General features: G+C 33.0%; 13 protein-coding genes and 1 non-coding gene across 22 annotated transcripts; 8 read left to right on the forward strand and 6 right to left on the reverse strand.

Moving 5' to 3' along the window:
- The first annotated feature begins 3444 nt into the window (after positions 1 to 3444).
- LOC133693643 (transcriptional corepressor SEUSS-like) lies at positions 3445 to 11376 on the forward strand. The gene is made up of 10 exons (XM_062114896.1): positions 3445 to 3823; positions 4311 to 5756; positions 5854 to 5973; positions 6290 to 6338; positions 6492 to 6706; positions 6844 to 6912; positions 7838 to 7935; positions 8601 to 8694; positions 9941 to 10010; positions 10222 to 11376. The coding sequence occupies exons 2-10, from the start codon at positions 4650 to 4652 to the stop codon at positions 11172 to 11174; spliced, it is 2775 nt and encodes a 924-aa protein (XP_061970880.1). The 5' UTR covers positions 3445 to 3823; positions 4311 to 4649; the 3' UTR covers positions 11175 to 11376.
- Positions 11377 to 11972: 596 nt separating this feature from the next.
- LOC133693627 (thioredoxin M-type, chloroplastic-like) lies at positions 11973 to 13117 on the reverse strand. The gene is made up of 2 exons (XM_062114872.1): positions 12734 to 13117; positions 11973 to 12423 (listed from the first exon to the last, which is right to left on the reverse strand). The coding sequence occupies exons 1-2, from the start codon at positions 12957 to 12959 to the stop codon at positions 12107 to 12109; spliced, it is 543 nt and encodes a 180-aa protein (XP_061970856.1). The 5' UTR covers positions 12960 to 13117; the 3' UTR covers positions 11973 to 12106.
- Positions 13118 to 17959: 4842 nt separating this feature from the next.
- On the reverse strand, positions 17960 to 20458 carry LOC133694804 (uncharacterized). The gene is made up of 5 exons (XM_062116505.1): positions 20234 to 20458; positions 19966 to 20098; positions 19667 to 19867; positions 19400 to 19567; positions 17960 to 18559 (listed from the first exon to the last, which is right to left on the reverse strand). The coding sequence occupies exons 1-5, from the start codon at positions 20365 to 20367 to the stop codon at positions 18122 to 18124; spliced, it is 1074 nt and encodes a 357-aa protein (XP_061972489.1). The 5' UTR covers positions 20368 to 20458; the 3' UTR covers positions 17960 to 18121.
- A 113-nt stretch (positions 20459 to 20571) lies between these two features.
- Positions 20572 to 28844, forward strand: LOC133694803 (small RNA degrading nuclease 5). 2 transcript variants are annotated; one of them, XM_062116503.1, is made up of 14 exons: positions 20573 to 20779; positions 21332 to 21391; positions 21475 to 21540; positions 21981 to 22114; positions 22244 to 22356; positions 23790 to 23918; positions 24026 to 24096; positions 24999 to 25058; positions 25749 to 25804; positions 26287 to 26347; positions 26483 to 26750; positions 26864 to 27045; positions 27132 to 27427; positions 28545 to 28844. In XM_062116503.1, exons 1-14 carry the CDS (start codon positions 20672 to 20674, stop codon positions 28666 to 28668), a joined length of 1728 nt encoding a protein of 575 aa, XP_061972487.1. In that variant the 5' UTR covers positions 20573 to 20671; the 3' UTR covers positions 28669 to 28844. The 2 variants fall into 2 exon arrangements, with proteins under 2 accessions (XP_061972488.1, XP_061972487.1); XM_062116504.1 differs by lacking the exon at positions 28545 to 28844 and having other exon boundaries at positions 20572 to 20779; positions 27120 to 27253.
- A 626-nt stretch (positions 28845 to 29470) lies between these two features.
- LOC133694802 (scarecrow-like protein 1) lies at positions 29471 to 33393 on the reverse strand. Of its 5 annotated transcripts, none has more exons than XM_062116500.1 (4): positions 33156 to 33393; positions 32769 to 33059; positions 31612 to 31659; positions 29471 to 31510 (listed from the first exon to the last, which is right to left on the reverse strand). In XM_062116500.1, exon 4 carries the CDS (start codon positions 31438 to 31440, stop codon positions 29686 to 29688), a length of 1755 nt encoding a protein of 584 aa, XP_061972484.1. In that variant the 5' UTR covers positions 31441 to 31510; positions 31612 to 31659; positions 32769 to 33059; positions 33156 to 33393; the 3' UTR covers positions 29471 to 29685. The 5 variants fall into 5 exon arrangements, with proteins under 5 accessions (XP_061972484.1, XP_061972483.1, XP_061972486.1 ...); XM_062116499.1 differs by having other exon boundaries at positions 32749 to 33059; XM_062116502.1 differs by having other exon boundaries at positions 32749 to 33393.
- Positions 33394 to 45654: 12261 nt separating this feature from the next.
- On the forward strand, positions 45655 to 47421 carry LOC133694389 (transcription factor MYB23-like). Its single transcript, XM_062115891.1, has 2 exons — positions 45655 to 45946; positions 46518 to 47421. The coding sequence occupies exons 1-2, from the start codon at positions 45784 to 45786 to the stop codon at positions 47357 to 47359; spliced, it is 1005 nt and encodes a 334-aa protein (XP_061971875.1). The 5' UTR covers positions 45655 to 45783; the 3' UTR covers positions 47360 to 47421.
- Positions 47422 to 60127: 12706 nt separating this feature from the next.
- LOC133693759 (uncharacterized) lies at positions 60128 to 61645 on the forward strand. Its single transcript, XM_062115048.1, has 2 exons — positions 60128 to 61375; positions 61494 to 61645. Exon 1 carries the CDS (start codon positions 60340 to 60342, stop codon positions 61333 to 61335), a length of 996 nt encoding a protein of 331 aa, XP_061971032.1. The 5' UTR covers positions 60128 to 60339; the 3' UTR covers positions 61336 to 61375; positions 61494 to 61645.
- A 5769-nt stretch (positions 61646 to 67414) lies between these two features.
- Positions 67415 to 69352, reverse strand: LOC133694171 (probable indole-3-pyruvate monooxygenase YUCCA11). The gene is made up of 4 exons (XM_062115633.1): positions 68744 to 69352; positions 68084 to 68317; positions 67699 to 67821; positions 67415 to 67594 (listed from the first exon to the last, which is right to left on the reverse strand). Exons 1-4 carry the CDS (start codon positions 69350 to 69352, stop codon positions 67415 to 67417), a joined length of 1146 nt encoding a protein of 381 aa, XP_061971617.1.
- Positions 69353 to 74455: 5103 nt separating this feature from the next.
- Positions 74456 to 77977, forward strand: LOC133693603 (probable protein phosphatase 2C 11). The gene is made up of 8 exons (XM_062114846.1): positions 74456 to 74760; positions 74923 to 75065; positions 75195 to 75293; positions 75375 to 75533; positions 75868 to 75954; positions 76618 to 76709; positions 76902 to 76973; positions 77587 to 77977. Exons 1-8 carry the CDS (start codon positions 74711 to 74713, stop codon positions 77713 to 77715), a joined length of 831 nt encoding a protein of 276 aa, XP_061970830.1. The 5' UTR covers positions 74456 to 74710; the 3' UTR covers positions 77716 to 77977.
- Positions 77978 to 80813: 2836 nt separating this feature from the next.
- Positions 80814 to 85909, forward strand: LOC133694732 (putative DEAD-box ATP-dependent RNA helicase 29). Its single transcript, XM_062116410.1, has 11 exons — positions 80814 to 81358; positions 81469 to 82630; positions 82744 to 82801; positions 83144 to 83245; positions 83798 to 83843; positions 83960 to 84036; positions 84229 to 84281; positions 84398 to 84479; positions 84568 to 84624; positions 84931 to 85069; positions 85368 to 85909. Exons 1-11 carry the CDS (start codon positions 80989 to 80991, stop codon positions 85580 to 85582), a joined length of 2361 nt encoding a protein of 786 aa, XP_061972394.1. The 5' UTR covers positions 80814 to 80988; the 3' UTR covers positions 85583 to 85909.
- Positions 85910 to 86419: 510 nt separating this feature from the next.
- TRNAQ-UUG (transfer RNA glutamine (anticodon UUG)) lies at positions 86420 to 86491 on the forward strand. Its single transcript has one exon. It is a non-coding gene; the product is annotated as a tRNA-Gln (tRNA).
- Positions 86492 to 87393: 902 nt separating this feature from the next.
- On the forward strand, positions 87394 to 91450 carry LOC133694309 (chaperone protein dnaJ 10-like; the record flags this gene model as incomplete). The annotated part of the gene is made up of 10 exons (XM_062115799.1): positions 87394 to 87591; positions 87956 to 88015; positions 88295 to 88377; positions 88752 to 88905; positions 89238 to 89367; positions 89490 to 89648; positions 89757 to 89935; positions 90271 to 90351; positions 90704 to 90844; positions 91160 to 91450. Coding segments are annotated over 10 exons (1266 nt in total), but the record flags the coding sequence as incomplete, so codon positions are not given.
- A 922-nt stretch (positions 91451 to 92372) lies between these two features.
- LOC133695421 (F-box protein SKP2B) lies at positions 92373 to 95294 on the reverse strand. 2 transcript variants are annotated; one of them, XM_062117413.1, is made up of 5 exons: positions 95209 to 95294; positions 94540 to 94843; positions 93582 to 93930; positions 93344 to 93485; positions 92373 to 92971 (listed from the first exon to the last, which is right to left on the reverse strand). In XM_062117413.1, the coding sequence occupies exons 2-5, from the start codon at positions 94809 to 94811 to the stop codon at positions 92601 to 92603; spliced, it is 1134 nt and encodes a 377-aa protein (XP_061973397.1). In that variant the 5' UTR covers positions 94812 to 94843; positions 95209 to 95294; the 3' UTR covers positions 92373 to 92600. The 2 variants fall into 2 exon arrangements, with proteins under 2 accessions (XP_061973397.1, XP_061973398.1); XM_062117414.1 differs by having other exon boundaries at positions 95109 to 95246.
- Positions 95295 to 103597: 8303 nt separating this feature from the next.
- Positions 103598 to 110433, reverse strand: LOC133695108 (ACT domain-containing protein ACR3). 3 transcript variants are annotated; one of them, XM_062116924.1, is made up of 10 exons: positions 110140 to 110433; positions 109866 to 109932; positions 108280 to 108400; positions 107877 to 107992; positions 107703 to 107748; positions 107089 to 107203; positions 106753 to 106820; positions 105995 to 106606; positions 105156 to 105260; positions 103598 to 104065 (listed from the first exon to the last, which is right to left on the reverse strand). In XM_062116924.1, exons 4-10 carry the CDS (start codon positions 107945 to 107947, stop codon positions 103745 to 103747), a joined length of 1338 nt encoding a protein of 445 aa, XP_061972908.1. In that variant the 5' UTR covers positions 107948 to 107992; positions 108280 to 108400; positions 109866 to 109932; positions 110140 to 110433; the 3' UTR covers positions 103598 to 103744. The 3 variants fall into 3 exon arrangements, with proteins under 3 accessions (XP_061972908.1, XP_061972909.1, XP_061972910.1); XM_062116925.1 differs by lacking the exon at positions 108280 to 108400; XM_062116926.1 differs by lacking the exons at positions 109866 to 109932; positions 110140 to 110433 and having other exon boundaries at positions 108280 to 109420.
- Positions 110434 to 125813: the final 15380 nt, after the last annotated feature.

Raw genomic sequence — 125813 nt, forward strand, 5'->3', positions numbered from 1 at the left:
GGTTTCCTAGCAACTTTGAACAAAAACAACTAGGTGGTGACTCCAACGACCCCTTTAGACGTCGCGTGCCCACGGGCGACAAGGTTGATTAAGGATTAGACTTTCATGACTTATTTTAGTTTTTTTTCTATGAGGTTATGACGGTCTTATGACTCGGGTTACGAGTTTGGTATGTTAACTTAGTTGACTCGAGTTTTTTTTTAATCTTTTTTAGTTGAATTTTTTTCAATTTCATCATCAAGCATGAAGTTGATTATGAATTATGCTTCTTGATTTATTTTGGTCTGTTTTCTTTGAGGTTATCTCAGTCTTATGACTTAGTTACATGTTTTGCGAGTTAACTCGGGTAAACTTAAGTCGTTTTATTGTTTTTTTATTGATTTTTTTTAATTGATATTTTTTTTCAATTTCATCATTCAACATTAGATTGATTGGTAATTAGGCTTCATGACTTATTTTGGTTTTCTTTCTATAAGTTTATCTCGGTCTCATAACTCAAGCAATAAGTTTTTTTGTATATTTTTTTAATTTTATCATTAAGCATGAAGTTTATTGGGGATTAGGCACAACCAGTCCCTTATCCTCAAACCTATGACAAGACCAATACACCCAGGTTTCCTAGCAACTTTGAACAAAACAACTAGGTGGCGACTCCAACGACCCCCTTGGACGTCGCGCACCCACGTACGATAAGGTTGATTGAGGATTAGACTTTCATGACTTATTTTAGTTTTTTTTCTATGAGGTTATGACGGTCTTATGACTCGGGTTACGAGTTTGGTATGTTAACTTAGTTGACTCGAGTTTTTTTTTTAATCTTTTTTAGTTGAATTTTTTTCAATTTCATCATCAAGCATGAAGTTGATTATGGATTATGCTTCTTGATTTATTTTGGTCTGTTTTCTTTGAGGTTATCTCAGTTTTATGACTTAGTTACATGTTTTGCGAGTTAACTCGGGTAAACTTAAGTCGTTTTATTGTTTTTTTATTTAATTTTTTTCTTCAATTTCAACCTTCAACAATGAGTTTATTGAAAATTAAACTTCATTATTTATTTTGATTTGCTTTCTATGAGTTTATCATAGTCTCATTATCTTGGTTGCAGGTTTAATAAGTTAACCTGAGTTGACTCATGCCATTTTTCTATTTACTTTCTATAAGGTTATTCCAATCTTATGACCCAGGTCATAAGTTTGATAGGTTAACTTTGATAATTTTTTTTTGTTATTTTTTAAATTTTTTTTCGATTTCATTCTTCAAAATTGGTTAGCTGATAATTAATCTTCATAATTTGTTTGAATTTACTTTATATGAGGTTATCTTGGTCTCATGATTGAAGTCACGGACTTAACAGGTTATTCCAGGTTAGCCTGGATTGATTCAATATATTGTCATTTCAATATTATTTCTTAAAAAAATATTGTTTTGAATTTTTTAAATCAAATTATATTTTTACCGATAATCTAAATTATATTTAGACATATCAATCAATTAGATTAACCTTCATATAATTTTATTTTATTAAAAAACGTCAGCAATACCTCGATTTTTCTTTTATATGTTGGAAAAATTGATTCGATCTGCGCTCCATATCAGGTCCTAGTCCTAACAATATGGTAAATACAAAAGCATGAAAACAAGAAAGAATTCGAATGGATGACAGTACGGCATCCACCACCATGCATTTCTCTACTCGTCCAAGCTCAAAGTGCTAAAAATAGTTGAATGGGCCTGGGACCCTTCAACGGCCATGATTGAGACACTCAAACGAACAAAAAGTGAGTGTGTATTTACATTCACTGATCCAATGCACATTAAAGTACTTTGAGGCCTGAGCCGTGCAAATTCTCTTCTAGATGGTGTGCATGCGATCATGGATCACTGTTTCCCCTTCGAGCCTTTATACCCGTTCGTTTTCCAGAGTGTAGAGAGCGTGATAGCTTCTCTCTCTTTTTTTTTTTTTTTTTAACTTTGATTTTTAAAAGTATATTTTATTTAAAAAAATACTAAATTGATTTTTTTATATTTTTATATTTTTATTGTTTTAATTTTTTTAATAAAAAATATCATATATTATATATAATACCAAACATTTACATGTGTTACATCTCGGCATACACCGTAATAAAAATTTCCATATTGTCTGGAAAAAAAAAACAATTATAGCCTCTTAACCAACTAAATGCTATGCTTCATATTGTTGCTTCAATTATTATTTTTTTGCTCAAGCATATAATTTTATGATTTTGATGTATTTATATCAAAAATAAAAAAAATAATTTTAATTTATTTTTAATTAAAAAATATTTTTCACTGTATTACCAAACACTCATAAAATCTTATGGGGTTTATTAACTTAAAAAACATAATGATTAATAAAAACATCATTTCATATACTATGAAAACAAAACTCTAAAGTAAAAGAATATTTATGAATTATTCTTGAAATCATCTAATAGCATAAATCTTTCTTTGAATTAATATTCTTTAATAAGGTTTCAAAATCATTTTAAAAGATGCATAATTCAATTATCGCAAACCAATACCATATTCTTATGGCTAAATAAATTTATGACTGCAAGATTATAGTTTAACTTTGTTGTGTATTTGCTTTTTTTTATACATATACAATTCTCAAGGAATAAGAACAAAAGAGAAATTTAACCCAAAATGTGAATTATATGAAAAGACATGAATAAATAATTGTTAAATTATAAAAATATGTATAATTAAATGTTTTAAGTAATAATTAATTTAATATTCAGCATTTTACAAATAATTCAATGTTGATATCATAATACACCTTGTACTAGTTGCATAGTAACAAAGAGGGAGCTAAGAACTCCACGTGTGAAGGTGACATGACATTCTCGGTAGAAAAAAAGACTGCTAAATTTATCAAAATTTTAAAATATTTTTTATTTATAAATATATTAAAATAATATATATTTTTTTATTTTTTAAAATTTATTTTTAATATCAATATAATCTAAAAATACAAAAAAAATTTAAAACAAATAATTTTTTTTCAAAAATATTTTGAAAATACAAAGAGTTTAATCTTCACCAATCCCTTAACTGCAAAAATTTTACTAGCATAAAATCTTACGATCTCGTCCTCAGAAATAAGGAAAAAAAGAAAAAACAAAGAGGACACATGGCAAAACAGTCAACAGACAGAAACGGTCCAGGCGCTCACACAGAATTCATTACAGCGCCAACCCTAACTGGATATCTCTGTAAATAACCACAAATCCAATGTCATTTTCGAGTCCTGAGATGCAACAGGCCCAAACCTGTGCATGATGTTATGTTATGTTATGTCATGTCATGTAATAAGTACATGCATACAAAGCATACATGTAACATCCACATAAAAAAACACATAAGCGAATGAAGGAATAGAGAAAGAATAGCATTTGACTACATTTTCTAGAGAGAGAAAAAGAATGAAAGAAGAAAAAAATTAAATCCTATCGGATACAAATTTGACGTCCGCAAGGAGACACACAATCTCTCTCAACTCTCTCTCTCTGAAAAATAATCTCCCTCTCTCTCTCTCTAGATTCAGCAGCACACAAACAAGGACACAGAACAGCACAAACATCTACAGAGAACTAAAAAAAGGAAAGACAACAGAGAAAGATTAGATTTTTGAAGAGGATGAGTGAAACAAAACAGGACCCTGGAGTCTTGAGAGCTTTTTAACTCAAATAAAACACCTCTTTGTATTCAGTAAAAAGTGTTTTTTTTTCTTGTTGAGATTGTAGTTTCATTGAAAGAAATCTTCTTGGGAGGATATCAACTTGAGTATTGTATTGTGGTAAGTTGTTGATTTCACGTTTTTTTCAGCTCAAATTCTTCAACTTTTGTCATTTCCTTGGAAACCCATTATTCTTTATTTAGTTTTGTATTCTTTCTAGTTTATTGAAGCTCCAACAAAGTTGTTTTAGTGTATTTCTCAGCCTTTCTAAACTACTTGTTTCTGTTTTGAGTATTTATTTAATTTTTCTTTAAAAGTTTTAATCTTGAAGTCTTTGTTTGGATTTCGAGATTCTGGATAGGGTGAATAAGGTTTTATTTTATGATTTTTATTTAATTTGATATATATATATATATATATTTTTTTTTTGACTTGGGACATGTTCTTTGTTAGCTAATTTGTTGGGATTTTGAGATGTGTTATCCTTCCACTAAAAAGTTACTTCAAAAACTTATTTAGCAGCGAAAATTTGGTGTTTTTTATTTATTTTTGAATTATTTAGCTTTATATAGATTCACATAGATCTGAAGTTGCTCATGTCATACAGAGATTCATGCGAGAAACATTTAAAGATCGCTGGTCGTGTCAAGACAGCGCGGCTGTAGAATGTTCAGAATCGAAGATTCATCTTTGCTTCTGGTCTTCTTTGGTGTGTGCCTCATGTTTCAGAGAACGCAGCACCATTTGCTCAGGCACAAAACATATTTGGCACATACTGAGGACGTTGATGTCTGCAGTGTTGGATGTGGAGTTCAAGTGATGACTAAGTCCAGCTGTCTGAGTGCTTTATCTTGCTTTGTTATGCAATTTTAGGCTATTCAATTTATGTTGTTTTAGATAGTTTTGTACTCCAAATAGTGTTTTTTTTATTGTGATTCTTGGTAAGATGGTACCCTCGGGGCCGCCTACTCCAATTGGGGGTGCCCAGTCTGTTTCTCCTTCACTTTTGAGATCAAATTCGGGGATGTTGGGAGCTCAAGGTGGTCCTTTGAGTTCCCAAACAGCATTCCCTTCTCTAATGTCCCCCCGTACTCAGTTTAATAACATGAGCATGCTTGGAAATGTGCCCTCCCTCCTGAACCAGTCTTTTGGGAACGGAGGTCCAAATCCTGGACTTCCTGGGCCTGGGAGCAGTCAGCGTGGAAATATTGATACCGGGGCAGAGTCTGATCCACTTTCAAATGTTGGTAACGGAATGGGTTTCAATGCTCCTCCATCGTCATTTGTACCGTCAAATATGGTTAATCCTGGACCTTCAGGTCAAGTTCAGGGACAACAGTTTTCAAGTCCTTCCGGCAACCAGTTGTTGCCCGATCAACAACAGTCCCAACAACTTGAAGCACAAAGTTTCCAGCATGGTCAGCAATCAATGCAACAGTTCTCTGGCTCTCACAACGCCCAGCAGGTGCAGCAGCAACATCAATTTCAATCAATACGAGGAGGGTTAGCTGGTGTTGGACCTGTTAAGATGGAGCCACATGTGACAAATGATCAACATGGAGCACAGCAGCCGCAGCCACTGAGAAATCTGGGTCCAGTCAAGTTGGAGCCACAGCAAATTCAGATGATGCGAAATTTGTCAACGGTAAAGTTGGAACCGCAACATTCAGATCAATCTTTGTTTTTACAACAACAGCATCAGCAGCAGCAGCAGCAGCAGCAGCAGCAGCAGCAGCATCAGCAGCAGCAGCAGCAGCAGCAGCAGCATCAGCAGCAGTTCCTTCACATGTCAAGGCAGTCTTCTCAGCAGGCTGTTGTACAACTAAATCTTTTGCATCAGCAAAGGATTCTGCAAATGCATCAACAACAGCAACAGCAACAGCAACAGCAGCAGCAACTTTTGAAGGCAATACCTCAGCAAAGGCCTCAATTACCACAACAATTTCAACAACAGAACTTACCTTTGAGATCTCCAGTAAAATCAGTATATGAACCTGGGATGTGTGCCCGTCGTCTCACAAATTACATGCATCAACAGCAGCGCAGACCTGAAGTACGACGTCCTTGAAAAGATTTTGTTCTCAGTGTTTGCTTTTGGCTTCTTTTTTATTTATTTATTTATTTGTAATAGCTCCCTACCTTTCATGCAGGACAATAACATTGATTTCTGGAGGAAATTTGTTTCTGAGTTCTTTGCTCCCCATGCAAAAAAGAAGTGGTGTGTTTCTATGTATGGAGGTGGCCGGCAAACAGCTGGTGTTTTCCCTCAGGTCTGCTGCTAGAAAAAACTTGGTGATTTTGTAAAATTGTTGTTGTGAAGTAAATTCAATCAAGTTCTTCTATACTGGTGTCTTTGGTGAAAATAGACACTTAGGTATATCATTTCAAATATCTATACGTTCATAGTATCTTCTTAATGTTCTTTTTGGATGCTTATATGTAATCCAGAAAATAAGAAAGATGCTCCCATGATGTTAGTGGTAGCTATGCAAGAGAAGTTAGTTATATAGTTTTGATAAAACTTGCTTAATTTCTTGTAGAGCCAATTATGGATGCAAATTGTAATGATTCGTGCAAATGTTGCAGGATGTATGGCATTGTGAGATTTGCAATCGCAAGCCAGGCCGGGGTTTTGGTATGTTAGATTTTCAGAATCCTTGTAATTCATTGCATGTTGTTTTTGTCCATGGATAAGACTGTTCGACAGTGCTAGTTTGAATGAGTTTGTCTCTTTGTAAAACTGCCCCTGGATCATGTTATATCTGATTTTGATCTTCTGTACTTTCAGAGGCAACTGTTGAGGTTCTTCCCAGGCTTTTCAAAATCAAATATGAAAGTGGTACCTTGGAAGAACTTCTTTATGTTGATATGCCACGTGAATATCAGAACTCATCCGGTCAAATTGTTCTGGATTATGCGAAAGCAATACAGGAAAGTGTTTTTGAGCAACTTCGTGTTGTTCGTGATGGTCAACTACGGATAGTCTTCTCTCCAGATTTGAAGGTTATACTTTGGAGAAATTCCCTTTTGCTTTTATAAGCTTCTAAATTCTTCAGGAAGCTGAATTCGTCTTACTTCTAAATTCTTCAGGAAGTGTTGGCTGATTTCTTCTGTCTTCTGTTCCTCCATTCTTTTGCCAGATATGCTCATGGGAGTTTTGTGCTCGACGGCATGAAGAGCTTATACCTCGAAGATTGTTGATACCACAGGTTACCCTCACTTCACCTAATTAGTTACTTTTAATTCCTGTTGGAAACTGTTTTTTACCCACACTATTTTAGCTGATTGACATTGATATGTTCAATATTCAGTAATATATGTACCTTTTTGTGCACAAGTTATTCATTTTGATGATGGGTTAAGTAGGTTAAGAATTGCTATTTTAATCAATCTTTTTCAATCAACATGCTTGATGCATGTGGAATAACATTGATCAGTGTAATCCTTGTATGTTGTTCATTCAAAGTGAAATTAATTGAATTTGTTTGTGGCTTTTGGTGTTAGCTTGTTAGAAATAATGCTCAGAATCAGTTTTGGTATGAAAGAGCACCATTACTAAGTTTTTATTCTTTCTTCTTACTTGTCATGTCATCTTTATGTACTGATGCTTGTTTAACTCACAGCACTAGGAAGATTTGTGCTTCCATAGAGATGGTCAGTGGATCAGGATAAGATAAATGAATTGAATTGGACCTTGATGTAGCTGATTTTGTGATACTTCTGTTGTAGTTTGATTATATATTTGGTGATTCTATATGGACATGCTGTTAGCAAAGTCTGGTACGTGGCCCTTTTCATTCCCATAAAAGGCTAAAACACCTTAAATATCCAGTTTATCACGAACAAACATTGATTTTAAGTAATGCCCTGTGGAAACTTTTTGCTTGTGTGGTTGTGTTTATTATGTGTTATTTTCTATGTGGTTTATAGCCTTGTTGATTTTTGTGAAATGCCCAAAGTACCTTTAGTTTCCAGTTCACCTCGATATTCAGTTCGTCACTGAACAAACCCTTATGTTAAGTGGTTAATGATAAGAATTCAGGTTTTTCTGTGATATGGTATCTAGGGGCTATAAGATGATTCCTGCTTACAAATATAAATCAAGTATTCAGTGTTTTTCCTTACATTTTGCAGGTAAGTCAGCTTGGTGCTGCAGCTCAAAAGTATCAGGCTGCCGCTCAAACTGCATCGTCCAATTTATCTGTCCCAGAGTTGCAAAATAATTGTACCATGTAAGTTGTCTTGCTACATTGTGTTTATTCCATGAGCCTTTGGTTGAGCATGCAGTATCGATAGTGACAAAGCTGCTGCAATTATTTGAGTACCATTGCTTTGGCAATCAAGCTCAATGATTTTCAATATTTCCATTAGATATGTACAGCGATCTTTCATTCATTTTGTCAAGCTGAATTTATATGGTGTGATTGTGATATTGAACACAAATGTAAATTAATACTTGGTTACAATGTTTCTTCTCATCTTTGCTTAGGATGTCCATGAGAGATATGAGACTAGACTATCAGTTACTACATTACAAACATAGTTTTTCTATTCTTCATTAGATTATTTAAGAGATGGTTGGAGGGATGTTTCTAGTTATGTCTTGATTGAGTTTGCATTTACTTAGATTTATGACATGTAAGGGATAAAATTTACATTTATCACAAAGTGATAAAAATTATGCACCTTCCCATTCATCCTTTGTGGTTGACCATTTGTTTCATAGTTTGTAGACTTATTTTCTCTACATCTGCTGGAATTTGTGTTTTTATGAGTTCTGTATCCATTCATTTATGAACTGTTATACATGAAAGCAATGGGCAATGTCATTTTTTGTAATACATGTATGGTGCTGTCCATGCCTTCTATTTGTTAATTGAGAGTTATCCTTCTTTAGGTTTGTTGCATCAGCTCGACAACTGGCAAAAGCCTTGGAAGTGCCATTAGTAAACGATCTAGGATATACTAAGAGATATGTACGGTGCCTTCAGGTGATTTCCTAAATTCTTTTAGGGTCATTGTGGCTCATGAATTTCCTTGGTGGTTGCTTAGTGTTAAATGTCATGAGTAGCGTGCATTTTCTATAATTAGTTCCATGACAGGATGTATGTCTGGGGTCTCTTAAAATTTTGAAGAGAACCTTTTGGTTTGAAATATTGTAGTGTCTTCGATTTGAGCTTTACTCGTTCATTTTCACTTTGTTTTTTTCTAGAGGAAAGTGTTCTTATTTTCTTCTTCATTCTCATTCGCCGTTTAGATTTGGATTTTTTTCCCCAGTATTTGATGCATATGTGCTCTCCTATGCTGTCCTTTTGCTCATTGCAATGAATTTGTACCAAGTAGTCATGCCTAGACAGAATTGCCTTCCATAATATGGTTGCTCGTGAATCTTTGCTCAACTTTCTCAACTAGATCTTTCAGGTGTTAATTTATCTGTTATTTTTGGTATGATTGTACTTGAGGACATATTACATGATGAACATGGATGGCTCACTTTCCTACAAGATTTGGCAGTTGCTTTACCTTTTCAACAACTTTCATTATACTTTACTAAATTCCATTAGATACAACAGTTTAAGAGCTGATTTTGTACTGGAATATCATGATTTCTGTATGCTTCTAGCTTGCCTCTATGCAAATATGTTTTCTTTTTACCCCAGCTTACATTGTATTGCCTCATCCTCTATTCATTATAGTAATTAATATCCTCTATTCATTATAGTAATTAATATCCTCTATTCACTATAGATTAATTAATATCTCTATAATATATTGTGGCATTGATTTGCCACTGTAATTATAAATTTCCTTATCTACCATGGTTGTTTGAAATTGTGGCTTGGAAATATCTTTAGGTCTGAACTACTGGTTTTATTGCAACAAACAACTTTTGCAATGATCTGGGGTTGTAAATTTTTGATAATGTAATGAATGCTGGTTGAAGTTGGATGGCTTCTACCTGCTTATCCCATGCTTTAACAAATCTGTCACAAACAGCTGAAAATGATCTTAATTATTTTGTCAACATTTACCTATGAAGCTGAAAATGATCTTAATTATTTTGTCAACATTTACCTATGATTCCTTCAAGTCTGGATATGGCACTGAAAACATTTTTAACTGTAAGAATGTCAAATGGATAATGGTGATTTCAAGGATGTTTAATGAGGTTGCTGAATTTATCTGCTGTCTAATTGATTTTTTTCTCTCATAATAATTTGTTCCATATCATTGCAGATATCAGAAGTGGTAAATAGTATGAAAGACTTGATTGATTATAGCCGAGAAACAGGAACTGGACCAATGGGTATGTTTGATGAGTTCTTACTTGGGCTATTATTTTATTATTTTTACTTTTATGCTGGTGATTTTTTGAAGGTGTCCCCGTGAATGTTTCCTGCAAAAATTCATGCCCATGGTGCTGTTGCTGTGATAATCATACTTATCACCATCATACCATACCTGTCCTATGTTGTCATAGTGGGCACTGAATTATTTATTTACTTATTTTGTTTCAGAGAGTTTGGCCAAGTTCCCTCGGAGGACAGGTTCTTCATCTGGGTTCCATAGTCAAGCTTCACAGCCTGAGGGACAGCAGCAGCAGCAACTGCAAACAATACCCCAGAACTCAAATAGTGATCGAAGTTCAGCCCAAGTCCCAATGCAAATCACTGCTAGCAATGGTATGGCTAGTGTAAATAACTCACTCACCACAGCATCTACAACCACGTCTGCCAGCACTATTGTGGGGCTTCTCCACCAAAATTCAATGAATTCAAGACACCAAAATTCTATGAATAATGCAAGCAGTCCCTATGGAGGAAACTCTGTTCAGATTCCATCTCCTGGTTCCTCTGGAACGATTCCACAGGCACAACCTAATCCTTCTCCTTTCCAGTCACCAACTCCCTCATCATCAAATAATCCTCCACAAACATCTCATAGTGCCTTGACAGCTTCCAATCATATTAGTTCCACAAATTCACCAGCAAACATTCCCTTGCAACAGCCAGCTCTTTCTGGTGAGGCTGACCATGGTGATTCTCAAAGCTCTGTCCAGAAAATCATACATGAAATCATGTTGTCCAACCAACTTAATGGAAATGGTGGAATGGTTGGGGTTGGTTCTTTGGTGAATGACGTGAAAAATGTTAATGGGATTTTGTCAACAGGCAACAATACGGTTCTCAATGGAGGAAATGGCCTGGTGGGAAATGGGACAGTCAATAGTTCTGGAATAGGGGGTGCTGGATATGGCACCATGGGTGGACTTGTGCAGTCTACAGTGGTCAATGGAATCAGAGCTGCAATGGGTAATAACTCTTTAATGAATGGTCGGATGGGTATGCCATCGATGGTACGAGACCAGAGCATGAATCATCAACATGATTTGGGGAACCAGCTGCCTAGTGGGCTAGGAGCAGTTAATGGGTTTAGTAATCTTCAGTTTGATTGGAAACCATCCCCTTGAAGGTTCTGTTAATTATACTGATGTCTCAACAGCTGCTTGTGCAGCACGAGTGTGGGCAGAATTTCATAAAAGATGGCATTACACGAAGGAATGGCTTGAGGGCTTGCTTCCCACTTTGTACTAAATTTTCGAGGAAAAGTAAAACATATAGCATAGTGTTTTATCAATGAAATATTAAATCCTCTTCGAGTTGCCTCATTAACTTTAATTGTTTTCCTAATTATGATTCTATACAGCCTCTTTTCTAACAGTCGTGGAATGAGGATTCAGGGAAGGAATAGCTTTTTGGTTGAGCTCTTTCCATGTGTATCCTGCTCATTTTCCAGTCTCATAATTCATGAAATAATGTCAAGTAGTGATGGATTAATTATAGCTACAAAGAATTTTCACCAGCTCAATTTTGAGCCAACGCATTTTGTTTTCCCGGGTTGTAAAATCTCTAGAATGGCGAAGCACGAGGAGTTGCAAATAAGGGGGGCTTGCTAGTGATGCCTTTAAACCGCTTGGCTGAAAACAAGCGGCGAGGCAGGGAAGCTAGTCAAGTGTTCGGTCTGTCTGTCATCAGATCTTGCCAACTGGCAACTAGTTTTTCTAGTATCGTGCCTAGCATTGATTAATCAAATTACCATAACGGTGACATTTCACTTAAAAACACGATCAGGAGCTGTGGCAAATCAAAATGAACATGGTGCAATCCAGATGAATTGCAAATTAAATAATGGACCTTTCAATGCGCTGCATGATACGCTTAAATGGGTTTCTGTACAGTTACAGATTAAGGGAAGAGAATTCATAAGGTGAAGAAAGAGTGATGCACATTGCATTATCAATTTGAACAAGAACTGAGTTCATAGTTACATTTACGCCATGCAAGAAAGTTTGAATTGCTATGCACTTGTAGCTCCATCATAGCTCCACATAGTTTGTTGTTTTCAAGCATCTATATACTTGTCTATGGAATTAGACAAGGTGGTCTTGGGCACTGCTCCAATAACACTTTCTTTCTTCTCTCCTTTCTTGAAAAACAGCACTGTCGGAATGCTTCTTATTCCATACTTTGTGGCAATATTAGGGCAGTCATCAGTGTTGACTTTGTAACAAGCTATCTTTCCTGCATATTCTTTTGCCAACTCCTCGACTACCGGTGCTATCATCTTACAAGGTCCGCACCATGGTGCCCAAAACTCCACAAGAACAGGGGTTTCGCTTCCAATCACAGTATCCCAGCTTGCATCTGTCGCTACTTGAACTGCACATTTCAAACATTTGCATGGATCAAATTTCAAGAATATTCATCCTCGTGAAAAAATAGAGAGAATTCTGTTGGATTTATTGAAGATTATACCCTTCCATGAAACACTGTCACTAGCAATTGCATAAGGAGATTCACGGCTAAGGACAATCTAATTTTAACTCAATTTTTGTTCACTTCCTTCAATAAGCAGGCGACACAGTTGCTAAAAAGGGATTAGCAAATATCGCTCCAAGTATAGTTCTCTCCATGATGTTCTAGCAAACAAGAGATGCATTAAAAGATATGAAGACAGAATTTGGCAAACCTGCATCTACAGCTTCACGAGCTTTGCAGACAACGCGGGATTTTTGGCATCTGCTTCTCAGTGAGCGAGGAAAGGATGAAGAAGGTGAAGACAACGATAAATTGGATGTGTTGGGTCCTTTACAGGTTGGCAATTGAAGCTTTTCCAGAGGAGCAAATGGATAGCAAACACCAGCTCTGGTGGTAGTACTCACTGAACTAACTTGGAAACAATTCTTCATAGCCATTCCTTCCTTCTCTCACTCTGGGGTGATGATATATTTCAAGTTATGGAGTTACGAGAGGATCATGAAAAAGAAGTAGTGGCTTTGGTCTCTCGGGCAAGAGTTCTTACAAGATCTTTATTTTATTTTCAATTTTTAACTCTCACTTCCCTTTAATTTCTGATCTCTAACTTTTCAGCGAGGATAGATAAACTGACAAAATCGTGAGGTGGTAAAAGGTTTGGTGTTCATGTGGATGACATTTTTATCAAGCGTACTCACAAGGGAAAAAATCTAAAAGATCCAATATCTACGAGAAACATTATAGAGAATCCTCATTCCCTGCCTATACAAGCTCAGGATCATTGTTTAGATAAACAAGTTTCTACAAATGACATGACTATTCCTTATTGTTAAAAACACAAAACCATTTCCGACCTAAAATTACCAAACCACAAAGCAAGATAATGCTTCTGCTACCTTGAGAGATGGGACTAAACATTAACATCAAGGATTAAGCTTCTTAATACGTTTTTAGAGGTCTGTAGTTCAAGGATTCAATCGCACTGAGCTCTTTGATTTTCAAAAAGACAATTGGATCTTTCATATTTGAGTTTATATATATGTATACATATGTATAGTTGGCATCTCTTTTCAATTTCATTAGAAGTTTGTGTTAATGTCAAAATTAACAGCTTAAAAAGACACGTTAATCGGTTGAGATTTTATTCAATAGTAAAAATATTAAATTGATTGTGAATTAAATTTAATATATATTTTTAATTTTTTTATGTGATTATCACAATTTCATGAATCGAGTTATAAATTTTATATATTAATTTGTTTTGATCAAAATTGATCCAATATGTTACATTGAAGTATTTTAGTTAAACTATATATTTTTTTTATAATTGTTCAAATTGTTTTTGAATTTGCTTAGTCATCTAGGTTATATCGAATTAATTCGTATATAATTTATTTTTTTAAAAAAACAAGCCAACAACATTTAAATATTTTTTTAAAAAAGTTGATCTAACCAACAAAACATAGCATGATAAATAATCTAGTTGTGAGATAATTGAAGATTTTCAAAAAAATATTTCTCTTTTAAAGTGTATTCATAAAATAAAATAAAACTTATTTTGATAAGCATCATGTTTATGTTAAAATTTAAAATTATGAATTATCTGGATGGAGTCTTGCCTATCCATATATTTATTAATTTTCTTCTAAAAAAACAAATTTGTATCACAATGAAAACTCAAAAGGTTTTGTCTCGCATAATTAAAAGAAACGCGCTCCTCTTGTAAGTTGCTAACAGCATGACGTGTCAATTTTGCGACATGAATTATTTCCCGGAGTAAAGCTCCGATTTTGATTTATGAAGAAAGAAAAGCTTGGTGATGTTTGACTACTCTATTGCAAGAATATAAAGGGTGTCAGGCTGTCAGCAACAAAAGTTGCAGCGAGCTAGTGATACTGTAAGTGGTGCAGATGCAGTACAGCCTCCTACAGAGATTGTTAACATGAGAGCAGAAGGTTCCATTACCTCGAGCTTAGGCTGCACAGTTCTTGAGATGGCAACTTCTAAACCTCCATGGACCCGGTACGAGGGGGTATGATATTGTATACAAGTCCAATACTTCATGTTGCAGTTATGAATGTAATAACAAGTGATTCTGAGTGTTTATATCTTAATCTACTATAATTAAATAAAAAATTTTCCTCAATAGATTACATGGAGGATTTATTAAATACATTTATGGATTAATTGGATAAATTTAGACTTAAAGAGTTTGATTATGCTAAATCGGAATAATAGTTCAAAATGACCATAATTTTTGATCCAACCGTTGAATCATGTTCAAATTTTTACGTGAGTTTCTAGAGATTGTTTTTCTTGGAATAGTTATGAAATCGTTATTTCGACTATAAGATCTTTAAATTTTAAAAATCTCATTATGGGACCTTGATTTTGAGAAGTTTTTTTTTATTTTTCTTGTTAATTTCAGATTTCATGTTTCTTTCCTTTGTAATTTTGGATTTTTATTTTGTTTTCTAGTTAAGATAGGGTTTCTGATCTATTTAAGGTTTTGTTTGTCACAACTAAATGAAGATTTGTTCTAGATAGATTACGTGAAGGTTCTATTAAATGTATTTATGGACTAGTAGGACAGATTTAGTCTTAAGAGGTTTGGTTGTGTCAAATCAGAAATAACAACTCAAAATGACCATAACTTTTGATCCGATCGTTGGATTGCACTTAATTTTTTACATAAGTTTTTGAAAGTTGCTTTCTTTAGAGTAGTTATGGAATCGTTATTCCAACTGTTGAATCTTTAGATTTTAAAAATCTCATCTTAGGCCTTGATTTTGACAGCTTTTTTTTTTTAATTTTCCTTGTTAATTTTGGATTTTATATTTATTTTCTTTATAATTTTAGATTTTTATTTTGTTTCCCAGTTGAGTTAGGTTTCTAACCTATTTAAGGTTATGTAAACCTTCTAAAGAAAAAGAACTATAAAATTGTTATTTTAAAAAAATAAAACCCCTGAACTTAGGTTCAAATCTATAACCTTTTTATCTGATTACAATTTTTATGTTTTTTTTTTTTACTTATTACCGTATTTAACTTCTGCCTGCATCACTTCGCCCTACCTTGAGCCAAGAGTTTAGGACCCAATCTTATTATCTTCTCGTTCTTCATTAGGTAGCTGCAATATGTAAGATTTCAAACAGCAAAGATTATCCCGAAATCCCCAGTTACCGATGAGAAGATGCACGGAGTTTTGTAAGACTATGCCTGCAGAGGGATCCATCTGTACGAACCACAGCTGCACAACTGTTACATCACCCGTTTATCCGAAACCCAAGACACGAGAAAAACTGCTAGTGCCGATTTTGTGGTCGAAGCCTTTATTCACCTAACATGGAAGATAACTTCCGGTGGTATTATCTATGCTTAGATATCATTGCCCTTGCAGAACTCCTTTTCATTTGCGTTCAGGACCTCTATGCTAAAATATTTCGTATAAACTAAGTTCATTCCAAAGAAACTGAAAAAGACCACACTCGCAAATAAAAATAAAAAATAAGAATCCGATGGATGCATTCTCTTGTTCTCATAGATTTGTTGTCTTTCCCTAACAGGCAGCTTCATATTTCATTCCTATAAAACAAGTTTTCCGATGTGGAGTTCACGGGGATGAAGCATGATCTTACAACTTTCAAGAGCTTGAAAGATCTCATGGTAACATGCACCCCGAAAGCCTATCTTCTTTTTAACAGTAATAGTGGATACTAGATAATTCCAGGAATTCAGAATATTGTGAGCGGGCGGGTGCATATAATGGCGTGCATTTTCTGTACAATTACCCAACTTGTGATGCTGAAAGAAAATATGAATGTGTAACTTCCGAATTTGGGCGTGCGGTGAATAACAACATGCTGAAGATGACACAAAGTCACGGATGACATGTTCCCTCTCAATATCTCATTATGCCTTCTACATCATACTACCGTAAGCAAGCTGTTGTAAAAAGAGGACAGGCTGAATGATCTGAAAGGGGCGGGCTCGTGGCAGTGCTGCTTGTAGATTGCGCAAGTTGTACATCTTTAGAATTTTCTATTGAAAACTTTGTTGGGACTCAATTTTTTACCCTGTTTCTGATTTTTTTTTTTTAAAAAACTAAAACTAGCAAAAAAAATATGTTCTTGATGTTTGCACTTTGCACCGCTTTCAACATCTTTCTTTTCAAGGAGATCCTAAAAGAGGTGGTAGCAGTGCTTTCCATTTTGCCTTGAAAGTCTAATAATGAAATGCCAGCATTCTACGTGGTTTTATGGATGCTCTTCCTAAGAAACTACCTTCACTTTCTTTACACCCAACATTTCATTCTCCTTAGTGGCTGCCTCGTAGAGCTTCCTGATGGCTTTTTATTTATTGAGAATAGAAATCTTACCATAACACTAAGGTTTTTTTTTTGGTGTTTCAGTGGAAGTACTTCATTTCTCTTACAATTAAAAAAAAAAACATTTACTTGAGTGTACGGTGATAACATAATTTGCAAAGAAAATTATTGAAAAAAGGTTGGGGCATGTGAATAATTGCAGCAGCGTATATAGCGTTGTTCAATAGCTGAAAGCTTGCATGTGGGGGAGACAACCGAATCATCTCGGTTGCCTTTCCATGCCTGGATAACACGTGTTGTTTATTTATTTTTGATTTGTTATTATGATGGTTTTTTTTTTCATTTTTTATTTTTGTATTGGTTTTTTAAATTTTCAAAGCAAGTTTATATTTTCTTATTTTAGAATAATTTATGAAATTAGAATTGTTTTTCAATTTTATCTGCTATAATTTTTTTTATCTATTATATTTAATTTATGTTCTTTTAATAACTATTTATTTTATTTAAAATGATTTGTAAATATAATTTTATTTTTTACAATTTTATCCTTTTAAGTTTTTTTTCTTTTTAATTTTGGATTTTTAACTTCAAATTTTTTTTAAAAAAACGATTGTAAAGCTGTGACGTGTGCCTTATGGTTAGTGTTTTCAAGAAAGCTTAAGAGATCATAAGATCCAAGTTCTAAGATCCGGAAACACCCCAAGCAATGTGTACCGAACAGATTTATTAACAGGCTCAAACTTGCGACCAATAAATTGGGCATATAAAAAGCCAGTTCATCAGCCTGTGGAATTGCTAATTATCTAGCAAAAATAAAATAAATAAGCCTGGATACCATGCTTGCATCTCTCTTGATGCGGTGCCACCTAAGCCACATATTCCTGTCATTCCTTCAAGTCAGTCTGTTATGCAAAGAACCATGGTGTCATTTCCATATTAGAATTTCTGTAAGAATTATGAGAGGCAAAACTTACTCGGGTATTCTCAGGCAAAACCAAAGTGGTTCGCATCTTCACAATTCAATAGGTTCAATCCACACATAGAGCAACGAGGAACCAGTGAGAAACCTGCTGGTCAGCAAACTGAATTACGGTTCCACAAAACACTGGAATCTGCATCACTCAACAAAGATTATGTATTCTTAATCTTTTTTTGGGGGGCAAAAATCCTCATTATTAACTTGTAAAATCCAACTCAAGTGAGATTCATTGAAGATGGCCCCAAAAAAATGCAAAACTACATACGGATAACAATCATATAATGATCGGTCCAATCTCAAAACGAGTATTCTTTTATATCTGTGTTCGAGTCATTCATGTCCATGTCACCCAAACACTCTTCTGAAGTAAGAGGAGGCAACTGCTTGGTCTTGCGCTTCAAATTATGTTTGTGCCAGTCGCTCTTGAAGTGATCCCTGAACTGCTTTGCATCCCCAACAAACACATTGCACGTGCTGCACTTGTTTTGCTTTACCTCCGCCCCAGCTTTCTTTTCATCAGAGAGAGTCTGCTTTTGGATTTTCTCACTCAGTTGTACAGCAGAATCAGTAGATTCCTTGGGTAGGGCTGAGGGCACATCTTCATAGTCATCATAGTCATCTACATGGGTGTCCTCCTCAAAATGAACAGACACCGCAAGAATTTCCAGCCTGCCCTGCAGATTCCTCACCAAGGCATCGCAGTCCCTGAAGAAACCTGGGTCCATTTCACAAATCTGCAGAAAATTCAATAAAAACTCGTACCCAAAACATGTGCAGATTTCAACATACACTTGAGAAGATCCTTAAAACTTAAGAATAGACAAAAAAATAAAAGAAAAGAATCACTATGTCAAGAGTTCCACCTAAGAATCATATTGGAACTACTAGATTTTTTTTTTGGGGTGGGGATGCATTGATTCTCCTCTCTTCTAGTAGTTCTGATATGATTTTCTTAGGTGGACCTCTTGACATGGTGATTCTCCTCTCTTCTTCTTCTTCTTGTTTTTTTTTTTATGTCACAAATATGACATATGAGAGAAATGTAACTGTCTGGTTTTGTTGGGTATTCTCAAAGGCAGCCATGACATTAGAAAAATCCAGCTAAACCTGTTAACTTGAAAAGATGAGTTCGAAAATTGTTTACGATATTACTCTAGTTGTACTTGTTTTCATAGGTAGGTAATGTTGCCATTGCAGGGATGACATCCGGGACACACAATGGGTGTCAACCACCTGGTAATGCAATGGGTTATGAAACTTCCTGTAGCTTTCCTCCACTTCAGTGAGCTATGATCAACAACAACTAGCCTAAGTAGAATTTTAGAAATAGATTACAGCCTTGAAAGCTTGGTCCCTAACTTATTCAAAATGTTGTAGTGTATACTAGTCCACTGGTGACACATGAAACCAGCACTTTTATGAAAGATGAAAGCAAGAAACAAAGCCACTAAACCATTTGTTGCCAACACATTATAAAAGCTGCTACGGAAAAAAAAAAGAGAAGAAAAGTTAACCCAGGGAGAGGTAACGTGTAGATGAAAATTTCACACTAACAAGGAATGAGTGAAACTTACAATAGATTGACGACTTCCAGATTCATCTCTCGAAACAACATTAGCATCCCAGGCACCAAGCTTTTCCAATAGAGTAGAAAAATTCTGTCCACTAACAGTAAGCCCAATTCTCATTGGAGACCGCTTGATTGGAAAATGCTTTTGAAGCTCACGAATAACATCTAGCGCCTGAGCAAAATACACAAGTAGCAAGAAGATTACACATGCTATACCAAATCCAACAAACATCACAATATTTTTTTAACAGTTAAAAAGCCACCATATCACCTGCTTCTTAGAGCTGTTATGCGGTTCAACAGCAAAGTGAGTTTCATGCATCAATCTCTCAATCATACTGATAGTGTAAGGACGTTGGGTTTCGGGATTAATAGTTTTCTGCATAACAATAGTTGCGATATCCCGAAACTGACTAGACAACTGAGATTCCCTCTCTTTCCCGGCCACTTGAAGCTCCCCTTTCTCCAATATCTAATAACAATCATAATAAAACAACCGTGGGCAGCCGATAAATTCATTTCCAATCATAAATAAGACAAAATTTGCTAGCTAAATTCGTTCATGTTTACCTCGAGGCAAATTCTGGTCTGATCATCATGTCCAAAAGCTTTATTCAAATCTAAAGATTTTGCAAGAATTCCTTTGGAAACATTTGAATAAACTGTGTGGTGGGACTGCAGCACTTCATCCAAATCTTTCTCTCTGTTTTGTTTTGCCAAAAATAGATAGACCGTATTATTACCTTTTCATTCTAAAAATAAACATACTATGTATTACAAATAGCAACAATAATAGATTTGAAATGAAGGAGAGGAAAAGGAAGAAGAAGACACTCACACGCCAGAGCGCCAAGAGAGGACCTTGTTCTTGTAGCAAGCAATCTCGAAACGCATACCATGCTTCTTTAATCGGACCACTGCTACGTTCGTCAGCCGTTTTTGCCCTACCGGCTGCTGCAACTTCACCGACATCTCTACTTCTCGCTCTTTGCCTCTGGATTCTGTCTGCTACCTTCTCGATTTGTGTGTGTGTGCGTGTTTCTTTGCTGTTTTACTGTGAGACCAGTAGACCTCCATCCCTTTTCTTTTATTTGGGAGGCCCGCCCAGTATAAGCGCTTAAAAAAGGTGGCCCAAGCCCAACCTAATTTAAACATAATAAACCCAAATTTGTGCAAGGGTTTTCCTACGTCTCTTGCAACGAACGTTCTGTTCTGCTATTGTTGTGTTTTTGCTTTTGGAAGAAGAGAGAGAAACAGAAACAGAAACAGAAAAAAAATGGGAGATTCCGCTGAGCGTAACAGTGGGGTTAAGGAGGAAAAAACGAGCGATTGCAGCAGCAGCAGCAGCAAGGGGAATAAATTTTACGATATCTATGGACCAGATGTATTATCACTTTCTCTATTTTTCTTTTAGTAATTTTACATATTCTTGTGCTTGCTTATTTCTCTTTTAGATTACTTATTTATTTACTTATATCTATAGCTTTGTTTAGTCTATATATAAAATCAAGATGATGATGGTGGTGGTGGTGGTGGTGATTATTATTATTATTATTATTATTATTATTATTATTCCTGCTAATTGCTACTACTAGTTATTTGTTGTGTGTGTCGTTTTTTCTTAATTATAATCTATACTGAAAATGAGAGAAGTTTGAAGCTCAGTTTTTGGATTAGTAGCTAAAGAAATCTCCAAATGGTTATCTTATTAATTGAGGTTCTGTTTATGGAGTCAAGCTGCCTAAAACCAACGTAGTAATCACTGATCAAGCATGAGTGAAATCTTTGTGTATTGTGCGACATTATGAAACCCTAACTAACATAGGGGCTTAAAAATAATCTGCATATAGTATGCTTGTTTTTTCACATTGCTTCTAAATTGGGACAGTATTGTACCGAATGTTGTGTTGATCGGAATTTATTGTTATGTTTGCAGGCCAGAGCGGAAGTTGTTTACAAAACGCCGCCAGAAACGAGCTCAACTTTGAATCTGCAAGTAGGTCCCATTTTTAATGTATTTCGTAAATTTTGGAAAAGAAGTTTAGAAACTGTTGTGGATTGAGTTTTATTTTGATGCAGGACGTTCAAGGACTTGTAACTTGGGTGCTTTCTGAAGGATTCATGCCATCTTGGGTGTTTATCAAGGTAGAGAAAATGCCCTCCCTTTTGCAATTTATTTTTTAAGAAAGGAAATAAAAAAATGAAAAACCAAGCTCGGTTAGTATATTGGTAACTGGAGTCTCATGGTGAAACTAAAAAGGAGTTTCAGCTCTTTTGAGCATGTTTTAGTTGTGTTGGGTGGCTTACTCCATCTGCTTCATAGAAAAGTGTGGGATGCTGCTTCTCCTTAATCTTTATAATTTATGCCCCGGATTCTAGTTTGTTGCCTGCTTAGAGAACCTTTAGCTGACACTGTAGATTTTCATGCTGTGTGTTATCTTTGGGACTGGACACTGTGTGGAGTTCCGTTTCTTTGCCGTATCCTGATATATTTCAAAGGACTGCATTTAGGAGCCTGATATTATACCCTTCCCTTGAATCCTTATTGAATTCTGTATCACGGAAATAACATTTGCATTTTGCAGAACAAACCTCTGATTCCAAAAGTGGTTATGCTTTATGTACCTGGCCTGGATGCAGCTTTATACATTTCACAGTCTAAGTTGCTTGCTGGCTTTAAAGAGTGCTGTGGGAACCCAATGCCACTTTTATCTCTTAGGTTGGTGATGATTGTTCTTTCTTTAGTTCCTGTTCTTCTTCTTGGTTTTTTCTTTTTGGTGGATAGACTACTTAGTTACTGTGCTCTGTTGTAGCTACCTGATGGCTTTTGTTTTTTCTTCCATGCTAGCTGTGTTTCCGATGGAATGCAGACAGTAGATGCGCTTCTAACATGCAAGATGAAAAGAAAGAGAAATGAAGTTGATTCAGTTTCAAGGAAATCTGTCCTGGCTTCTGAACAAGGTTTTCGATCTGTTAACCCAATTCCTTCTACCTGATATTTTATGTTTTATGCTATGTCAGTTGAATTTCTTATTCATGATCAGATCAGGCATTCTACAATCTTCAATAATTTGGTTGTCTACTTGTGCTTTTGAATATTGATATTTCTTACAAAAACAACTATGGTTCAATCCTAAAATAGTTAGGGTCAACTGTATGAATCTATACCATTCAGCTCAACTTATAAACCAACTCTGTTGTCAAAGGCGAAAGGTGCCTAGGCACACGCCTGAATGAACCAAGGATATGCTATATATATATATATATATATATATATATATAATATTTATCTTCCCAATTAAGATTAGATCATTAGAAAAACAAAATAAAATATAAAATGCAATGTACAATAAACTTTATTTGAAGAAAAATCAATAAAATGCTAATGACTCAATTGAGAACGAGGTAATTTTAGGGATTAAACCGAGGTTTACCTTCAAACCTAGTATGAGCTGTTGATTCAAAACAAGTAATTGTGGGATCTACTCCACAAGGACACAAAATCTACCATCCAAAGAGAGCCAAATCTCTCTCAATAATGAGATTTCAAATTGGTCCACTTGACGATCATCTACAATGCCACATCAGGATATCCAAACCAGGAGAGAGTGGGCAAATGAAGTAGAATCCAACGGCATGAAGTGGAAAACGATAATATTTAAATGACGGCCTCGCTCTCCCTCTCTCTCAAATAAATATATAGATAAATAAAATAAAAAACCTTCCTTTCTCTTCCTCTGTGGTTTGTTTCTCTCTGTTTTTTTTTTACCTCTCTTTCTTCTTCCATCTTCAATCTCTTCGTCACATATTTGCTCTCTTTCTTCTTCAACCCACAAACTGTAAGTCCCTACAAGCCCTAATCTTCAATCTTACCCTTTGATCTGTTTGTTATCTTCAAGAACCCTAATTATTTTATATTTGTTAGAATTAAATATAATTGATTTTGATTTTTTTTTGAAATATTTCTTTTGTCAATGAATTGCTTTTGAAAAGATGTATCTCAAGCAGGCATTGGCTTTAATGCCTAGTACCCACTTACCAAGTGCTTGGCCTAGGCAAAGCTTCATTGAAATTCATTTCTTGAGTGTTGTGGCCTCACTTCGCCTTGCCTGTAGAGCTTAAGAGAATGCCCAAGCCCCTTTTGAAAACAATAAACCCCACCTCAATATCAATAGAATATTGATAATACTTAAATATCAATAGAATATTGATAATACTTAACCTATGTAAAAATAGGGTGTTCAAGCCTCTATAAGCTCTCCATCAGTTTCTATGTGAACAATGAATTTGTAGATGGTGTATGCAATGTGAAATTTTCCTTTAATTGTAAACTTGATAGTCCTGTTATCATTTTCCATTCTATGTCAAGGCAACTAACAATTATCATTATGCAGAAAGAAACAATTCTAGCATGGGAAATATATCATCGGCAGGACTCATGAAAGATTTACCTTTCCCACTATCATATTATACACTTACAGCTAAAGAATTGGAAGACAATGGATATTGCATCAATCAACCCGGTAACATGGATCACTTGTACTGTTATTTTTTTTTCATGATCTTTTCAGCCTCATTTCTCCAATCATTCTGTTATTCCATGACTCTTTTTGCGAATTTCATTGTGTAGGTTTTGTTTCTACGGTTTCTGCACCTTCAGGTTCTGGTCCCTATGATATACTGGCACTTGACTGTGAAATGGTAAGATGTCTGTCATGATTTGAAGCTTACATCATGTTTTCAAGCATAAGAATAAGAATTGTGAATCTTCAATGAGTTTAAGTCGGTATAAAAGTTTGTGGCTTGAAAGAATTCAGTGATATAGTGTCAGTTTCCTACTTAAAGACAGTTGTACTTATTAGAGTCAATTTGAGCTTTAAGTAACTTATTTTTCCATAGGAAATTTAGGGCCAGCTGTGATATTTTTTGGGCAGGGAATATTGTTTTGGAGTGTTAACTGTTATGCTGTAATGTCATCGTCATGCTTCCACTTTTGCTACCATTTCAACAGTTTCCTTTCCCCCCCCTTCTTTTATATTTACTCAAAGGCTACTCTTGGTTTTATTTGTCTTACAAAAAGAAAAAGGAAAGGGCAATTAGAAGTCAAATGAGTTCTGTGGGAGAGACGATATCATGAAAATTTCAGTCTGGGTTTTGTCCATAAAATGTTTGGTTATGATAGGCATGTTCCTATATAATTATATTAGGGAAGTCCAGCATTGAAATAAATAAATGAAAAATAAGCTACCAAAGATGTGTTGAACAGTCTCTTTTTCTTCACATATACAAACAGAATGATCTTTATGGGTGGAAGTGGCACCACCTTTGGCAATGCAGCATCTAAATTCAGATTTAGAAAGCAATGTTGTCTGTATGTTCAAAGTTGTTTCTTTAAATTCATGTGCATGTCTACTTAAACAGCAGCTAAAAATGATTTGTTAACTAATAAAATGGTGACAGGAAGGAATGTGTGTCAATTCAATGGATGAAATTGTCTCAGGTGCTTTGTTTGTACTATTTGGATCATAATGGTGCAAGGTTTAGCAGATAGTTTATGATGCACTCTTATTGACTTGGTCTCTTCTGTTTGCTTTTGTTGATAGTGTATCACAAACGAGGGTTTTGAGCTAACAAGAGTAACCCTGGTGGATATTGAAGGACAGGTATGCCTTACAATTTTTTGTTTGTTTGCTGTCTTGGAAAGGCATTTTTTGTTGGTAGTGGTATCTGCAGTAGAATTTGTACTGAAAGGTAATTATTTGCCATTTGTGTGTATACCAGTGTGCTTGGGTTACTTAACATAAATTAAACTCTTAAGATGATATTTTTTTTGGCATTTCCATATCAAGTATTTATTTTTATGTCAAACAACTCTTTTCTAACTATTATTTGATTTATCAGAAAACCTTGATTCATCTTCTAGTTGGTTCATCAGATGTCTATAGTCTGTACTGTTCTTTTCATTACCTCTTGCATCTAGTGTTATTTTACCATTATGGTAGTTGTCATAGTCCAACATACATGGGGGCATGCAAGCTGCGTGCCAACATGAGTTGGCTAAGCAGGTCAGTTTTGTATCCCATTCTCTGCAAATGACTACTGAAATGGTTTAAAATAACTGTTGAAATTCATGGGCTCTGAAATCATCAAGAATGGTTTTTTTTTTTTTGCATTGAAATACACTGCCCTTCTATTCATAAAAAGAAAAGGGAGAATGAAATATTCCCTTTTGGTCATACCTAGGTATATTGAATCTTTATTATTTCTCATATAACTTTCTACTTTGCTGCTGGGCTCGTGAATTTAGTTATTAGTTGTATGGATTTTTTTTAACCTTGATTGGCCTTTTGCAGGTGGTGTTGGATAAATTGGTTAAACCCTCAAATGATATAGTTGATTACAATACCAGGTAATTCTTTTTCAATAGTTTGTTAAACCTGTTGATGGAACGCCAACCTTTTTGGTTTTTGATATGCACTTTTATTTTCTTCATGATGGTGATTAGGAGTTTAGAGGTTTTTCTTGCGGTGTTTGTGGGGATATGTGTCCTCCTATGGTCTGAACCTCTGATTGACTCACAAAAACTAGAATTACTTGTAAAATGTAAATGATAATTTTGTCAGCATGATTATAATGATGCTGATCAACTTCAATTTCTAGATTCTGTATGTTACCAGTTGGTGCTTTCTTTCCTTTTTCTCAACAGATTCTATATATTAAATACTATGCTTTCCCATCCCCTTTGTTTGTTTGGTCGGAAATTCTGTTGAAGAAATGATTCTCCCCAACTTGGATTAGGGAGAGTGTGTCTGGAACTCACCTGTCTCTGTCTCTGTCTCTCTCCTGAAAAATTGACTAATATTTTTAATTTACTAACACTTCATTTTTCAGGTTTAGTGGGATTACATATGAGATGTTGAATGGGGTAACCACAAGTCTTAAAGACATTCAGGTTTGTTGCTCCAATCAACTCTCTTTTTCCCCATTTTGATGCAGTTTCTACTGGTAGTGTAATGTTGATTTAATGACCGATTTCTTTTTTAAGATATCATTTTCTCATTTCTTTACAGTTGCTTCCTGTATTCAGGAAGACTTTCTAAAGCTGGTTTACAAAGAGACCATCCTGGTTGGGCATTCCCTGGAGAATGATTTGTTAGCTCTAAAGATCTCTCATGAAGTGGTGATTGATACTGCACTATTGTACAAACATCCCCGGGGTGGAAATTATAAAACTGCTCTTCGAGTTCTTTCAAAGAGATTTCTTTCTCAGGAGATACAGCAATCAGGGGCTGGGCATGACAGCATTGAAGATGCAAGAGCTACTATGGAACTGGCACTATTAAAGATAAGAAATGGCAAGTGAAGTTGTGACTAGCATTTGCTTTTGTAGTTCACTGCATTGTTCTGTGCTGTATAAATGCATTTCTAAATGCTTATCTATATTCTATTCTTCTGGCTCTTCTGTTAGGACCTGATTTTGGGTCTCCCCCATCATTTGTGCGGAGAAAGCTCCTTACAGTTTTGAGTGAGTGTGGTAAAACCTCCTCATTCATTGATGATATTTCCATAGTAAAGCGGTACACATCTGGTTCATCCCATTCATTTCCTGTGTCTTCCGATGAGGAAGCACTTTTGAAAGCTAGAAAGGAGGTAGGTATATTTGGAATTGGCTCTGAATTTTTTTGTTTATTCTTTGATCAGTGATTGTATGCTTATTTGAATAGTGGTGGTTGTAGGTTAAGAATGATGGAGTACACTTTGTCTGGACCCAATTTTCAGAGTTGAATTCCTATTTCAAGAAACAAGCAGAGGATGAAGGGAAGTTAAATGGAAAACTTGCAGAGATGATATCATTACTTACATGTGAAAAGAAGTCAACCAACACAAAAGGCATGAAATGCAGTATGACACCCCAACTAAAGGAAATTCTTACTCAGATGGATGCTAGGGTTCGTTGCCTCTACTCCACGCTACCGACTAATACCATGCTTATAATTTGCACTGGACATGGAGATACAGCAATAGTGAATAGGTATGTGTTTTTAACGTGTTATAGAACCTTTTGTTTCATTTACTATGCCATGTTTCTTTGTTTGCTATCAGAATCACTTAATTTCATGCTTTAAATATTGAATAAAGAAAACTGAAAAGCAACCATGCAATCATAGTTCATCTGATAGTAATTTAATCCTCATATTTTGAAAGACAGACTTTTGAAGTATGTAGTTTCTGCAAGTAAAAAACTATATACAAGAGCATAAAGGGGGTGCATTCATATAGAAAACTGACACATAATCCATAACACAAGGAGCATTAATCAAATACTGTTTCCTATGAAGGATAACATGGATAGGTAATTCCTATCCAGTAAATGCCCTCCTTTTATGCTGCCTCCACACCAACCAAAAAAATGGTTAGAGTAATTAGGATGAGCATGGTTTTGCTCTCTTTTTATCAAAGGAAAAATCCGTTAACCATGATCTGGCTCTGTTGGAATATGACAATTATTGGACTTTGAAGAATGATCATAAACTCCCAAACATGTTTGATGAGTGTATTCTAGTGAGGGGGCATGCCGATAGGTTATTGCTCTACATATTTTATCTCAAACACATCGTACAATGTGCAATTTTCTTTGTTTTAATGACCTGTGATAGTATAAACTTGGACATGGAAGAGTATGGTAATGCACCCACCTCTTGCATGAAGCTCTGGCTTCCATATGATGGGAATCATGGGATTCCTTTTCTTAATATTACATTTGTATGTTTACAATAGCGACTTGAAGTTATGGGCTCTGGTCTAATATCCTTCTCACAGCTCACTTTGTATTGACTTTAATTTCTCACTTGGAATGTCTGTTCTAGTACTTTTATCAGGGAAAACAGAAGCTGTTTCAAGTCTACACTAATTTGATTATTCATTGGTTTGTTTGAAGTGTATGGGACGTATGTGACACAGCCTGTTTCTAAACACCTATGGTATATACATAACGATACAAATTTTTTCACAACTCGATATCTATGTGAACCCCATAAATCTGTGTAGGCACATGATGAAGCAGTACCTTATTAGTTGTTCAACCTTTCATCTTGAATTTGTCGCGTTATCGTAACTGTTCTTTCTCCTATTGATTTGCATGGATGAAGGGTAAGGAAAATGCTCGCAGAGCAGAAAGAAACTGCAATATCTCGTGAGAAGATTGTCAAGGTCTTGGAAGAGCTCCAGGCTCAAGCTGAAGTAGCGTTATGTTTTGTGGGTGTGAAGAACTGAGGATATGCCAGTCTGGTGTTTACTTTTGTATCAAGCTTTTCACAATTTTGGTCCAAAAAAAGTTAGTGAGCATTAATGTTGTGTCATCATTCATTGAATAGTAAGGAAATTGTGTAAAATTATTGATTTATTTCTTGTATAATCTAGTTTTCAAAATGCAAGGAAGAATTCAATGAGCTTTGGTTCGTTGCTATACGCGTCCCTTACCCCTCGAGCCGGCCATCCAATTCTTTTTAATCCAAGATAAAAGAACAAGACTGGGATGAGAGGTGGGCCGGTTTGGCGATGGTTATTTTTCCAGTATTCTTTTAATGCACTCTCAGAAAAACAGGACCATTGCTATGAGGACGTTTTCCGGCAGGGGAATAAAGAATAACTGTGCAGGGTGTAGAGCCAGCCAAGGATCCTCATGCTTCACTTGCTAAATCTAATGCAAATCGTGTCGCTGACAAGCTATAGTCTCAGCTTTCACTAGTGTCCTCCTTCCTCTTCAAAATGTTGAGCTCAAACCAGTCGTTTTTTTATATATATAATCAAATTGGACCCCAACAGTGTAGCAGTTTCGCGGGCACACTTGCCTTTAAATCTGTATAATTTCACCTCCTCCTTCCCATCCTAGTGGTGGTAGTGGGTGGGCGTAGGGTGCCGGATTTTGATAGAAAGACAAGATTTTGGGGCATGGAGATTTTCGAAGCAAAGAACCCTGAGAATGTCTAAAGAGAAATCTGAACGTGAGAAGGACACCAGGGAGATTTGCTAGCCGATTAGGCAAACATTAAAATGAAGACAGGTAAGCAAAGCATGGAGTAAAAGAGAAGTGGATAATGTTAGATAACCTACGACATCACTTCTGGAAAAGAACTTTACAAAACAATCGCAAGTCATTGCGGCTAATAAGATCACATATCAGTATGCAGTTTTATCACACAAAACTATTGGCACATGAAACCTACACAAACATTCTATATACTCTAATGCTCGAGTGCCACAGCTGAACCAGTAACGAAATGGTAGCTATTACCTCCATGCTGAGGCAAAAACCAAACTTTTGTCTTCCCACCCAAAATGAAGTGCACCCACTTCCTCCTTCAACATGTATCTATCGCTATACTGCTTTATGAGTTTCCGAATCAAATCAACCACGCTAGGACTGATTGAACGCGGAGTGAAGCCTGCCATCTTCATCCTTGCCCTCCATTTCCCGGCAACCTCATACCTCTCAATCCTTTCCTCTCCCTCACATGCTACAATGTTTACTATGTCCCGTGCCAGACACTGTTTCTCAACATTCAGCCTGTCCTGGCTTTCTCGAGGGAGAGTTGCATCAAGAGAATCGAACACGGCAGAGTAATAGTTGTAAGCTTCAGTAAATCTAGGGAAAAAGGGGGCAGTATTAGTATTCACATCTTGCTCGACAACAGTGACCAGTTTTGGATTCAAGCTCTTAGCCATCCGAAGAAGCTGGTCTCGCTCATTTACTGTTGAAACACTCTCATCAGGCATGTGATGGAGTTGGAAAGCAAAATTCACTACAAGTGCTTCCCCAGGCTTGCAGTTCAGCATGGATGGACTGACAACTGAAGTCTTGGAGGCCACCGCATGAAACTCAAATGGGACCTTAAGTGCTTCTGCTAGCTTTTCAAGCCTTTGCCCAATGTTCCTCAGGCCACCAACAGGTCGTTGAACTGACTCGGGGTCATCAACCCCGGTTAACCTCAAGTTTGGCAGCTTACCTGGCTGGTTGGCGAGTGTTTGTATCAGTGTTATGTATTGACTCCCTTGGTTTATGTCAAAATCTATTATATGAACGCTCCTTTCACCTTTAAATGCTTCGATCATTGCACCATTTGCTGCCATAAATCCAAATTTAAAACAAGGGCAAATCTCAAAAAGGATCTGCATAGCTGCAAGCCTATCATCAGAAGGAGGCTCCTTGCATTTCAGAGCTTTATAGAGATATATTCCAGATTCAGCCATATGAGCTGCAAGTCCTTCCACCATGTAGGCTGCAATCCTCTGGGGAGGATCTCCTTGAATCGAGACCAATTGACGGAGCTCATTTATTAATGCCGATGCTTTCTCAATGTTTCCCTCCGAGATTGCATTAGCACATTCAAAAAGCAGTCGCCTGGGAGTCCGAGGTGATAACTGTGATACTTCTTTATTACTGCTGAAGCTACTTAGGTTAGAATCTGAAGATGATGACTCCTTGGGAGAATCATGGAGCATCCCATTCTGGATTGGATCAGACCACTCTACATCCATTTCCATGCTTTGACTATTTCCAAACATGCCATCCTCTTCATTGTCCTCTAGAAGTGCTCTCTCTAGTTCCTGAAGCTTTAACTTCATCTTATATTCATCATAATCTAGTTGATATGGGCTCTCAATGTCCAAGTAATCTGACTCGGAAATGAATGGATAGCCATCGCAGGGTGTGGTCAAATTGAAAGAAGCATTGTAGGGATCTTGAGGGAACATGGTTGAACCTGAACTCTTTCTTGGCTGGTAGGAAGATGCCCCTTGTGGATGAGCTGAGTTCCCTGAAATGTCAGAACTTGATGGTTGTATTAATTCTTCTGTTGGGGAATCAAGGAAGAACTTCTCATAACTCTCACAAGAGTAAGAATCGGTCATATACATGTTCTGCCGTTTATCAGGCCCGAATATTTGGGCAGACAAACCAGAGTTGTCATTGCTCCCCTTCAGTGAGTACAGCTTATTATTTCCGTATGCTCTGGCAGAGAGTTCTGCAGATCCAACTAAAGACATGATTTTTCTCTAAATTAACTCAGCTTTGAAGAGCGATGGTTGTATCATATATATCCCGAGGCTTGAGTCACTGTCATCAAATTGGCAGGAAATAACTTGTTAATATTTGTCAAACATGAGAACTACCAAACAACACTATCACTCTCCTCAAAAGAAATGTAAAATAATCACCTGGAGCAGCCCCTTAGATTTGAAATCCAGATGAAATTTATTGGGTGTCTGCATTCAGGGACAAGCAATGTCATGGAAAACAGTTGGAGAAACAGCAACCAACAAGATACAAGCCTATACACATAGCTTTAGAAACACTCATGTAACAGAAAGAGAACCGAATTCTGAATTATAGACCGTGGAGAATCAGTCTGTGTAAAGATGCAAATACATTGAATAAGCTTGTTTGCGTCTCTGACAATAGACTTAATTCTTAGATTGCTTTTATTGAGCGACTTCAAATTCCTTCAAAAGTAAGGTATAATTGACATTAAAGATCTTCCCTTTGTGACAAGGAGAAGACTTGATGCGTGTCCGCATCAAGACTGCTATGTTCAAACAGAAAAGGAAACAGACACAGAGTTAAATCTTGGTTCTTCTTATGTGCAACAGGCAAGGATTCAGTGATAACCGTGCTGCAGAGGACGCAAGGATCTATATTTTTTAGGTAGCAACACAAAATCTTCTGAAAAAACGAGATCTATTGAACATCCAAGAATACGTAGGCAATCAACTACAAATGACATGAACAAAAATCAGAAGGAAGGATAATAATCAGCAGTAGAGGTCATGTAAGTAGTCAATCCTGAATCCTTATGTTTTTATTTTAGCAGACAGGGCATGTACCTGAAGTGGGAGAATGAATTCAAGAGGAAGTGGCAAAGGTCATAGCAGCCAGTCCTGGAATTTAGTTGATAACCAGATAGACATAAGCCTCAAGATTGGCTTTGAAGGAAAGAAAGAATGAAAGATTAAGGCTTTGACTATGAACACCTGTGTTTTGGAGGCAAAAGGGTAAACATGCCCCTTAATGGTGTCTTCACAAACAGAAAAAACCCAACTTTTGATTGTGATGTGAGGTAGGTTGGAGGGCAACAAACCATTTAACAAACCAAAATACTCAAAAGGAGGACAAAAACTTGAAGAAAATGCAAGCCAGGTGAATAAAATACAACTTGACAGAGAAGATTTAAGCTACCCAAAGACCAACAATATCTTATTTAACGAGTTATATGAAAGTTGTGAGAAAAGTGGTGAGAAGCTAACAAAAAATATTCTTCTTTTGAGATAGAAACTTCTTTAAAAGGCTTTCTTCACCTGAAAACAGACTTTTCTACCTGCGGTGGTTTCCTTTGCTTTGTCTTTTGGGTTTTTCACTTTTTCTGCATATTTATACCGACTTATCTGACTAGCTTGTCATTCTTAAATTTGACGTGGTGTGGTCCAAACGCACCCGCAATATGGGACTCCAATTTCATCACTCAATCCTCACCATTTTTAAGTTTGAACGCCATTGATTGATTTGGTGTGCTTTGTTAGAGTTGTTGACTCTTCTTTAGTGGTGGGCACAGGGGCATGAAATCATGAAATTGCTTGAAGCTATCCACGAAATATTTGACCCAAATTTCCTATAAAAGCGAAGAGGTGACGACAGATTATTGGTGAGCTAAAAAGATTTCAGAAAAGCAATGTGACAGGGTAAAAGAAACAGTAGGTGACAAGACCTGTGGAGGTGGTGGTAAAGTGATAACAAATGTACGGTGCTTGTTGAAAGCATGGTACAGGAGCTGCTACGATCATGATGGTGATTGTGAATTTGGTGATGTTGGACCAACAGATTCGAAACGAGTGGGTGAGTAAATGGATTCCACTTTCTGAAACATAAACATGGGAGAGGTCACAGTATTTTTGATTGATATATTCCATGCTTCTCCATAACGAGCTAGTGGTCTGGGAGCCAACTCATCTTTGCTTTGCACCACCGTCAAAGCTTAGTTGAATTTCAGAATCCACGTTTGCCGTGTAACCTAATCTTGAATCCGCGTTTGCAGGAAAAGACAAATGAGTCCCTATACTTTATGTCATCCTTATGTCATGGCATGCATGAGCAAAACCCGTATGGGACAAGCAATTATTGTTTAAATTTATTTTCTAGGTAAAAAAAATGCTTATCTTTTTTAATCAGTTTTTTTTTATCTTTTCACGATGCAAATTAGTCATTATATATGTATTTGGAGTTATTATCTTCTTTTTTTACATTTTAATAAATAGTAAAATGACCATAAATCTCTCAAAATCATAAAAATCAACACTACTAGAGAGGGATATGTTTGTTTTTTTTTATACATTAAAATTATGTATATGCCTTTGAGTTTAAAAAAATTAACACTAGGAATCAGAGGTGATGGGGTCTTTTTAAACTTGGTTATCTTTTTTTTTAGCCATAATTAGTTTGAACAAGGATAATTATGTTTTCTAATATTAAATTTATATTATTTTTTTAAAAAATTTGATGGCAAGTGGGAGGCGCCGCACACTTTCAGCGGAGCATGCGGCACCTCTCGATGAAGAAAAATACACTATTGCTATCTCATTTGATTTTTTTACCATGTCCTTTTTCGCAGCACGTGTCAACATATGATGACTAGGTTATCGCCGGTTGACCTTTTTTTTTCTCTTTATTTTTTTCTATTACCTTTAAAAATAAGCTTTGATCCTCATTGTTATTGATCTTTCAGATTTAGTCATTTTGGTTTTAATTTTGTCTTTTTATTTTTTATTGAAATTTTATATGTTTTCAATTTAATTTTTTAATTCTAATTTGTCATATATAATGTTTTTAATTTGGTTCTTCTTCTTTTGATTTTTTTTCTTTGTTTTGTTTTTTAAAGTTTTTATAATTTTCAATTTTATCCTTCAAATCAAGTTTATAGTTTTGGTTTTTTCATTAATAACAACAACAAAAATACTATTGATACTATTAATAGTGTTAGTAATGGTAATTAAATGTCAAATGAATCAAACATCATCAATCATATAAGAATTAATAGAATTAGGCATTGAGAAATTTTACAAGATTCATAAATTCATTTGAATAGCCAATGAGTGCTAAAAACCTCTTAAATAATGATAATTATACTAATTTTTCATGAGAAACATGGTCAATGAACATGCACTCATTTAATACATGTATATTTTATCTCATTAATTGATAACGAGTAAACCAAGTTTGGCCAAGAAATAGTGCGCTCATATGTAGCAACCAACAACATATGTATGATAGACATGTTTTGCAAGTCTAATTTGAGGGTAGCTGTGTTTAGACTTGATGGGGCAACAAGATTTGTAAATCAAAAACAATATGGATACAAGAAGAATGAACAATGGCAAGAAAATTTCTATTTGAACATTGGATTTCCGAGTGAATTTTGTGTCCCATCATAGCTTTAAACTCATTTTTTTGAATTAATTTTAAATATTGGGACATGAGTCATTTCCAGAAGGTATAAACCCAAGCCCATCAATAGCCATGTTCAAATATGTTTAGGTGTTCAGTCCTTATCATCCTTCTCTTATTCAACAAGTTCTGGAAACTAAACAATTGACCAGGTAAGAGGAAAATCAATGGTTTATAATTTGCTATCAATCATACCTTTATGATAAGAAATTCAAGATAGAATGAATTAAGGAGAAATCGAGGCTCTTTGGCTAGGCATTTTGGGTACAAGGAGATGAAATCGTGACTGCAGCAGGTGGAAAAAAGGTCTTCCACTTGAAGCGTGACATTGAAAATTTGGAGAAACTAATCTCATGAAATTAGGAAACAGAAACTATACACATTTCTTCAAAAGCACACATGATTTATTTTCGGGAGAATTGTTTTGATGCATACCTCCCTTGCTGTTCCATTAAGAAATCTGAGAGTAAGGTTTTTTTTTTTTTTTTTTTTTTGTGAGATGAAAAGGGATTTTAGCATAAATTAATGACTTTCAATTTTTGCAGTGCGTGATCCACTCTTTCACGCTCTAAAATACCCATAAGAAGATGTTAGGCTTGAGATTTACAGTGAAGAAACCCGTGCAAACAAGGCTAATCACACAAAGCATGCAAAACCGCTATTGATGAGTATTAGGAATGGTGAACGCCGTACAATTAGAGGTGGATAAGATCAACAACTGGACTCCTCGTTGTGTTGCTGTTGCATGAAGAAGGCGCCATGCAGATTCAGGTCAACCTTTCAATGTCTTCCTTCACGATATTGAACAGAGGCGTCCACAGACTTCGAAGTTGCTGTATTTACCACGTCAAGTATGGTCCGTCACAATTGGGTTTTGCCTAACAAAACTTGAAGAGCAATATATAAATACAATATTTTAAACCCTCTTTTCTCTTCATATGACTATACATTATTAAACATTATTCAAGAAAAAAGAGGAATACTCCCCATTTCAAAACTCAATAGATTTTTTACTCTGGAATCTCTCTCTCTCTTAATTAATGCATTGTTTACACCATTGCTTAATTCATTTTTAGGACCCTTTGAGAAAGTGTTTAAAACCGTGTTTCCTTGAAAAATATATTTTTTTTATTTAAAATTAATATATATTTTTATATTTTTAGATCGTTTTGATATACTGACAATAAAAATAATTTTTTAAAAATATTATTTTAATATATTTTCTAGTAAAAAATATTTTTTTAAAAAATCACTATCATATTTCTAAACATCTTTTTTCTGTATCCCCTCACATGATATTATCATGATCGGAAGTTTCACTTAATTTCACTAAAATAAATATATAGCTTTCAATGGAAAAATATGTAAAATATTCTACATTAAACAATAAGTAAAATAAAAGGAATTTTACAGTAACTGACATGCAGAGTCTGAATATAAATTAAAATGCCAATAAGTAATTAAGGAAAGCTCCTTTTTTTTTTTGGTTGCAAAAAACCCATCCCAAAGTTGATTAGCGTTAAGAAATATCTGTCCCAATAAAGGTTAGGCCCGAAAGCCCTCACCTGGAAGCTCGAGACCCGTTTCGGGCAAGGCTTAGGCCTCGGTGTAAGCCCGATTGGACAGGCCAGCTAGAGCCCAGTCCAATAAAAAAATAGTTTGCTGCCTTGTATTAACTTTTTGCAATATAAACACTTGGCAGTTTCATAGAAGTTCCATCTGCCCATGCAAAGTCACATAGGCAAATAGTAAAAATTTTTAATTTAATTTCAAACCCAACTTTAGGTCAAGTTTGCTTTTTTTTTTTATTATTATTATTGTGAATTTGAATCAACGTAAAAAAAAATTATTCTTTTAAAATAATATATTAAGTTGATATGGGTGATAGGCTCTTAAGATTATTTTACGAGGAAATATAGTTTTAATTTATCTACAAATTAGTCTGAAAACATCCTTAACTGTTCAATAAAAATAAAAATTTAATTTTGAATCCAATTTTTTTTAATATTTTTTTTATTTTAAAAGATTTTCACCATCGAGACCTTATTTTGTATGTATGGGTTCTTAAAGAAACATAATAAAAAGTGAGAAAATACTATAAAAGGGGGAAGTTTTCATTATATATATATATATATATATATATATATATATATATATAATGACGAGGTGCATCCATATTAAAAAAAAACATTCTTGATTATTGATTATCCATAGACTTTTTTTTTATACCAATGTACGTATCTGTCTCAATTGGATGCTTTATTCATCCCATTTTCTTCTTGACTTGTATTAGCTTTTACAGTGAAATACCGTTGTTTTTTTTTTTAATTATAAATATGTTGATGTTATAAAACTTGATCCGACCACTCGAATGTTTAGAGTCTCAGATCATAATTTTCTTAGTACTGAATCAATAGTTTGTTAGATAACGCTCCCTATTTTTTTAAGTAATGTAATTATTTGCGCGCTACTAAAATTTGTCGGGCAAGTTATAATAAACTCTCTCTCTCACACACACACTGATGAAAATGCTACTTGAATGGGATGGAAGAGGGTGTCCGTTGTTGAATTACAATAATATTTAATTTGATTCAGAGTCTAAGATGGAGCTTCTAATTAATGATTAATTAATCCGATATTAAATAATACAATATTACTAACACGCTTGGAGAAAAGTGTACTTGTTGCTTATTAATTCTTTAATCGGGTGGTAGGTGGAATGTCTTTCTCGAAGTATATGATAACTGTCTCAACTTCCAATTAATATATAAAACTTAAAGTAATGTTGCAGATGAACAAGGCACATTTTACTGGTTCTCGCAAGCAATTAAGTCTAGACAAATCTTATTAACATCAACATTGCTCCCCGAATTTAAGGCGGTTAATAGAGCAATATATGCTCACCGAGCTTTATTTTTTATGCTTATGGCGACATCTGATCACTGTATAAACATGAGTTGGAGGTTAGAGGCATGAAGCAGCCACTGAACGTTAATCGAGCCAGATTTTTTTTAATTTGATTTGTGTTCAGAATCACAGGTTTAAATCTTTTCTGAAATGAAGCTAAGACGTTTTATAAAATGAAGAGAGCTGATGTTTTGGGATGATTTTCTCTCTTATTTTCTAATCAACTCTATGAAAACTTGATGTCAAGAATTTCTATTCATGATTTGGCTACACCTATAGTGTTAAATCAGCTTATAGCCCATCTATAATCAACATGCTGTATCTTTAACAACTAGCTAACGGAGTCTTGATAAACTCTGGTAGAAATAATTAACAGCACTGTACAATTATCAAAGATTAGAGATAATGCACGCATATATACAGCAGTATTAGGAAGATTAAGTGCTAAAACTGATAGTGAGTAGTGACCCCCTTAAAAGGAAATCACGAAGCTAAGGTAGCTGAACTCTCAAAATCATTCACCATTATTAAATACTCAAGACATCGTAATGGGATTGAAAATGATTAACAATGGAGATTAATGCAGATGTCGTTGTTTGCTAAACGAGAGAGATGATATCTATACACACACACACAGAGTCGAGAGCACGGAGAATCAACCAACTGACTGTTGTTTACTCTAATTAATTGAAGCACTCTCTTTCTCTAGGAGCATGTCTATATATTTTAGTCAAGATAAAATGGAGTTAGTTTTAATAATAAGCATGGAATGCAAGAAAAGTCTATCAAACGAATACTTACGGGTTACTTCACTTCACCTGCTTCGAGTTGGATAACACGTCATGATGTTCTAAGAACATGAAGGGACACCATGAAAAAGTCTGCTAATGAATGCTTGGTAGCTGTTACGGCTGCTGATCATGATGATAAATAAGACTAAGCAATAAATCTAGTACACGTTTTGTAACAAAGATAAAGAAAGAAAACGCCTTTAGTTATTAATTATTAGATTTAAATTTACAAATCACATTCTAATTTGATTTAGCTATTTTTAGCAAAGACAATTGTGAGGTGTACAAGTTTCTCCTGAAATGCACCGCACACAAAGTTTTGGTATCATCAGAATACATGCATGGAGAATTAATTATAAATTCAATTCAATGCTCGAAGTTCGAGGGACAAAAATCGCATTTAAAATTTGAAAGGGATAGATATTAATTGAAATGTGAGGAAGATATTAGTTGAGTGAATGAATCTAACTTTAAAAATTAAAGAGTGTAAATCCAACTTGATCGGATGATGATAGCAATAAGACTGCTGTCAAGGTAGAAGAGTTAGCACGAAATAGTTTAAATATAAATATATACATAGATATAAAAAAAGAGAGAGAGGGAGAAGAGATACAAAGGTTAAGAGAGAAAAAACAAGAGAGGTAGAAGCCTATTTAGTTTGTCCAGTTTGTTAAAGCTAGGGCTATATATGAGAGAATCCTATCAGTGGACTTCAATCGAGCTTAGATGTTTGTAAAATTAGCTGAAAAAATGAGTTTTAATTTGGCTGATATTCAACTGGCTATTTATTTACTTTTTGTTTTAGATAAAAACAGAAGAAGGGAGAAAAGATACAAAGGTTAAGAGAAAAAAAAAAAAAAACAAGAGAAGTAGAAGCTTTTGTTTTTTTTTTCTTTTTCAACTTCAAAATAAATCTAGGAAAAAAATTGTTAAATAATATTTATTTAATTTTATTTATTAAGAGTAGAATATTATTTTGAGTTGAACTTATATATAATTCATTTGTATTTAAGTTAACTCTAAGCACTCATAATAAACATAATAAATAGATCGTTGAGAATACTAACATTCTTTTATGTTTGATCTTAATTATTTTAACAAGAATAATATCAATAGACTTCAATCATAGAGCTAGATGGTGTAAAATTAGCTGAAAAATAAATTTTAATATCCAACCAGCTATCTATTTACTTATAGTGTTTGTTGTAAATATTTTTATATATTTAGGATACGTTTTATAATTTATGAAATTAGTTATACTATTCTTAATATTGAAAAGATCAAGGTTTTAAGATTTAAAATTTCAAAGGATTAATTTTTTTATTGAACTAAAAAAGCCTTGATACATCAAAAAGAGCAACGGCTAAGAAAGTAACATAGGCATACACATCTTGCATATATAATAACAATTTTATTTTATTTTTCTCTGAGATGAATTTAAAGGTAAAGGGAGAGTGCTTTAGAAGCATATTTTAGACTGATTTTTCCTTATAACACGTCTGTAAATTTTGTTTGAGAATTCAATGATGCCGTCCAACAAAATTGGAACTCGGAAGGACAGTGCTATCCTCAATCTTTTACCTTAACCACATGCATGTTTGCCCTCTGGTCTATCATCGATTCAAAGTCCATTGCCGGTCCTTGATAGCAAATAAACATCAACTAAAGCATGCCTGAGCCGTTTGTGCGGTTAAACTAGAAAATGACCCCAGATTGATTATATAGTCCAAATTTTATTTCTACAGACTTCAACAGCAGCCCCTAATGATTTTTTCCGGCGGCGGTGAAATATATTTAACATAGGCATGCGACCTGGGCACGATACTGCCACAAAATTGAGATTTTAGACTGGCTGTTTAATTTGTTTTTAATATCACAGAGAAGAGGGTTAGATTTTTAATTGGAAAAAAGAAAGAAAGAAAGAAAGAAAGAAAATGCTACGTACAAACTGGTGGGGGTGCCGCCAGAGTCTTGAAGGTTTGGTGTCAGCATTATGACCGTATAAATCATTAAGTTTTCTATATATTCATTATGGGAAAAGGTGGTACGTAAGTTCTAAAATAAACAGGAAAAAAAATCCCCTTCGCAAAATCACGACAACTCTACTCCTCCATTTTTTTTTTGTGTTAATACTCCTCTATTTGTTGCCAGAGGGCCGTTTAAGGGAAAATATTAAATGAAGCTAGCATCACTGTCAACTACCACGTAACAAAAAGCATTTATTGAGAGTAGCAAAATGGGAAACCATTGATAGCCAGAGTTCATACATGCAAAAGGTAAGGAAGGTTGGAAAGGGAAGTGGATGGGATGGAGTCAAAGTAGTTTGTTGAGGATTTTCAAGGGTCCTTCTGATGTTAAAATAGGGTGTGGTTGGGGAAGATAGGAGTGGGGTTGCTTGTATATTTCTCTTGGGAATTGGTGAGAGGAAATGGTGTATTATGGTTTTCATACAAGGACATTTGAAGAAAAACAGACATTTAGCTATGCAAGTAACTGAAGTGCTTTGCATTTACTGTTTGAAAGCTACCTCAAACCCTTCCACACACACACACAACACTTGTAGCGGGAGAGAGGAAGGAGTGAAGAGGGAGTAGTATATATGCCACTCAAGACGAAATATATATATTATACAGAAAAATAAAACCACTGAACTGTCTCTGCTAAGCTAGTTTCTGGATCCGCACGACCATTTTAGTTAATTTCAAGTTTTCAAACGAAAATTAGCTGTTGATATATTGATAGATATTAATGTGACTTGCCCTAAATATAGCATATGATACAAATTTAAGGGAATTAGGCCAACGAATTTACCTGTTGACCAGTGGAGCAGCTTTCACTAGTATGCTGGCGCCGATGAATCTATATATGGTCATTTCCCAAGCTGACTCCACAAAGCTACATTTTAGCAATCGTTCTATTGATTTGATAAGCTTTGCGGTACACCCCATGCATGTATGCTGTCTAATGTGGACTGGGTACTAAGAACCATCCCATGTTTCTTTCCAGCCGAGTAGGCATGTTGATTTTAAGATTACAAAGCAGTCAATACATGTAACATCTAACTTAACTTTTTCCCTAATTTTGTGGTGACCTATCATGGATTACATTTCAACAATCAAGATTTTTATGAACTTCTTGGCTTTTTTGGGTCGTTTTCAAATTTGAGATATCAGCTCCACTCAGGACACTCCCATGTTGCAAGTTTACTTTATGAAGTTATCTTCGATCCATCCTTCAATTTAGACAGTTCATCTCTATAATTTGGAGAATGATTAATTAATTTGATGACGATGGGCAACTAGCCAGATCTTTCTTGTCCTATTTCCTTTAAAAAAAAAAACTCTAATCGGTGATTTTCCCCTATTACTCCTAAGTTGGCATGGATTAAAAGCTATCTTTGATTTATAATTAACACGAACATCAAAATATATATTTTTCGTAGATCATTAATTCTTTTACCAATTTTTCTTCGAATCATAATATATAATTTCTCTAATGTATATAACCATTCATGACATAGCTTGAAGTTATCATGATATATATCATACGTGAGCATGTGGCATGCAGATATTCTCCAATTTGACTTTACTCTATTGTTATTTTTGATATATTGATCATAGCAGATGGTATAATTAATCGGCACTGTTCTAACAAAAATGCAAATCTAAAGTCAAGCCTTGCGAATCAACATACCTTCAACTTCCTCCAAAAAGAAAAGGAAAAAAAGAAGGGATCACGTTTGTATATCTTTTCAGAGTAATAAATATTTTAATCTTAATTAAACTCTATCTCATAAAACTCCTACACAATCAAATTTCAAACCAACCAGAACAAGAAATTAATGAAGTGAAAATTGCTATAAATATTGATATGCCAATGTAATAAATTCTAGTATCACTGTAAAGTAGTTATTGAAAAAACCAAACCTAAATACCAGGTTGTGCTTGAACAAGTCAAATTAACCGGTGTAGTTTCATCAACTAATCTGTTATTGTGTTTGAAAAGAGTAAAAAATATTTAGAGGAATTGAAAGGATACATAGACCTGATGAATTGGCACATCAACCACCAATTCCGACTAGATACAGATTTTATACCCACCAAATCTTGATGTATAGTTTACTTGATAAGTGCATATGATATTGGTAATGGATTGCTATTAATTTTTTAAGTACATTTAGATGGGCTAGCAAGCTCTCACCAGGTGTTTGATTTCGTGGGGTATAATATCCCAATCATCCTTGGAGCTATATAATGATGAGTGCACAAAATCTTTCAACGTTTGTATTTGACTTGCCATCGGCATGGGGAGTACGGGAAATTGCAGACGACGGTTTGCCCATACTTTTCTTTATGCTGTACTTACACGGCATTTGATAGTTAACCCTCAAGACTACCCTCTTGAAAAACTCAGTTAAAGATATCCTCCTATTCAACATCCAGCAAAAATATTTCAGCTAACCTCTCATCATGTGTCCCTGTCTATTTCCTAACCACCACGTTTTTTTTATAGCATTTTCCATGCTTTCCGAGACAAATATACACACGCTGTCACCTGCTTGAGCCTTGTAGATTTGCATATTCCTTTATGCATGCGCATATCTTATATCGAAATCAAGACATTGTGGATGACGGAATGATACAGAATTGCTAAGTAGAAATGGTGTTGTGGTAGATGATTGTTTACTGGGGTCATCATAAACGCATATCCTTGAAGCTGGCCGTGCCAAATAACTTAAAGCTTTTCTCAAATTTATTTACGGGGTGACAAAATCTTTTGGTAAACTCATCTGGTTGAAACTAAACACCATTTAGGTTGCTAAAAAGTAGAGAAACTTTCATATAAAGATGTTAAAATGGAAAAACTTTGCAAGCCTCAGTACCCTGGAAAATTGTAGCTTAATTATCTTAAAGATTAATCAACCATATTGGTGAAGGCTGAGCGTAGGCAATCGGTTTACATTTACAAGAGAGAGCTTTCTCTTTATGTATTTCAAAGTTTGGTGGACCTCGATCTTGATGTTTTATACTCCAATTTTCTCCTATTAAAGATGGTTAATTTATTGTGCATCTGTCCTACTGCTAATCCACCTTTGAACTTAATTAATCATCGAATTGAGATGACTTGTTTATTCAGAAAACGATTGTTTAGAGGGACTCTCAACGAATTTCTTTTTATCAACTATCATTCAATCGATCTGTTTTGATCCGTTGGATGAGTCTGCTAATTTTCTCTAAATTAGTATTTGAGCGTACTAAAAATTGAAGGATACTCTTGTAAACATATGCTATGCTGCGTACGTGGAATTGTAATTTGGTCTTTGGATTCCTTAAACATCACGAAGTCTGGTTACAATCTAGACAAAAGTAGATGCAAAATTGCTTAAATGCTGTTTCGCACCTCTCATGATCATGAACACAAGAATATAAGTAACCCTTCCAGGTATTAAAATGATGATTTCATCTCTTCTCAAACCAATTCCTCTAATCACTATTTTATTTGTTGTTTTGGTTTTAACACAAGGATTTCCTCTTTCCCCTAATGAGCTGCGCTACAAGATACATATGGATGCTTTAAACTGTTATGGAAAAGATTTGCTACTCCCTGCATTGAATGTTCTCGTGGCTTTTACTCCAACATCAAATAAATACAAACCATTTTCTTATATATAGCCGACTGTTTAATTTCAGTCAAGCAGCTTGTCCTATTTATGATACTGATATAAAGACCGACTCACCTTTTTCTTCATTGCTATGCATCTTGGTGACTTTGACAGCGTTTCATGAAATGGCTGGGCATTAGTCAGTGCATACCAGAGTCTATTGATCAAGTTATTTTGCGATGGAGCGATCTAGTAAAATACAGATTCCAGCGACAAGCACTTACCATGTTATCTTTTGGGATTTTGTGGAACATTTGGAATGCAAGAAACAAACTGATTTTTTAGGATATTATACCATTTTAGACTACAATGTTTGAGCTTCCTTTGTGTCTCCGGTTGAAGGAGATGAGTATACTGCATGTTATAATCCAAACTCCAAACCCTTGCTATTGGCACCCCTAGATCAACAAACTCATACAAATTGGTGGTCTTCCAGGATCTTTTTCCAAACAGCCCCAGCTGATGCCGTTTCCAGGAAACCAACAGTAGACGGTACCATAGATAATGATTTGCAACCCCAAAAAAATAGCTTCAATAACTTCAACAGAACCTGTTTTTGACTTTCTAGTACATAGCAGTAGTCAATTTAAGAAGAAGCAACAAACATTATAGAGATTTATGATCATGCAAATCTAAGTTGAAACCAACTACATCAAAACTCCACGGCAAATGTTTTAATCCCAGCCCTTTTATTATCAAAACATCGTCACAATATCACATCCAATCCACAAACTCATAGATTCTCGAAACTCTTTGTTTCGCAAGTTGGCGTGCCATGTAATTTGCTTTCCTTCTAGCATGTGTGAAATTTACAGCATAAGAAAATTTAGAAGTTGTTGGTAATACCACGTTCTATTACCTGGTCTGCATTTTATGGGCTATTTTATTAATTATGAGGATGCAATTTAATTTAAAGAGCACCCATCGCCTCCTGTTTGGCCAACCAACTAGACCGTACGTAGTCTCGCATTGCCATGCCAGGCCAATTCTCGGTTGCATATAGAAATGATTATTTTAATTAAGATCACATCAATTCTTGTGTTTCCGCTTATTAACTTCTTAATGACAGGTATTAGGAAAGAAGTCTTTGCAAATAGGGAGAGCTGTCTCTTTAGTACACACTATTATCAAGGTACCCAATAACTAATCAATGGGGTTTGTTTGATTTAACGTAGTACCATGGCTTAAAATGGTAAATATGAAAGAAAAAAAAGGTAACAAAAAAAAACGAAGAGAGGTAAAAAAAGAGACAAAAAAAAAAAAAAGGTGAGAAGAAGAAGTTCATGGGGGTAATAGCATATACTAACAAGAAAGAGTCATTGGTTCTACAGGTATATTAGGGCTTAAAGTGTCGTGTAAAACCAACAAAAGTGACTTGCCATCTATAACCCTAAACCAACCCTCCCGCTTTCTTATTCTGTTGGTGCTCCTTTCCTATGCAACTATATATCTTCTTGTGGACTTCTTTCTGGTGTATTTGATGATAAGGAATTCAAAGCTAGATAGATAGGGGTTAAAAAAACTGTTAGCCATCCATGGAGGAATCTTTGGCTGGTAATTCGAGTGATGATGCGAAGAGTACTGCTTGCCCTAGAGGTCACTGGAGACCAGCTGAGGACGACAAACTCAGGCAACTTGTTGAGCAATATGGTGCACAAAACTGGAATTCTATTGCAGAGAAGCTCCAAGGAAGATCAGGTAAATTATATGAAATTTTAAAATTATTTTTTGATAAATCAGGTGAATATGATAAACACGTTAGAATCAATCTGAAATCGATTCTTAATTTAAAGAAAACATATATATATATAAGGAAAAATATTGCAAGGATCATTAAACTCAAACAGTATACGCATATCTTAATTTAATTTTATTTTGTTACATGAAGACTTCCAATTTCTAAAAAATTAAGATCGAGATGGATTCTTTGCTCAAGTAACTAACAGATATCAATGACACGTCTCTCTGAATGTGTGTAGGACTTCTGGATCATGCTAGATGTAATTTTACCTTTTTTTTTTCTTTGATAGAGGTAATTTTACCAGCTTATGATTGAATTAATAATGTCTCATATGTATGCCAGCTTGAGAAACTCCCGAAATTCCTATCTCGTGACATGGGAGATAAAATTCTACCAAGCATAATGATGGCTCTCTCTCTCTCTACACACACACACACACACACACACACACACACACACACACGGACACACACACATGCACACACTTATATTACTTGGTTCCTGAATTTCTCTCTGTTTTTTTTTCAGGGAAGAGTTGCAGATTGAGGTGGTTTAATCAACTTGATCCTAGAATCAACAGGAGACCTTTCAGTGAAGAGGAAGAAGAGAGACTACTAGCAGCTCATCGGATTCATGGAAACAAATGGGCACTCATAGCCAGACTATTTCCAGGTCGAACAGATAATGCTGTGAAAAATCATTGGCATGTCATAATGGCAAGAAAGCAAAGGGAACAGTCCAAGCTATGTGGAAAGAGAAGTTATCAAGATAATCTAAGTGAATCCAATGCCACTAATAGTTCACATGCAGGGAAATCAAGAGCTCAAGATGTGTTCAATTCAAGAATTGGATTTGATGACTCTAGAGTCTTGGAATTTCGAAACCCCGGTAAAGATAGGATATTGTCAATATCTCCTTCTGGCTCTTCACCTTCTTGGAATTTCGCCCCATCAACTATAGCAGCTTCAAACAATTCTTCTTCGGTGGATTTATCGAGAAGGGAAGGAAGAGATAATTACTTCAATTCAAGTTTATTTTGCACCACCGAGAGCTCTAAATTAATCTCCGATCAACCTATTTATAGATACTATATGAATTCTTCGGTGTGTGGCAGCTACCGGAGTTCAAGTATATTCGGGCTTCCAAACTATAGAAGGGTTGTTCCAAGTTCTTTTGGATCATACCTTAAACTTGGAGATGATTGTGAAAACCACGGAATGATCAAGAAAGAGTTGGCAAGTTGCCATAATTCATCGACATTAAAGAATTTAAGAGCGACGAGTAGTCATCAAGAGAAAGGAGATCATGAATCTATCAAACACAAGGATGTTCCTTTCATAGATTTTCTTGGTGTGGGTATATCTTCTTGATCACCCAAAAAGACTCTAATTACATTTTGTCATATCTATGATAGTTTAGTGCTTACACTTTCTTTTGATCTTGTGAAAAATGTTGACGGCATGAAAATTAAGTAGCAAAGTCAGTATTGTAGCTTTCATGTGAATTATACTCGGCAACAATTCCTACCTTAGCTGCTATATTGTTTGATACATATATAATAGATCATATATACTGCAAGATTCAAGCGTAATACCGTATGATGTAGACAACCATGTGAATTGCAAGACATTCTTGATCTTCTCTAGCTAGGTCAGAGATACCAAGATCGCAGATATATAGTGTGTACATATGTATTTCTTTCTAAAAAAAAATTATGTATCCTTAAATATTAATTTGTTTACTATGTCATCTTTTCATCATCAATGTTGTTTTCATCATCAATGTTGTTAGAAAATAATATAAATCATATCTTATAAAAATCTTATCTAATAGTTTAAGTTATTACATTAAAATAATTTTTCATAGATACATTAATTTGTTTTATAAAAACAATTATATATATATATAATTTTTTACTGTGACAAAGCAGAAGAAGTGAAAGAGGAAAATCTCTCTCATAAAGAACTCCCACCCATCATCTGAAATTAATGTTTTTCAACTTGAGCTCCATTGTTTTATCTAAAAAAAAATAGTTTTCGAAAAATATTTTAATTTGACAGTGATGATCATGGCATATCGTGCCAATATATATATTAGACGAAAGTAGTGCATGGTCTGTTGAGACACCATAGAATAGAAAAATAGATCTTGCATCAAGTTTCCAAACTTGTGACATAATGATCTGCAATTTATCACTAATTCCATGTTTTGAAGATTAAACGAAAAAATCCGTCAATGATATTTGTGATTTCTTACATAAACTAAGTTATAACAGGAATTCTGATAGATCGATGATATCCAACTAAAGACTTGCAATGACTTCACTTTTTTAGATTCTTATCAACCTCAACAAGGACATGCATGCCATGTCCCATGATGGTCATAATTTGAGGATTCTATCTAGCAAAGATATTGACAGTACTGCTAGGTTTGTATGGTAATTTCCTTTTCATCGTGTGTTCTATATTATAGGTAGATGCGCGCCAACACGAATTAAGCTGAGAAATGTTTTTAACCTTCACTTGCAATTGATTTTTATAATGTTTTTTATTTATAAATAAATTAAAATAATATTTTTTTTATTTTTTAAAATTTATTTTTGATTTCAGTACATTAAAACAATCTAAATACACTAAAAAAATAATATTTTAAAAATAAATTTTAAATAAACAGTATTTTAACCGTAATGCTAAACAACTTCTCAGCATATATTAGCGGATTTTCAAACACAGTGTATGCATACTTTCTAGATCTTTAATATTATTGAAAAAAAAATATCTTTAATTTGCATCAATTATTTTATAGCTATAATATTAAATGGCAACTATATTAATTAATTTTTTTATTTTTTATAATTGTTATTTTATAATTTTATTATTTAATATTCAATTAATTAAGAATTATATTTTATAATTTGTTTTATTTACTTTTTATTATATTATTTCCACCTTATTATTTAGAAATAGTATTTAATAGATTACTTATAATTGACTTGAATTTTTTTTGTTATTTTTATTTTTTTTAATACTATCACTTAACATTAAATTAATTAAAAATTAAACTTGATAATTTTTTTATTTATTTTCTACGGAATATCTATTGGAATCTATAAAGGCTACTTCACCGGAACCATTCGACACCAGGGTCAAACTCATGTCAAAAGGCAAACGTAAAGCACTCAGGGTGAGAATGCCGACGAAGATGATGACGTCAACGCGGATACACTGTTTGATTGAAGATGACGAGATAGTGTTAATGCCAAGATGCCATGATGCTCTCTCAGTTGCTATTGTCGAGAAAACTTGATATTCAGTGCTGGTTTTATTTTGGGTTATGCTCTCTCCGCTGATCTCCTCGGCAAACCCGACTTTCGCCTCCTAAAATACGTGAGCTACCACTGTCCCTACTCTTTTAATTAGTTGCAATTGTTTAGGATTTTTTTATATATATTTATCAGATAATTGGTTTTGCAGGCCATCAAAAATGGCTATCACTGCTCACAGAGGCAGAATCAGAAAATTAAATTAAAAAGGACTAAAATGTTAGTTGTTTTATTATTTAAATTAAAAATATAAATATTGTTAGAAAAAGAATTGGAAAAAAAAATTTCTTGTAGGAGCCAGACCCCTACTAGCCCTCCTGTCTTCACCTCTGGCTGCTAAGACGGTGTTTGTAGTGGCTCCTCTCATAGCGATCATTGCTTATACTGGTATATGTTGCCTTGAAAACAAATTGATTTAATATGTTTAAAGTTTTTGGGTATTTATTAGCTTGGTAATATAATTATTTCTGATTATGGATAATCAGCATGTATTAAAAATATTAAAGAAGAAGAAGAAGAAGATACAAGTGATTAATTAAATTATCCAAAGCAATATTACATTTACCCATTCATTATCATCTAATTTTCTCATGTCTTAGAATTTTTATCGCACTGCTTCCTGTTTCAATATCCTGTGAGCCTAATCCTAGAAAAGCTTAGTGTATATCCTGTAAATAATAGCTTGAATATTCTAGTTCTATATTTCCTTTCCATTTTGAGATGTAATGGGTTCATGTGAGCTCCATTCTGGATGTCTGCTGCATTGAAAATGAAGCAATTAATAGCTGCTTCATTCTTCTTCTTTTTCACTCCTTTTAATTTCAAGTATCAAAATGGGTTTGTTTGTCAAAAAGGGTTGGACAGGATAAATGAAACAACGGATGTAAACCCATCAATCTAGTTGTTGGGTTGGCTAATAAGGGGTTAAAGTCGATCCAAAACTGAGGCAGGTGAGGAAGGAAGGATACGAGGGTTCCTTAAAATGCTTCCTTGGCTCCGCTCCCTGTCGTCCATCTTATCGAACAAAGGAAACATCCTCTCCCCTTCATCCTGACAAACACAACCAGAGACTTTTCAACTAATCATTTACTCCTGTTCACAATCCTATATATTAATATATAAACTAAAAATATATATATATATATATATATATAAGATTAATTAAAATTGACGTTCTCAATATCAATATATAAGATTAATTATTGTTTTCAATGATCAATTATTTATTCTTAAAATTTTATTTCTCTTTATTTTGTGCAAAAGTATTTCAATAAGTCTTTTAAAATTCCAACACCATTTTATTTATGTGCATACTTTTAAACAAGGTTCAACAAATCAAGAAAATAGTACTTAATTATCCCTCTACTAGGACTAAACTTAAGCTCTATATAAGAATGACTATATAAGAAGGAAATTTAGAGATGAAACAAAGCTTAAAAAATTAAAAGAGTTAAGCTGGAAAAATAGGTGAAGAAGAGTGATGAATTTCTACAAAAATTATGTTTAAAATAGTGTTGAAAAACTAACCTTAAAAACTCTTCTTCAACCTCTGATTATAAAGTATTTTAAGAATTAAAAGTTAATAAAACTCTCTCACTGATAATTTTGATTATCTACCATCAAAATATAATTAAACCTGAATTAATATTTTTTTTATTTAAGTTAGGTAACTTTTGAGTTGAAAAATCCATTAAGGAATTGTTGAAAGAGTTTTGCAAAAACTAATCAGAATCTAACATTTATAAGCTGGACAAACCAATAGGTTGGAAGAAGTAATTCTTCATAGATCAAATTTTATTTGAGAAAAAACAATCCTCTATAGCTCAAAATATTTTTTTATAATAAACTCAGGCTCAACTAGATACAACCACAAGCTACTTATGTGTGTGAGTTTAATCTCAAAGCTCATTTTTCTTAGATCCTCTCCCTTGAAAACTTGGTTGTCCGTTGGGCCTTATATTAAATCTCCACCTTCCCACTAAATAAACCACAAGAAATAAAAAAAAAAACTTTTTTCTTTCCAACATCGAATATAGTTTTAGAGGGTTTTGGGTTTTACCAAAACATGTCAACTAGGAGCGTTAAAAAAAAACTAGCTCATTTGTAATATTTCAATTATCTCAGATAATGTGGATGTTACAAATAATAATATATCAAAAAATCTAAGAAATGTATATCACATATCGGGTGGCAGGCTGTGATTTTTTAAACCCACTCAACCCGACCTAACCTTTATACTTTATAACAACAAACTAAATTTGTTTTATAGTTCAGTTTTTTTTTTTTTTTGCAATTAAATCTTTCATTTTAGTTAATTGATTCAGTTGATAAATTAAGCCTAAATTATTTATTATACCAAAGGCTGAAAGAGCTCAGGGATTCATTGTGCACATACTCACATTTTATTATGGATTTCCACAGTGAAATTATTTTTTTTTCTCTTAAAGAGCAAACTCATTTAGCTTGGTCTTAGGAATAGGAAGTTCTTTTCCATAGACCCATTTGTCATTACAGAATTGAATGGGGTGAGTCGATATTTTTATATTTTGTTTCATAGTGTAGTTACTAAATTACCTTTAAAAGCAAAATATATATATTTAATATGGATCAAGGGCTTTTTGGACTTTTCAATTTTTTACATAATGTAATTACTTAAATGCCCTTTGGAATAAAACTCTTTTGGCTTTAGATTCAAGGGCACTTTCATCATTTGAGTTTATTTTTTTTTAATTGTCATGTGGGGTCAAGAGTAATTGGGTCTTTGTATATATATAAAATATAATTAAAATAAAACTTCAGGTAATGCGTGTGGTGTTGTGAAAACTCCAAACATAGGTTTTGGGATAGCGTTCAATGCACCTCGCTTCCCCTGTCACAATGGTCAGGCGTGTGCCAACAAACGAGCAGCATTTAAGTCAGCAACATGCTTTTTCTTCCCCTCTCTTTTCTCTTTCCCCTCCTTGACAAACTCGCTGGGCATTGCAAAAAAAAAAAATAGTCTGGTTATTTGTTTATTTAATCAAATTAGATAATCATTCGTTTGATTTCAATGCATTTAACCTGAATTCTTTGTTGATTGTGATTTTCAATTTCATCTCTTGACTTTTGGCTTTTACATCAAGTTTCCTCATTTTTTTTATTGTTATTTGTATTTTTTTCTTATCCTTTTCTTGATTGGAATTGTTTTTCAATTTTATCTCTCATGATTTGATTTGATTTTATTTTATTTTTATGTCAGATTTGGTTCTTATTCTTTTCAAATATATTTTTTATCTTTTTTTATTGATTTTATTTTTCAATTTTACACCTAATTATTTTAGTTAGTTGGGAATTTGAAATTATTATTTTTTGGTTTATACGACTTCATGGTTCATATCATGAGTTTTGAAAATTAAATTGGGCTGGATTCATTTCTTTTTAGGTCCTTTTTTTTTATAATTAGTTTTTTTGTTTCATCCCTCAACATTGAATTTCTTTGAAATTGGTATTTGTTATTTTTTAAAAACTTTATTTGAGATAATAGCCTTTAACGATAAATGGTTACATTATTGATTATGAAATGATATAGTTAGGGGGCTAAGTTCTAGGCATAAAAATGACTTAATGCTTTTTGATAGGTTTCATTATGGAAAAGGAGTCACGTTAGCATTAAGTGCTAAGCACTAACAAGATAAATGGTTGGTGGGACAAAGTAGACCAATTAATTAGGTTTAAAGATAGGCATCTTGAGCCTAACTACATGGCCTATAAGAAAGTGGTTTTCAGCATGATCATCCTAAACCCAACTCTTAGGATGATTGGTTAATTAGGCCATTCTAGAGAATCGAGCTAGTTGGGCCCTTGCTTGGGACACACACATGGGGGCGATAGGATTGATGAGTCCAATTCCTAACCCAAACCTAAACATGACTTGGAGGAGATATGCTTATGACTGCTAACCCCAAACACGCCATAAATGTTTGGTATATAAGAACTTAGCTATTAATCTTATGCCCGTCAGTAGCCCTCAGGTATTTAAGTCTGATTATTTATTTATTGAATCTTATTAGGTCCTCATTCTTTTGACTTATAAAACTTTAGCAAGCAGAATGAACTTCAAAGATAAATAAAAGAAAATATATGATATGAAAAAGATACTCAGGGTAAAAACATTTGCATGAGCATCAATAATTTGCTTCTTATAAAAAAAAATATGGTTTTCTTGCTTCAGTATTTAATTAATGTTAATTTCTTTTTATTTAATTTTTTAATTTATATATTTATCAATTTATTTTATTAAACGCGAACATCATCTTTCAATTCCTTAATTTAAAAGTTTTTATGGCACTAGAAAATGCATTCATAATGTTTAACGTCCTTTTCTTTTACATTAAAAATTAACTTGAAATATTACCCGCAATATTACACTGGTAAACTCGTTGTTCAATTAAAAAAAATTAAAGAGCTTACTATACGTGATCAAATGTATTTATATGCATCTTTGTCTCAACTTATGAACTCAATATTTAATTGGCATTAATAGATTTATTTACATTTACCACACCATATAAATCTTGATTTATTTTATTAGATGCACACATCAAGTTTTTGGTTTGCAATTAGAAAATTACATGATGGAAAAACCGCGTTAACAATGCATGCAATTGTTTTTGTTTAAACGAAAAATTTGATTTAGCCAACAATAAATCGCACACACCTAACTAGACTTTTTCTAATTTGTTTATTACGTTGCTTAAAAGATCTAAAATTATACAAAACATACCAATATTTCTTATTATATAATTTGGTAACAATAAAGAATTATATCACATGATAACAATACAAAAATTTTGAAACTTTACTTGTTTCACTAAGAAAATCTAATTAGGTGTACTACGTATAATTATTAAATCAAAGGAATGTGTAAATGTTTTACCTTTAAACATTTAAAATTGTTAAAATAATAATTTTGCCAACTTGAATGAATTATGGATTATATAAAAGCATAACAAGGAACAATAAAGAATTATATAACATGATAACAATACAAAAATTTTGGAACTTTATTTGTTTCACTAAGAAAACCTTATTAGGTGTACTACGTATAATGATTAAATCAAAGATGTGTGTAAATGTTTTACCTTTAAACATTTAAAATTGTTAAAATAATAATTTTGCCAACTTGAATGAATTATGGATTATATAAAAGCATAACAAGGAACTTGACAAGGATTGAAGTAAAATTCAATTATTTTTAGGCCTTTCAGAGTTGATTTAGGCTTTTAAGGTTGAAAATAAAGATATTGGTTGGTAGTGTATAAACTTGTACAAAAACAAACTCGCTAAGCATTGTAAAAAAAAAAAAATAAAGTCTAGTTATTTGTTTATTGAATCAAATTAGGTTCTTGTTCTTTTGACTTATATAACTTTAGCAAGCAGAATTAACCTCAAACATAAATAAAAGAAAATATATTATATGAAAAAGATACTTAGGGTAAAACATTTGCATGAGCATCAATAATTTGCTTCTTATAAAAACAAATATAGTTTTCTTGCTTCAATATTTAATTAATGTTAATTGATTTTTTATTTAAATTTTTACTTTATCAATTTATTTAATTAAACACAAACATCATCTTTCAATTCCTTAATTTAAAACTTTTTATGGTATTAGAAAATACATTCATAATGTTTAACATCCTCTTCTTTTACATTAAAAATTAACTTGAAATATTACCTGCAATATTGTGTGGGTACACTCGCTGTATAATTAAAAAAATTAAAGAGCTCCCTATATGACGTTATCAAATGTACTTATATGCATCTTTGTCTCAACTTATGAACTTCATCTTTAGTTGGCATTAATATATTTATTTACATTTATTACAACATATAAATCTTAATTTATTTTATTAGATGCACACATCAAGTTTTTGGTTCACAATTAAGATTTTTTTTAATGGTGAAAAACGCAATAACAATGCGTACAATTGTTTTTGTTGAAACAAAAATTTTGATTTGCCCGGCAATAAATTGCACACATCTAACTAGTTTTCTTCTAATTTGTTTAATACGTTGCTTAAAAGATCCTAGATTATACAAAACATACCAATCTTTCTCATTATATTACTTGGTAACAATAGAGAATTACATAACATTATAACAATACAAAAAATTTGGAACTTTATCTACTTCACTAAAAAAAAAAACTTATTAGATGTACTCCATTAAATCTAAGGTGTGTGTGAAATTTTTAGCCTTAAACCTTTAAAATTGTGAAAAAAATAATTTTGCCAACTTGAATGAATTATGGATTATATAAAAGCATAACAAGGAACTTGACAAGGTCTAAAGTAAAAAATTGGACCCTTTCACAGTTGATTTAGGCTTTTAAGGTTGAAAATAAAGATATTGGTTGGTAGTTTATGAACTCTTACGAAAACAAGTCCCCTGTATTGTATAGGAACCCTTTAATGCTTAAATTAGAAAGGATATAGGAGGAATATAGCCTTAAAAGTTGTGTGATATATATTATAGAGATAATAAATGAAGATGATCGATGCAAGAGGTATGAAAGAAAAGAATATTCTTATTTGTGAGTGAGCAAATAAGCTTAATCATTTACCTAGTGAATAATGGGCATTTATATACCTATTGAATCACATCAACTTGTATAGAGTAGAAGATGAATGCAAGAATAGGTTGTGTAGTCTATTTTAGAGGTAATTATTTGAAATAATAGCTTTTAATGATAAATTGTTACATTATTGATTGTGAAATGATATAATTAGGTGGCTATGTTTTAGGCATAAGAATGACTTAATGTTTTTTTATGGGTTTCATGATGATAAAGGAGTCACGTTAGCATTAAGCGCTAAGCACCAACAAGATAAATGGTTGGTGGGACAAATTAGACCCAATAATTGGGTTTAAACATGGGCATCTCAAGCTTAACAACGTGGCCTATAGGAAAGTGGTTTCGAGCATGGTCATCTTAAACCCAACTCTAGGATGATTTGCTAATTGGGTCATTCTAAAGAATCGAGTTAGTTAGGCCCTTGCTTGAGGAACATGCACGGGGTTGGTGGGACCTATAAGCCTAATTCTAAACCTAAACCTAAACATGACTTTGAGGAGATATACTTATGATTGCTAACCCTGAAACCACCATATATGTTTGGTGTGTTAGGACTAAGCTATTAATCTCATGCCCGTTAGCAGCCCCCAAGCATTTGAGGTTGGGATGTATATAGGGTTTTCTCAGTCGAGTTATCTGATCAAGGATCAAATCATTTTATACTCCTATGTGTTAATATGATTGCATGCTTAAAGGATTAAAATGGACAACATAGGGGCATGTTGTATGAAAGAAATGAGCTTAATCCTTTACTTGAAGACTCATGAATGGAATCACATTAGATTGTATGTATACCTTGGAATCACATTAGATTGTATGTAGTATATGACAAATGTGAAAATATTGGAGAGACTCTTTGATTGTGAAGTTAGCAAAGATGTAGGACGAATGTAGTCTTAAAAATTGTATATTATATATTAAATAGATAATAATTAAAAATAATAAATGCAAAAGATATGGAAGAGGTTAATTTTATTTATTTATTTATGAGTGAGTTAATGAGCTCAATTCTTTACTTGGTAATTCATGGGCATTAATATACTTTTAAATCATATTGACTCGCATAAAATAAACTATAAAAGTGAGAATATATTATGTAGTCTGTTTAAGGATAATAATTATTAATGATTAGTGGTTACAATGTTAATTGTAAAAAGATATGGTAAAGTGATCCAAGTTCTTTGCATAAGCATGCTTTAACATTATTTGCTTTAACATTATTTTGTGGACTTTTGTGATGATAAGAGGGTTATGTTAGCATTAAGCTCCAAGCACTAACCAACACACAGAGTTGATGGGCAAGAACAAGATTGTTAAAAATATATTTTTAACACGACACGGAATATACAATATAAACCCGGATCGTAAACTTGAATAGTAAAATCTTAAAATCATAAGTATAATATTTTAACTAATTATATATTAACAATTCCAATCAAGTAATAATTAATAATATAACACAATAAAAATAAAAATAAAATAAGTAATAGAAAAGTCAAAACACCTTTATTTTTTTCACATTGATTCCTCTACTTTTTCAACAAATAAACTCACTTACAATAGAAAAGTCAAAACATCTTTATTTTTTTCACATTGATTCCTCTACTTTTTCAATAAATCGACTCACTTACTTTGTCATTTACAAGAAACGAGTCCCTTTAAATTTTGATAGGTTATTTAGCATTAATTACTTCAAGAGTCAAGCATGTCAATTCACAATTTTTATTCTATATATTCCCAGCTAAAACAAAGGAAATTGCCAATTGATATATTAATAATTTACATAAGGAACTGTTAAGAATGAATATGTATTTTTATTTTACAGAAATTAAATTAACAAATAATTTATATCATTAAAAAAATTATAATAATTATAGTCAAAATCAAGCCCTTAATTATCAAATAGCACAAATTTTATAAAATATAAATTTAAAACAATAAAAATACTAAGATATAAATTACTAGATTGTCATGAAATTAATACAAGTTTATCAAAGAATAGACGAAGCAGTTAGGTTTGGGTATAAATATCTTATGGGTGATAAGTGATCAATGACGTCATTATGAGGGGGGTTGTAAATATAGGATTAAAATTGTTGAGCCCAGACCCACCATAAGTGATTGGACTATTAACAAATACTCTAAAATGCGTGGGGAAAGTACTTTCCCCATATGTTCTTTTTTCTGTTTTAGCTTTTGTTTTTTGCCGTTTTGTCATTTATTTTTGTTTTTTTGTGTTTTGTCTTTTTTTTTTGTTTATTTTCTTTTTTTCCCCACATTTTTTTTCGTCCCCCCCCCCCAATATTTTTTTTGGGTTTTACATGTTTTTTTTTCCTTTTTTTTTTCCAAGATTGTCTTCTTCTTTTTTTTTTGTTGTTTTTATTTTTTTGTGTTTTTTTTTTAAATTATCTTTGTCAAATTTTTTTTAATATTGATCTGGTTGATAATTTAGTACTGTAATTTTTGCTTTAAAACATTATGGATTACTACAATGTTTCCCTACATGGTTTTTTTTATGAATTTTTTTCTTTTTTTTTCCAAAATGGTCTTTGTGGATTTTATTTTTTTATATTGAATTGGTTGAGAATTTTGCTTCATAGATTTTTTCTTTAAAACACTGTGAATTATTACAATGTTTCCCCACATGGTTTTTGTTTTGCTACAGTGTTTCCCCACATGTTTTTTTTTATTTTTCATTTTCTTTTTTCTTTTTTTTCCAAAATTGTCTTCTTCTTCTTTTTTTTTTTAGAATTATTTTTGTTGATTTTATTTTTTTAATATGGAGCTGGTTGAGAATTTAACTTTGTAGTTTTTTTTCTTTAAAACACTGTGGATTGCTACAGTGTTTCCCCACATGATTTTATTTTTTTTCATATTGAGCTGGTTGAGAATTTAGCTTCTTAGTTTTTTTAAAAAACATTATGGATTGCTACAGTGTTTCCATACATGATTTTTTTATGATTTGTTTTCAAAATTTTCTTTATCGATTTTATTGTTTTAAATATTGAGTTAATTGATAATTAAAACGGTATATTTCCTTATGAAATACTATAGATTGCTGCAGTATTTTCCTGTATGGTTTTTTTTCCTTTTTTTTTATGATTGTTTTCAAAATTTTCTTTGTTGATTTTATTTTTTAAATATTAAGTTGGTTATGAATTTAGCTTTGTAGTTTTTTCTTGAAAACATTGTGGATTGCAACAGTTTTTCTCCATATAATTTTTTTTATTTTTTCTACAAACTCACGACAATATACAAACTAGCATGTCATAAACTCACGGCATCGCGCAAACATTGCATCTAGTTAATCTCTAATCACTGTGGGAACTACAAGTAAATATAACAAGAAAGAAGCCAATCCAACCATCTAGGTGGTGGTCTAGTGGTAAGAGCTTGGGACTAAGGGGTTTGCTCCCTCTTAGGTCTCAGGTTCAAACCCTATGATTGCTCATATGATGGCAACTGGAGGCTTACATGGTCGTTAACTTCAGGGCCCGTGGGATTAGTCGAGGTGCGCGCAAGCTGGCCCGGACACCCACGATAATCAAAAAAAAAAAAAAGAAAGAAGCCAATACAAAAGTTCAATGCTAGATTGACACTAAGGGATCCTTAACATTTTGTAACTTAATACTCTAACCTTTAATCTTTGAGGTAATAAATATGATTTGATTTCATATGAAGAATTACCATCCCGAAATTCAGAGGAAGCGCAGTACCCTTCATTTTCTAGATACAAATCCAGGGGTAGAGTGAGTTTTGTATTTTGCACGGCAAACAGATTTCAATTTAATGCTCGGTCAGTAGCAACACCTTTTAATACTTTAAGATTTGGAAAATTCCTAGCAAGAGATAAACCGTGTTGACTTGGCTCGATTTCGACGAGGCTACCTTTGAAAAATGTATTGAATATTAGCCTCGACGTGAACGACCCGATTCTTTGCCGTCCTTCAAAAGCCAAAAGAGAGCCTGTATATTTCCTCGAAAGCCCTTCACATTTTGCTTTAATACTTAACATACCATACAATACTTTAATATTTCCGTTTATGTCCTTTCTTCTCCGTTGAAAAGCTTTCAAATCAAACTAAGAACAAAGATCCTGACGTCATATGAAGCCATCCCGAAATCGATGTGGCATTTCTTTGTGGAAAATGGGCAATCTCAATCGGCTATATATATATATATATATATATATATATATATATATATTACTTTCTGTAACTGCGCAAGCCAAGGGGACTCTTTCGTTGTTGGTAATTCATTAGAATCCCAAGGGCAGTTGCATACCGAGAAGTCCACCCTTGATTCTTTGCTATATCTCTCTACCAAATACAAACCTCCTCCACTTCTCCTTCACCGATCTCCATTTTTCTCCTTACCAATCCTTAACCCTTTCATTTAATTGGAAAGTAGCCATGGATAGAGAACAAGAAGAGATGCAGTTTCTTGGGGTCTTTGGCATATACAGAGAAGCTTATAGGATCATCTTGTCGTGGAGAAAGATCTTCAGTCAGATTACTCTTGCCTTGATTCTTCCTCTATCTTTCATCTTCTTAGCTCACATCGAGGTATCCAATGTCCTCTTTACAAAGATAATCTACAACGAAGAAGAGTTAGATGAGACACAAGTCGGCACCCGAAAATACGAGAAAATATCTGACATGATTTCTTCTGAATGGGCCTATTTTTGGCTCTTCAAAGCTGCATACTTCACCTTCGTACTTGTATTCTCTCTTCTATCAACTGCAGCTGTTGTTTACACCATAGCTTGCATTTACACCGCACGAGAAGTGACATTCAAGAAGGTGATGAGTGTTGTCCCTAAGGTTTGGAAGAGGCTCATGGTCACGTTTTTGTCTATCTTTCTTGCTGTTTTTGCATACAACTTTGTTTCTATACTTGTCGCTATTACATGTGTGTTTTTAGTTGGCCCTAGCCAAGTTGTTCCACTTCTCTTATTTTTATCGCTGGTATACTTCATGGGGCTTGTGTACATGAGCATAATTTGGCAATTGGCAAGTGTTGTGTCCGTGTTGGAAGAGGCTTCTGGATTTAAAGCCATGATGAAGAGCAGGGAATTAATTAAGGGGAAGATGTGGGTCGCAATAATTATATTTTTGATGCTAAATCTTTCTTCTGGGGCATTACACATCCTATTTGAGAACAAGGTTGTGCACGGATCGTCACTAGGCATCTTGAACAGGGCATCATTTGGGATTCTCTCTTTGCTGGTGCTTCTCGTGTTGTATTTGTTTGGGCTTGTTATCCAAACAGTGATCTACTTTGTCTGCAAATCTTATCACCATGAAAATATCGACAAGTCGGCCTTGTCAGATCACCTCGAAGTTTATCTGGGAGAGTATGTTCCTTTGAAGTCCAAGGATGTCCAGCTAGAGCAATTTGATGTTTGAGTTCATTATTAACACATGGCAACAATAAAGAAGAATTGCTGTAATATTCGATCCATCATAGATCATGCGTGTACTTCTTTTTTCTAATGTGATAAATCAATTTTATAGTTGCTTTAAATGACTTTTCTTCCTCCTGTTGCTCTTTTAAATCCACACAGATGATAAGAAGTTTCTTGGAATGGCAGCTGATGCTGATTAGTCCTGACCAATACAATTGGTTTGACCAGGAGCTATGCATTGTCAATTCCTGGGGCTGGTAGAGGCGGCGCGGAAAAATAATCAATTGCAAGCTGCTTTGTGTTTTCATGAATCGAAAGGGCTAATAGGAATAGCGTGGGTGGGTAGTGTGATTTGGAGTGTTTTTTAAATAATTTTTTATGTTAAAATATATATTAATAATATTTTTTTTATTTTTTAAAAATTATTTTTAATATTAGTATATTAAAATAATATAAAATATATAAATCATATTAAATTTTAATAAAAAAATATTTAAATTTTTAAAAAACACCGTGTTCCCAAATATTCTCGAAGACCACAAATAAACTTTTTAGTGCTAATCCGGAGAAATAACTTAGGGAATGTTTATTACAGTTCCATCATGTTTTTTATTTTATTTTATTTTCAAATTAATATTTTTAATATTATTATATTATTTTAATGTGTTGATATAAAAATAAATTTTATAAAAATAAAAATAAAATATTATTTTAATATATTTTTAAATAAAAATTTATTTAGAAAACCACTGTTATCGTAACGAGAATCACTACCTTAATGGATACATTTTTGAAATTGAAATATGGTGAGACGAGGTTAAGGTTTTTTTATTTATTTAGATGCAATCATTTTAAAACACAAATCATAATTTATTAAAAACTAAAATATATGTTTTTAACTCAATCTTAAACATTTATTAGACGGCAGAGGTTACACAATTGAAAGAGATCTTCTCCCAGTCAGGACGTTGTCTATGATCACTACTTGAAAAGTGATAATTATTTGTTTTTGAAACTTTAAAAGTGATGAATCATTTATTCAAGACTTGCTTACTACTTCGGTGAGAGAGAATAAAATTTTCTTCAACATATAAGAAAATATCTAGGTATAATAATTTTTTAAATATTATTATTAACCTCGAATAACTCATAAAAATATGGTTTGTTATTAAATTTGATTTAGTAGTTAAATTTTATAATTCTCGATCCAATTTATTTCCTAGCTTGGAATTCTACCTAATCATATAAGAGTTGTTTAGACATAAAATGAGTTCAAATACAACTCAAACAATTAATAACAGCATATGGTTTGGCTTTAAAAAAAATATTCAGGATAATATTTTTTAAAAATATAAGAACGATAACATATTGAATCGAATTATGTTTCTTGACCTAACTTGTCGAATTCATCATTCAGGAATTGGATTCTATTAGGTTTAATATCTTAAATTTTTTTTTAATTATATGACAACAAAAATAAACGCTTACAAATAAAACAATAACCAATTACCATGATATTTATTTGAGACCATGATAACACAATAGAGAATAAACCAAAACAAGTCATGAAAACCAATTAAAAAAAACCAATTGAAAGATGAAATTAAAAATAAAATTTAATAAAAATCAAACATTAAATAATAAAATTTTTTAAAAAACAAAAGCTACAAAAAAAAATCCGGGAGCATAAGCCTAGATGGCTCATAATCTACCCATCACTATAGTGGTTGAGAAGTAGTTAGGGGGGTGAGGTTTCTTGGATTGAAAATCCATTTTTCAAACCATTTTAACCAAAAAAAAACTTAATGAACGACATAAAACCTCCTAAATCACTTATTAAAATCAAAATATTTCAAAATCACCTAGAAAATAAAACCCAATCTTTTATTTGCAAGCATGCTTATAAGAAAAAATCAACATTATCAAACTCCTTTCATTAACACTAACAGTGACAAGTTTCATCATTGAAAAGTGATCAAATCAACGAGGTTATCTCTCTTCATTATTTTCAAGCAACTTTCTTTAATTCAAAAAATAAAATATTAAGAAAATGAATTTTTTTTAAAAAAATAAGATCTAAAAAAAATGGATCAAAATTAAATTTTCAAAAAACTTAAGGACTGTCAAGGAAGAAAAATGAAAACATGAGGGAGAAAACAAACTTTTTTCCTAGATCTTAAATTGATCATAGGTTTCTCCTTGTTTTACACTTGATCCTCTTTCTTAGAATTTTTTCTATTTTTAATAAAATTTGATAAATTGATCATGAATTGAGCATAAAACGTTGAAATAAAAATAAAAAAAATTAGAGAATGAAAATGTAAAAAACAATGACCACAATTGACTGCTACAGTAAATTCCATTAGCATTTTAGTATATTTTGTGATTTTATGTTTTAATTAGGTCTCTCTTTTTTTTTCTTAAGATATGATTATAAATATATCTTAAATTAATGTTATAACATAAATATAATGAGATTTCTTTATATATGTATAATTTTTACGAAAAAAGTTATAAAAAAACAATATTCAATAACTTGAGACAATGATATGTTTTATTTTAAAAAAATAAATTTTTATTTATTAAAAATTAAATACATATTAATTGAGAAAAATTTAAAAACTTTATTTCAAAAAATGGATAAATCTATAAATTAGTCCTTGTAGTTTTAAAAATAAATTAAATAGTTGTTCTCCTTTTAAAAACTAATTAATTAGTCTCTGATTAGTGTTGACCATTCTTAATTTGTTTTGTTTAAAATATATTTTTTTTCTTTTCAATCTTCTTATATTATCAACTCTTTTTTATTTTTCTATTTTTACAAATAAAAAACAAAATAAATTATAAAAAAAAACATGAAGTGGATGAAAATAATTAAGTTATAAATTGGTTTAAATTAAATATAAGAAATAATTATATAGATTTTATTATCATAAGGATTAATATTTTTTTTTTGATAAACTACAAGGACTAACTTATAATTAACTCTTAAAAATATGATTATTAATAATACATGTCATTTCAATAGTGAGAATAAGTATATTTATAAAACATTATGTTCAATAAATTGAAATCACTATTGAAATGACATGTATTATTAAAAATGATAAATAAAACTAATTCATATTTATAAAACATTAAACACCTATTTATTGAGAAAACTCTACAAAAAAAATTATTTTGATTAATAAGATAATATTTTTGGAGAAGTTGTAGAAGATTTTATTCAATGAATTAAAATAATTAATGAATGACGTGTCTTATTAAAAAAATCTAATTCATATTTATTAAAAATCAAATATGTATTAGTTTAGAAAATGCTAAAAATAGTTTCGAAAAACACTTATTTTAGTTGAAAAGGTAGTTTCAAAATAATATTTAAAAAATTTTGTAGTTGGAAAAGATAAAAAAAAAAATTCCTTTTCATTTGGAGATAAAAAAATAAAATTCTATACTAACTTTGGAGCTTCTAAAAGATCCATAATATAAGTATTACATAGATATTATTAATATTTCCTTTATACTTTTTTTACTACATAATTGATATTTGCATTGACTTCGAAGTTAACCGCCACACGAATAGCAATAGGGGCTGCTTCAAATTAGCTATAAAAGTCAACATGTGAGAATATATTCATGTTCCACGAAAGCCCAACCTTCACCACGTCTTTCCCATTCCTCTGTCCCTCCATTTCTTAATCCTCGTTGTCATATTTTAATTTTAGGATTCTGATATTATTTTATATAAAATATATATTTTTATTCAAACATCCAAAAAAAATAAAAAAATATTTTCAGAACATGATGAAACCTTTAAGCAATAAAAAAAAACCACATTAAAATATTTTGACAAGATAAAATGAAAAAACCTTAACAAAAAAAAATTAAGGCTTAAATTCAAATTTGACCAAAATTAAAAAAATTTAATAAATTTAATGCCTTAATGAAACTGCTCATGGGTTTATTTGACTTATTTAAACAAAGAAAAATTAAGTTTGAAGGTCAATAAAATGAAAATTTTAAAAATTAATTAAATTTAAAGACCGAAATAAATTTCTAATATGTTTTGAAGAATCAATCATTGATCTTTTATATATCGTGATAATTGGGGCATGATATCTGTGAAGTTTCTCGGATGGGCAGGTAACATCAATTAGTCGGCATCAAATCCTCGGCACCTCTAGAGTAATGGAAAGGAGATGCAGCTGTTGATGAATGTTGCTTCTCTTGGTCTGGAGTAGGTGTAGAGGAAAGGAGATCTTGATTCTATTGTTCGGATTATATCATTGTGGCTGCTACTGAACTGAGAACAACTACCAAGCTGCAGCTTTACAATATTACTTAAATTTCATCTAATTAGGAAGGATGTAATTTTAGTATTTTTCTTTTCTTTGTATTTTCTCTCGAATCTAGAGTTTAAATATAATTCATTAAGAAATAATTAATTTTTTTTACTTTGATTTAAAAAATTTATTTAAAAATGCATTTAAATAAGTAAGTACACTTTCTTATTTTAATTTGAACATAAATATTTTATTATTAATATGTATGTTAAAATTTTGAATTAACATCAATTACAAGTTTGAAAATATATTTAGGATGCATGCTATAATTCTATTATTATATTTGTGTTGAAAACATGTTTTTCATGAGTTTTTATTCTGCATACTTATAAATTTAAACTTGTATGAACTCTGAGGTAGCTGTTTATGAATATCTTCAATATTTTAAATGCTTATATTATAATAAACTAAATATCATTATTCATTTGTATAATACATTTATAAATTTGAAAAACAAGATATTCAAGTTTAAGGTTACTACTTTGAAATGAATTTTAATTAATAATTCATTTACTTATGTTTGACTCTTTTACTTTGAGTAATGAAATTTGAATCTCATTTCTTGGGAAGCATCCTACAAAAAATATTTACTCATATTAAGCTTTGTATTCATTGATAAAAAATAAAAGACGGTCATATCCATTTTATTAACAGAAATTTGATTAAGCTAATTATATAGCAAGTCATAAATTTGATATTTTTAATGTCATTGACACTAAAATTATCAAAATATTAATTCTAAAATGATATTATAATTAAATTGTATTTGGTGTATAATTAAATTTTTAAAATGATTAAGAATTCGCTTGTAGTTTTGTAAAACTTGAATAGAATAAAAGTCAAAGAGCTAATAATATTATTAGTTTATGAATTTTTCAATTTTTTTATTTGATTTTTTAAATTTATTTTTACTATTTGAGTACATAAATTTTCAATTTTTTACTAATCAAGTGTTTTTATTAGATATTTTGTATTAAATTAATACTTGACATGATGATATGTCTGTCAAGAGCTTACTAAGGGGTTTTTTTTTTAATTGAGTGCTTGTATTATTATTATTATTTTTGTATTTGAGTGACTATATTTTGTATTTTAATTTTTTGTATTTAACTGTATTAACTTTAAATAATTTATTAACGAAGTGCCTTTTTTTTATACAAATAAATACATGAATCTACTATGATCCCAACCTAACATAATCAAGTACTTAATAGACACCCCCACCAATCATCTCTGCTGCAAAGATTCTATGCCACAAAAAAAAAAAGAGGAGAGAGAGAGAGGCTTTAGGAAATGAGATTTTGACCCTTATCTCATCAGTCATCGATCAGGTGTAAGCCAACAAATATATAGAACATAAATGGGGGCTGAATATAAAAATAGAATAAGGATGAACGTAGAGTTAAACTAAGAAATGAGGTCATAAATAAAATAACTAAATATTTGAAGGGGCCTAATTTAAAAAGAATAAATATAAGGACTCAAATTCTGCAAATAGACATCCATTTGATAGACTTGTGAAGTTTTTTTATTTATATTTTTTTGGGGGGTTACAGAAGCAATAAAAGAAAAACTACCTAGAACAGTTCGGAGAGAAAGCAGAGCCGTAAAGGTAACCTAAAAGTAAACTATCTATAGCATCCAGGCTGGGAAGACGTTAATTAAGCACAGAAAAACCAAGCTCTGAAACCATGCAAACCACTGAGCTGCCATAAGTGTATATTTTTCAACCTTCGATCACTTCGAAGCTCCCTTCCATGCCAGACCGATGTCAGTGGCTATTTGCTGAGCATCAAGTGAAATGCCCATTAATCCCCTCCGTGAAAACCCAGCACAGTAAAGCCCATTTCCCCCTTTCCAATGATTTGGAAAACGTAGTTTCGGCATTCCATTCTCATTAAACAGGTCTTTGCCATCCTGCATGCATTTACAGATAAAAAAAAAACTCATCAGAACGTTGTTATCACAGATTTAATTTGGATTATACAAATATACTCATATTATAATTAATGTTCTATTACCTTCAGCCAATCCAGTACGGTGCTTCTATAGCCAGTAGCAAATATGATGGCATCGTATTGCTTGCTCTTGCCATTTTCAAATGTGATTTCGGTTCTTTTTATATTTGCTATCGATGGAAAAACCTGCATCAACGACCACCATCATCTCACATGATCATGATAAGAGATGCATGATCCATGGCTTCTACTATTCTTTTTGTTGTGATGAACAATTTAAGATTTCTAATCGTCTCATGCATATAATTTAATCATCTTCTTTTTTTATAAACTCCAAAGTAATAATTTTTTTATTGCTTAATCTATTAATATTTCTCTGTTATTTCTTTTATGCTGATATGACAAAAGATATATATCTCTATAAAGAACAGAGCGTTTGTATGTATACCTCAATTTCTCCAGTCTTAATCTTTTGCACAGCCCCAACGTCAATTGTGGGCGATCTACCTGTTTTTGCTTTAATATAGAAAGGACCTTCAGTTGGCCTCTGAATCCCATATTTGGATGTATCCCCAAACTTAATTTTGCTGAGTGTTGTTGTGATGAAGTCCACTAATCTGCATGGGAGATACTTCAAGAAGCACATTCCAAGAAAAACAATTTCTTTGCTGATCACATGTACCTGAATATTAGATGAAATTGATATTATGGTATTCGGTTCAGAGGGAGATATTAATTTTATAGCAATAACAACCCTTAATTAGATACTCTAACACCAGATATATACATGCAATTGATTGATTGATTTATTTATTTGAGAATTAGAAGTACTCTTTTTTATATTATATATATTTTTTATTTTATTTCGTCCTTTGCACAAACCTTTGCTGGCTCTCCATTTTTTCCCGTAAAAAAACTGCAAAACAAAAAGTTTTACCCGTATCTGCTTGATTTCACCTTGATTCATGGGATAAACCCATTATTCAAATTTTCATTAAAAAAAAAGAGTGATTATTCAAAGCATGCATTTGCTATAAGAGATATATATTAATTGAAAAGGAAACGTAAAAAAAGGCTCAAGAGAGGAAGAGAGGTGGAGGGATTTTACAGGGCTACGAGCAACAATGGAGGTATGAGCACCCCAATAGAGCAAATCATAAGCAATCTCCATCCCAGAGTTGCCGCAGCCAACAACCAAGACATCTTTGCCAATAAAATCCTTCCCATTCGCATACTGGCTGGAGTGCATGTACATCCCTTCAAAGCCGTCGAGCCCAGGCACTTTTGGTATCAAACCTTCACTATTTTCTCCTGTTGCAACAACTAAGAATTTTGCAATATATACTTCGGTTGTATTTAGTTTATTATTCCTTACCACAATACACCATTTACTAGCATTCTTGTCATAGTAAACAGACTCCACATAACAATGAAATCGGGGATTTATGCCAAAATGCGATGCATAATTGTCCAAATAGCTAATGAAGTCGTTTTTAGGGACAAACATGGGTAATTTAGGTGGATAGGACATGTAGGGAAGCTCGCAAAATTGCTTTGCAAGGTGTAACTTTACACGATCATATGCCTTTTTTCTCCATAGAGAGGCATAACAATCCTCTCTTTCTAGGATAATGTTGGGGATATCAAGACGATTAAGGCATGCACTTGATGCGAGCCCTGCAGGGCCAGCACCTATAATGACTACAACTTCTTCCATGGATATTACTAAGATTTGTTTGGATTTTGGAGAGAGTATAAACACCAAGCTAGGGCTTGTATAGATTATTTTTCTTATACATTTTTTAAGATATGATCATAAACATCACAAAAGCACCGATATTAGAAGAATCTCATTCCTTGGAAGCATCTTACACTGCCAAGCAAGCATGCATGTATTAATATACATTTTCTTTTTGTACATTTGGCAACATATTGTGATGAATATATAGGAGAACATTTACAGTACTGTGAAAACGTTCGAAGGATGGCTGTCTTATTTGTACTTGTGGCAAGAAGGTGAATATGCTTGATGCCATATGGCTGACATGCTATACATGGTGATCTCATCACTTCTTTTAATCACCGGAAATGAAACTGAAAGCCATGCATGGAGAGGATTTACTGCCATTTGTAGCAGGGTGTTTCATCTCAGCCAAACTCCACAAAATCAGTTATATATATGACAAAACACAGACTTCCTGAAATTATTTCGATGCTCTCCGGTCAACACTACTGATGAAGGATGATTATTGTGATCCAAATTCAATAAATTAGAGTACTGCTAAAATGATGAGACAATTTTCGTATATGTTTATACTTGGATAATTAATTTCTTGTGGGCATTTCGAGTCTTCATTTCTATATATTTTGTAGGCAGAGATCATGCACGTTGTAGAGCAACGAGACATTTAGTGGAGAAATCTAGGTTGTAGTATTGTTTTCCTTTGGTTACGTAGGTAGAGGTACCAGGTAACTTGCATTAGCAAACTACTTCTAAAAAAGACGGAGGACAAAATTAGATATTAGGTTTTTTTCTGGGGTGGGTTTATTTAAAATTATCTTTGTAGCATTCTCAAGCTAACCAAAATATATGATTACAAACACAAAACAATAATAATAAATCCAAAAGCTCCTTTAACTAATCTCAAGCTAACCACTAATTAAATGTTATGAAAAATATATTCATTTAGATTGAAACATCATTAAAGTTAATGTTTTTGTAATTATGTACGTAATTGATTTCTAGATTTTCAGCATTAATTTTTTTTTTTTAAATTGAATTGGGTTATATAGTTGTCAAGTTATTAAAATTATAAACTAACATAAATAACGACAATATCATAACTAAATTATAATCAATAAAAACAACAATATCATAACTAAATTACAACTAACATAAACGATAACTTTTTAGTTAATTAAATCTTGTTATATATTGATTTGGTTATATGGCTAAAGTAAGTATTAGTAACATATCAATCTCACAATTTATAGCAATAAAGTTGAATTAATTATGAAGCAATCAAGAGAATTAAATTCAAATAGCTAAGACAAAAGACAATGTCATATCTTAAATTGATTTTAATCAAGACTAATGGTTAATTACAATGTTGTGGTATGTTGAGTTTTCAAATATATTTAAAGTAGATATATTATATGTTGAGTCTAGCTAGTTCAGAAAAGTTTGATATACATGGCACTAGTTTTGTTTTTATGAAGTTATAAACATCATTAAAAATAATTAAATTCAAATTAACACAAATGACGGTATCATATATTAAATTTAGTTTAATCAAGACTAATGGTTAATTACGTTATTTTAGTATGTTGAGCTTTGAATCATATTTAAAGTGGATATATTATATTCAAGTCTAGTTTAGATGAAAAAATTAAGAAATGGGACATTAATTTCTTTTAATGACGTTATCAATATCATTAAATTATAAATAACACAAACTATAATATTATACTTAAGTTTGTTTTAGCTGAGGTTAATAGTTAATTAATGGTGTGCTTAGTATTGTGATTTGAATCATATTTAAAATAAGTTTTTATCAAATATAGATTAGATGACAATATTTATGAGTGATTAAGCACTATATATTTTTTTTTCCAATTAAGTTGATTTTAAACACTACTAGAAAATTGACAAATACAAATGAATACACCAACAAAATATTTATGTCTATAAATTATGGTGAGTTTTTCTGATTGAATATGCCCTCGCAATATCTATCTATAAATACCGACATAAATATTTCCTCGATATATATTAAGGGAATTACAATGAAAAAAAAAATAAAAAAGCTAAAAAATACGATGACATGTTATTTTTACAAACATAATTACTAAAGGACTTAAATTCATCAATGAAATTTGTCGATAAATCCATTTGTAATATTTAATTTATAACTTGACGAGCGAGCCTCCTCTCTCCCTCTTGATTTTTTCTTTTTCCTCCATTTTTCTATACAACAAACAACATAACCCCCTAATTTTATCACAAATCAACCTCCCATTACAAATCCAACCACTCTAACAACTAAACTATCAGCTTTCTTGTTCTGATTCAAATTTTATCGAGGGTTTTCCACTTCAAGTAAGCAAAACTATCTATTTTTTATTTGAACACAATTTTAAAATGTTAATTTTATTGTATATTTTTATAGTATATATATTTTGTTTGGGTCTTTACTTGTTTTATAGCTTTTTCTCATAGAAATTTTTTGTATGAATATATGATTTGTATATATTAAGTTTTATTTGAGATTTTATAAAATTATATTTGTTTGTAAATTGATGAAATTTAATTTGAATTTGTGACTTAGGTGTTTTGTTATGAAATAAATATTGGCTTATTTAATGGTTCTGTTTTATATTTTGTCAATTTTATTGTTGAGTTGAAATTTTTGGTAAATGTATAGAAACTTAAATATATGTAGATAATTAATAATGAATTAGTTCTACTATTAAAATAGTTTGAATAAATTTGAGTTAAATCAATGTTCTGTTATTTATTTAGTTTATGTAATTAATTAATACATGTTGTTATTAATATTCCATATAGGTTAGACATAAGTAATGGATGATCATTCATAGATATATCGAGATTCACCCGAAGAGTTGCATTGGATAGATTATTATAATGAGATTCAAGGTTTTATTAATTAAGCACTATCTAATCCAAGAAATATTAGTGGATGCGGTATTAGATATCCATGTAAGAGATATAAAAATAAAAATGTTTCTTGATCTAGATATTATAACAATGCATCTTCTATAAAAAGAGTTTATGGAGAGTACTTGTGTTAGTTTACACGCGGAGAACCATATGTTCCTCGTGAGACCGTGGTAAAAAAGATGGTTGGGTCAACTTCTAGTTCTAACAATGTGCATGAAGTTATAGATGACAATGATAATTTTTACAGTAATCCTTATACGATACGATGAGAATGAATCAAGGTTACGTCGGTTAATATTCAATAGTAGATAAAGAACCTAATGCAGATGCAACAAGGTTTTTTGATCTTTCAAAAGACTCCGATAAACTATTATGGGATGAATGCATAAATCACAGTAAATTATCGGTCATTGCACAAGTGTTCACCATCAAGTTAGATTATGGGTAGAGTGAAGTTGGTTACAACAAAATTATTGAATGGGCAAAAAGAATTTTATTTGACGGGAATAAACTGAAAAAGAAATTTTATACTACTAGATCCATGATGAAACTTATCAGTTTAAAAAGGTTAAAATATTTAAAAATATAATTAATATAAAACAAATAATTAAATTAAATCACTATCAAAACAAAAGTTACTAATACTTCAATATAGAGACAAGTTGATACTCTTGATCATGACTAAAGTGAATTTTTGTTTGTATTAGAAGATTGATTTTGAATTTTGAAACAACAAAGATTTCAATTGAGTTAGTTATAAATAAATTCCAGTCATAATTAAAGTAAATATTTGTCTAGATTAGATTATTCCCAAGATTTACAATAACAAAATTATGTGTTCAATATAATTAAATAAAAGATGCAACTTTTCTTAGATATTTAGAGTAGATATTTGTCAAGTCTAGTTTAGATGATAATTTTGAGACACATGGAGTGGTCAGGATAATTAAATTACAACTAATATAAATGACAATATTATATTTTAATTTTGTTGATAATTTACAGGTTTATAAACCCGCAACTAACCGATATTAAAACTCAAAGGTTTATTGAGATTTAAACTATATTTTTCTCCTGCTATGATAGTCAATATATATAAAAGAAATTAATGATAAAAAAGAAAAGAAAAGAAAGAAAATATGCTTAGAAATAGTATTGGAATGTGAGTGACAAGGGGCCTAACCCATTTCTGAACCTGATTTTCTTTTCTTTTCTTTATTTAGATTCAGACCAGAAGACACAAATGATGAAAATCTTGCCCTAGGTATGGGAAGTCTAGAGCTAGTACTAAAACCAAACCAAACTCAAATCTAGCTCATAAAATTATATTTATAGTTTTTGTTTTCGTCTTAGGTTATTACTAGATCCATTGTGCACGCTCTGCTGCGAGCTAGGCTCGTCCAAATGTTGCAATGAGCTAGCGTCGAACGATGGTCTGCGAGTTGAGAAAATTGAGCTCAAATGTTGTCTAGGATAGTTAATGCTCTCGAATTAGAAAGAAAATTGTGTTATGAAGGTAAAAGCAACCATTTATTGTAAAGGATTCATGAGAATATGTTTTAAAAAAGCAATAGGAAATTATGTGCTCAGACCAATCAAACCCTAGACATGACAGGCCTGCACCATAAAACTATCATTATGAATAGAAAGAAGCTTGCCGAGAAAAAAAAAAAAAAACTATGGTAAAAAAATCTCTCCCAGAATCAACAATCTAGAAACTCCTCCGAACGATGAGTTGGAAAAAAGACAAAACTACCACCCATTAAAAGGTTTGAAAGTGGTGTAGTGACTGTTTTTAAAAATATTTTTTTATTTAAAAATATATTAAAATAATAATTTTTATTATTTTTAATGATCAAAATAATTTAAAAATATAAAAAAATTAAATGTAAACAAAAACAAATATTGAATTTTCGTGTAACGTGTCTTATTAGTATAAGAGAGACTCAAACAAGATAAGAATGGAGAGTACCCGAGCCTGCTTATCCAAACCGGCAGCTGCCATGACTAGGCTGGCGCACTAAGGGGAATAAGGGCCCAAGTCCATCACCCGGAGATGGGCCCACTAGACTGGAGCGGATGTGAGAAAAGAGTTTAATATAAAATATATTAATAGACAGCAGTACAATATCCGGAGGAACGTGAAAAAGAAACGGCGGCTGCATGAGTTGAGATTCATTTTCCTTAATAACTACCGAAAAAGTAACAATATTTATTTTCCAACGACTATCTAACACCATTTCTTTTACTTTTCTTTCCTCATTTATTCCAATTAACTAACCGATCAATCTGACGGACTCCGCTTCTCCTCCTCCTTTCCCCGTCGGGGACGCCGTTGATGCTCGGCCTCCGCTCCCGTCACCACCCCACCCATCACAATCAGAATCAAACATTATGATCTCTAATAGAGATCCCGATGCCATCTTTAGCGGCGGCGGCATCAGGTTTCCTCCCCTCCCTTCAATTCCTAAGTTTACTTTTTTATATATACTGTGCTCTTACTTTTGGGTTCTGAACTAGTCCCATCCGAAATAACGCTCATAAGTATTAGATTATGATAATTAAAAGTAAATATTTTTCAATTAAGCTGTTGTTATGGTTTGCAGTTTTCTTAACGGAAGCCGAACTGCCAAGTTTAATTATGGATATTCGAGTTTTAAGGGTAAAAGAGCTTCCATGGAGGATTTCTATGAGACAAGGATTTCTGAAGTTGATGGTCAAATGGTTGCCTTCTTTGGTGTTTTTGATGGTATATGCCTTAGCTTCTCATTTCCTTAAATTCAGATTGTCTTTTTTCTTTCTTTCTCAATCCATCAAATCAAGAGTAATTTTTGTGTTTTTGAATTGAATGGGTACTCGCTCGTGGTGTTTTATTTAGGTCATGGAGGTGTTCGGACTGCAGAATATCTGAAAAATAACCTTTTCAAGAATTTGAGTAGCCACCCTGATTTTATCAGAGACACGAAGACAGCTATTGGTATGGAATATTTTGCTAGAGATTTTATATGTTGAATGAGTGCAATATTGCCTAATGTTGATAACTGGTATTTTATTGCAGTCGAAGCATTTAGACAGACAGATGCAGATTACCTCCATGAAGAAAAGGCCCATCAAAAAGATGCCGGGTCAACTGCGTCAACTGCTGTGCTTCTAGGGGACCGGCTGCTTGTTGCAAATGTTGGCGATTCTCGAGTTGTTGCCTGCAGAGCTGGTTCAGGTTGCTCCTTTTCTTTTTTTTGGTCAGGGCTGTGACATATAAGTGGTGATAGTCTAAGAATTCTTATGGTATTGTCAATTCTAATTGAGAAGGGGATTGACATGAAATAGAAGTAAGAATTACGCAAACTGGTTATTCATTCTTGAGTAAACATAGGTTGATGAATATTGGTGCCAAGTCAGAAAAATGCTTTTACGAGGTCTTCTTTTTAAGGAAAGAGTTCCAAAATGTGTGCTTGTGACTGCAAGAGTTGTTTTAGATAGAGCATAGTGAAGAATTAAATTAATGAATTGTATTTGAATGTTGTATGACTGTTGTTATATTTTATTTGCAGCTATCCCGTTGTCTATTGATCATAAACCTGATAGATCTGATGAACGCCAAAGGATTGAAGAGGCTGGAGGTTTCATCATATGGGCAGGTGAAACTCAATCATCTTGAGTAATATGTATTCATTTATCATGCATTTATCTGCATTTGTTGAATGCTTGTGCAGAATGAAATTCTCCATGGATGAAAATGTTGTTATGTCAGTCAAGATATGCAATATTGCCATTTCAGCCTACGGGTGCCTTCTTAGCAAAGCAAACTTAAATTTCTAATATCTCTTTAGTTTCTCAGGAGACTGGAGATGGACTGCTAAAACTCTGCTCTGCTCGATTTTCTACTTCTATGATTTTAACCCTTGTTCAGAGTTTTATGAACAAGGGTTTAATATCAAGTTGACATGTAGATCTTAGCAGTGAATTTGGCTGTGTATGCTCTTGCTTTTACATGGAGAAACATAATTTCAATGTGCTGGCCTTTTTCTTTTTTTCCTTGAATATGGGTCTCATACAGTAGATTTTTTCTTGATTTATTTTTAAAAGTTATAATTTGGAACCATTTTTTAATTCAAAAGTTTTACAACCGATGCATGTTGGGAGGAGAAAGCTTTGCTGGTGCTAGTATTTAGTTGGAGGAGAGGCAAACGATTCTATTATATGCTACCAGTTTATTTGTTATGCTTAATCTCATGATTTTGATGAAGTACTGGTCAGAAGCTTTATGATAAATATCTCTAAAATGTTGCTAAAATTGCTAGGAACTTGGCGGGTGGGTGGCGTGCTTGCTGTTTCTCGTGCTTTTGGGGATAAGCTACTTAAGCCATATGTGGTTGCTGAGCCAGAAATTCAGGTAGTTTTGGGGAGCGAAAATAAACACTTGCTGGTTCTTCTGTTTTTATGTGTGATCTTGTTGTCATTTTATTCATTGTGGAAGGATGGAAGGAAAAATAGCCGGGAAACTGGACTTCACTGCTATTACATGTCTGTTTGGTTCTCTTGTTCAATTACACTTCACTCATGATTGTTTCTGTCCATTGTTTAGGAAGAAGAAATTGGTGGTGTTGAGTTTATAATTGTTGCAAGCGATGGGCTATGGAATGTCCTATCAAATAAGGTCAGGCTTTTCTGCTCTTAAAGGGTTCTGCTGTGAAATTAAAAAACAAAATTGTTTGAAGTCTTTCTTAGTATTGAAAATTATTGGTATCATTACTATGCATGAATTATATGCATTCAAAAGGCTCTGAGTGCTCAGAATGCATCTTGGGGAGGACTAGGTATGATTGAAACTTAGCTGCACATGCACGGAGTCTACTTAACTAGTGTTAAATAGCTGGGATGAGATTGGGTCTTTTTGCCTCTTGGACTCGGTAATTGGTTCTTTCTCTCTCCATCTTCCTGGATGTCCTGAAACAGAGCGGGAACACTGTGCCCTTTCTATTTATTCCCATTTGCCCACCTTATCGTGCCCCCTTTGTCCAAATTTATGGTACCGAAGGAACCATTAGACTCAGAGCAGGACCAAAAGACAATCTTTTATCGATGGTGGAATTTTTAATATCAACTACAACTTTTATGACTGAAAATTCAGTTAGGATTTTTGAAAATCAATGTTTATTTTAGTGGTGAAGCAGTATTTATTGTTAGCGGAAGTTTGAAAACATGCCGCGTTCTTTTTTTGGTAGAAGTTGAATGTAGCATGTTAACGAGCTAGCTTTGTATGCTTTCAGGACGCAGTGGCACTAGTGCAGGGCGTAGCAGATGCAGAGGCAGCGGCAAGAAAACTAATACAAGAAGCTTATGCGCGAGGGAGCCATGACAACATAACCTGTGTCGTCGTCAGGTTTGATAACTCATGAGCAGGCACATAAAGGTCTAATATATCGCTAGTGATGGCACCATCAAGTAGTTATTTAGTCCATCTTTGTTTACTTTGCAGATTTTAAAGTACATCCTAGTCAGAAAAAAAAAATTTATACTAGCGAATTTGTTAGCCATTCGTTTGGACAGTGTTAATTCGTCGAAAACTGTTACGGGCTAGCAGCTGAGTTTTCTAGTTGCTGGTCCTGAATGATGCATTAACACACACGTCTGTCTTGCGTGGTTTCATAACGTAAGAAACTGGCCTTGTCAGGAGGTTTTTCGTTGGTCTGATTAATTATTCCACGAGAGCCATTTACTCGACTCTTCCAGTGCATCCATGGAAATTAAGCGAGGGAAACTAATAAAACGGACCTTTAGTTAGTATAACCAGTGGTTTTGACACGTCACGTGATTCGCAGTGTTTTTGTTTACAAGATAGTCAATACCTTCTCTCTTTATTTTTAATAAATAATTCCAATTAGTTTTTTTTTATATGAAATTAATTATCAACAAATATATTAAAAGAAATCAGTCATTCATTATGCTGTCATGATTTCTGCTCGCACATTTCACTATTTATATCGCTGTTATTTTACAAAATTCTTTTATTTTAGATCTTTTTGGGTTTGGTTGCCAAGCTCTATTTTCATTCATTTTGCATGTTATCATGTGTTTGAGATGCAGCACATCATTTCGGTGTTTAATGGCAATCAATTTTGCATGATTAAATGTCTAATTATTGTAAAAACAAAATAAAAAAGCAAAGACCAAAATTAAAATTGACAAAATTTAAAAGCTTTTTCCCATGTGTATTGTTTACTGAACTACTCTTTAGTCCTTGGATTTTTACTTTATTTTTTGGTCCCTTTTGTTTTTGGATTTTTCATTTAGATACGTTCTAGTCCCTAAGTCTTAAGAGATGAAGAGAAAGTTGTCAAAGAATTTTAAGAGAGAGAGTTCTTGGGTGGCTGGGTTATGACCATGATTTGGATTCGTTGTTAAAAGCGAAATTCAATGGATATGGTTATTCAGTGAATATGGTTTAGATCGAAGCTTGAGATTTTTTTTTATTTGATTTTGTATTTTGTTATTATAAATGTTGTGTTTAAAGATTGATGTATTTTTTTTTTAATGTTTTTAAGTGAAATTATTGAAAGAGGTTCAACCTAAACCTAATTTCTTTATCATTGAAGTCATCCCCTTCTAAAAAAAAGGAAAAAAGATTGTATTATAAATAGATGTGTCACCTCGTCCGCTGCTTTCTTTACAAATAATTATAGGTAAATTACATATTGTTTGCTCAGATGAATCTATTTTCCAACTCATGCGCGGCCCTTTAATTTTTTTAATTTTCATTATTTTTTCTTTTTGTATTTTATATTTAGGTTTTCTTTAAAAATATTTATTAAAATAATTATTTAATTATGTCATTGTTTCCAATTAATATTAGCGTCTATTATAATAATATTTTTTGAATAATTATATATGAGCTTGAATATTCAATGTTATTACAAATTTTTTATATAATTTTTCTCAAGTTTATTATTTTTATATTTTTTAATAGATTCATGTCAAAACTATCAAATTAATATTATTTTTTTGTTTTTGTATTAATGTTTTTTAAGATTATGATAAATTGTTATTCTAAAAACAATACTTCTAATAAATAAAAAAAAAGAAGTAGAGAAAACTCATTAAGGGTTTTGATTAAAAATATACATCCTTTTATCTTTATTTCAGCCAGTTGAATGTTTTTGGATATTTATTTTAATTTTTTCAGTTTTTATGTAATAAACAACATAGTTACAAAAAACAATTGTTAAAAAATTATTAATAAAAAAGGATAATTTATACTAAAAATTATATTTTCTCTACACAACTTAAATCATTACTGTTCTGATGAAAAACATTCATTTTTTTTACCATATAGTCTCATACAATGTTAAATTTATTTTATTAAATACACACATTGAATTTTTAATTTTTAATTTAAACACACACAATGTTAAAAAAGGTCTGCATCTTGCAATCATTACTTCTGACGAAAAAGATGTATTTTTAATAATATTTTTGTTTGGTTTCGGCTTAAATTTAAAGTTTAAATGATAACTCGATTAAATAATAAATTTTCATGGTTTCAATAGTATTAATTTATAGATGTTTAATTGCATTTAGTTAATTTTTTTTTCTAAAATAGATATTGATCTTTTTAAATATATATTTTTTAAAATTTCATTATGCTTTGAAGAAGTTATTATAATTTGTCTATAATTTCTTTCCATATATTTTATATAAATAAATTGTACTTATAAAAACAAAAACTTTTTGTTATTATGAACGATAATAACCTCTAACATAAAATAAATAAAAACATGTAAAATATAATGAAAAACCAGTATCAAATATTTGTATTTACATTTAATTTTGCTCGTCAGAAAGGTTATTAGCTTCTTGTTTTAAGATTTAATTATTATCAATAACTTTCTTTTGATTTATCATTTTATTTATTTTTAATTTACTTTATTAAGTGCAACAATATCTTTTTATTTTTTAATTATAAAAATCATTTTACTTGCCAAGACAGATTTGACTGCCAACAAATCTACATTTTACTTGCAAATTACTCCCCACCTCACCCGAAAAAAAAAAATTAATTCAGAATATTATGTGTCGCTTTAAAGATGGTTTTGTACATATTTAATACATCAAAAGCTCCATTTTAAAGCCGTTAATCAAGTAACCAAAATCAGAGAAGTAATTTATTATTTGTTTTTATAGTATTCTTAAATACTTAAAATTTAATTCATAATATTTTAAAAAATAAGATTTTATTAAAAGATCTAAATTAAATTTAACTCGAGCACATAAATATAACCGTGCATTTCAGAACAAGCATGTAGGGTTTCGCTGCTTCTGTTTGGAATAGACAAAAGTGCCCCTTATGAGCGGTAAATGGGCCTCTTCTTTTGACCCATTTATAAGAGCCCACTTCGATCACCCATCCCCATCCTCTTGCTTTCCTTTTTCTCTCTTCCAGGGCTTAGCTGTTGCAGAACGGCTTCGTTTCTGCCACTACAGTAGTATTTAATCGTTGCTGCTGGGGGAAAAAAAGGGTAAAAATTGGGGTTTAGTTTTTTTGACGACGGGAACTAACCAGGCATAACCAATCAGAATAAGTGTTTCCAACCAGAACAAAACGTAAACCCTAGTAAAGGGGATTTTAGCCTTTCGAACATAACACAGACAGACAACTCCTCAAAAAAATTCCAATGGGCAAAGAACCCTTAGTCAGCTCCATGGCAGAGCTAAAACGCAAACAACAAGTCAAAAAGAAATCAAAATCCTGTGGCTTCGAATCCCTTAACCTAAGCCCCAATGTCTATCGAGGAATCAAGCGTAAGGGTTATCGTGTCCCCACCCCTATCCAACGTAAGACCATGCCTCTTATCCTCGCCGGCATCGACGTCGTCGCTATGGCCCGCACTGGATCCGGCAAGACCGCCGCCTTTCTCCTCCCCATGTTAGAGAAGTTAAAACAGCACGTGCCTCAAAGTGGTGTTAGAGCTCTCATACTGTCGCCTACTAGGGATTTGGCGTTGCAGACTTTGAAATTCACTAAAGAACTTGGCAGATTCACTGGTTTGTTTTTCTTCAGATTTTTCTTGATTTTTATGTACTTGTTCAAATTGCGTTTCTAATTTCATCAAAGGGTAAATGCATAATCTTGTATATATTTTTTTGTTGTGTAGATCTTAGAATTAGTTTATTGGTTGGTGGAGATCGTATGGAGAGTCAATTTGAGGATTTATCGCAAAACCCTGATATTATTATTGCCACTCCTGGTAGATTAATGCACCATTTGTCTGAGATTGATGACATGTCGTTGAAAACGGTTGAATATGTTGTTTTTGATGAAGCCGATAGTCTCTTCGGTATGGGTTTTGCTGAGCAGTTGCATAAAATTCTTACCCAGCTGAGCGAGAATCGTCAGACTTTGCTTTTTAGTGCAACTTTGCCCAGTGCACTTGCGGAGTTTGCCAAGGCAGGTTTAAGAGATCCTCAGCTTGTTCGGCTTGATGTGGATACTAAGATTAGTCCTGATTTGAAAACTGTGTTTTTTACCTTGCGCCAAGAGGAAAAATATGCAGCGTTGATTTATTTGATAAGAGATCATATTAGTACCGATCAACAAACATTGATATTTGTTTCTACAAAACATCATGTCGAGTTTCTAAATGTTCTGTTTAGAGAAGAGGGCATTGAGCCTTCGGTTTGTTATGGTGATATGGATCAAGATGCTCGTAAGATTCATGTATCGAGGTTCAGGGCACGTAAGACTATGTTGTTGATTGTGACAGATGTTGCAGCTAGGGGCATTGATATTCCGTTGCTTGATAATGTGATAAATTGGGACTTCCCTCCAAAACCTAAGATTTTTGTTCATCGTGTGGGGAGAGTTGCTAGGGCAGGTCGGACTGGAACAGCCTTTTCTTTCGTGACATCTGAAGATATGCCTTACCTTTTAGATCTTCATCTGTTTCTCTCAAAGCCAGTCAAGGCTGCTCCCACTGAGGAGGAGGTTTTGCAGGATATAGATGGAGTAATGAACAAAATTGATCAAGCATTTGCAAATGGAGAGACTGTTTATGGGCGTTTCCCCCAGACTGTCCTTGATCTTGTGTCAGACAGAGTTCGCGAAATCATTGATTCATCAGCTGAACTAACTTCTTTACAGAAAGCCTGTACAAATGCTTTTCGTTTGTATACAAAGACCAAACCATCACCTGCGAAGGAGTCCATTAAAAGAGTGAAGGATTTACCTTGTGAAGGATTACACCCAATATTCAAAAATGTTTTGGAAGGTGGTGAATTAATGGCACTTGCCTTTTCTGAGCGTTTGAAAACTTTCAGGTGACCCTAAAGCATTTATCCATCTCAATTTTTTTGAAAATATTTCTGCATATTTTTTCTTTTAATTTGCTTAGTTGAATTGTTCTAACTATGCAATGACCGGATTCTAATAGACCCAAGCAGACTATATTGGAAGCTGAAGGTGAATCAGCCAAGTCAAAGAATCTGCAGGTAACCTTCCATTTCTAATCTGCTTTCAGATATATAATTGATGATAGAGAGCTGTTGATCCATATCTGACCTTCGAAGCCATGTTCATTCAATTCACTCATGAGAATTTATTGAAATCATTATGCCTACATTATTGATTATAGCATTTCTCTTTTCTATATGCTGCCTTGTAGAAACTGTAATTTTACTCGGTTCTCCCTGCACAGCTTAACCATCTTGAACAAATATTCTTTATTTAGTCATTCTCTTAACCTATAATTTTCATGTTGATGTTAATCTTTCTCAGCATTAAAATGATGTTCGTTTTTATTAGTTTACATTGATTTTATGGCTCAATTGCAGGGTCCTGGTCAGTGGGTTGATGTCATGAAGAGAAAAAGAGCTATTCATGAGGAGGTCATTAATTTGGTACAGCAGCAGCGCTCTAACAAGCTGGCAGACAAGGTAAATATGTTACATGCAATTGCTCTTAACAACGCTGAATTTCATAGAAGTCAGTGGCCAATCCTAATAAATCACCAACTGCAATATGAGATGCCCATATGATTTGATGGCATTTTCTGTTGCTTCCATAGATTTGTGGAGTCATCCTCATCAAAGAAATAGCTTTAGGACATGTTTAAGGACACCATTATTTCAAAGATATTTGCATGGACTCGATTCTGGTTTTTGTAATTCAGATCAATTTCTGTGTCCAAGGAGCACTAAGCTAGCTGTAACAGTGGCGGTACTCCAACTTTTTTTGGCCACATTTTGGCTGGATTCAGATCTTTATTGTCCACACCTTGCTCAAAAGGCTTGGTGCAATTGAAGTTCTTACCTATGCTCCTTTCACTTATGTTAGATCCAAGCCTCTTCAGTTACTAGGTTAAGACATTTGGCCTTTATTAGCTCTGGGCTTGATTTATTTATTTACACTTGTGAGATGCCTGTTCATCATAGTTTTCTTGTTCTCATTTTGTTTAGTTAATTATGCTTCTTTCTTTTTGGCACTAGCTGGAAGTTGAAACTGAAATTACTTCAGATGAAAAGGAGAAAAAAGGTCTGCATTTTCCAATATGTATAATATCGTAACTGTTCATTTTGCTATAAAATATATATTTTGGTGATCATAATCACTTTCTTTTCTGATCCTAAACATAATATCTTGCATGTTAGTGGTTCGTGGTTCTAAAAGAAAGGCAAAGAGTTTCAAGGATGAGGAATACTTCATTAGTTCAATACCAACTGATCATGTAATGTATCTTTTATGTCCTCTACCAATAATTTGTTCCTTTACTTTTCATCTGATACACTTTATCTTGATATTGAGTTGTCAATTGCTTTTTAGCTACTGTATTTTTTTTCCATCTCTGCACTGTAAATTTTCCTTTGATGTTGAAAATATTGACTAAATATTGTGCTTGCGTATTCTGTATTGATGTCAGCATACAGAGGCAGGTCTCTCAATGAGAGGAAATGATGGCTTTGGATCAAATAGGTATTTTTTGATATATGTTGACCAACATTATTTTGAAGCATGAGTCAGTGGTGTATGTTTTTCTATGGTTGTAGGGTGTTCTTTTTCTTACTAGTCAATGCCAATTTTGTTGTTAGGTTGGAAAATGCTGTGTTGGATCTTGTTGCAGATGATAGTGGGGGGTTACAGAAACAGAAAACCGTATACCACTGGGATAAGGTTCTTGAAACATTTGAATGATAATGATGTCTTGCAATTTTCTTCTTTCAACATTTGGCATAAAATTTACATTTCTATTTGTTGGCAGAGGAATAAAAAGTACATCAAACTAAACAATGGTGATCGTGTTACAGCCAGTGGAAAGGTACTCTTCTGAACTTTTATGTATTTTAACTCCTAAATGGAATATCTATGCTTCTATTAGGAATGCTGAATGCATGACATGCAGGGGAAATGCATACTGAATCTCGTTAATTTTCATGGAGATAGAATAAACTGTCTTATTAGATCACTTTGAAAACGAGCTTTTCTTGAATTGTGAAAAAAATAGTAATTTAATGACTCTAGCTGCGGCTCTTATCTTGTCTCAAGTCTTTTGTGGCTCAATTTTTGGTCCCACCATTTATATTATTAGACTAGTTATTCCTGTTTTGTTGGGGTTGGTGTGCAGATAAAGACAGAAAGTGGTGCTAAAGTAAAAGCAACCAAGACTGGGATATACAAGAAGTGGAAAGAAGGGTCACACAGGAAAATATCTCTTAGAGGAACAAATAACGATGGGAATGCTGAGGAATCCACAAGCTTCTCAGGTATGCCTCTTGGGATTGGATGCTGCTCTACTTTGTTCTTTTCAGTTTTTTTTGGATTAACATGTTTAATTTTAGTAAATTAATATTCATGTACGAGTTTAAAACTGTTGAAGAGTTTCTTTACCTGTTTCTTGGAGAATATCAATGCATTTGGTTTCTTGGACTGCTAGCTTTTTCCAGTTTCTGGATGGTAGATCTTAGTTCACTGCATGTATAACTTCTTTGGTTTGTGATTTGCTGTATAAACATGCAGAAGAAAAACATAGCAATAGATGCTTATTTGTTTATTTTGTTGCAGGAAACCGCCAATTACGAGGGAATAACAGGAACTTCAGAGGGAGCAAAAAGCAGCACTCTCTGCCTAATGCTAATGTGCGTTCAGAAATTAAAGATCTTGAACAAGTTCGGAAGGAGAGGCAGAAGAAGGCAGACAGAGTTTCTTATATGAAGAGCAAAGGTTCAAAGAGTAAAAAGTTTGGAAAAAATGGAAAAAGGGGCAAACCTAGGAAGTAAAAGCTTTGTCAGATTTGATCGCATCTCGAGGCACGGCCATCTTTAATAAAAAAAGATGTAGGAACTCAGAAGTTACAATTCGGATTGCCTTGTGATTCTACGCAAGAGGGCCTTCACAAAAAAAAAAAAAAAAAAAAAAACTCAAAAGGGGTGTGCAAAAACTAATTTTTACCTCATCAAATGTTTGTAAGCTATTTATGTGGAGAATAGTTTGTTAGTACATTGTTCTCAGGCCATACGCCACTTTTAGATTCTCCATCTTTTCAGCAGTTGAGTTTTTTCATCAACGATCCTAACAGGCTATTTATTCGAAGCTCTGTTCTCGAACCTTTTGCATTATTCGTTATGGTATCATCATTATAGTAATCATTGATTCTTACCTTGATTCATTGGGGCAAGGAATCAATGGATTATCAATAAAATGGCTGGTAGCATATCAAAAAATCCCTAGAAAAACAGTGCCGGAGCTGCAGATACCTGCCGGATTCTACCTTAAACTTCATCCTGTTTTAATGCGGCCGGTATATGAAGTTGTAGTTTGTGGGTAGACCTATTGAATTAAATGATGTGAGACGCTTCAGGTTTCTTGTACAGGAAAGCATTTACATTAACATCGGCAGAACACAAAACTTACCAGCTTCTACTGCCTTTGCCGCTTGCCATCATCGGCTGAAAACAAAGCCCGATAGTGCTACTCTAAATTAATAATTATATATATGAAAAGGCGTGTTGGCTAACGACTGACTAAAGAAGAGACGAATGCATGTTTAGTCTCTCTTATAGAGAACAATTGGAGTTTACAATATAATATTTGAGTAGTCAACCTACCAATACATTGGTTCTATGGTGTAGTGGTTAGCACTCTGGACTTTGAATCCAGCGACCTGGGTTCGACTCCCGGTAGGACCTCTTTTCCCTTTTTCTTCAAACCGCACCGTACTCAGACGCAAACTGCTTGTCGGATTTTAGGCAGCGGAACGGTTTTGAATTTTTCTTAACTTGAAATTATTTTTTAATATTTATGTATTAATATTTAAAATATTTTTTTTAAAATAAAAAATATTATTTTAATATATTTTTAAATAAAAAAAACACTTTAAAAACAACAGCTCTAAACTTCCAAATAATCTCTGAAACCGTAAAGGCCTTGCCTGCCCTATCCCAGTGAAAATAGATTCTCAAACGACACTGGTGGTTAGCAAACGACGACTGGCCGCTTTTGTTATATACTTGCATGACATGTAGCTTTGACTGCTTTTCTTTTGTGTTGTGGAGCCAATACATACATACCATACCACGTTCCTTCTCATGATCATAATGCACAATACCCAAAAGCAATCTTCCTTTAAAATTAATTTTTTTTTTTTTTGGAATGAATCTTGCCTTTATGATTCACTGTATTTAACAATGATATAAAAAAAGAGTAGGGTAAGATCATGCAGAATCACGACCGTCCATTCAATAAACCCTCTCTTTTGGGTCGGTCCATTTCTGTTTTGGGCTAGATCATTGAGCCCACCAAAAACAACTTGGACCGAAACTAAACCTAACAGTAAACCCCACAACAGAAAACAGGGACCACCAATGGATTAGCCCAAGCCCAGCTACTGCTCTCTGAGCTCAAATCCGATGGCTTGAAAAGAAAGAAAATCATAAGCGCCACCTCAGTGACAGTTAAAATACTGTTTTGCTCCCGCGAAAAAGCAGTTTCAGGTATTTGTTTATTGCTGTGAGGAACTGGAAAGGCAACGGAAGCTACTGGGGCTCTCCAAAATATGGCCACCTCTTTCTCACTCACTCGCTTTTCCTAAATTCCAATCTCTTTCCGTTTCATCTTTTCACATTCCAAAACATTTGTGACTCTCCAACTCTTTGGAGAAGAAGCTGCAGTTCTCTTAATTACTCTTCAGACAAAATCAGGGGTGGTGAAGGAAACCGAGTACTATGATGTTCTTGGTGTCAGCCCATCTGCTTCAGAGGAAGAGATTCGCAAAGCTTATTATCTTAAGGTTTGACTTAGATTAGATGGTGTTGGTATTTTAATGCTGAAGAAGTTGTGCTTGGATGTTAATGATGCTTGGAATACCAGAATTTAATATTCTAGTTTTGGTAATCCTATGGTGAATTTGAGTTGACAAGCATATCCATGTTGCTATTGCTTAAGACTGGTAAAAGAGGGAATCAGAATCTCAATTGAATTTAAAAAGTAAATGAAGATTTTGATTTTCTTATGAATGGAACCTGATGCCCTTTAGAAACTCAAGAGATACTGAGCTTCTTTGCATCCAATTTGTTTTACCATTTGATTTGTCTTTTCTTATTGAAAACGAGTGACTGAAAAGCTAACTATAAGAGAGATGTCATGTTTTACAGGCCAGGCAAGTTCATCCAGACAAAAATCAAGATGATCCACTGGCTGCAGAAAGGTTTCAGGCAAGTCCAGACCCTCATGATGATTATTTATCCCTTCAGCATAGACACAGGCCACCTTTTTTTTTAATCGTTTTCAAATGTGTGTTTGGTTTCTTAAAAATAATTAGGGAAGAGGAAGGAAAATCCAGATGATCCAAAGTAGTATGTTTCTCGTGGAAAACTAGTAAATGTGGGAGTGTCTATTGTGACAAAGCTCAGTTTCACATAGCCAGTATAGTCACAAATCCTTGATTGTAAAATAAAAGGGGTTTTTAATCTGAACAATTCTAACTTTGGCAGGTGTTAGGTGAAGCCTATCAAGTTTTGAGTGATCCAGTGCAAAGAGATGCATATGATCGAAATGGAAAGTGCTGCATTTCAAGGTATTATTATCAATTTGCTTTAGTCCTCTCTTCATGGAGATTGCAAGGATCCCTACTACCAAGGTTTGTAGATGTTTTGGCCGCAAAAATGCAGAACGACTGACTGAGACAGTTTTCTGGTCAAGACTGTAGATTGCTCATTGTAGCATTGATTCAATTTTGGGTGAATATCTATCTATTCAGGAGAATAACTTAATTCCTGAACTAGTGAATGCTGGTTGATTATCAAATGGAGCATGCAAATATCTATTTTTACTTGCATGATAAATTCAATAAATCATTAATTTGTAAATTGCCGTTTGAATATAGCTGTACGTCTTCGTCTCTCAGGATGGTGTTTTCTTCTCCAACTGATTTGATATCTTATTTCTCAGGGAAACCATGCTTGACCCCACAGCTGTATTCGCTCTTCTGTTTGGGAGTGAACTATTTGAGGACTATGTAGGACACCTGTCTGTGACATCAATGGCTTCTTCTGAATTAGCTGGTGAAAGTGACAATCCTGATAAAGTACATGAGAAACTGAAGGTATGGAATTAGTTCTTAGGCAGTCGTTTGAAGTACATTTGAAATCAAAACGACGTAATAGCAGGTTCCAGGCAATATCATCATTCATACAAAGCAATGTTTCAGCTTTGAAGTTCTACAAGAGTAGCCCTGGCTTAGAAATTGTGCCCTGTCAATGTGACACATGCTAGAAGTATATATGCAATGTGTAGCTACTTATATCATGTCTGGTTCTACATATCTATATCTTGAATTTTCTTTTCTTTTTTTGTTTTTTTTTTCAAGCTGTCATGTATTGATTATTTTGTATAACCTGGTACTATGTATTTTCGGCTTGTGATTATTCGTTGCAGGCTGTCCAAAAAGAAAGAGAAGAGAAGCTAGCAAGGTTTCTGAAAGATTTTCTCAATCAATATGCTAAAGGTGACAGGATTGGATTCTTAAGGCATGCAGAATCAGAAGCCAAGAGGCTTTCTGATGCAGGTAAACTGAGCTGAACTTTCCCCATCCTTGCTTTTTTCTTGATGCATCTGCAATTTCATTGTCTTCTATGATTAGAAAACTCCACGGCATATCTCAATATTTCGTTTGATTGAAAGACACAGCTTTTGGAGTGGATATATTACATACTATTGGCCACATATACTCAAGACAAGCAGCGCAAGAGCTCGGAAAGAAAGCAATATATCTTGGGGTGCCGTTCTTGGCAGAGTGGGCTCGCAACAAAGGACATTTCTGGAAGTCACAGATTACAGCAGCAAAAGGTATGATACATTAGCACCCCAATCCCAATCATTTCCTCTGGGACTACTGTTCGTTGTCTCTCTGTGTACAAGCACGGGCACCTAACTATAAATGGGAAACAAATTCAGGCGCTTTTCAGTTACTGCAACTCCAAGAAGATATGCGCCGCCAATTTAAAATGGATAGAAGTGACCCTGGAAATGATGTCGAATCTCACCTACTCTCAAATAAAGACACTTTGATGAACTCGTTATGGAAACTCAATGTAGTGGACATTGAGATTACCGTGATACATGTGTGCCAAACGGTGAGTCTCTCCATTTCAACTCTAGAAAGCCTTGTTTATGTTCTCCCTTTCATATTAACAGTTATTCATGAACCATTTACTCTTGTTTGTATAAGGAGACAAAGGAAGCCATGACAACACAATAATATCACAGAATACTCAAAGGAAAACTCTGTTTCCACAATGGAATATTGGAAATGTATTTTATTTCAAACAGTTTTAAGGTTTTTCTGGAGAAAAATAGGGTTGAATCATCAAAGTAAATTTAATGCCTGGCACCTGCCTTTCTTTCCGATATCTTGGAAAAGAAAATCGTCTTCCATAAGATTCCTCTCAAGATTTTAATCTGTTTGCAGGTCCTCAAAGAAAATAATGTTAGAAAGGAAGAACTTAGAGCTCGTGCTTTGGCATTGAAGATTCTTGGGAAGATCTTTCAGGTGCTCAATCTTGTCTTTGTAATTTCCATGAAAATTCTTGAGAGGTATTTCCAATTATTACAACAGAGTATTTTCTTAAAAATATGAGAATTGTGTGTTTGTAAGGTTATATGGATTCTTGATGCTGGCTCCACTCTTTTGTGTCAATACTAAGATAGAGGCAAAATCTTGTGTTTGTGAATTAGAGAGCTGGAAAAAAGTTATGTTATCCTGGTTGATAATTTGAGCTAAAGATAAAGTAACCAGGGAAAAAGAGAACTCATTACTGGAATGTAATTTTATCATGATACTAAAGAATTGCCATCTAGGTTGATAATTTTGCACTTGATGTTCCTTTATAAAAAAATTTCAGCAGGAAAAGCAAGCACAAAATGGTGCAACATCAAAGGGAAAAAATGCTGCTGAAAATGATGATGATGGAAGCAGTTCTGATAGCAGTAGTGAAGAAGATTCACCAAGGGCATTATCCTATCGAACTCCTCTACTTACACAGGCATGTTACAATACCACTTGGAGCTAAAAAGACATCAGTTGTATTCATGTTTCGACTGCATTTTCTTTTTTCTTTTTAGCTCTAGATTAAAGCCCCCAATGCGATATATGCAAAACTGACATAATTAAGACACAAAGAAAGACTCTATCACTGCTCCAAGTACCTAGGACAGGCGAGTTGTAAAATATGTTCTTTCAATCTTCAGTCGACAATTGCTGCAGATATATATAAAAACAGGCTTAAGCATGATAATGGATTTTAATATAAATTGATCACAGGAGGGAAATGTCATGATTTTGATCTCTACATTGGCAGGGTATCGGTAGACTCTTCAGATGCATGTGTAATCCAGCATTCGATGTGGATGATGAAGAGATTGTGTACAAAAGCAAATGATGCTTAAGGCTGCTGTACAAAGGTTGGCAGATTGACACTGAGATTGTAACGCACTGTTTTCCTCCTTTTAACCATCGATGAACCCAAAGGGGTCTTGTTGACTGGGGAAGTTTTGCTTTCTAGGAATAGATTGGGACAAGCTATATTTATTTTGTGTGTTATGTATTTATTTAAAGAGAACAAATCAATGCAATCCACATGTAGATCTCACTATCCTTAAGATTCTCAATCAGAGAGGTTGTTATCTAATAATAACTAGGAGATGATCTTTGGGGTTTCTTATCTCTTTGGTGACAAGAATAGGGAGAGGAATCTTTAGAATCGCAGTGAGAGAGCGTTTGTTCCTAGTGAAAAACATCTTCTCCAATCATGCCTCTAACAAAGCTGCAAGACGCGTGATTATGTGCTTTACATTCCTCACACTATCAGCCCGTCAGAAACAGGAAAGATTAGCTCAGTGGGCTCAAATTGTCCTCCTTGAGAAAAGTAAACAACAGTAATCAAAAAAAGTTGAGTAGGGGGTGGGGCAAAAGCATTCTCGATTGATATTTCCCTGTCATTTTGAGGGTAATCGATGGCTTAATCATGACCAGTCCTCTAGTAGGTTGTTCAAAAAGCTGAAGTAAATTATGAGGTTGGAAGGCTCTTAATTGGGGTTGAAACTGAAACAGATCGTTTCAAGTTTCCTAAAGCTCTCACATGTTACTTTTCGCGGGTCACAACACTACCAGCAAGAAAAAAACCTAAACGCCCAAGGGATTCCGAACGACTTACATGACAGGCTTTGGACGCAAATAAAAGGACACGTACAGGGATTTCTTTTTTTTATGTAAATTTTAGAAGGTTTTTCTCAGGACAACTATTATTGGAACGCCATTATAAGTTTTGATTGCGTGGTACCACCATCACCCTATATTTTCTGCTTCCGATCAAGTAATGGACAGATCGTCGATAGCACATAGCACACTGATGAAATGGTGATAACCATGAAATTCTGATGAAATAGTTCACAAGGTGTACCTTTCAGTAGATTATATAAAGCATTTTAAGAATATAGCCAACGGTTTTGACGGCCATCACATGAAGATAAGTTCATAATTGTCAGATTAAACCGTTGACCAACGAACACAGATTTGAACAATAAACTTGGCTTCAAAAGCCAAAATGCTTTGCTCACTTCAGAAACCTAGGGCCTGATAAAAGTCCATAGTTTTACAGACCATATTTTGCAACAAGGGGGCTGCCATTTGCATTGAAATGGTCAAGCTCTAAACACATCAACGTATTTACGGGGACATAGTTCTACCTCCAACAGGCTCACATGCAGAGCTCCTTCGAAATTCCGAGCTGCATGTACGGCTCAATGTGCTGGATGAGGAAAAGAACTTGCAGGGCGGTGTGCCTGGACAGCACAGACACAGTGCACAGATGTCAAGTTCAAACAGCCACTCATGACGAGGGAATGCCTCCCTGAGCAGGTGTGAAGTGCAGGAAACGAGTCACATAGAGCCTGAACAGCAGGAGGTGTGAGTGCCGTGCACTGACTGATATTTAGACTCCTCAATCCTTCCTCATCACACCTGCCTTTCATTGATTCCCACATTGAAAGCTTGTTCTTCACTCGATTGCGGACAAGGGAATACATTGCTCTATCCGTGATGTTTCGGCAGTAGTACAGACAGAGGGATCTCAGATGGGGACACCTGTTTGCCAAAGCAATCACGCTATCATCTGCAAAAATATTATAAATACTTCATGAGTCCTCGTAATCAAAATGCCAAAACAAGATAAGAATGAATATAACAGTATCTGCTTCTCAAAGGCAATATGCTCTTAGCATCAAATTAACAGGTCCCAGATTCAGTTTGGTATTGTCAACACTACATGAACCATCTTTCTCAATTTCATACTTTTAATCAGAAAAGGAAACTGTCCAGTGCAAGTCTTAGGCTTGCAAACGTAATAGATCAGGCCACTTCACAGAGAAATCTCAGGATTGGATTGTTTCTTAAGGTTCGCTGCCAACATGATAGCTCAGCGACATTTGCACCTTACAGCCAATCTTGTGAAATGCTAAAAAATCATCCCCAAATTTGAAAATACCTGTTATACAGACACACCCACACAAGTCGAGGGTTCTGAGATCAGGACATCCATAAGCTAAACTCATTACTCCAACATCACCCACGCCCTCGCACCATCCCAGATTCAAAGACTGCAACTGACTGCAGTTGCGTCCAATACCCTGCAGATTGTTTTTCAAACTCGTAAGCTGCGTAACTTCTTAAGAGACATGGAAAAAAAGAAAAGAAAAAAAAAAGAGTTAGTAACTAGCATGAACCTGCAAGGCACGGTCAGTTGCACCTTTGACGCATCCACAGAGATTCAAGATCTTTAATTTTTGGCAAAACTTGGTAAGATACTCAAGACCAGCATCACTAAATGCCGTACACCCACTGATGTTGAGTTTTGTAAGATTTGGACAACCGTGAGCTAATGCATACAGAGAGAGATCACTGAGCTTAAAGCTTTTGCTGAGATCCAGGTCCTGCAGATCATGGCAGTACCTAGCAATAGTCTCAACAGCATGATCCTCAAGTTGTGGTTTATCCTGGCGCAGCACAAGAGTTTGGAGTTTTGTAAATTTAGGAGCAAGAGAGAGAACCAAGTTGTTCATGTTCTTTTTACACCTGAAGGAAAGAGTTAATTCAAGATGTTATCAGCACCAAAGATGAAGGAGAATGAATTCAGAACAGATTAGACAAAAAAAATAACACCAGACAACATGCAGAAACAATTTCTAAGAAGTTAGATTTCAAAAGGTATCGAATCTTGATTAGAAACATCTTAGGGATTCAATAGAACAAATCTAAAATCTTGATGCAGATCAACCTCAACTTAATCTTTAGCATGCCCCACGCAAACAAGAAAATAGATAAACTATCTTCGCATATCACTTCATTTATTCAACTGATTATTGAAGTGCCACCAACATTAAATTAGGTTTACAAGTTCACCAAGACTGCATGTAACTAATCAGCAATGTTTTGATCATGGCCTCGGAGCAGAGCAGAGGACAACCCAGGACAAATTGCTCTAATACAGAGGCCATATACAAACTCTAGTGAGGTATGAAACACTCTAATAACTGAAATAACATGATTATCCTGGCCCTGATTAAAAGATAACAACAATTTGACACACAATTAACACAACATAAACAAAACGAAAAACCCAAAAGAATTAGAAACAGCTGGAACAACATATTGATTATCATAGACAGAGAAAACAGGTTATACCAAGAGAGACAGAGATGGGTGAGTCCCATGCAAATAGCATCCCTCCATCCACAACAAACCCCGGAAGCCATAATCACAGTCCTATCATCAACAAGAGAAACAATCCTTAACAACAGCTCCACGGGAATATCTTTCCACTCGGTGATCACCGCACCTTCCATTTTCACACCTCCTTCACTACTCCCACTCTTTCCACCACCAAAAGCAAGCAGCATCAGCTTCTCGAAACACAAGTTCAAGTCTTCACTCCTCGCCTTTCCTTCACCTGCCATTTCACGTGGGAAAGTCTCTTTCTTTCTTGTTTCTGTCATCGATAGTTGAAAAGATTAGGAGATAAAAGAAGCAAAATTTTAGTAAACGACAAAATACAAAGAAAAAATAACCAAAGCCCATGAGTCAAAAACCTCGTTAAAATCGTGATAACAGAGAAAAACAAACAACGATTAATAGTCATTAACAAGACATAAAATCAAAGATCATTTAAAAAAAAATCTTTAATTCATTACCAACAGATTCTAAAAGAAAAAAGAAAAGAAAAGAAAGAAGAATTGAAGCTCTCAGTAACATACATAATTCAAGAAGGACATAAATAAAAGACAGGATCAAAGCAGCAAAGAAAAATTGAAGGTTCTTCTAGCGATGATGATCATGTAAACGTTTTTCTTTTACCTGTGAAGTGATTTTCTTTTCCTGTATGTGAGTTTTCTGCTAATTAAGAGTGACAGCTGAGCGTCAGCTAGGTGCATTTATTTATCATGACGAAAAGATTTTTAAGAAGGAGAAACGTACGGGAAGAGATTTTAGCGACGCGTGTGGTGCCACGTGTTATGATGGCATTGGTGAGATTATGGTCCCACTTAAAAGTGGCACTTCGATTGCTTTATAATTTTAATGAAGTGTATTTTTTAAATATTTTTTATTTAGAAATATATTAAAATAATTTTAAAAAATAAATTATTTTTAATATTAATATATTCAAATGATATAAAAATAAAAAAAATAATTTTAACTAAAAAAATCAAAATTAAATGATGGCGTTTGTCCCTAAGTGCCTTAAGGCTTACCCATTTTTTTAATAAAAAATAATGATGATTTATTTATTAGTCACTACCCGCAAGAGAATGGAGGATCGATTCTTGAAAAGAAATAATTTTTTATTTTTTTTTAAAGAAAACTGTAAAATAAGAGAAAAAAAGAAAACAAATGAGAAAAGTTGGAGAGAGAATTTATGGGTGCTTGTCTAGAAACTAGAAAGTTCCATTGTCCAAAACCGAAGCCGCACGCACCTATAAAGCATTAAAGCAATCTCAATATGCTCTCTCTCTCTCTCTCTCCTCATTAATATTAATGTCACATTATCTTCAAATCAAAAAGGAGGAAAAAATTGACATTTCCATTGAATTATAGGAATTAAGGATTATTTTCAAAGACGTGAGTTTTTGATTATGTAATACTTTACTGTTTATTTTTTATATATATTAATCTTGATGGAATGTTTAAAATTTTATATTTTTTTAATTTGATTCTCAAAAATTTTTCCTATAATTTCATCTTAGTTAAAAAAACCAATTGATTTTGATCTCTTATATAAAAAAATAAGATTAAAGAATGGCCGAAATGAAAAAAATATCAAACATGGGTGATATAATTATAAGTTTTGTAAAAGATGTATTTTTTATACTTAAACTTTAAAAATCACATAAATTATACAATTTCACTATCTCAATATTTTTCCAATTCAATTTTGGTATAAAAAGTTCATTTTTGTTATTTTTTAGTTCCTGGTTAAGAGATGAGAGAGTGAGATCATTGGATTCTAGCGGTAGAGAGAAAAAAATATCGTTGATATCGATTTATACCACCAAAATGGACTATATTTGGGTTAAAAGGTTCCATTTGATGAGGAGAGTTTATATTATGTGTTTTTCTACCTTTAACATATATGAAACTCAAGTTGATTTTTGGATTTAGGTTGATTTAGGTTTTTTGAGCAGTTTTTTGAGGCTATAGGTAGGTTTATCATGATTCATATGGGGTTTTATAGATGTTTTGAATAAAAAAAAAGGTTGAAAAACAGGTTTTTGGTAAAAAAAATGAAACCCTGATTTGTCGGTCACCATAGTGGCTGAAATATGAGCAAATTAGAAGACACATTGTCTACTTTAGCAATGACGTGTTACTTGATTTTTTTTCCCAAACAATTGGGCTCTGCCCTAGTTGCAAATAAAAAAAATCAAGAGTCTAATCGCATGAGTTTTGATAAAACAGGTCAGGTGGGCTGTTCTAGCTTGCTAGACCCAACAAATATATATATATTGATTTATTTGCTTTTAATAATAAAGGTAAAAATGTGATTCGACTTTGTTTCTTCGCCCTCATTCCATAATTCTCATCCTTCAATTGCAACTAAAGGCAACAAAAATCCAAGGAACTCGAATAAAATCATTTTTACATAATTGAATAATCTTTCCCCACATTTATTCGGAGAGTATTTATTGTGGGTTGCTTTAATTTTAAATAAAAAAAATCAAAATCTCAGAGAGTTGCCCAAGCGGTTGACATAGAAGAGAAAAATTATTATAGTTGCCTTGCATGATGTATTATGCCTTCACAGGAGAAACAATTACATTATTAGCTGGTCGTAAGGCACATTCTATTCGTGTAAAATATTATTTTCCTGCTGATTAAATAAATAAACCTTGATGCATTTATGAAATGATAAACTTAGTCGGGCAACCCTTTCTCCTCGACTGCACGGCAAGGAATAAACTGGCAACTAATTAATATTCCCGAAATGACCTTGTCTAATTTCAGCAAACACCAAATATAACTTCTTCTTCTTTCTTTCTTTTTTTTTGATATTATAAACATGTTTCTGGACATGATTCACGGGTGGACAATCACTCTCACAAACTAAATTATCCTGCTAACTCGAGATCATCAATCGATCAAGTTATAGGATTCAAACAAAAAATATATTTTTTTCTAATTAACTTCTTATCGCTTGACTGTTTTTTTTACTGTTTTTTTAATTTACTTCTTACCACTTAAATGGTATATTATCTCACTTGCACCAAATATAGCATCCTAATCTAAACAAGTCCAATTCGTCAGCTACAACCCTCAATTGCTTGCTTGTTGATAACAACTATTCGGAAGCTTTACCACAAAAAAAGAAAGAAAAAACCTATTATGATACCTTCTTTAGGTATGCTAATGATATTATTAGAGAATCATTAGTTACTGAGTACCAATGCATTTCTACAAACACATAACGTGTTCTTATATAGCAAAGGCAATCGATTGATCTTCCTTCTTTAACTAATGATAAGCTGATGAACACACGCGCTCTTATCTCCTTCTCTGTCAACTTCCATAATGCATGTTCTTATAGCAAAGGCAATCGATTGATCTACCTTCTTTAACTACTAATTACAAGCTGATGAACACACGCGCTCTTATCTCCTCCTCTGTCAACTTCCAAGATGCATGAACAGCCGTGGGTCCTAAAAAGATAGATGCTCTCTGCGGTGATCAGCAATTAATACGTATTAATCTTGTCTCCATGCTTTGTTGATAGCATTTTCTATCATATCTCTGCGCCCAATAAATCTTCTTCCACTTGCGGGAACCAAAAACATCTTGTAGAAACTTAAGAACTGGAGATAGTGAATTGTGTGGTATTTGCAGTCCAGGTGCATCCGTGTCATGTCGATTGGTGTTGGTGGAATGAAAATACATTCCGCGGACAAGATTTATCAGAATCTTCTTTCCGTTTGTCGACACTTTTTTTTTTTCTTTCCAGATTTAGCCTTTATGTGATGTCCTTGGGCACCTATGTTGCGTAGACGTTGTCGATTATGTGCATAGGTTGTCGTCGTTTATGGATGTCTTTTCAATCCTGCGTGTAATGACAATGGAATTTGGTCGGTGTGATTCTCATACGATTGATACGACGTTTGAAACACAAGGGAGAGGTAGAGGTTGAAGTACATAGTAATGGTTTGTTTTTGTATTTTAAAAGTGTTTTTAAAAAAATTTAAATTGATTTTTCTTTTAAATTAATATTTTTTAGTATATTCAGATTATTTTGATATGTTAATATCAAAAATAATTTTTTAAAAATAAAAAAATTATTTTGATGCATTTCCGAGTGAAAAACACTTTGAAAAGCAACTGCAACTACATTTTCAAATACGCTAGTGGTTAGAGGGAGTGTTTGTTTGTTTTTGATGTGTTTTTTATTTAAAAAATTTTAAATTGAATTTTTTATATAATTTTAATATGATGATGTTAAGAATAAAAAAAATATATGATTTTTTTTATTTTGATTCATTTTTAATTGAAAAATACTTTAAAAAACATTCTGCATCGCATTACCAAATACAAAGAATGAGGATCAAAATTAACATAAAAAATTAAAACAATATTTTAACTGAAGAATAAAATTAAAAACCAATAATTTTTTTATAAAAGTGTCTAGGTAAAGAAATAGAAATCAAAATAATAAGGATCAAATTGGAGAATATAATATATGATAAGTTGGGATTGAAGGATGAAATTGAAAACAAATAAAACTTCTACAAAAAAGCTAAGATCAAAAATTAGAAATTAAAAAAATAAGAATCGAAGTTGAAATATCAACAATAAAGAGGGTCATGCCGAACTTTTTTTTGGAAAGGAGAGAGGAAAAAAGAAATAAAAAGAGCCACCGATAACAAACTGATTCACCAATAGAGACATGCACTGCAAAAAAAAAAATACAACAATGCTTCTAATAACATGGAGGAAGGATATTTTTTAGGTCGGGAGGAGTCGTATGCATCCCTGGGTGCTGTACATGCATTCCTCATACCCATCCTTTTTTTTTTATATATATATATATATATATATATATATATATATATATATATATATATATATCCAAATACAAAATTGTTTTTGAGCTGACTTTGTAATTACAAAAAGAACTTCGTGAAAAACAAAAAACGCTCATTGACATTTGGCTTATTTTTTTTTATTTTATGGGTATTTTTATAGTTTTACCGTAATTTTTTATTGTTTATTATTTTTTTAGATTTTATCAAATACCAAAATGTCCCTCAACTTAAATTATAACAACTAAAAAACTATTATGAAAACACAAAAATACATATTTACTCCCCTTTTTTTGTGTTTCAAATGATATTTTAATTATTTCAACGTTTACAATTAAAGTGGAAAATAATCATTTATCTCCAATCAATTTAAAATTAATAAATGAGCTATATAAAAATACTTCTCTATCCTTAAAAACCAAAGCTAATTTTCTTGGACAAAGAGGGAAAAAAATAATTATAGTATTTCAATGAAAAATATAAATGTCCCTACAACTATATAGTTTTTCAAATGCTAAATAGTCCTGTTTTTGCCAAAGAGTAAGATGAAAGTGATGGAAGGTTTCATCTCTCGTCTCCTACGAGAGATGATATTTTGGTCCAAAAGATTCTACCTAATAATATTTGTCTGAGACATGCTAAACTCCATTTCAGTTAGCATTACAGTCCAATCGCTTGCTATGAAAAGTTGGAGTTCGGCTCCCCTCCCCATATTAATTACCTAACTAAAAGTGGATGGGAGTTTTACTATATTTCTTTTTTTTTTATCACTATTTATTGAAATAATAATTTGTTTTATTTTATTTTTACTTTGTTTTTTTTTTCAATTTCATTCTTTAATATTAATTTTTTTATTTAGTTATCACACTTTTATGATATAAATTTCAAGTTTGAGAGGTTAATCTAGTTTGATGGGTTAACTCAGTTGACTTAATTTTTTTCTTTTTCTTAATTAGTTTTTTTCTTTTTATTCCATCATTTAATATTGATTTGATTAGAAATTAAACTTTATGGTTTGTTTTGATTACTTTTCATTAGATTATCCTGATCTCATGACACGCGAATAATGCTAAACGGATTAACCCGAGTTAAGTCGGGTTGTTTTTTGTGTCTTTTATTTAATTCATTTTGTTTTCAATTTTATCACTCAACATTGGATTGATTGGGAATTGAGCTTCATAATTTATTTTGATTTGTTTTTTAGGAGAATATCTTGATTTTAAGATCAATGTCAAATGTTTTAGCATTTTAACCCTGATTAAATCATGTCTTTTTTTTTTTCCTAAGAGTTTATATTGATATAATTACCTGGGTCACGAGTCCTTCAACATTGAACTTGCTTTTTATTGGGTTGTCCTTGTCTCATGATTCGGATCGCGGGTTAACTTAATTGACTCATTTTTTTTCTTTTTTGAATTGATTTTTTTCCCTCAATTTCATCAATTAATATTGTGTTTAATTGGAAATTAGGTTTCGTGATTTATTTTAGTTTGTTTTTAACTAGGTTATCATGGTCATATGAATCGGTAATAGTGCTTAACGGTTAACTCGAGTTAACTTGATTTATTTTTTATGTCTTTTTTTTTAATTAAGATTTTTACAATTTTTATCGTTCAACATTAAATCCGATAAGGATGATTGAGAATCGAGCTTTATAATTTATTTTGACTTTCTCTCTATAAGGTTATCTTAGTTTTAATATAAAGATTGATGATTTGATAGGTTAACCCAAGTTAAATCAAGTAATTTTTTTTTAAAATTTTTTTCTATAAGGTTATCTGAGTCTAATAACTCAAGTCATGAGTTTAGTGGATTGACTCAGATTGTTTTTTATGTTCTTTTTTTAACCTCATCTTTCAATATTGGGCTGGTTAGGAATTGAAATTTGTAATTTATTTCTATTTACTTTTCATGGGATTATCTCGATTTTATGACCTGAGTTGCAAGTTTGACATGTTAACTTGAGTTGTTTTTTAAGTTATTTTTTAATTGATTTTTTTTAATTTCTACAGTGTTATTATAGTCTCATAATCCGAGTCATGAATTTGACACGTTTACCTGGTTGTTCAAGGTCAATCTAATATGTTGTTATTTTAATATTAAAAAAAGATATCATTTTAAAATTTTATTTTTGAACCAGTAAAGTCAATTGAGTTATATCGGGTAAACCTTCATACGATTTAATTTTTTTGCCACTAGAAAAAAAATATTAACAATATTTAAATAATTTTTAGATAAAAAAAAATTGACCCTAAATAATTTTTGGCTCCCCAAATCCAAGTCTTCAAACATGGGTTCTTTACTGTCACGACTTGAGAACACTTCTATTTTGATGGCCAATCCTTCATCAATCAAAGAAAGTAATATGGAGAACTATTCTCCGATTAATATCTCTTATATAGTACCGATCGGCAACGATGGCGCCGATGATGTGCTGTGAGCACCGACAGCTTGACAAATGCCAGTTCATATTGAAGAGTTGCTTATGAAATTAGCACTGAAGGTCATCTTGAACAGGTCATTGCTTGGGCACCGTGACCTCCTTCTTTACAGGCTTTACTTGCGTTCTACATCGATACAGAAATGTGTTTTTAAACTTCATTCCTGTTGGATCACATGTTTTTTAACCAAGAAAACACGCCAGTACCCTCTTTGCTTGTTCTTCCTTTATCCTCTTTCACACTTCTTGTTTATTATACCCATTTAAAAAACAAACAAACAAACAAACCTGAGACTCATGATGATTTCAGCGTGCATCTACGCATATATTATTATTAATTATCATTTTACCATTTCAGAAAAACATAATAACTTGCTATGGGGTAAAATGGTATTTTTTTAAGGTCTATTAGTAATTAATTATGAGATTAATTGAGGACAATTTAATCTTTTTACTTTTATATATATATATATATATACACAGTGTAATGATTAATTTATCCTAAAAAACAAGATTTTTTAGAAGTTTAAACAAGGACAATTCTTATGTTTTCAAAATATAATGTGAAAACTATATTACTCTTAAAAACAAAAAATAATAATAAATACTAAACTTACATACAAAGTTTTTTTTTATTTGTCTTTTCATGTTATTTTTATTTGGAAATAAATTAATAAGGATTAATTTGATATTTTACTTAATATAAATATTATTAAAAAAATAGATGATAGCACGTGCATCGTTTTTCTGTTGGTGCTGTGAATGTACATGATATGGTAGTTGGGTTTCGATAAACTTTTTATCCCTTCTTCATCTTCTCTCTCTTTTCTCTTTGTCAAAATATAAAGGTGTTATTCTTTTAATTGTTTTTTTTCTTTTATTATTTTTCTTATTGAATTTTGTTTCATCCATCACCATTTGATTTCAAATTATTTTTATATTAAATTTTGTTCTTATTTTTTTAATTTTAATTTTTATTTTTTTATCCTCTTTTTTGTTTTTGTTAATAATTTCATCCTTAAATATTTTAATGATTTAGAATTTTACTTTGTTATTTTTAAATTTTTTATTTTATAGGGTTAGTTCCAGACTTATAACCAAGGTTAGGGGTTTTAAAGTTTAACATATATTGACTTTGGGTTTTTTTTCTTTTATAAAGTTAATTTTTTTTAATTTCATCATTCAACATTTTGATTTATTAGGATTTTTTTTGTGCCTTTTGTTTTAAATTTTTTTTATGGAGTTATCCCAATTCTGTACCCATGATTTCAAGGTTAGAATGTTAACCTGGGTTGATTCAAATATTTTTTGTTGTTTTTTTTAATTATTTTTTTAGTTTTTCCCTTCAACATTAAATTCTTTGATAATTGAGTTTTATAATTTTATTTGGTATATTTTCGACTAGGTTATCCCAATATCACAACCATATTGCAGATTCAACATGCTAACCCAAATAGACTTAAGCCAGTTTTTAAATTTTTCTATGTTGTTATTTTTTTATCAATTTATTTATTGTAGTTACAAATTTTATTCATATTATTAAAATTATTTGAGCTTAGGTTTTTTTTAGCTTTTTTTAAAATCACTTGCATCACTTTAATATTTTTTTTTAATCCAAAATGTAATGCGGCCTTCTATCTAATACTGGGCTAAGCAACCAACCTGGTGGGCTAAGTAAGTTACTGAACCACCATCAAATTCCGAAAGTCGCAGAAATAAAAAATGGAAAGGAGAAACAGAGTAGTGTTCATAAGTTCAAACTTCATGAACTTGCAAGATTTATTCCTTGGACAAAAAGTATATTTCAAGCCCTGTCCATACTTTGTACTGAACAGGTTTATTGTCCTGTACAGTTCATTGTTTCTGTCACTGCAATAGAGAAATGTTCTCATGCCAAGAACCTTTCCAGCAAGTTCCCAAAGAAGAAACTTGTTTTGGCCCATCCTCTAGCTTCAGGTTCTCTGGAACTAACCGGTGGTTTCTTCACATTAAGCATCATGGTGTGCCCGATTTCTCTACGAAGGGCTTCAATAATCTTCATATCCACTGGGTTCCCAGAAGCATCTCTCACATAGAAAACATTCATTGCCTGCTCTCCTATTGTCATGACACCTGCTCTTGAAACGGATAATCCATTCTCTCGCAGAATTCTTGTAACTTCAGAAAGCAAGCCTACTCTATCCTTCGCACAGAGCTCAAGGCTCAAACCCTGATATCATGGTGAAAAAATTAAGTGGCACCAAGTTGCGAGAAAATAAATATATGTAATATGAGCAAGGAATGCACTCTGATAGAAAAAATTATGTGAAATGTGTCACTGCAGGCACTATCATCTGTGTGGCTTAAATGAAATGATATGAATCCTAACTAGCGTAAAAAGAGAGAGGAAGGAGAAAATGCTATGCCCTCATGCTTCATTTGAATTAACCCCTCATGCTTTTAAAGCAAAGAATTTATCAAATTCCGTAATAATATCAAACAAACCTAAGGTCTTATGATGCCCGCTATACAGTTCTGCATATTGAATATAATTCCAATCTCTTTTAGTCTCTTACTTCCACCTTAAGAGTGGATCTAATATCCATAGCAATTCGCATCTCTCAATTCTTGCATGTTTCTTCGTTGATTAGCAATGCTGATTTCTGATTCATCAAAAAGAAGAAAGAAAGAAAACGAAAATAAAAGGCTGACAAGACTTTGGCATGCTGCAAGTACTTTGTGTAGTGATAGAGGTCAGGTTGCAAAAGATTACAAACAAGGTTGACATCTATTATTGATGCTATACTGTTGCTACAAATAATTAGATGCCATCTTCATGCTGTTTTCATTCCCAACTTAGTGAGCCTAATTGTCATGGTTTGGAAGCAAAAATGATTTCAGAAATGGTTATAGACGAATGTTTAAATTAACCATGAAGTAAAGTATCATGTGAGAATCCCAGTTATGGACTTTCATAAGCTCTGAGCATAAACTATTGCTATATCTTCTAGCTGTCGTCTCTGTTTCATTGAATTCTGCTAAAAAGCCCATAGCTGAAACATGTTTTTTGTTATCATAAAGGATTCTATCATGAAACTTTTTCCAGGACAACAACTCAAAGATTCTGTTATTTTAGCTTAGCATTAAAGTCAGAGTACAGCATCACCTGGAATATACAACATGATTCTGTTCTAGACTATACAAGGGGGAAAAAAGAAAATAAATAAAAACCACTAATTTTAGCTGAACCATGAAAGACAAACACAATGTTAGACCGCAAAGCACAGAGAAGTTTACCACAAGGTGGAAAGTTTACTCACCTCGCTCACTCTTCTTCTAATCGCAGCTTCAAGGCATTTGATAACCCTGTCCTTCTCCCCTTCAGTATCAAGCACGCAACCATCCATATGACGAATATAGTACTCCTACAAGTTCATATAAAGGCCAGTTGCTTCAATAAAATCCAACAGAGGCAATGAGATTTACCATAACTGTTGATAGGGTAGTCATTTCAATCATTTGAGTCAACAAATGAGCTAACAAGTATTAAAAATTAATAAAAATCATGTTTTGAATCTCATCTAACACAATTTTTGAGGGGTTGAGATAGTTTTTTAATATGGTATTAATCTTGTTGACCAAATAGTTACGAGTTTAAATTTTACGATCCCATTCTATTTAATAAAATTAAAAACAAGATAACAAAGACTTTTATTTAAGGAAATATGTTAAATAATAATATAAATTATATTTTATAACCTCATCTAATAACTTAAAATTTTAAATTAAGATTTTTTTGACAATAAGCAAATGAAGTGAATATTTTTTTTTTGTATTTCATTAGTTAAAATTCTGCAAAACACAAGCATAATGTTGCTTTTAATAAGATAAAAAGAAGATGAATGAAGTAAAAAGCCGTAAGAACTAGATAGATAGCTCTAATGATCAAAGCAGTCGGTAAAACATCATCGGAAGATTCATGAGCTTACTAATCTTAAATGTGAGCCTACACACGCAAACAGACTCTCTAGAGTCATAATAGATGCCTCACATGATCATAACTAGAAGATGATGCCTTTCAGGAAAAGAGAAACGTTTCTTAATTTTTCTTTAAGTTGTTAGTTAACATGTCATATTCCTTCAGTGGGGAAAAAGGTACCTGTGATGCATGGGGGGCATCAGATGAGATTGTAGCATGAAAAACTACATATTGCATATCTGTGAGAGTGCACACTATGTCAAACATTAACTTGGCACGGTCTTTGCATCTAACAGTGACCACGGAGTATCCTTTTTCCTCACAATGCTCAACTGTGATCTTTGGCTTGAAGGAAGGAGGATCATGAATCTCAGTTGCCACTATTCCACCTTCATAATCCCTATCAGCAAACAACATTTGGTGCAGCCTCCGGTCAACATGAGTGAACCCCATGGAGAAACTAGTACGACCCTCCTTCTCATCATCATCACACCCACGTAGAATGTTCTTGAGCTGGTCCTCCATTGCAGACAATCTAGTAGGGTCATCTACAGCACGGGATGTGGTGTCATCATTGACATAGACAACACATGCTATCCGCCTATTGTGGGTCCAAACTTCAGCAGCAACCACATTGAAGTGAAGGTTGGCAAGGACAGCTGAGATTTCAGATAAGAGACCAGGGCGATCCCTGCCAGTGAGTTCGATGGCAGTGTGATCACCAACAGAGTGCACTCCAACCGGTTTGCCTGACCAAGTAGTCACTTGTTCTTGGCCCTTAGGTCCTAGAGCCTATTGTATTGAAAATACTATCAGTTAACACAGGCGCCAGGCGCCAATATGGTTCAACTCTTTTCCAATCAGTACTGAACATCCTATATTGATTATTTAAAGCACGGGAAAACACTTAGAGGAAAACTTTTTTAGGAATTGCATACCTTCTCTATGTAGTCAATGGTTTTAAGATCCGTAATCTTCTTTCCTTGTTGGTCAGTGACATGAAATACTGTGGATCAGAAATACCAACTTGTTCAGTGTGACCAAGGGAGAGATAATTCAGCAGAAGGCTATAGTAATATGGTGCCTTGTTTTGACCACTTGTTTTAGAGCCTATTATTTAGACTTTTAAAACAAAATATGGGATATAGTAAATTCGTAATTAGGTGAAACATGAACTGATTACAGAAAGGATCTTAGTAAGCATGTGAAGACTGGCCTTGCATAGTCATTAAGTATGAAGCAAACAAGGGAAGTCAATAGGAGCATACACATACCGTCCATGAACCAACCACCATCTGAGGAGATATAAGCTTTGGTGATAATGAGGTCAAGATCGGTTAGGATTTGCACAACTTCCAGGAGAATTCCTGGTTTGTTCATGCTGTCAACCTAATACATCGCATTCCATGCATTTTAGTTTACCATTGCTGTGTGATTATCCAAGAGAAAGTTATAGGAAGCATAATAATTTGCTTTGTAATTAATAAAATTAGAGAACATGAAAAGAATTAGAGCACACAAGCATGGAGGGAAATTTGAGAACAAAAATCATTTCAGTAGAGGCTCCTCAAGCACTAAAATACTAGAGAAGAGGGGACACATTCTTATAGTTTGATAATCAGCAATTTGGCATGCTCACCCCCACCATTCATGCATCAAAATGACTCCCGCTAGCCTATGGTGAAATTTTACCCACCCATTGATTATAGGTTCTGTTTTCATTTCTATCAAGGATTTATGCCTACAACACCTGAAGCTCCAATTAGTATTCAAACTTCAACCGGCAGTGTTATTGGACTGAACAACTATAAAAAAACTCAGTAGGACTTGGCTCTAAGCAGAGTATTACTGACCTTGATGACCATGCAATAACAGCAAAAAAGATTACCTTAATAAGGGTACTGTCACTGCAACTAGTGTTGTCCACAGATACCCTGAACAAAACAAAAAAAGAAAGGAAGAAAAGAAAAGACGAGAGGGAGTTAGATAATGTGGGAATGTACAAAGAAAAAAACGAAGCCGAATCTTGGATTGATTTTATTTAATTAATTCTGTTAAGTACCTTGGAGGATTAATCCTAGTGCTCAAGTTCTCATACTCAGGATCAAAGTATGGCCAACAAACTTTAGCCATTTAAGCAGTAATTACTTTCTCCAATCAATGAGAAAGCTTCTCCTCCTGTCACAGCAGTATTAACTATTAACATTTGATAAGTTAAATGGCACACATCCTCTTATCAGTAGCCATGCCATGTCTTTTTCAACAGACAGCACTAATTTCATCAACAGTTAATACTGTCATACAGTGTCTCTAGGTAGGACTTTGCGAATTGAATAGCATGGAACAATAAAGATTTCAAGTTTATAGTGTAATTGAATTGCAAGAGAAGCCACTTGCAGGCTGAAGGAGCTAAATACTAAGGACTTTTCACCAAATCATCACAAGGAAATATTTAAGAGCAATACCCTGTCTGAGGCTGGCACGAACAGGTTTCTTGATGATTTCGCAAGCTAAGCCCTCGAGTCAGTGTAGTTCACCAATCCCTTTTCTTGTTGACAAAACATGCTTACATGGTAGCACTAACAACTACGAAAAAGTGAACGATCCAACACTATGAACACGTAGTTGCACAAACCATTTAGCAGAACTCTCAGGAAAATCTACAAAGAAACCCCATGTCGAAATGATAGTTCACATCACAAGAATGCCTTACTTTCATTGATTAGTCAACCTCACGCTTGTAGGGCTTGAATCCCACGAGATGTTAGTTTTTGGCAAGGGAATTTAGTTTTCTGGTTACAATTTACAAATCAACAAATATTATAACATGCCTTACAAGTAGGATTTGAATCTTGACCTCTAAATCTTAAGTGACCATTTGAGATTTGAGAAGCCGTCTTCCACCGAATTAAGGCATGGCATGTTGCTGAGGTTGCTATTATTGAACTATTAAAGGTTAACATGTAAGAATGTGGAAAACCCTACTGACAGCTAATTGCTGAATGCCTAGTTGGTTTGGTTTTATTCTCTACTTTATCTTTCATCTTTTTTTGTTTGCTCTCCTTTTGAGATTTTATTATTATTTCCTTTTTGTTTCATCGCTGAGAATTTTCATTCAGACAAGCCTAGACCACCCAATCCCATCCAATAAGTTTTCAATTACATACCCCAGTGAAATCTTTTTATTTTATTTTTTGCTACAAGGAAAAGCAAAGTTAAGCTCTATCACTACTCTCTTGAAACCTAGACTTTAAAGTGCTAATTTGATCTAAAATATCCTGTATTAATCAAACTTGAACAATTTTTCTTTTTTTCAAGGTGCCCATGAAGATAATTCAAGAAACCCCAGTTTCCAAACTGTTGTTTGTGAAAAGAATATAGTAGAAATCAAGATTTAAGTTTAAGAATTCAAGGATTGATGTTTAGCTGAACAAAAACAAGAGGGACCAGAGAAATATCGTAAAACTAAAGAAGTCGGACCCACGGCAGTGGTTGCCATTGCAATCGAAGCTGACCTTGGGCAACAAAACAAAAGGTTTGTTGCCAATATTAACTCTATTGGTTCGTGAACCAGCCAAGCAGATTCAGCAGAACAAAAATCTATTTCTTTGACACAAAAGAAAAGGGAAAGAATTAGATTCGCCAACTTTAGCTACCTTCATCGGTACCCTTATTCTCCATTTGACCACCCAAAGCTCCCTCCACTTTATGTATTAGTTTGATGCATAAATCTTATTGTCAACATGAACAATATCATACCAACTGCTGAAGCAGAGATTAGCATCTTTTTTATGTTGTTTTTTTTTTTTTTTTGTGAAATTAATTCCCGTTAAAACAGAAATTTGCTGCCGTTGATGCAGTGAAAAGTTTCCACACTTTCAGTTGGTCTCAATTACGCAAGCAAAACAATATATATATATATATATATATATATATATATATATATATATATATATATATATATATTATGTCCATGGACTATTGGTCAAAAAACTCATTAAAATTCTATAGAACTAGAAGAGAAGATTTATGTATACATATAAGAACGTACCAAAGAGGAGCAGATTTGTTGAAACTTGATGGGTAGTGTCCAGATAAGAGAAATTTGGAACTGGAACCTGCCAATTTCCAGGTGGAGTCCACTTAACAAAGAAAGTGCATAAAATATCGAGAGTTTTCTTTGAATGAAGAAACGTATTCTTTCAAGAAAACTTAAAAATTCTGGAGCTTTGGGGGATTTCGAAGTCTAAACAGAGAACTAATTTATATATCAAAGACCCGAAAATAGAACTGAAAGAATTTCCAGGTTGTCGGTTACCACTAACCTTTGAGGTTCCTTCCAAAATTCCAACGCTAGAAAAAAAGAAGAAGAAGCAGAGAGCCACTTCACATCCTCAAAACCCAGAAAAGGAAGAGGAAGAGAGAGGGGATATTAAAGAAACAGAGGAAGTGACTAAAAAAGCGTTGTTTTTTAGTGTTCTTAACTCTCTGCTTTCGACGTTGGAATAGCACTTGCACACTAATTTTGAGCTATTCCTCTTCTCTCTCCAATGAATGGTGGAAGTGGGCAGTGAAATTCTTTCTTTCTGAGGAGGAGGAAGAGGAGGAGGAGGAGGAGGAAGAGGAGACAGCCACTTAGATATAGCGTGGCATTGAAGGTCTTAACCCTTTAAATATTAATTAATTACAATTAACAATTCATTTGCTATTCAGACATGACGCGGCGACCGAACACCTTTCCTCGAATTTGGATTTTTGGTAGGTAGGCCCAAATATTTGTCACCCTTATTTAGGAGCGTTAATGGAAGATTAGTTAGTTTTGCAATCATGTTCTTTTCAAGGAAAACTCCACTGAATTTTAAGGGTTTTTTTTTTTTTCAATGGATTACGAGAACCTTCAATATTTAAGTTAACATTATAATAGAGAGAAAAGAGCTTACAGGCTATATTGTGGTTTTTACGAAGGTGTATTGAAAGAGATGATTAGGCATTGAAAAAGAGAATAGGTTGTAAGAGATAAAAAAACCTAACTTGATGGCCGGCCTAGTCCAAGACCCGGGTTTTGGATTTTGACCGGGTCACCTGGTCACTCAGGTCAATTTTTTTTAAAAATCAAAATAACTTTATTTTAGTAAAAAAAAAAAAACAAAAGTCAACGGGTTGCAACCGGGTTTTGACCGGGTCTTGCCGGGTCAATCGGGTTTTTCCTTCCTCTATTTTTTTTTCAACCCGGCCCGGTTCCAGTCCTTCGTCGGCCGGGTCCCAGGTCGACTCGCCGGGTCCGGCCAAGTTTCAAAACTATGGTTCAGACACCTTATTTAATGCTTTATAGGGACTTTTATACTCATGAAATATATTAACTTGCATGGAGAGAGGGATAGTGATGGTAAAACACTATTTGACCTAACTTGAGAGTAATTGTTTAGGATAATAGCTTATGATGTTCGATGATAACATTGTTGATTGAAAAAGAGAGAAGATATGTGGGTCATGTTTTGTTAGAGGTATGCTTTAAAGCTGTTTTATGGACCTCACCGTGGTAAAATGGTCATATTAGTGTCGATTAACATTTAATACATAGTACTGATTATTTAAAGAGGTAGGTAAGAAATGGACCCCAACATTATATACTTGGGGGAGACATCTTGTGGACTTGAGATCCCTCATTTGGCAATACCCTCAGCCCTCACTTAAGCTTCTTGGGCTAATAGGTTTCTTTAAGGGTCATATAAGTCATGCTACTTAATCTACCTTGGAGATTGTGCTATTTAGGCCAACTAGGCTTTATAATGCTCAATTTAGAAGGTAGGTAACCCAATCCGTGTATAAGATACCTGAATAGGACAATGGATCTACTAGGTCTTGGGCTATTGTTTTTAGATCCCTGTATCATATCTTGTGATAAGACAAAGTAACATAGCCAAGAGAGAGGCATAACAAGGTTTGTTATAAGTACAAACTTTTAAAGACCAAGAATAACATAACTATGAGAAGACGTCTAAAATATTCAAATTTTATTCATTGAAGTTTCCACTTGTTAAAAGGTTATTATAATTTTTTATATAGAAAAGATTAGATAATTATAATAATACTAAATAAGAGAAATAGACTTAAAAAACTATTTTCTTCAAAAAGGAAAAAAAATGAAAAACGTAATAATGCAGGATAGGAAACAAAAATAGAAAAACATAAATTAAGTAAGAAAAATATATATTTTCCTAAAACTTCCATATCAATGTCCTATATTGAAAGGATCTCGTTCTCGAGTTCAAACTTCACTAAAAAAATCATAATCCACCATAAATATTCTTTTATATGTGGTCCATCTCATCATGAATCCCTAACATTTTTATGTAGGCCACCTTATAATAGATCCTTAACATAATACTTTTATGTGGGCTACTTCATTATGGATCTCTAACACAACACCTTTGTACAAATTACTTTATCATAGATCCCACTATTAGGAATAAAAACTGACACAGATAGAAACAACACACTAGTTTTGAGATATTTTTTTTAGGGAGAACCTCTTTATCCTATCTAACATAAGCACGTCCAATTCTGCAACCTCTTTTGATCATGGTTATTCAACATAACACAATAACTAATCACCAAGAATTATTGAGCTCTAATACATGTTCTTAATGTCCTCTAACCAACACCATAAGGAATTGCCGGGCTCTGATACCATTTAATATAGTCGGGAGTAAAGCATAATGAGGTTTGTTATATGTCAAAATCCTCAAAGACAAAGAACAACATAACTATAAAGAGACAACTAAAATATTTAATTTTTATTCATCCATATCTTCACTTGCCGAGGGAAAAAATAAACTAGGAAAACTATTCCCTTCAAATAGAAAAAAAAACAAGAAAAGCATAATAATATAGAATAAGAAAATAAAAATAGGAAAACATAAGATCTTTCTGAGAAAATATCTATTTTCTCAAAAAAGCTCACACATCACCAAATAAATGGCAGGGTATGCCCCGACCCACTCATGTATCTAATGATGATGTGCATGAGTTAGGCCTAAAAGTGAGGTTCTAAAGTCTATTCCATTTACTAGCACCTGCAAGCATTTATGTTCGGTATAAAAGAAAAACTTTAACTTGTAATTAGGTGCGAACCTCTAACCCAAACACAAACGTGTTATTTCATCTTTTGAGAGGTCATTATGACATGATCATATGGGTGAATCCGTAAGGTCAACATATAGGTGTGTAGAGATAAACAAAAAGGCTAATAATTTTTAAATTTTAAAACTAGATAGGATATTACAACATGTCTTGATGATAAACCAATATTTGTAGTATGCTGGGCTATATATAAGTCTATTACTACCCTCATTCTTTTCATTTTTTAAAAGATTAAACTACCATTTTGTTCTTTTTCTAAAATAAAAAGATTTCAAGAGAGAGTTAGAGAGTGACCATTATAAAAGGATAAAAAAATCCATTGAACCACCATGAAAATCACCAAATCATGCCAAGATAGTCATGAGAATTTACCTTGTTATGTTATTGACCTTCATAAAAGAGTTTTAGTGGTGTTTTATTTGAATTCAATGTTTGTTAAGGTTAGTCCAATTTTTCTTCACTTTTGTTTAGATGTAATTGATTTATTTTTAGTAGAATATAGGTTAGAAAGCTTCCCCGAGTGGGGAGACCCTTAAACCATCTAGATCTAATGCTAAGGAACCCTTAGAAGGGGATATAAGACCTTCAATAAAGACATAAGCTCTTCATATGATTGTCAGATGATTTAAAAACTAGTTAGAGGATATCTAGCCTAGCATTATCACTTAGAACAAATAGGAGACATTACTAGGGTGCATAACTAGGATGTCTTTACATAAAAAGAGGACAAGTAGATAGCCTAAAAGGCTTGTTTATGGAAAATAAAGATCATTATACTTTTCTATATGTTTAGATATGGGTATGTGTTCCTCTTATTCAAGTTTTCTTTAAACATGTTTTTTATTATAACTTTTGTATAAGATAATTGCACTTAAATAAATGGGTCATCATGGTTATCTTTGATGTGTACATGAGGCAGCTTAATGAGGAGCCATTACTAATAGTGTTTAGACACTGTTATTTGTTATTAAGATCCATTAATAGAGGGTGTGAACTAACCTAGTTCTATATTTCTTCTTTTTAAGCCAAGGGTCTTATGTTTAGGATGTTCCAAGGAAAAATATATTATATGAAAGAATATAGAGGAAAATGATATATTGTGAAGTATAGAGAAAAAGTCTTTATATGAAGGACCTAAGAGGCGTGAGGGCGCTTCATATTTGAAATTAGGACTATCAAAGATAGAGAGGCTCTTATATGAACATTTATTCTAATCTATGTTTGAGTACAAATCAATCTCTTGGTGATGGGATTGTCACTAGAGAACAATTTAGTGAATGTGTCATTAAAAAACCAATTATTTATTTTTTTCAGTCGTTTCTCATATATTATCTTTTTATTGGTGTAGATGGACCAAACTTAAAGGTTAACCAAAAAGACTGAGATAATTGATCCCTTAAAAAAGGAAAAGAAAGACATGAGAGAAAAAAAATAATTAAGCTTTTGGTCCGCTCGAAAGGTGAGAATAGAATTTAAGGCCTAGGTGGCCTGAAACCAAGCTTATGGGGGTAGCAGAGAGAATATAAGCAAGATTAGAAAGCAAGATAAAATTTAGAGACGTAGTAAAGAGGCTGACAATAAAAAGCACAAGAGGGCAGAAAAAGATGTTTCTTTTTACTCTTTAACTATAAAGCATAAGATTTCTCCTAATCCAACTATATTATCTAATACTTATCTCGAGAGCATAATCGTGACTCTCTCTCCTCCTTAACCTACCCTTACTATAGTGACTCAGCCTAGACCCAACACCTTATCCTGGGGGTTACGAGTGAAGTTCATTCCTCTAAAACCACAAATATTAACGAAAGAGGGCTTATGTCATTCTCTTTGAGCAAAATCCTTCTCTTTAAAGGTTTTTTTAAGTTACCTAACATCCATGTAATTATTTGTTTGCTCTAATTCCTTGGGGACGCTTTTAAATAGATGAACACTAAGCTTACTAGTTATATACACCTCTCTACTCTACTTATGTTTAATGCAAGTCCTAAAACTTTTTTAGTTGTAGTTCCTTTTTAATTCTCTTATATTTGCATTTAAGACTCTTTGTTTTTCAAGGCTTTTAAATATAAGTTTATAATACCCACTACTAGGAAGCTGGGGGGCGATCATATGTTCACACCATATTGTTGTACTTAAATAGAAATGAGACTCTGAAATAAAATAAAGAAATATATGAAAAATTAGAGTTACCACCTAGTAATTATGGAGAATATATATTTGGACATAAAGTATGGTAGGGTAAGAAAAGAAGAAAATGTTATAAGGTTTAAAAATCATATATAATATTGGAATCATTATGTAATAAATTAAATTTTATATTCAATATGATTAAAACAATAGTTTTAAATTTTCTTAATATTTTTCTCCATGTCACATTCCAAAGAAATTAATTCTCAAATGGGTCCTACAAATTTAATGGTTGAATTTTTCATCAATAAAAATTACTCTACTTAAAAAAAAATTTCACGTAAACTAAAACAAAGTTTTCTAACTTCAAAATAGTGTTAGTAATAACTAAACTAAAAAAGGATAACATTAACAATATTTTCAATAAGTTATTATATTTATGCTAGTAGGAGTTGGAAGTGGAATATAGCTAAGATTATGGGCAAGCAATGGTTGGTGAGATTTGTTGATAATATATAATTCTTTTTATAAGATGCAACCACCATGTTTTCAGTTTTTACTTAAAACTTTTTCTTAATACCAAAATATATCCACAATACTATATATTTTTTTACCACAAATTAATTTAGAATTCTACTTTAACGCGTCACAAATATCCCTGACTAGTTTATTGTTTAAAGCAATACGGATCAATATCGACCATCGACTGATCTGTATTCTCAATACAACTACAGATAATGCTGATGGGACCGTTTTGAGTAAATATGTATTCTTCAAAATAAATGGGCAACTAGGCATTAAAAAACTATGGGCCTTTATTATAACGGGCGTGTGATGCCATTCACATAAAAAGAGTAAAAAAATGGGAAGTTGGGTCGTTATTTGACCTAAAACTATAACCGAAATAACAAAGCAAGAGTTTTTACATGATTTCATGCCAAAGATATCAGAAGATAACTTAAGCTAGCTTGAGGTTTGTCAATTTTAGATGGTGCGAAGGGATGTGCCAAATGTGATAAAGAATCATGGGTCGGAGTTCTTACATGATTTCATTAGCTTTTGTGATTAAGAATTGCATATAAAGAGGTCCGAGTTTTTGGAAAACTATGTAACTCTTAGATTCCTTTATGTGTGTGTGAATAATTTCCGCACTATGTTGCAAGTATTTTTTTTCAACGCCAAAAACAAATATATATAGATGTTATTAACATTTGTTATCATTGAGAAAAAAATTAATTACTAATTAAAAATTTTATATGTATATTTAATAAAATAAACCAAGAATTATATATGCTAATAAATTATAATAACTTTATTGATTCAAACCAATGATTGGATTAAAAAACTAAGAAAAAAATATTATTCAAACCCTCAATAATTTGTGTCTTTCTCTTATGTTATATTTTCTTTTTTTTTAAAAAAAATATTTCTTGCATCTCACATTCCTATTATTTCATAGTTTACTAAGAGTTAATTTTTCAAAATAAAACTATAATTGTTTAATGAAAAGCAAAATGATCTAATAAAAAAAAGGATAAAAATGAAAAAAAAAGTTTGAAGGACTCAATAAAAACAAGATACAAATAAAAAAAAAACTTGAGGTGGTTCATTGTTCATATGAACAATGTTTCCATCCTGTATAGTGCAAAAATTGAAATTTTTTTATGTGAATTAATGAATGTGGTGTAAATTAAAAAAAAAGAAAAAGAAAATGAGGGTGTGAGATGTGATTATTTATAGGATGTGGTTGGGTAGCAGTGAGTGTTAGAGAATAATATAAATCATATCCTAAAACCTTACCTAACAGTTTAAGCTATTGGGTTGAGATGATTCTTTGATATGGTATCAAAGCCTTGATGACCAAGCAGTCGCGAGTTCGAATCTTACAATCCCTATTTATTTGATAAAAATTAAGCACAAGGTAATGTGGGTCTGTGCAAGTTTCAAGCCCAAAGGACTTTCACTTAAGAGGGTGTCTTAGAAAATAATATAAATCATATGAAATTAGTTGTAAGCAAGTATATAAGTTCTATGTTGTAGGTTTGATAAAAAAACATATGGAATGTAAAATGTATTAAGGTCATAGAAAATTATTTGATATTGTTATTAATTCTGACTTAATAAATTAATTTTAAAATTTTCTAATTTGACTTTTTATCTAGCCTAAGTTTAAAATTAAATTGCATGCGAGGTACTCTGATATGATTCAATTGAATTAATAGATCCAAAAATAATTTAAAAAATTAATAAAAATTTAGTTTATCTAAAATAAATAAATATTTAAGATAATATTTTTTTAATAATAAAAGTACTATAAGATATTAAATCAACATGAATTTTAACCCGTCAAAAGATAAAAGAGGTGAGCTGCAGCCGAACTTCTTTTGAATTTTTTTTCTTTCAAAATAAACATTTTGACACATTTGAATTCTAAAAGAAAAAATAATAATTAAAAAATAATAGGGAGATTCCAATCTAGCTACCCTCGTACACCGTTTCTCAACTTCGAGGCCTTTATGTTTTTTTTATGATTGAGATTTATCTGATTGGCAAATAATCAAGACTCAAATAAAAGCTTACCATGTACATCAAACCACGAAAAGAAATGGGAAAATAATAATAGTTCCATGTTTCTGCAGTTGTTGCTGCAGTTGTTGCTTTACATGGTCTAGAGCGAGAGAGTTGGAATCCAATTCCAAGCTTGCAAATTCATTAAATATACAAGTAGCAGAGGATTTTCACAATCTCATAGGTTTCCAGAGTCAGCTTTCATCTTCTCAAAGAATTCCGGATCACATGCTCTAGCTATTAAAAGAGATCTCTCGCTGTCAACCAGAATCGCAGTGTGCATATAATATTGGGTTGCCAAAGTGTGCAAATTGTGCTTTTAACACTCTTATAAAGCTGATAACAACAGTCACAATCGCGCTAAAATCAAGTTGACCTTGTAAGATTCCCCAAAATGTTGTATAAATGTCATCGTCTGTCTCTGACATTCTCTTTTCTTTTCCGAGTCATGCACACCTAGTTGAAATGGTTTCTGACCATCAGATTTGGAAGACGCTAATCACTGCTGCTAGATAGATATAGTGATGGGAGAACCTTTGTCACTTTAGCTCAGTGAAACCTTCGTTCATAAATTAGAATACAAGTGGCTTAACCTGACCCCCCAAGTTGATTAATGGCCTATGCTTCCATCTCTTGTAGGTTCGAGTCAATAGACTTCTTCTTTGCCCTTAATTAGAACAAACTTAGTGGCTCTCTATCGATTTTTGCCATCCAACCTTCACATATGAGCCGAAAGGCGTGCTAATATGTTGGCTTTGCAAAATCGTGAAGGTTCAAAACCACCCACGCTCATCTGACCACCCTTAATGTTACCCTAACTTTCAAATTTGGATTACTTGACTCATGCCCTCTTTATTTTCTATTAGGAAGTAGGAACTAACGAATTTTGCTAAATATTTGTGTGGAATGGTTCTTTTATAAAGATTTTACCACCATCTTCATCTTGCACCAGCTTCCTCCAAAAAATCATCTTCACCATTGAATGAGCCTTTTCTTTAATATCACTATTTATCTTTAATAGGAAACTTGGGTATTTGATAAAAAAAAAAGAGCTGTCTTGCATGGAGAGGGCTAATAGAGGTGTTGCCATGGAAGTTAGAGGCAGAAAACAAGGAGTTTGAAGGAGAGCAAATGTTGAAAAATAAAGCTTAATTTGTTCGCATGACTAATAATGAGGTGCATCCTTATAGATGAGTTATTTGTATGACAAGGCTACTCAGTATGGAAAAACCTTAACTATTTAAAATCCTGATGTAGCTAAAATATCTAAGAATACAAGAGTACAGGGACAAAAACAAAAAGAACAACTTACAATGACCGGTGGAGAAGACGCCGCTGTTACTGTCTGCATCTCATTGTGGCTGGTGGAGAAGATGTCGGTGATGGAAAAAAAAGAGAGAGGACTATCAGTGATAGTTGATTGTTGAAACGGCTGAGAGAAAAATACTAAAAAAAGCTAGGGTAAATCTTGTTTATTGTGGCTAATGCCGATGTGGAAGGCTAGCTGGAGTCCAAAACTTGGTGTAGTGTGTGTATATATATTACAAACAGTTTTAAAATCATGATTTTATCAATTTTCAAGTTTTCAAAGAAATTTTATACATTTTTATAAAATTATACTCGAGATTTTAACAACCTTACTACTTAGCACCAAAGCACTTGATTGATGATTATTACTATAAAATAAAATAATATTAATTCTTACTTTGGAGCAGGAGTTGACTAAATTTAACAGATTCTCTCAGCTCCTTCTCCTTGGTCCCATTGAAGGAAAAATAGGCACAAGAAATATATATATATATATATATATATATATATATATATATATATATATATTATTTCGGCGTGACTGATACAGAAATCTGTAGCTTCAACCCACGAACAACACCAAGAAGATTGTGGAGTACATGAAACGAGCAGAATTTTTGTTGTTTTTGTTATTGTTTAGGTATTTTTTCCGCAATAATTTCCATGTTAGAAATCCCTGCACTTATTTTTTAAAAAAATTGTTTTTACGCCCGACATCAAATTTACTTATTGCCAAATATTTGTTAATTTACATCTAGTTCGGTAATGAAGTTTTAGAAGTATATCCAAAATGAGGGAAGCGATTGTAATGAAAGTGAAGGCCATAGGGGATTCAATTCAAGAGGAGGTGTGCAACACTGGAATCATGCATGCTTGCATGACTAAGGAAGGAGCCTGCCATGATGTCATAACTTTGATTACTGATTCCGATCGAGGTTTTCATGTAATTATGGTATTATTCTTCTCCATCTTCAATACAACTGTATCGTCCAATAACATGGAAAATGAAAAAGAATTAGCTAATTGCGATGAACATACAAACCGAGACAAAAAAAAAAAAAACAAAAAAGAAGAAGAAGAAAAGGGTGCGAACACTTTAAATGGTTCCTGGGATGGATCCTTCCAAACTTAAGGTCCATCTCAATCTTAATACCAAAATTAAGGATTCCCTCAACGTATATACAGCATTGTTGCAGGTACTGTTGCATAGTCTAACTTACAGTAGGTCTTCTTCCTGCTTTCATGCTTTTTGAGCTAGTGCCTAGGTCATGACTTATCAAGGTTAATTTGAAGTCCGGAGACATGACAAGATGTGCTTTGAGAAACTACTGGGATTACAGTGCCTGGAATCTTGAATTTTTCGTAGTTGTTTGATCCTTATTGATAGAGTTATGCACCACTAGATAGTTAGATTTCAATATAGATAGCTTGATTTAAATTTGTATTTTATTTAAATGTATTTTACTTGATGTGTAACTCTACAACTCTAGTATTTATAAATATTACAATATTACAACAAAGGCTAATTTCAAAATCTCTTTATATTATCGGAGCAATATTATGGATTCACATCTTTGATTTTATGGTCTCTAACACATCATTCTCCTACTTGTTCTTTAATACTATGGTACATCTTTTAACTATTAAATTATCTTTTTCTAACTATCTTCTTCGCATAGTCAAGTATTATCCCAATATCTATTTCTATATAATGATGGTTCAATTAGAGCATCTCCAATGCAAAAAGCTATTTTGAAAAACTAAATTGATAAAATAGCATTTTGAATAGTGTAAATATAGCTTTTTTTTATCATATCTATTCCAATGGAAAAAAGCCATTTGAAGAGCCATTTATATTGGAGTGAAAGAAACAAGTGTCTTATTATTTCTTAATAAATTTGATGTTATTTTTTTTCTACATGGCTACATTTAATTGGTTTATTTTTTTAGTGGCCTTACTTTGTTGGTTTTGGCTCTTTGAAAAGATATGTAGGAATAGCTTTTGTGGAAGAGAAAAGTCATTTTAGCATTTTGTTTGGCTTTCCCCTTAGAGTGTGCAAAACAAGTAAAGAAAAGCCAAAATATTAGTTTTTAATTTTTGGCTATCCATTTAGCTTCTCCATTGGAGATGCTCTACTATACCTTCTATAACTAATGCTTGTGGTTTTGAAAATCTAGAACTTGTTGAGTGGCAACAAATGAATCACAACAAAGGAATTAACTTGTACTGAGCCTTTTACTTTCTTCCTTAACTGAGGAAGCCATATCTATTCTTGTTGGATTACCTTCCTCTCATGTAGTTTGGTCTATATTGGAGACCACTTTCAGTCATCGTTTCAAATCTCATGAGCTCCGTCGCAAAGATGACCTACAACACATGAAGAAAAACTCATGTAGTTTTGTATAATTTTCTTGAGAATTCAAATCTACTTATCGATGACCTTGACAAACTTCACTAGTATTTGCATGGTCTTAGTTATGAAATCTTTGTTCGATCATTGGAGTCATGTTCTTATATAAGCTCCCCTACTATTTTATTGCATCTCGTAATATTTCTAGTCTCAATTCTGGTCGTGGAAGTGGCCATCATTTTCACGGTGGTTATGAGAAAGGTTTTCATAACAATTGTTATCACCCCATTCAATTCCAAATCTATTGTGTTGAAGGTCATTATACATCCTTATACAGTGATCAATATTCTTGTCCTTCAGAATCAGTACATTCAATGGAAGCATTCACGTCTTGCTCACTGGATGATGGTCAGATCTCTAATTGGTACATTAATGCTTGTGCAACATCTCATAGGGCTCATGATGCCACTCAATTAGACAAGGTTGATACATATACCGGTAAGGATTATGTTGTTGTTGGCAATGGTGCCTCACTTTCAATTTCTCATGCTGGTATTTTTTTTCTCAATTTCATCATTTAAATTAATTACTAGATGTTTTGGTGATGCCTGGACTCACCAAAAATCTTATATTTATTAGTAAACTTAAATATAATTTTTCTTATTTTATTACCTTTATTAAATATTTTTTTTGTGTCATATGTAATCGAGTCACAATAAGGATGGTGGCAACCAATCAATGTGAAAATGGGCTATATATGCTTGAAAATAGACATCATTCTTTAATATCTACTTATTCTCCATGCATTTTTTTTCAATGTTTGGCATGCTTGTTTAGGTCATGTATCTAATTTTATTATTTTTCTTTTAAATAAAAATCATTGTGAGTAACTTCATTGCTTCCAAATCCTATTGTTTGCTCTAGTTGCCAACTTGCTAAGAGTCATCGTTTTCCCTTTTAACCTAATGATAAACGTGCTTCATCTATTTTAGAACTTGTACGTTTACTGTGATTTATAGGGTTCATCCCCTATCTCTTCAACTCTTGGCTTTACATATTATATAATATTTGTTAATGATTATTCCAGATTTACATGGTTTTATCCATTGAAATTTAAATAAGTTTTTTTTCACACTTTATTCAATTTAAAAAATTTGTAGAGAACAAATTTTCAATTAAAATCAAGACTCTTTAAAGTGATGGTGAAGCTGAATTTACAAGTCATAAATTTAAGGATCAATTAACTCAATCTAGAATTCATCATTATATGTCTTGTCTATATACTCCATCTCAAAATAGGTGTGTAGAGCATAAACATCAATATATAAATGAAATTAGAATTGCTATGCTTTTTTATTTTTATGTTCCCCTAAAATTTTGAGTTGATGCTTTCAACACTGCCACTTCTATAATTAATTAGTTGCCAATTTCTACTCTTCATGGCGTGTCTTAATTTGAAATGTTATATGCTAAGCCATCATCTTACTCTACTTTTCATCTATTCGGTTGTCTAGATTTTCCATATCTACGTGATTATGCTCATCATAAATTAACTCTTTGTAATCGTCCATGTGTTTTTCTTGGCTACAATACATATCATCATGGTTTTCGTTGTCTTGATCGTTCAATTAATAACATATTTATTTCTAAACATACTATTTTTTATGAAAATAACTATCCCTTTTCAGCCACTAATTACTCTAGTCTACTATTTAATCTCTCTATCCATGCCTTTCTTGAACCTTTTTCTAGCATAACCACAGCCTCTAAGGTCCATTTATCACAACAACATAATTCACTATCATTATCATGTCCTTCTTGTTTAGTTAATACATCTCTAAGTTTTGTGTCCCACTTTGTTTTGCAGGATTCCATAATAGTGCTATATCTTTAGCACATGAACATGTCTCTGCCTCCTCTTCACAACCTCCCAACATGGCTCCATCATTATTGGATCCTTCTCCTACTTGATTTAGTATTCTCAACACCGATCCCATGCAAACTCATGTAAAGGAAGATGTTTTTAAACCCAAAAATCAGGTTTATGTACGCATTATTCCATATTTTGGTTTGATTCATTCTTTGTATACCATACATGAGCCTAAAGGTTTCAAATCAGCAGCTAAGAACCCAGGTTGGAAAGCTACAATGGATGATGAAATTCAGGCTCTTCGGCATAATAACATATGGAATCTAGTTCCTCAACTAACTCACAACAATGTGGTGGGTTATAAATAGGATTATCGAGTCAAGTATTTATAAAATGACTTCATGGATCGTTTTAAAGTCTAACTTATTGCATATGGATACACTCAACTGCTAACTCTAGATTTTACCGACACTTTCAGTCCTGTTGTTAAGGTCTTCATAATTTGGGTTATGTTATCTTTAGCTATTTCAAATCATTGGCCTCTACATCAACTTCATGTTAATAATGCGTTCCTTATGGTTTTCTACGAGAAGAAATATATATGGAACAAACACCTAGTTATAATGATTCTCAACATCCCACACATGTGTGTAAACTCTGTAAAGCACTTTACAGGCTCATACAAACTCCTAAGGCTTGGTTTCATCATTTTAGCACCTTTCTCATAGATTCTAGATTTTCATCTAGTCATGCTAATTCATCATTATTCATTTTCCCAAAGGATGATAATTTAATTAATTTATTATTATATAGTGATGATATTGTTGTGACTAGTAATAATTCAATTCTTCTTGATGACTTTATTAGCATATTAACAAAATAATTTGCTACCAAGGACATGGGATCCCTAAGCTATTTTTTAGGCTTGGAAATTCATCAAAATGCTAATGGTCTTTTTCTAAGTCAGGTTAAATATGCTCATGAATTTCTTATTCACGTATAATTAATGGACTGTAAACCATTAGGTAGTGTAATGGTAGTTGCTCAGCATTTCTTTAACACTAGTTCTGACTTTGATGATCTATCCCTCCATAGATCTTTTGTTAGGTCTCTTCAATGCCTCACAATCACCAGACTCAACATTGCTCATGTTGTCACTACTATCAGGCAATTCATGCACAAGCAATCTACTACTCACTTTTCAAGTTGTAAAACAAATTCTTCGCTGCATTAAAAGCACTATTTAGTTTGGTTTTTCTCTAACACCGTTTTCTTCACCAACTCTCCTTGTTTATTCATATGTTGATTAGATTTGTAAAAACAAAAATTTTCTACCAATCAAATTCCACCATATGTTATTTTTATTTTATTTTGAACATGAAAGAATAAAATAAAATTGAAATAAATGACATGAAAAATAAATGAGCCTCCATATATTTCTTAGCTAATGAAAGGTTGACACTTGGGATGAGATATTTAAGATATCTTATCATAAATGCAAGATCCCATCAATAAAGATCAACTAATAAAATCATGTCATATGGCATTGGAAAAGGACCTAAAGCCCCTACAAACTTCTATAAATAGTGGGCCTCACCCTAGAAAAAAAAAAAGAAGGAATTCTTGGAGATACAAATTTCCTTTAAGACAAGCTCTTCAAGTAAGGAAGCTCTTTCTTCAAGAAATGAAGCTCTCTCAAAAGTTCTCAAGCCTCCTTTATTTACGTTTAAAGTCTACAAAGAATGAAACTCTGTTGGATTAAGTCTAAATACCTCATAAGAATTCTTCAACAATACTTTGAAGACAAATCAAATGCACTCTTCAAAGCACCAACTCATCAAATCTTGCTTCACAATATATGCTCAAATTCGCATTCTTGCAAAGCACAAATCTTGACTTGATTTTTCAAATAAATCAAGACATTATATATCAAATCCAGGGGAAGAATCAAAAGATTGTCTTATTAAAATCATATATTTATAAACGTGTGCTTGTTTAATTTTAGATGCTCAAAATTGTGCCTACAAGGTTGGTTGCCCTAACACAAGAAGATCTATTTCTGGTTATGCAATTTATTTTAGTGATAATCTTGTGTCCTGGAGTTCTAAGAAACAACCAATAGTATCTCAATCAAGTTGTGAATCAAAATATCATGCTATGGATCTGGCTGCAGCCAATGTTAAATTGTTCATTAATCTTCTTCAAGATCTCAGAGTATTTCTATCCTTACCTCTTATCTTGCTTCGTAATAATAAAAGTTTAATTATAAATATTACAACACCAACAAAGGTTGCGAAGGTGATTTCAAAATCTCTTTACGTCTCCATATATACCAAATGACTTCTGTTACATTATTAATTTTTCATCCTGCCTCTTTGTAATCTCGTAAAGTTTGATTGAATTCTATATGCATTGAAAAAATGGAATGATAATTGTACGAGGATAGAGTATGTTGTTGCAATATCAAAATTAAAAACTAACATATGCTTGAATTATGAGAACTATTGTTTTGGCGGACAAATTCTATGAAAAGCTGGAAGCCTGTAACCAGTTTATAGTTGGCATATGATATGTTTACTCCCTATAAATTTCTCTCTCAAGTTTTTTGTTTTTTTGGTAGAATATCTCTCAA

Source organism: Populus nigra, chromosome 5, assembly GCF_951802175.1.
Source record: "Populus nigra chromosome 5, ddPopNigr1.1, whole genome shotgun sequence".
NCBI classification, from domain to species: domain Eukaryota; kingdom Viridiplantae; phylum Streptophyta; class Magnoliopsida; order Malpighiales; family Salicaceae; genus Populus; species Populus nigra.

What these genes read in the sequence shown, in the direction of transcription:
- LOC133694732 (XM_062116410.1), top strand. Translation starts at nt 80,989, where the DNA reads ATGGGCAAAGAACCCTTAGTCAGCTCCATGGCAGAGCTAAAACGCAAA. An exon ending in GAGCGTTTGAAAACTTTCAG is followed by an intron (nt 82,631 to 82,743) that starts GTGACCCTAAAG and finishes GGATTCTAATAG; the next exon opens with ACCCAAGCAGACTATATTGG. An exon ending in GTGTTACAGCCAGTGGAAAG is followed by an intron (nt 84,625 to 84,930) that starts GTACTCTTCTGA and finishes GTTGGTGTGCAG; the next exon opens with ATAAAGACAGAAAGTGGTGC.
- LOC133695108 (XM_062116925.1), bottom strand. Translation starts at nt 107,947, where the DNA reads ATGGCTAAAGTTTGTTGGCCATACTTTGATCCTGAGTATGAGAACTTG. An exon ending in ACTAGGATTAATCCTCCAAG is followed by an intron (nt 107,749 to 107,876) that starts GTACTTAACAGA and finishes TGTTTTGTTCAG; the next exon opens with GGTATCTGTGGACAACACTA. An exon ending in TTAGAAGAAGAGTGAGCGAG is followed by an intron (nt 104,066 to 105,155) that starts GTGAGTAAACTT and finishes CCATGATATCAG; the next exon opens with GGTTTGAGCCTTGAGCTCTG.
- LOC133695421 (XM_062117413.1), bottom strand. Translation starts at nt 94,811, where the DNA reads ATGGCAGGTGAAGGAAAGGCGAGGAGTGAAGACTTGAACTTGTGTTTC. An exon ending in CAACTGACCGTGCCTTGCAG is followed by an intron (nt 93,486 to 93,581) that starts GTTCATGCTAGT and finishes AACAATCTGCAG; the next exon opens with GGTATTGGACGCAACTGCAG. An exon ending in TGGGTGTGTCTGTATAACAG is followed by an intron (nt 92,972 to 93,343) that starts GTATTTTCAAAT and finishes ATATTTTTGCAG; the next exon opens with ATGATAGCGTGATTGCTTTG.
- LOC133694389 (XM_062115891.1), top strand. Translation starts at nt 45,784, where the DNA reads ATGGAGGAATCTTTGGCTGGTAATTCGAGTGATGATGCGAAGAGTACT. An exon ending in GAAGCTCCAAGGAAGATCAG is followed by an intron (nt 45,947 to 46,517) that starts GTAAATTATATG and finishes TTTTTTTTTCAG; the next exon opens with GGAAGAGTTGCAGATTGAGG.
- LOC133694803 (XM_062116503.1), top strand. Translation starts at nt 20,672, where the DNA reads ATGGGAGATTCCGCTGAGCGTAACAGTGGGGTTAAGGAGGAAAAAACG. An exon ending in ATAGTTGATTACAATACCAG is followed by an intron (nt 25,805 to 26,286) that starts GTAATTCTTTTT and finishes TTCATTTTTCAG; the next exon opens with GTTTAGTGGGATTACATATG. An exon ending in GATACAGCAATAGTGAATAG is followed by an intron (nt 27,428 to 28,544) that starts GTATGTGTTTTT and finishes GCATGGATGAAG; the next exon opens with GGTAAGGAAAATGCTCGCAG.
- LOC133694171 (XM_062115633.1), bottom strand. Translation starts at nt 69,352, where the DNA reads ATGGAAGAAGTTGTAGTCATTATAGGTGCTGGCCCTGCAGGGCTCGCA. An exon ending in CCATTGTTGCTCGTAGCCCT is followed by an intron (nt 68,318 to 68,743) that starts GTAAAATCCCTC and finishes TCTAATATTCAG; the next exon opens with GTACATGTGATCAGCAAAGA. An exon ending in TTAAGACTGGAGAAATTGAG is followed by an intron (nt 67,822 to 68,083) that starts GTATACATACAA and finishes TCGTTGATGCAG; the next exon opens with GTTTTTCCATCGATAGCAAA.
- LOC133693759 (XM_062115048.1), top strand. Translation starts at nt 60,340, where the DNA reads ATGGATAGAGAACAAGAAGAGATGCAGTTTCTTGGGGTCTTTGGCATA.
- LOC133694804 (XM_062116505.1), bottom strand. Translation starts at nt 20,367, where the DNA reads ATGTCGGTGAAGTTGCAGCAGCCGGTAGGGCAAAAACGGCTGACGAAC. An exon ending in AGACCAGAATTTGCCTCGAG is followed by an intron (nt 19,868 to 19,965) that starts GTAAACATGAAC and finishes GATTGTTATTAG; the next exon opens with ATATTGGAGAAAGGGGAGCT. An exon ending in CTGGAAGTCGTCAATCTATT is followed by an intron (nt 18,560 to 19,399) that starts GTAAGTTTCACT and finishes AATTTTCTGCAG; the next exon opens with ATTTGTGAAATGGACCCAGG.
- LOC133693643 (XM_062114896.1), top strand. Translation starts at nt 4,650, where the DNA reads ATGGTACCCTCGGGGCCGCCTACTCCAATTGGGGGTGCCCAGTCTGTT. An exon ending in TCTTCTCTCCAGATTTGAAG is followed by an intron (nt 6,707 to 6,843) that starts GTTATACTTTGG and finishes TTCTTTTGCCAG; the next exon opens with ATATGCTCATGGGAGTTTTG. An exon ending in GATATGTACGGTGCCTTCAG is followed by an intron (nt 8,695 to 9,940) that starts GTGATTTCCTAA and finishes ATATCATTGCAG; the next exon opens with ATATCAGAAGTGGTAAATAG.
- LOC133694802 (XM_062116500.1), bottom strand. Translation starts at nt 31,440, where the DNA reads ATGTCTTTAGTTGGATCTGCAGAACTCTCTGCCAGAGCATACGGAAAT.
- LOC133693627 (XM_062114872.1), bottom strand. Translation starts at nt 12,959, where the DNA reads ATGGCTATGAAGAATTGTTTCCAAGTTAGTTCAGTGAGTACTACCACC. An exon ending in TCGTGAAGCTGTAGATGCAG is followed by an intron (nt 12,424 to 12,733) that starts GTTTGCCAAATT and finishes TGAAATGTGCAG; the next exon opens with TTCAAGTAGCGACAGATGCA.
- LOC133693603 (XM_062114846.1), top strand. Translation starts at nt 74,711, where the DNA reads ATGATCTCTAATAGAGATCCCGATGCCATCTTTAGCGGCGGCGGCATC. An exon ending in CTTCTTTGGTGTTTTTGATG is followed by an intron (nt 75,066 to 75,194) that starts GTATATGCCTTA and finishes TGTTTTATTTAG; the next exon opens with GTCATGGAGGTGTTCGGACT. An exon ending in TGCCTGCAGAGCTGGTTCAG is followed by an intron (nt 75,534 to 75,867) that starts GTTGCTCCTTTT and finishes TTTTATTTGCAG; the next exon opens with CTATCCCGTTGTCTATTGAT.